The 144,179-nt window shown below is 34.2% G+C and overlaps 1 pseudogene; it reads right to left on the reverse strand.

Moving 5' to 3' along the window:
* Positions 1–66,362: 66,362 nt before the first annotated feature.
* LOC141499075 (ubiquitin carboxyl-terminal hydrolase 14-like) lies at positions 66,363–120,913 on the reverse strand (annotated as a pseudogene).
* Positions 120,914–144,179: the final 23,266 nt, after the last annotated feature.

Consider the following 144,179-nt stretch of genomic DNA (forward strand, 5'->3'; position numbering starts at 1 on the left):
AATCTAACCCGCTGGTTCCATTATATACCATTCATAACTAGTAACAGGCAGTTTTGATGACTGACACTTTAAAATAAAGTTTTACATCTGGTAGCATTAGACCACCTTCCTTTGATATATTTTTTCTCAACAAGTACCTCCTTATTCTTAACTTCATCCAGATAAAATTTATTACTCTTTTTACTAGTCCTGCAAAATATTTATTTTGATATTTTTACCAGTACGGTATAAAACAACATCTCATATCCTATACCAAGATAAGGTCAAAGTAGTTATTGAATTTATACATGAAGTGTGATGCCATTAGTCAACTGGAAGAACAAGGAATAGTTTATCTCTCAGATCTATGAAGAGTGGAAGAGTTTATGACCAAAGAAGAGCTGGTGAACATTATAAAATGTTGCATGGATGATTAGATTACAGTAAATTAAATTGATTTTGCACAAATAAATAAAAGCAATGACACTATTCTTGTTTTGTGATTTCTGTTGCTCCAAAATCCATTTAAAGGTTTGATTAACACTCTTTTCTTTGAGAAATTAAGTAGAGTTTAGGGTAGTTCCTGAATTATCTGTACTATTTTTGGTTCTACTGCTTATGTTCAAGTTTTCTAGCTTTCTCTATAATTAGATGCGTGTAGTCCCTGAGTGAATCTTGGAAGATACTCTCTCAAGTGTATTATAGATTTTTATTACTTTTCCTCTTTTATTTTGTTATTTTAGATAACATACATAGGGATATTTATTACTTATGTGGATTTTATTCACATCTTCAATCTTTATGATAGTTCTTTCAATCTTAATTGACTTTCTAAACATTGTAAACATGCAAAATAATTCTTCTATTTTCAATTTATGCTTACTTCCTCAAATTCTTTTCATTCTTATTATTAGAGTTAGCATGTCTAGCAAAATATTAAATAGTAATGGTGATGATAATGGTTATCTTTTATTTACCTTGATTTTATTGAAAGAATCTTGGAAATTTTTACCATTAGATATAAGGTCTGCTTAGGAATTTAGATATGTAATATTTAATATAATAAAAATTGTATTTTTCCATGATTTCCTGAGTTTTAGTAGAAGCTGTTATTACAATGTGTCAAATATTAATTTAATTCTTTTGAATTAATTTAAATGGAATTAATTGAAATGTTAATTGAATATTAATTAAAAAGATCACCTGAATTTTTGTATGAATTATATAATTGCAATAGTCATTCTTATCAAATTCTATCCTTTTTATTGTTGAAAAACAAAAATCTAAATCACTCAAAGCATATAATATTTCTAATATTATTTTAGACTTATTGTTAATATTTTATTTATATTTCCAATTATCATTATTAGGAATATTGTCTATAATTTTTGTTGTCTCCTCTCTTCCTCTTTTGCTATGAGGAAAATATTTATATAATTGAAAGAGATTTAAAATTTTCTTCTTTTCTTTTTATTGCATATAGTTAATACAATAGTCAAAATAATTGTTCTTTGGATATTTGATAGAATTTGCATATATTTTGTGAGTTAGTGTTGATATTACTTAATTTACATTTCAGCTGTTTCCCTTTATTAACAACACTTTCTGATCTCTTTTGGAATTTTCTTTGTAAAGAATATTGGAGTGTTTTGTCATTTTCTTCTCTCAATTATTTTACAGATAAGAAAACTGAGGTAAAGTGCCTTGCCTAGGGTCACAAAGTTAAAAACTTCTAAAGGCAAATTTAAACGCAGGAATATGAATTTCCTGGACTCCAAGCCCAGCACTCTATACACTATGCCATATGACTATCCATAGTTCTTTGATCAACATATAATTTTCTTGATTATATCTTTTTTAAAGTTTTGTTTTTAAAATTAGTCCTAGTTTATTTGAAATCAGGATTGTTACCCCTTACTTTTTGAGATTAGCTAAAATAAAATATATTTTTATCTTGACACTTATTTTATCTGTCTGTTGGTTCATGGGTTTCAAGTATATATATCTTTTAAACAACTTAATGGATTCAGTATTCTGGTGTATTTTTCTCTCCTCTTCTGCCTTTGAATGAATTTATACTATAAACATTTACAGTTATCATTTTTTCTCTTCTCTCTCTGATATAATGCTATACTTAAACAAAGCAATTTTCATGGATCTTAACTTTCTCCAAGAAAGGGCTCATGTACTCTACCTGGTAATCCATATTTGGCAGCTTACATCTATGAATATCTTTAAGTATGCATATCATCACCTCTTTAACTTATGTCCTCAGAGAATTTCTTGGGAAACTGAATGGAAGTTAATTCACCAAATTAATTATGTTGAAATATGCAAATGATGCTTGAACTTAGTTCTTTCTGATTCAAGTTCACCTTTCTTTTCACCATGACCAGCAGATTCTCAATATGTATTACATATATATATATATATATATATATATATATATATATATATATATATATATCTACATCTTCAATCCTCTTCTTTTTCTACACCTCCTTGTTAGTGGTAAACAGGTAAAACACAATAATATCTAGCATATATATGATATTTTATTCTTCTCACAGACTCCTTCTTATTTATAATTATCATTATTTAAAAAATGTAAGCAAGGCTATTATTATTATTTATTATTATTATTAAATCTTTTAAAAATATTAACATAAATGAATACCAAAGTGATTAAGAGTAATTTGTTTGAGTTTGCAAAATTACTTAGAAACAGAATCTGAGGCAAGTAGTGCTTGACTGTAGTTTTTCTGATTTTGAATTTGGTTGTTTCTTTTTTATTACATCATACTGAGTCTGGCTCTCACAGTCCCCCCCCCCCCCCACCAGGTTTAGCTTTGATTTTGTGAGAAATAATTGGAAAATATAGCACAAGTCTTAAAGATATTGAGAATCCAATTGTAAAAATAAGATTATCCCTTATGAAAAAATATTCCAAGTGTTGCTCCAATGTGGCAAATTTATTGTCTTCTGACCTGGTCTTCCCAGAGCCCTAGCAAAAGAATTGATTGGGACATAATAGGGCTTTAACAAATGGTGATCATTGATTGATCAATAATAAAAGCTGGACAAGTATCAAATGATTTGATTCATTTTAGTAGTTCTTTGGGGGGAGAAGAAAAAGGGGGGGAAATCATGAGTGGCATACAAGAATGACTCCCTTTCATAGGTACATATATATATATATATATATATATATATATATATATATATATAAATATATATGTGTGTGTATAGGTGTGTGTGTGTATATGTGTGTGTGCATACACACACACACACACACACATACTGTATCCTTCTTGAAATGAAGCCACCAGTGAATTTCACACAAATCGTTATACCTTATACCTTTGAATCCTAATGTGTTGTTGACAGAACATAACAAAAAAAAAAAAAAGCTTGGTTTAGCACTGAAAATTAAAGTGGCTAAATTGACATGATGAGACTATGAGAACAGTACAATAAAGGTACCAAAGCAGGAATCAGTATGGTGTACTGGGATCAGAAAGAAAAGTTCTTGATCAGCTTAGACCGGAAGTTAGGAAATTAGTTAATGCACAAAAGAGAGGCATCCACATGACCATTTCTTTTATATCACTCACCATCACTCCTATATCATCTATCATTTTCTGTTTTTCTCCTTATAATACCCATTAAATCTCTAGTTATAACTTGGCCTTGTTTCAACCAAATGAAATAGTAACTGGATATATCCATTGAAAATTGGGTGCCCATTGGTTTCCAGTACAAGACACTTGCAATTTAAGTCTTTGACATCAAACCATATGTTTGATGGGAATCATAGGCTTTTGGGGCACAATTTGGCCACATTTTAAAGGAGAAAGCTTGACTAATGACTTTTGAGGTTCCTGTCACCTATAAATCCATGATCTTATCATCACAGATTAGTATATATATATATATATATATATATATATATATATAGTAAAAATCCATAACTGATTCTAGAGTAATTATCACCTGTGATTTCAGAACTTCCACATAGATTTATTATATTCAACCACATTGGCTTCCGAATACTGAAAAATTGACAATCAACCTTGCACTTTTTTCCCTAGTTAAAAGGTAAATGGCCTTGGAGAAATATCATTCACATATATTTCAATGGAAACAGATGTGGAATATTTTATAGGACAAAGTTTAATAGAATACACGAGTCTTATTATTGCATACCAGTAAGATTGTGGAGTGAGGATCTAGATCTCTTTTTAATAGGTAAGGTTGGAGTAAAAAAAAAGAAATTTTTGCTGACTTAGTACTCTTTGCAGATTACTACCTTGGTTTATATAAGAAGAAAAAAGAAGAAAAAAATCAAGAGATTAGTTGGCTTTTCTCAATGCTCTGAGGGAGTTCTGTAGTATCATAGATTGTGATCTTAGATAAATCACTTAGCTTCTTGGTTTACTTGCATTTAAAATGAGAGATTTAAACTTTATGACATTTCTGTACTCTTCTAGTTCACAATGATTCCATATTCTCATAGTTTAGAGGTAAAATGTACTTCAGAAATCATCTTGTCCAACCATCACCTCTCAAAACATTTCACCAAAAGTTGAATAACTTTCCAGGAATACACAGTGAATAAGGAATAGAGGTAAAGGTAAAAATCTACATCATAACTAAAGGATTACATATTTATTGTGAGAAAGAACCTTAGGATCTTGAGTTCAAGCTCCTTATTTTACAAATGTGGAAATGGGCCTAGAATTTAAGAGAATTACCCAGCTAAGGAGTATCTGAGATGGGATTTAAAGTCAGGGAATTCCTCATTTCAAGTCAAGTGCCATATCAACTAAATCAAGGAAAGTTGTCTAAATTTTACACTGGAAAATATAGCATCCATGCAAAGTGGAGTTTTTATCCAATGAAAACTCATGCAGAAAGTGAGACTATTTAACTTCTCGTTTTAGATAACCATCTGTTCCTCCCAAGGTCTTCCTTAAACAGTAGAGAAAATGCATTTTTCAAGTTCACTTCACTCTGTTTCTGCTATTCTATTTGATTTCAACTCCACAGAATAAAATACCACTATGCCAGATATTTCTGACTCTATATTATCTCTCCTCCTCCCCTCCCCCTTTAGATTATAAGCTCCTTGGGGGCAAAGGACTGTCTTTTTTATCAGTTGGATATCCCTAGTGCTGAGCATAGTATGTGGCACATAGTAGTTCTTAAATAAGTTTATATTGAACTTTAGGTTCTCTATTAAAAAGAGATACTAAATCCTACCCCACTAACTCAATAAGGAGTGTTCACATGTTTTGATGAGAATGGATGTGGAGCATTTAAAAATTGTATAGGGATTTACCAGGCTAAGAGCAGAGCAGTACTGAATCCATTTGTCCAATAATTGACTCATATAATCCCCTCCTTTCTCTCAGTCTTGCCTCTTCATTCTCATTTGTTCCTCAACACCACTTGCCTTACACGTAATTTGAGGGCATATGGTAAGTATATTGGTGAAGTTCTATTAAGATCTCCCATCTACATGCCTACCTGCCTCGTTTTACTTTGGGCTATCAGAGCCTTACTTCCAGTGTGCCATCTAATCTTTCACTTACAGAGCCAAGCAAAGTGATGGCTATTGCTCATGATATAATCCTTATTGCCTAATTAGCAACACCAGGAAGAAGTGGGAGATGACTTCAGTTGAGTTCATTAGAAAATGATATATCAGTTCTCATTTAATTATAAGTGAATTACTGCTATATATTAGGAAGCAGAATCTCATTGCAATGATAGAGGATGGTAAAATCCAGGGTTCCCCATTAGCACAGTGGGGGAAAAAAAGGAAGGCTGGATCAACTGGTTTGGAGTGATAACTCCCACTCTGGCAAAGGGTTTTAACTAATTTTGACATGTTATCAGAAGATCAGAAAATATAACATCCTTCCCAGGAAGGTGAGTCATCATTTCCAGCTGTGGTGGGTTGCTAATGATGGAAGGAACTAATTCCTATTCCTGGGGATCAGTCAGGGTGATTGGAACGAAAAATCTCACCCATCCTCTCTGATTGCTTAATTATAGAATGTAATGTATGGTTGGGAAGGGGAGGAACAGGACAGACAAAATAAGAACTCTAATTTTATTAAGTCTCAGACAGTTGACTGCTAGACTTTATTCCCAATGTTATTTTTCTTCCTATTTTATTGAGGCAGGTTTTGTACTTCTAGAGTCAAACTAAATTGCTTAGGATAGTGCTACATTTCTTTATGGCTATATGAAATTATAACTAGAAATTTCTGTATGTAAGGCAATTATTCTCTTAAGGTAATGGACATAAGAAAAGACATAAATGTGACTTCAAGGATTCTATGAGCCTGGGCAGATAGAGAGAGACTGAAAGAAATTTGAAACACTGGAGAATCCTCTCATTCAAAATTATTTTATTTGCTAATGATACTGAATTATTTTGTATCTGATTGACAAAGAGGCGGCACAAATGTGTATCAACACTCTAAAGTAAATGTCTGGACAAAGTTCCAGTGACTCAGCCATAGTTACAGATCTAGGGTTTGATTCTGGTCACTTGGATTAAACACACAAGAGGCCAAGAACAATAGAAAGGGAGATAATGAAGGAATACTATCAGAAATGGGTATGGATTGATGGGGTCAGAGTTTTAGAATCAGCCTTAGAAATTTCACCTACTCCTGAATGAGGAAGAGGATAGCCTTTAAGTTAGACTTACAGGTGATACAGTATTTTTATACAATTGTCAGTTGTGACCTCTTATTGGGGGTTCATAGTGCAATTTGAAAAAGAATAGAGGGGCCATGACTAGGATAGACTGGGAGACTTGCAGAAGTTCAATTTTGTTTTTATAGAGTTTGTACATTTTTCCTTTGTTTTCTGTAGCTCTGGCAGCTGAACCCTTGAGAAGATAGGAGTTTTTGCATTGGATCTTTGCTACTTTAGAGAGCTTCAGTGTTTCTGTGAATGGACCTTCAACAACAATTTTGAGATGATCATGCTCAGTCTCAGATATGAGTATATTATCCTTTGTGGTTGAATGCAAACACGTTCTACTTAGAAAAGGGATCAAACCTTAGTGAACAATATAAGTAGCATCTAGAAGGAAAACTTAGTGATTTCATTTTTCCCAGAGAAAATTCCCTATTCATTAAGAAGTCAGTGGCTCAGTGAAATATTCATTCCTACCAAGATGAACTCTATTTGAAAGAGAAATACTCATAGTTGGATTGTAGCTTTAAAACTATAAGGAACCATAGATTTCATATATGCAACTTGCTAATTTTTCAAATGAGTAAACAGCTAAGGTAAGGGTAGGTATCTCTCTCAAAATACTATATGACAGAGCTGGGAATGGCACATTGGTTTTAAATTCCAAGTTCAAAATTCAAAATTCTCTCCTCTATTCTCACAGAAATTGGAGTGACTACAGAAAAGAGCAAATATATAAATATATAAAGTGTTTGAAAACCAAATAATTTAGGAACAACTAAGATAAATGGAGGTTTTTTTTAGGTTTTTGCAAGGCAATGAGGTTAAGTGGCTTGTCCAAAGTCACACAGGTAGGTAATTATTAAGTGAGGCTGAATTTGAACTCAGGTATTCCTGACTCCAGGGCCAGTGCTCTATCCACTGCACCACCTAGACACCCCTATAAATGGGGATTTTGAAAAAGAAAAAGGTTTCTAAGATGAAACTTATGTAGGATTGTTGTCTTCAAATATTTGAAGACTAAAAGGTGAAAGAAAGAATAGGTATTTATGGAACATCAGGGAGCAGAACTAGGACTAATTTGTAGTGGGGTGGGAGTATTATGGAAAAGCATTTATTATACATTTACTTTTTATTAATATATATGTAATAAATATTTTCAACTTTTTACACCAGTTGAGAAGATGAACTAGATGGTCTCAGATTAGTTGTGCTCTTCTAGGGATCTTAACAAATTCTTTGTCAGAACTATTCAGATTATTGCTCATATTTTTGTTAGAATCATTAGCAAGGCATTTTATCCAGATACATGCCTGAATTCTTCATAGCTCTCATTATCTTCTGGTAATACAACAGAGAGAAGGGAAGAACAACACTTTTCATTTTTTCTTTTAGAACATAATATTTTTCACTTTATACTCTTGTTTAATAGCTCTTCCTTCAGGATGGGGATGGACTGACATTTCCCATAATTTTCAAAGTTCTTTGGTTTTCAAGAACCAGTTATTTTTCCTTAGGGAATAAGGTTAATTCCAATATTCTGTGACTGGGATTAATAAATCTTGTCATATTTTCCTAATAACTATAGTTATATTCCATTTGAGATGAAGTCAGAAGAAATGGAGGACAAGAAATTCATGATAAAGAATCAGGAGAGGTAAATATGGATAGTTTTAATCTGTAATGTCATAGCAAAAAAAAAAAGAAAACAAGAACTTAGGGTAGAAACTGCCTATATTGGTATGTTCATATATATATATATATATATATATATATATATATATATATATATATATATATATATATATAGTATTAAAATCTCTATTCTTAGGGAACCTTAGACCAATCACTTAAGAAAATCATGAAAATTGTGCACTTGAGACTTCTGTCCATCCAAAGATTTCTGTCCACCTATCTTACACATCTAGTTCATAGACTCCTCTGTTTCTTTGAGGTCATAAATTCATAGCACTTGTGAGCTAGGAAAGTCCTTTGAGATCACATATATCTTGAAATAGTTCAGTTTCTCTACAAAGAAAATAATTTATGTTGTTGAACTTTCTGAAAACCTCAAAAAACTTTATGTCTCTTGGCTCTGGACAAAAATGGACAATCTGCATTTTTGTCTTAACACTTTGATTAGCTGTATCCCATAAATACAAAAACAGGTGCCACAATTTAGTTAAATTTAGTATTGATCCAAGATCAGCATAGGACTCTGTGTTAGATACTTATTCAGTGTCTGCTTAGTAAATGGCTACTGAAATAAACTCCATTTGTCTTTGATGTATTCCTTTTTTTTTCTTTTTGCTTTTTTCCCAAATATTATTGCATCATATCCTTACCTCCCTCTTCTTATATTCCAGACTGCACTTAAAACCAGTGCTTCTGGCACATTGAATTATCACTAGAGAATTGTCAAGGCCAATTAACTAAAACTTTCCTCAGGTACAGAAGTAGATATGAATAAGATGCACCTAGAAAACAACATACAAACAAGCTGTGCTCAATTCTCAGGATGTTTAAATCTTCTGTCAAGGAAAATATCCATTTAATGAAATCATTGTTATTGAGGTATAAGTCTTAAGTTACCTGTGTGGTAGTCTGCAGAAGGCATTTGAACTTTTAAGTTTAATAGAATACGCTTAAAACCTATACATTGCAGTTGTTAGAATTTCTAATATGAATGAAGAAGGTGCATGCATGTGTGTATAGAAATACTTATATACAAACACACATATGTGCATGTGAGTATATGTGGATGTATATATGTAAAGATACAGAAAAAAGAGAGAGAAAAATTATACTTTCAAGCATCCATCTATCATACCATGTGCGTGACTCTTTCCTCTTAAATGCAAAGTTTACCATAACAGACCTAGTACAATACATCCACATTCTCCTTCCATTTGTCCATAGTTCTCGGCTTTTTACTCTAACCAGCAACTGAAAATTTTCCAGTTCATCATTGCTTAATCCTCTTATTAAAACATTAAAACATTAAGTGAGGCATCATGTGAGGATGAGAGTTTCGTATTTAAGCCCCCACCTTTTTAAGAGGAAGCAGCAAAAATCACACATATCCACTCTCTCATAATGGACTGTTTGTGATTTCCTCCAGTCTGCCCAGGTCCTCCCCCACTTCCTTAACTTGATGTTCCTGTTTTATACTTATTAGCATTATTGAGGCAGCTGAATAATAGTCTATAATTACAATTGCAACAAGGATAGCAAATATGCATGAAATGTAATGAAGCTACAAGCAGCATTATAACAAAGTACTCCAATGGTCTGAGGAGCACTTGGGGTGGCAAAAAATCTTCCCAATTTTTATTTCCAGCAATCATTTGCTAGTAGCTTTTGCCTGATCATTTAACTTCCCAAAGTGCTTCTCTCCAAGAGGAAAATAAGGTTGGTCCTTTCTTATGAAGGTTGGAGAAGCCTTCAGCTTCAGTGATTAATTTTGGAAAAAACTGCAGAAAAGTAGGAAAAATTAATTATAAAAAATTGGGAAGAGTTCCTAATGTTGAACATAATTTGTATTGGAGTTGTCTTTTTCAATAGAAAGAATACTGTTTGACCTACAAAATGTAAAATGAAAAGTACTTTTAAAAAAAAAGGTTGTTTCCCACCATGCTGCCTTCTCAATATGTATGAAAATTCCATTATAGGAATTCAGTCACTTTACTTTCAAAGAATGACACATGGGATGATCATTCAACAAAACTAATGTTGAGGACTATATTAATACTTATATAAATATAATATTAGTCTTTAAAGTACATATTAATTCAGTGTTGTAAAGTTTGCCCTCCTTGTTTCCTCAATAACACTATGAGATTTATGATGGAAATATTATTGTTTATATTTTCCATATAAAGTAATTAAGATTCAGATAATCTAGTAGACCCTTTCAAGTTAATTGTCTAGCACGAAGTAGGAACTGACCAGATGATACCAATATGAATATGTTCTGTGAATTAGTTTATCAGATTAGCTTTGTACATAAATATAAATATATAAACATATATGTATATATGCACACATACCAAATATTTGATTCTTTTTAGATCTATTGCTTCCTGCTTAATATAGGATAGCCTTGACTTTCCTCTTCCTCTCCCTTTCAACACAGATGTGCTTTGAAAACAAAATAAGATTATATATATATATACACACATATATATATATATATATATATATATATATATATATATATATATATATGAAAGTCAACATGAAATCTCTTAAAATGCCAAAGAAATAAGAATTATCTGAAACCTGGGCCATTCCTAAGAAGTAAAGATTTTAAGCACTGTTATATATGCAAAGGTCTAAATCATATTCCATGACTGATGGGGTGAATGAAAGCATCTTTGAAACAGGATAGACTTCACACTAAACTATAATTGAAAATGTTCATCTCTTAAAAATGCGGATGCTAACATTTCCTTGATAAATTTAACCCACTCATTTTGCAAATCTTTACCTTCAACTTTAGAAGGAAGTCAGAATCTTCTAAAATAATTTTGGGCATATAGGTGAAAAATCTATATTATTTGTATCATAAATGCTTTTAAATTTACTCTAAAAGCACCTTTTTCCCTTTGCTGAGATATAAAAGTTACCCAAATCTAATCTTGTCAGCAGTTTTCCGTTGTACTTTATTATCATTGTATTTTTAATGACTGGTTTAGCTAATGAGATTTGAAAGTTTTATAATGAGTGCATTTGAAGCAGAATTCATTTAGAGAGAAAGGTTTTTCTACCATATTCATAAAATTACATCCTAATAAAATAGGAATATGATTTGAGAAGTTGCTAATACAAATTGATTTTTGCATTAATGCTTTCTGTATCCAATTGTAGGGAAAAAGGAGAAGGGGAAATAAATAGTAAGTACAAGGATTAGAAATGAGAAGAAAGCTATGTATGCCATTAATCAATCAAAAATCCATAATTATTTATGGAACATTTACATAACTCTTGCTCCATTCTAGATTCTGAAGAAAGTAAGCACCTAACAATTTGCTTTTTGCATCGTTGAGTTCTTCAAATATACATAATTTCTTTAGTGTCAATGAACCCTCTTTCTACCAAGAGGATTCAATTTCTTCAAACCTTAATAAACAGTCTTGTGAATTTTTGTAACTGAAAAAATATCACTTTACAAACAGCATTCAAATAAGAATAATCACCATACTTATCTGGATTTTAGAAAAAAGAAATGTGGGTTTTGTTATTTATCAGAACATTCCTGACTTAGTAGAGCATGCCATGGCTGGTGCACCATTGATTTAGCCTTCAAGAATGCAATGCTATCTCCATATTACCAAGATCTATCAATGTAGAACTGTAATAGAACTTACACATGCAATTTATTTCCATATGGTTTGTGGGTTTAAGGTGATTTGATATTATGTAGTCAATTGACTTCATTTCATAGAGAAGGAAACTGAAAATCTGGAGCCATTGATTTCCCCAGGTCACAGAAATAGTAAAAAATAAAAATAAGAAGTAGTTCTTGCATATAATATCTCCTAAGTATAGTCTAGTTTCCACTATTTTGGTATTTGATTGATATTTATAGATTTTAAATTTGAACATGGTTCCTTTCATAATGTTGCTTAAAATTTAACTGATATGATGAAATTTAGGTGCAAACACAAAGATAATCATAGAACTATGGTTCTAGAGTTAGAAGGGATAATTAGATGAGATGTCAGAGACTAACTAATATTGCCATATTTTACATATGGTGAAGCTATGATCTGAGAAAGTTAAAAGATTTACCCAAGGTATATGTGATGTAAACTTCAGAAATAAATTTTCAATCCAGAGTTAGTGTTCTTTCTATTTTACCAAGAGGATTAAGTAAAGACAAGGAATAAAATGTTTTTTTGAGAACTATAGGTCATTGAGTTTAACTTCTGTGCCTTCTACATCTGTGTAGTGTTCTATGAATGCAACATATTCTAATTAAATGCTTCTGGAAGTGAATTGAATTGTTTAAAAGGACCATTTTCTCTGTAATAAATCTAGTATGCTTTCATATTTGTTTCATTTATCTACTGCAGGAAAGTATAGAGTAATAGTGTAGTGGTCTAAAATTTTATTTATTTCAAAGCTGGTTCCAAATGATAGGTTTAGTGGCATCATAAACTCCATCCAGGGAATCAGGGGTTTTGGTCAAAATTCTTACTTCTCAGCTGTGAGATGATGGGAAGTCATTGAAATTGAGACAGTTTTTGTTATCTTTTAAAATTCATCAATTGGGACAAAGATTCTATCAGAAATTACTCGAATTTTAGAAATCAATGCATTTAAACATAAAGTTAAAAAAATGCACTTCTAAAAATCTCTACAACAGCTATCTCTTAAGTAAAAAGGATTACTTCAGATATCTTAGGAACACAAGATGCAAAAGCTGTGTGATAAGATACAACTAGAAGATATTACAATAATAGCAATTTATGTTCAAACTAGATACAACAAGGGTCATAGTATCCTTGATGTAAAACTGGAATTGATACCAGAAATCATTGAGTTCAATAATTTTTGGAGCCTGAAAACCAGTGACAAGTACACGGCTCATGATCTCAGAGATGGCAAATCAGAGAACATGCATTTAAATCTATGTCCTCTCATTCCAAGTCAAGTACTTTCTCAGAATCTTTGGATTAGTAAAGAAAACTGGGCTCTGGATATGGGTGAGTTGGACATATTGGGCTTCACAGAAGGAACTAAGTATTATTTAATAGGACATATGAAAAATTTAATTTTCGTCATTATTATCTCAGAGCCATTTATCATCTTAAAAATTCCTGTTGTGTGTTTGAGATCAAGGACTAAAGACCCCACCCCTAACCACTTTGGCATCAAGACTCATGGAATTATAAAGAGTAATAAGGATGAAACGTCATCCCATTCTTATGACTCTACTGCCATCTACTGTTCTCAGCATTAAAAGCTGGTGCTACTGAAAAGGGAAAGGATTAGAGCTCAGATTTGGGGAAAGTCAACTTCTTTTCAGTTAAAAATAATATATTTCTTGTTTAGCAACACAAATTTTACATTGTTACCTGCTCCTTTTTTTAACCTGTTTCTTTCTAACACCCACCACAACAACCAATTAAAATTCCCCCCTTTGAAAAAATTTTTGTTTTACACATAATGGAATATGCTACTTTCATCTTGCCACATCTAAATATTTATAGAAAAAGTAGGATGAGGGAAAACCACTGAATCTTCCCACAAAAAGAAATATTAAACTCTAAGATGTGTTTTTCTGCAACAAAAGTTGAAAATTATTGTTAAACTTAGAATTAAAAATGACCTTCCATTTCTATAATACTTAAAATTTTACAAAAAAATGAAGGTAGATAAAATTTATATTTACAGATGAGAAAATAGATACAGAGAGGGAAATCACTTGCCTAACATCACACAACTAATAAATCAAAGCCAACTTTCCCCCACAAATCTCAGTACTGCTCAATCTGTTACCTATAGAGCTCTTGGGGCAACTAGGTAGAACAGTTGAAGAGCCCAGTCAGGAGACAGTAAAACTCATCTTCCTGAATTCAAATTTGTTTTCATATACTTACTAGTGTGTGACCCTAAGCAAGCCACTTAATTCTGTTTTGTCTTGTTTCTTCATCTTTAAAATGAACTGGAGAAGGAAATGGCAAACTACCCCAGGATCATTGCCAAGAAAACCTCACATGGGGTCATGGATTGTCAGGCATGACAGAGAAGACTAAACAAGAGCACCAAAAATAACCGTGGATCTTAATATGAATAACTTGATATGAAAGGAATGGTATGTCACATTTATGCCAAATGCTTTTCTCACAATAATACTGTAAGGAAAATAGTACAAGTATTATTAGCCAGGTATAACAAAGAAAATTGGGGCACTAAACTGCTAAATGACATTCTCATTTAGATGGTAAGTAACTTAATCAGATTTTCAGTAAAGCAATTTGCTTTACTGAGCCTGTTCATACATTCTACACCACTATTCAATGATATACCCTTAGACTTTATCCTTCCAATTCAATTGCCTTCACCAGAAAGAGGGCAAGAACTCCTAGGAATAATGTACAAAATAAATATTTCCTAATTCAGGTCCAGGTAACCTTTGACCATTAAGGTAATCTTCGACACTCTTTAGAACATTTGAAAGTCACTTCCACTAGAGAACTCCCAAAACTCTGGTGTCTTGCAGTATTTTAGTAGGAATGTAATGACTTCATATCCTTTAAGTGCTATGTATCCCTGAGAGTCCATTTTTCAAAAGAATATAAAGAAAAAATACTACAGAGGACATGAAAACAGCTACCAAGGGCCCTCTAACTAAAGGGGACAATAAAGAAACTGTTGGGAGTTGGAAACAGGACCCTCACCATGTATATTTTGGGTTTTTACTGGGTCATTAGATACCTCCAACAATTGGCATTGATCAAACAGATGAAACCACTATTCTGGGGGGATAAACAGTTCACATAACCTCAGTGGTGAACTAGAAACAATAAGAGGATGAGATCTATAATTTCAATAAGCAAAAATTTTATGTAACCTAAGAACTCTTGATCTTTGTAATAGAAACTGTAAGATGAAAGAATGAAAATCAAAAGTTCAAGATTTAGGGAGCCAGATGTGATCCAGGAATTAATGCAATTAGGCTTTTATCTGGAAAAGTAGCAATCCTATAGTACTGTAGATACACCAAGAATAAAGAACAAATACAATATTACAATTTAATATATTATAATGCTTCATTGAATGAATGAGATTTGGGAGAGAATAAAACTGATAACACATGTTTAACATCGATCAAGAAATTGCAAGGTTTTTTTTGTTTATTTTTAACATCCACTAAGATAGGAAAAGCAAACAAACTTTTCTGACACTTAAAGCCCATCAGAATATGACTCAAACTGATTTTTTTCTTCCAATCATTCTGTCCTACATTTTTGGGGTTTGTGCATGTTGCTTTACTGTCACTCAAGGTGGCACCATGATCCAGCTCATTAGCAATTTAAAAAAATAACAAGAAGCTAGGTTAGTTAGTCACCTATGAATGTAAAAACGTGTGCTGGATTAGAGAATTACTCCCTAGAAATTGGTAAATTGGTACTTCCTTCTCCATGCTTGCTGAATCTACAATGTTATTGACATCTTGCCTCTTTAATGATAAAGTTTTGTACTACTGCCACTAGATTCCTAACTGCTCAGGTTTTCTGACTCCAGAAACTTCCCAATTACTAGATAGTAATGTGCAAAGATACTAAGATTATTTAAATTCATTAAATAACTTCTCCACTGTCATGTTAATGCTCTTATAATTCCACAAGGAGAGAATTCCATGATTGAATCACTGGGTCTTCAGGAAGTCCCCTTTACAATGAAAATATCACCAGAAAGAACATGTTTAAAGATAAAAGAAAAATGTTTAGGTAATGCAATACACTAGAAAAGGCATAAGGGTGAAGTACAAATGATAATGAAGATAATTATTTATTTTTCCACATCCTCACCAACATTTATCACTTTCCCTTTCTATTATTGTAGCCAATCAGGTAAATAAAAAATATATCAATATTGGTTTATTCTGTATTTTCTCTAATCAATAATGATTTAGAATGTTTCGTATGAATTTAAATTGCTTAGATTTTTTTCATTGAGTATCTGCTTGTTCATAGTCTTTGATCATTTGTCAATTGGAAAATTATATCCATCTGTACACAAAGTCAATTAGTTCTTTATCTGGATGTGAATACCATTTTCCTTCATTAGTCCTTTCTACTTACCTTCAGTTATTGTGTTGCTGAGAACTGAGTCATTCATGGTTGATCATCACACATTATGGGTAGTTATACTGTGTTCAATTTTTTCCTGGTTATATGCATTTCACTTTGCCTCAGTTTGTACTATTTCCAGATTTTCCTGAAATCTGCTTGATCATCATTTCCTATTGCAGAATTATATTTCCTTACATTTATATACCATTGCTAGTTCAACCATTTCCCAATTGATGGATATCCCTTCAATTTCCAAGGGCTGCTATGAATATTTTTGTACCTGTAGATTCTTTTTTTTTATTTTCTTTGCGATAAAGACCTAGGAATAGTATTGATGAACCAAATGATATGCACAATTTTATAACTTTGGGGGCATAGTTCCAAATTGCTCTCCTGAATAGTTGGATGAGTTCAGGCATATACCAATAGTAAATAAGTGTCTAAGTTCCCCCACATACATTCCAGAATTGATCAATTCTTTCATGTCATAATAGTCAATCTGATAGATGTGAGCTAGTATCTCAGAATTTTTTAACGTTATTTCTCTAATCAAAAGTGATTTAGAGCACGTCTTTCTTTGTCTATAGATAATATTGATTTTTTCTTCTGAAAATTGCCTGGACATGACCTTTAAACATACATTAATTGGGGAATGACATTTTATTCTTTTAAATTAAGATCTCTCTATATATTTGAGAAATAAGACCTTTATCAGAAACACTATCTGGAAAGATGGTGTCTCAGTTTATTTAAAAATCCTGTTTTCATTGGGTTTGATTGAGAAAATATTTTTAATTTTACATAATAAAATTATTTATTGTATACTTTGCTATGCTCTTTATTTGTTATTTGGTCATGAATCAATAATTCATTTGTGTTCTTTAGGAATCTAGATGCTTTATCACTTGAAGCATATATCTTTAGTAATGATATAATTTCATTGTCTTTGGTATCCTTTAACAGAATATGGTATCATACCCTAAATTTTTAATTAGGTATATTTTTGCTTTAATTTACTACAATCAACATTGCTATCTCTTCAAATCCCTTACATTTATTTTTTAAAAATTTAAAACTTTTAAAATTTATTTTCTTCCATTTGGCCATGCATATTTCCAAGTTACAAAATTTCCCTCCAACCGCCTTTCCCACTTCCCCTCCCCTTAGGGATAGTTAGGTTAGGATTTTACATACATATTTTGTTGAACATATTTACAAATGAGTAATTTTTGTATTAGGAATTAGTATTGAGGGAAAGAGATACATAAAAGATAATTTTTATAAAGTATTCATTGGATTCAGAATGGTTGCCTTTTTTTCTGTGTGCTTTGTTTTGTTTTATTTTTCTTCCTCTGGTTGGGGATAATATAGTCTATAAGAGTCAAATACAGTTGTCCTAGCTCTCTGCACTGTCCAGAGGAGTTTTTTATCATCAAGGTTGTTGATCTCATAATGTTGATGATGTGCAAATTATTCTCTTAGTTCTACTTCCTTCGCTCAGGCATCCCATTCTTCTCTAGAGACGGACCATTTATGATTTCTTATAGAAAATTAATATTTCATAGTATTCGTGTACCATAACTTGTTTAGCCATTCCCCAGTTGACAGGCATCCCCTCCATTTCCAGTTGTTTGTCACTACAAATAAGAGCTGTTATGAATATTTTGAAAGATGTAGGATTTTTCCCATATCTTAAATTTCTTCTGGATATAGACCTAGAATTGGAATTGTTGGGTCAAAGTTTTATTGCTCTTTGGATGTAGTTCCATATTGCTCTCCAGAAAGATTAGATCCATTCACCTCTCCACCAGCAATGTATCAATGTCCAAGTCCTTCCACATTGATTATCTTCCATATTCCATTGATCATCTTCCCTTTTTCTCAACTTGGTTAATCTAATGGTTGTGAGATAATCTCATTGTTATTTTAATTTGCATTTCTCTAATCAATAATGTTTGGAGCATTTTTTCATATAATTATATATAGCTTTAATTTCTTCATTTAAAAATTCTCTGTTCATATCCTTGGACCATTTATCAATTGAAAAATGACTTGTGATCTTATAACTTTGATGCAATTCTCTATACATTTTAGAAATGTGACCTTTAACAGAACCCCTGGTTGTGAAAGGTTTCTGCTTTCCTTCTAATTTTGGCAGCATTGTTTTTATTAGTGCAAAAACTCTTTAATTTAATATAGTCAAAATAATTCATTTTGCAGTTTACAATGTACTCTAATTATTTTTTGATCATAAATCTATCCCTTTTCCATAGATAAGATTATTAGAGTAATTTTGGTCTATTAATTTGTCTGTGGTACTGCTTTTTATATCTAAATCCTGTACCCATTTTGACCTTAATTTGGTATAGGGACTTACTTTACTCTGAAAATGTCTCTGCTTCAAGCTTTCTTCTTGTAAATAACATATTAGAGGATTCTGATTTTTAATACGCTTTGTTATCTGATTCCAGTTTTCTGGGAAAATTCATCTCATTCACATGCATTATTATGACTATTAATTGGATAATTCCCTCCATCCTATTTTGTCCTGTTTCTCTTCATCTCTCTTTCCCTTCTCTCCTGATCTTCCCACTTTTCTGTTAGTCCCTTACCCCTTTACTTAATCTCTTCCTTCCTACTTCCCTGTTGAGTAAGAAAGATTTCTATGTTCAACTGAGTTTGTGTATTTTTCTCTATTTAAACCAATACCAAATGAGAGTAAGATTCAAGGAATAGCAATCATTTTATATTATTCTATTTAATATTGTTTTGTATGCCTCTTCTGTGAAATTATGCAATCTTCTTTCTCATCCCTTAGTTTAATGTCATTCTCTCAAATTCACCTTATATCTGTACTTCTATGAATATTCCTTCTAATTGTACTATCAATATTAAAATTTTTAAAAATTGTGAGTATCAAAAATTTTATAAAAATATATTAAAAATAATTTAGTATCATTTTGCCATATAGGCATATAAACAATTAAACTCCACAGAATCCTTTATGTTTTCTTTTTCATTTTTATGTTTTTAGATTTCTCGAGTCTTGACAATGGAGATCAAAATTTTGCTTCAATTCTAATCTTAAAAATTCTTTTATCTCTTTCTTTTTCATTGAATGACCACGTTTTCCGTTGAAGCATTATGTTTAATTTTACTGGGTAGGTGATTCTTGGTTGTTTCGAAAGCTACTCTTTCTTCCATAATATAATGCTCCAAGAATTCTGATTCTTTAATGTTGCAGCTCTTAAATCCTAAATAATATTAATTGTGGATTCCTAATATTTGGTTTCCTTTTGGAAATTTTCAGCATTTCTTTTTCTTTGACCTGATTGTTCTGAAATTTAGCTATAATGTTCCTTTTATTTTGAGTTCCTTTCCCTTAGGTGAGAAGTAGATTTAAAGCCAGTTTTTTTTCCTATTTAACTTCAGGATATCTGAGCATTTTTCTTAGACAATTTCTTGAAAGACATTGTCTCTAGGTTGTTGTTTTTGTTGTTCTTTTAATATGGCATTCAAGTAATTCAATGATTCTGACATTGTCTCTCTGGAATTCATTTGAAAGCTAGTTGTATTCACACTGCTATTTTTTTATTTTTATTTGTTACTCTTTTGAATTAGTTTGATTGATATAATCATTAACTTTCATTTAGCCAATTCCAATTTTTAAGGTTTTATGTTGTTTTTTTTCCCATTAACTCTTGTCCCTCTTTTATCATTTGGCCGATCTTAATTTTTAAGCAATCAATCTTCTTTTTGCAAGATGTTGGATTTTTTTCATAATGCTCTTGCATCACATTTCTTTTCTAATTTTCCTTCTACCTCTACATTATGATTTTTAAGCTCTTTTTTGAGCTCATCCATGATTTCTTTCTAGCTTGAAGTTACTTCCCTTTTTTCTTTGTAGGTTTACCAATTGTTTTTAACATTGTAATCTCCTTAGTCTAAATTTTGATCTTTTCTGTCACCATAATAATTTTCTATGGTCAGATAATCTTTTGTTCTTATTTTGCTCATTTATTTGACCTTTTTGTTTTCCCTTAAATTTGAGCTCTGCTCCCAGAGTGAATGGGACAGTCTCAGGCTTTTTATGCCAGGGGCTATTGGCCCTGTTTATTTACATGGTGCTGAACTGTTGTTACCCTACCCCATGGGGTGACATTGTATCTTGTGTCATGCTGAGAGAATATGATATCAAGGGGAAGTTAATTGATATTCCTGCATGACTCTGGAATCTGGTACTGAGTTGGGATCCTAATGGTGGTTCTTGCCATGTGCTGAAGTCAGTATTTCTTCATTTCCCCAGGACTATACTGAAGTATATACACCTGTCTGATCACTAGGGATTGACTTTTTTTTATCCAGGACCTTGTTGAAGCATGTGTAGTAGTTCTTAGAGGTAGATTTTACTCACTCTCCTGGCTAATATGAGTTGCATGAGGACATATTAGAGGTCAAATTTGGGGGGTTATGATTTTGATCTTGGAATTTGACTATTAGACTACATTTGGGCGCAATCACCTCCTGGTTTACTGCGGTGGGGCATATTGCTGACATACTGGAAAATTTCTTGCCTGGAATGTGTTCGTCTTTTGACTGAGTGGGAAACTTGAGATCTTCCAAGTTTTTTGGGTTAAAAACTTCTTTCACTCCCTCTTTTTGATTCTGCTGCTATTTCAGTATTTTTTCAGGGTATTATTTCATGGTTATTTGGTGGTAAATATTGGAGGTGATTTATAGCTTTTTTCTGCCATTTTGTCTCGCACGAGTCCCTGAAATAATGACTCATATTTTAATAGATTTGACAAATTTTATTTATTCTTTGTTAATTTTTCTCCATATTGTTGTGCTCACTATTAACCTTCTCATAGCCTCTTTTTACTCTATCCCAGGTACCTTTTCTTTTTTCCTTGCAATCTTATTACTCACTTTACCCACCCCTTTCAAAAGTTCTCTCCTTTATATTCTCCCTTCCATCCTCCTAATCTTATTCCATATATCTTTTTTTTGTAAGGCAAACGGGGTTAAGTGGCTTGCCCAAGGCCACACAGCTAGGTAATTATTAAGTGTCTGAGACGGGATTTGAACCCAGGTACTCCTGACTCCAGGGCCAGTGCTTTATCCATTATGCCACCTATCCATTCTTCTTCTTAATAGTCCCAGCCTCACCTTAACCCCTAATATTCTAGGCCTATATTGAAGTTTTCAAATGTATACTTTGTTTCCTCTTCAATCCAAATGGGACTAAGTTTCCTTTATCAGTACTCCACACCCACCTGTTTACCTTATTTTAGTTCTTCCTTTCAATCTCTCTTTTTTGTGAAATAATTGCTTCTTTTTATCTTTCTCTATCCTACTTTTAAAATAACCTCATACTCAAGTCACAATTTTCGCACCACACCAACCATATGTAGAACCAATGATTACAGAAAATGGAGAATTTTTGAGAACTATGAACAAGTTCACTTACCTTGACAATGTCCTTTCCAAGGAGGTACACATTGACAATGAGGTTGACACTCGCATTTCCAAAGCTAGCTCAGTATTTGGGAGACTCCAAAAGAAAGTATGGGAGAGAAGAGATATTAGGACTGACTACCAAACTGATGGTATACGGAGTCATTGTGCTGGCTTTCCTGTGAAACCTGGACAGTCTACCAGCTCCATGACAGGAAACTGAATCACTTCCATTTAAATTGTCTTAGAAGATTCTGAAGATCAACTGGGAGGAGAAGATACCAGACACTGAGGTCCTTTCTTGACCCAAAATGCCTAACATTCCACATTAGCATAGAGAGTTCAACTAAGATGGACTGGACACATTGTTAGAATGATAGATATATGCTTATCAAAAAAACATTTTTGGAAAACTCACAAAGGAGTCAGAAGAAGCAATTCTGAGACACCCTGAAGGTCTCATTGAAGAACTTTAGAACTGAATGTGCAGCTTGGGAGACACTGGCACAGGTACACCCTGGATGGCATTCTCTCATCAGTGAGGGTACTACACTCTATGAGGAAGGCAGAATTGAAGAAACTCAAAGGAAATGTGGCATACATAAATTTGTGTCCAACTTGTGGTAAAGCTATCTGAGCTCTTATTGGTCTAATCAGCAACAGTCAGCCACATTGTAATTTGTCACAAACAGAATGATGTCATTTTGATCTTTGATAACAAAGGACTACAACAAATCAATGCTTAATAGAAATATTGGGGTTATATATGAGTTATATATAATAAGGTGATTCTAAAAAAAGCAAAATTGAGTATGAAAAGGTTTAAAGGTGAAATTATCTCTTGAAAATGGGGTGTAAAAGTAAAAATAATACAAAACCAGCAGGGCTTGCTAATGTGGAATGTTAGGCATTTTAGCTCAAGAAAGGCCCTCAGTACCTGATATCAATATGGGAACCCTCCCTCACCCAATCCCACAGATTGATGTGAATAGATAATGGAGGGATTTTTAGAGGAGTGATGAAAATGAGTAATAGAAGGGTAAGCGGGAAAGATAAAGTATCAGGAATTGGTTGAAAAGAGAGACTGAAGTCTATCAAATCTAACTTTTTCTAAAATTCTATTGTATTCCATAACTTGTTTCTTGTTTGTTTCGTAGTTAGATTTATCTAAATGTTAAAGGGAGATTAGGTCCCCTAACTGTATAGTTTTGCTCTCTATATCTTTCTATAGTTACCTACTCCATTTAGAATTTGGATTCTATGCCACCTGGTATATATTTGTTTAATATTGAAATTACTTCATTTTCTATGGTACATTTAGGAAGATATAGTTTTCTTCCTTCTCCTGTTTAATAAGATCCGTTTTTGCCTTTGCTTTGTCTGAGATATGTATTACTACCTCTAATTTTATTTTAACTTTAACTGAAGCTTAGTATGTTCTACTATAGCCTTTTACCTCCATTTTATGTGTATCTCTTTCTGCTTCAAATGTGTTTCTTGCAAACAGCATATTATAAGATTACAGTTTTTAATCCACTCTGGTATCCACTTCCATTTTATGGGAGAGTTTATATAATTCACATTCATGGTTATAATACCCTTCATCCTATTTCTCCTCCATTAGTACCTTTTCCCCTCCTTTCACCCTATCTCTCCTTACCAGTGTTTTGCTTCTTATTACCTTGTCCCTCAATATGCCATCTTCTATCAGTCCACTTCCTTTTTCTTTCCTCTCTCCCCTTCCCCCTTCTTTTTCCCCCTCCCCTCTATCAGTCTTTCCTTCACTTCTCTTCCTTTCCTCTCTGAATACCTGAAGGCAGTGGTGGGATTCAAATGGCAACCCATTCACAAAACACAACATATAACCTAACTGTTGGGAAGCAACTGAATCCCCTCACTGCCTTAAGGGTAAGATAGATTTATAAACTCAAGAGAGTATACATGTTATTCCCTGTTTTAGTCAAATCCTTTGAAAGTAATATTTAAGCTACTCTTACCCCTTTCCATCTTTCCCTCTACAGTAAAAGGTGCTTTGTCCCTCTTCTTATGATATAATTTAGCCCATTCTACATCTCCCTTTCTCCCAGCCAAGTAAAATCTATGTTTTAATGTCTTAAATATTTTTTAAATCATTCCATCAAAATCAACTTATCCCCAAACTTTCTTGAGATATAGTTCAAGAGTTATAATTATCATCCTCCCAGATAGGAATATAACCAGAATAATGGTACTGAATAAAATAATTTTTTTCTTTATACCTGTTTACCTTTTTATGTATTGCATCTCATAATTGAAGATCAATTTGTAAAGAAAGACAGACTAGCAGTACTGAATCTAAAATTATATTATAAAATAACTAATCAAAATTTGGGTCTGGCCAAGAAAAAAAGTGGTGGATTAGTCAGATAGATTAATACAAAATAAATAGCAGTAAATGACCATATTACTCTATTTTTTGATAAAACCAGACATTCCAGTTTCTGGTATAAGAAATCCACTTTTAACAAGAATTACTGGGAAAATCTGAAAATAGTATGGCATAAACATCTCACACCATATAAAATGGTAAGATTGAAAGGGGTACAAGATTTAGACAAAAAAAATGACACCCTAAGTCAGTTAGGAGAACAAAGAATAGTGGAGGAGTCTATGACCAAACAAGACATATAGAACATTATGAAGTGAAAATGAATAATTCATAATTTTTAAAAATTTTATTTTTCCAATTACATGTTACAAAAATTTTTCAACATTCATCCACTTATATCATTATATTGGACTTTTTTCTACTGCCACCACCCTCCTCTCTGATACTCTTGTAAAAGTTGTACAAAACCATTTGCATTTGAAAGTTTACATATTAGTCATTTTGCGTATGAGGGATAAGAACTAAGGGCAAAAAAAGAAAACCATGAATTAATAAAGAAGAAAATAAGATTTTTTTCAAAAGTGAGCATAATATCCATTCAGATTCGGCAATTTGTTTGTTTGTCTGTTTTTTTTTTATTTACCCTGAATAACTGTGGAATTGTGCATAACAGGTCTTCCATGGTTGTGCTAGGTATCTTAACTGCTGAGAGGAGTTGCATCGATGTTATTAATGGAAACAGTGTTCTCTTAGTTCTACTCTCTTGCTTCAGCATCAATTCATGTAAATCTTTCCATAGTTCTGTAAGTATGATCATGCATGTTTTCTCACTGAGCAATAGTACTCCATAACATCCATATAGCACAAGTTCTTCATCAATTTCCCCAATTGATGGACATCCTCTCAATTTCCAAATTTTTCTGTTACAAAACAAGCTCTTTTAAATATTTTGGGACATGTTGGAATTTTCTAATTTTTTTTTTACTTCTGTTGGACATAGTTCTAGTAAGAACACTGCTGAGTCAAAAGGTATGATCATTTTTATTGCTCTTTGAGCATACTTTCATATTGCTTTTCAGAATGATTGGATTAGTTCACAGCTTCAGTGAGTGCCATAATATCTTAATCCTCCCATAACCTCTCCAATATTTATCATTTTCCCTTTATGTCATCTTAGTCAATCTTATAAGTGTGATGTGATATCTCATAGTTATTTTAATTCTCATTTGTCTAACCAGTAATGATTTGGACCATTTTAATATAATTATATGTGCAAATATATTTTGATTTTCTTCATTTGAAAACTCTCTGTTCATATCCTGTGACAATTTAACATTGGGGGAATGACTTGCAACCTTGTAAATTTGATTCAATTCTCTCTATATATTTTAGATATCAGACCTTTATCAGAACATCTAGCTGTGAAAATTATTTTTCCAGGTTTCTCTTTTCCTCCTCAGCTTGTCAGCATTACTTATATTAAAGCAAATTTTTTAAATTTAATGTTGCCAAAATCATCAATAAAATGGAAAATTTTATTATATTAAATTATTTTTAAAAAATATAAAACCAAAACATTCAAGACCAAAAGGAATGGAGAAAATTTTAAATCCTAAGAGATAACAGTAAATGGCAAAAACCATATGTACAAAGATATTTATAGCAGCTCTTTTTGTAGTGGTTAAGAATTGGGAAGTGAAGAAATGCCCATCAATAGGGGAATGGTTGAACAAATTGTGGTACATAAATGTGATGAAGTACTATTGTTCCAAAAGAAATCCTCAAGGGCAGGATTTCTAAAAAGTCTGAAAAACTTTTTATAAAGGATGCTAAGTAAATAGCAACATTTTGTGATAATCTCCTATAATGGACTTCCTCACCTAAGCAGTGCAATAATCAAGGTTATGTAATGAAAAATACCATCAACATCCAGAGAAAGAAAATAGAATCTGAATGCAAAACAAAGCTTACTATTTTCTTTTTTAATTAATTAATTCATTCATTCATCTATTTATTTTCATCCATATGCACATGTATCTTTTTAAATTACAAAATTTCTGTCCACCCTCCCTTTCCACCCACCTCCTCTCAGCAGCAGTCAGGTTGGCATTGAACATATATATGGGTTTTTTTTAGGTTTTTTTGCAAGGCAAACCGGGTTAAGTGGCTTGCCCAAGGCCAAACAGCTAGGCAATTATTAAGTGTCTGAGACCTGATTTGAACCCAGGTACTCCTGACTCCAGGGCCAGTGCTTTATCCACTATGCCACCTAGCTGCCCCAACATATATATTTTTGATAAACGTGTTTACAAATTAGTTGCTTTCAGTAGGAGGAATTAGAATTCAGGGAAGAGATATTTAAGAGATACATTTTATTAAGTGTTCATCAGATTCTGAAGCTTTTTTTGTGGATCTGTTTTGCTTTACTTTATTTTTCTTCCTCTGGATGGGGATAATATTGTCCACTGCTGTTCTAATCCAGTTGTCCTCACTCTCTGAACTTCTGAGAGGAACTGCTTTCATCAAGATTCTTCATCTTGATTTCTCTACCTCTTTTTAACTTAATAGGGTCTTGACCTTCTCAATTGTACATGCTCAAGGAGATCTAGCTATTCTTGCTCATTAGTAATGAGCAGAGCAGAGGAAATGTATTCTTATATCTTATCTTTATAGAGAGATAGAGTAGATATGATTTCATACAAATGGATGTTTCTAGGAAGAGCCAGGATTTGAAGTGTGTAGGGTTGGGCATAGTTAGAATTCCTGGTTTTAGCAAGGACCCAGGAAGGACACTAAGAACCTTAGGCAGGGGAGTCATTAATTGCGACCCAATAAAGAGTATAATTGGAATTTAGTGAATTGTACTCACTGGAAGTTTTAGTTAGGTAACACAATTTTTTAGATCATGGATTTTTTAAATCAATTTTCTCTTTTTTATGTCAGATACCAAGATGGTCAACAAAAAAAAGGACAACTGGGTTAATGTCATGTCCTTGGAGCCAAGGAAAATAGTGGACTAAAGATGTCACAGACAGGGATGTACAACTGAAGGGGTGGCTTCTCAGGATGACCTGAGGCTGTACCCTTTTGACTTGATTTCCACAAAATGACATTTGGATAATGTCTCACTTGGAAGAATAAATCTGTCATAAGGCATTTGGCTTCACACATGACTTCTGTCTCGCCACTGACAATCAATACTTATATCTATAAAGGAATTTACCAACAATGTCCTAGATCTTTATAGTTTCTAAGCAAAACAGAAAAAGAAGTTTTAGATGATTTAGATCTAAAAGCCAGAGATAGGTTTAAGTATATGGCTCTGACAACTGTTTTCAGCTACATGTTAAGATAGGAATTAAGGTTCATGAATTTTAATTTAGAGGGGGGTATTTAGTTAAAGAGAAGAATGGGAAATTCTTAGGATGATTACAGTTTCAAGGTCTAGTTTAGGGAAAAGAATGTGAGTCAGATAATTGTATTGGGGATAATATTATCCCCATTGTTGAAAATGTTTGAGTCATTATTGCGATGATAGCAATGTTTGAGATTGTTTTATATTTAAATCATATGCTGGGTACTCTTTGCACTATGATGACTGTTGAATGTATATGTCATAAACTTAAGTCAATGTGATCATTCTCATTGGGAATTTGCTCGTGTAATAAAACACTGATGGAAGTTTATTGTGTTAAAGTGAAGCATGTGCCTCAATATGGCAATAAGGCAAAATGGAAATTGTAATAAACTCCAGAATCTCATTGTTTTCTGATAAAAACATGTGTTTTGATCTAAGTAAAATGTTAAGCTGTTTCTTTACCAGAAGAGAAGATCATAACAAGTCACCTGAGCTGGAGAGGACTTTTTGGAATAGATTCAGAAGATGCAGAAGGACTTTGGAAGTCTCCAGGGGAGAAGAAAATGGAAGACAGAAGGAGAGGCACTGGACAATTTCACCTCTACCATCTCTTGCCTATGTGTATATTGTGTAGTCAGGGGATATGTATCTTTTATTTCCCCTTTATTCTGTAAGTCTGACTCTCCTACTTATACCCCTCTCATTATGAAAAGAGGAGGAGAGGCAGGGAGAAGATATTCTCCATTGAGAAAAGAGGAGGGAGGTTATTGGCTGGCATGATTATATCCTACATTAGTATGTATATCTTATCTAGGGAGAGTCTTTTGTCTAATTTAGACAATGGTGTATTAATAATAGTGGGAGGAGAATATAGCTGACAGAAGTCAATGGTCAAAGACAAAGTATTTTGGTGTGTTTAACTGTTAGACTAGCAATAGTCCACAACAATTTAATAATTGGCCTTGGGTGCCAATTTCCCTGAGTCTGGCCTAGATTCTCAGTCCCTGGTCAGAAATGCACTGTGCCATAGAATTCTTATCCAGAGGAGAGAAACACCAGTGACATATGATTGAGTTTGTTCATTATTTACAACAGTCTGGCCAAGATATTTTCTTGGGGAGTAGCAAATGTCTGGATATGACCAGAAGCAGGGTACATATATTCTAGACTGTACAACTTAAGGAGGTAGGTGGACTGAGACTCATGTGAGATGTAATGAGGGTATCTGAATCTTTTATGAAGATTCACAATCTAGGGGAACTTATTAAGGGAATCTGTGATTATGAGTTAGTTTGGACTTGCAAAGAAAGAATGGAAATGGTTAATTGTAAGAAAAATAATTTAAGTAACATCACTCGATATATTAGCTATTCTTGGAGTTGGTGCAATGGCAAAAAATAAGGGATTTATGTTGATTAATTTTGGAGGCAGGAAGAGCTATCTAAAGACATAGGTATAAAAACTTGCCAGTGGAAGGAGGTACAGCAACTTTGGAAATTATCATGATGATTATATGGCTTATTGAAGAGGGCCCTTGAAAGTAAAGATGAACAGTATTTACTATATCCTCTATAGATAGTATATTCCTAGAAGACCAACTATATTCCTGGAAGATCAAACAGCACTAAAGGGTTATTATTGGATTTGTGGGACTACTGCCTACACCTATTTGTCCAAAGGGTGGGCCAAGGAGTTATTATCTTGACTTAAGGTCCTGGATGGGAGTTGGAGCTATGGATCCCCAATTTATATTCTGATTAGATTCTAAGTTGTAGTGGAAAATTTACCAATTAGACAGCTAGGGACTCAACTTGCAGGCTGGCTAAGCCAGGCAAAGAAATATGTTGATTGGAGAAGGAAGAGTTTGTGGTAAATTGAATCTATCAAGATAGATGTTGATAGGCAAGCAGTAAAAGACATCAGAAAGTTGACATGTACTCCCTCACAAACCTGGAAAATGTCTCTGATAATGAGGAATTCAAAATCTTGATAGAAGAAAAGTCAGTAGTTATGTGATTGTGATTCAGGCAAGAAATCACTAATAAGGTGGGGAACCCCAAATTCCTTTTATAAAAGAAAAGGGGATAATTGTGAGGAAAATGTGGGTGTTTGAGTTCCATAAGAATGTGAATGGAGGATTGTAAGTTTATTTTACAAAGACTAGTGTCTGCTTATATTGTTGCCTATGTGCAGATACTGAGTTAACATTAAAGATTTAGCCACCCTTTAATTAAAAACTGCCCCACCTGCTTAAGTGAATCCAGTCTTGACCTTCTCCTTTGGGCATGCTCAAGAATATCTGGCTATTATTGCTCATTAGCATAATGAGAAAAGTGGGAGAAATGTATAGGAACCAATGTATCAATTAGATCTGTTAGCCAAGCCTATGATTAGCATGAGGGGGCAGGAACAAACATTTCAGAGTGCATAAAAGAGCTTGTATTTTGGAATTTCCCAGCTCCTGTCTCCCACCTTGAAAGACATGTGCCACTTTTTAAATATATCTTAATAAAAACATTTTAATCACTCTGGAAAAAATTAACTTTAAAGTTATTTTCATTTATACCTTTGCCTTCCATTTCATCAGTCCCTTCTTCCATTATCTTTCCCTTTCCTAGTCTCTCCCCTTCCCTTTAGATTAGAAAAGATTTTTAAACCCCAGTGGGGATGTAGCTTCTTCCCTCTTTGGGCTAAATCTATTGATAGTATTTACTCAGCATTTACAACCTCCCTTCTTTCCTTCTAAAATTATAAATCTTTGTGCCTCTTCCCTAGGTGTTATCTAATGCTCTAATCCTATTAATCAGGTATCATCAATCACAATTGTATTATTTGATTGCTTGATAAACACATATTGCTATCAAGATATCACAGATTGCTTACTTGATTGCTTCATAAGCAGCATTGTCTCAAATCACATCAAATTATAGTTATAATCATTTTTTTTTGTTTTATGGAATCTTATAGTCTTGTAGATTCATTGATTTCTATTTCTTTAATTCTCATTGTAAGAGTTTTATTTTCTTCAATTAGCTTTTTTGTTTCATTTTCCAGTTGGTTATTTCTACTTTTAGTGGAGTTGATTTCTTTGGTTAATTTTTCAGAAATTTCCTGCATGACTCATTTCTGTTTTCCATTTTAATTCTTCCAGGGGTGGCTAGGTGGCTCAGTGGATAGAGTACCTGCCCTGGGGTCAGGAGTATTTGAGTTCAAATCCAGCCTCAGATTCTTAATAATTACCTAGCTGTGTGGCCTTGGGCAAACCACTTTACCCTATTCATTCCCTTGCAAAAAAAAAAAAAGATAATCCTTCCTCTTTTCTTTGCCTTTCAAATTCTTTTTTAAGTTATTTGATGAGCTTTTGTATTTAAATCCAATTTATAGACTATTTTGATAATTCCCCTGTGAATGTTTTATCACTGCTTTCTTCTTCAGACATTGCATTGTTATCATCTTTGTCTATAAAGTAGTTTTCTATGGTGAGTATTCTTTTTAGGGGTTTTTTTTTGCTCATCTTTGTTTTTTTAGCTCTGCTCCTGGATTATAGGAAGTTATTTATACCCCACCTAGTCCTGTCTTTTACTCCAGTGTTCTCAGTGTCCAAACTTTGTTTGAGGCTGGAATCCTCCCTGCTGGTTTGCTTTCTAGCTGCCAGGACCTCTGTTGTTGTTAATCTGCAGGGAACTGGATTGCTCTTTGGCTAAATACCTCTAATTGACTTTTCAGCTCTCCTCCTCTCTTAACTTTACTTTCCCTTTCCCTCCAAAGAGTTAGACCTTCAGTGAAGATCCTCCATGATGTCTACAGTTAAAAACTTCTTTGAATCTTCTCTTTTTCTAGTGTGGGATCTGTTGTTTGAATTCAGAGTAGAGACTTCATTTATCTGATTAGCTTCACACTGCCATCTTGGCTCCACCCCAGAAGACCCCCCCAAAAAATCGTACTATTTTAAAAATTTATTTCATGTTTTATGCTTTTTCTCCTATCATGGTTCCCTCCCCACTTTGTTACTGATTCTTCTTTCACAAGATTAATATGGAAATATGTTTATTACATGTATAACACATTTTATATTGTTTTATGTTTTGGAGTAGGGAAGAAAAGGAGGGGAAAATGTGAAGCTCAACACCCTACAAAACTATTGTAAACTATCTTTTCATGGAGATTGAAAAATCAATTAACTAATAAAAGTTAAAATATGATAGGGGCAAATTCACAAATATTGATTGTAGCTTTGAATGTGAATAAGGAAAAAAAAAACAAAATAAATTTGGAAAACCAAAAAATCAAGATTTTCAAGGAAATAATAAAAAAGTGGAAAGGAAGGATTTTAGTCATATCAGTTCATTACCTGTATTATAAAGCAGCAATTATTAAAATGATGTGGTGCTGGCTAAGAAATAGAAAGATAGAACAATGGAGTAGCAAACAAACATCATAATCTTGCATTTGACAAATGCAAAGACTTGATATTTTTTGATATAACTTCATTATTTGGAGAAAGAAATTGGAAAAAACTGGAAAGCATTATGAAAGAAAAAAGACATAGACCAATAAATTTACAGCATTTACTGAGAAAAGGCCTTATCACAGTTAAAGAATAAAGTTGTATTTGAACAGTTTTAAAGAAGGAACCTGAAAAAATTGTGATAGAATAACCTAATACATTTCCTCATTAGAAAGCTTTACCATGATAAAAGAGAACTTAATGTATTGTGAAATTAAATTAAGTTTTGACATATCGATAAATCATGGCTATAGTGACTTCCTAATAACACAAGCTCCATTCAAGAAAATTTAAAAAAGAGAAGACTGATAACAGTATTATATCACAAGTATACAGATAAGCTTTATCAGTGCCTGATAATTAGATTTTTATTATTACTTATTTTCTTCTGAATTTAGATTTATTTTTTCATTGTAGTTTTGTTATAAATACCTCAAAATCAGTTCATCAAATATCCATTTTTTTCACTTAGAATTCTACTTGTCTTTCTGGTTAAATTGTTCTTGGATAACCCTAACACCTTTGTGTTTGAAACCATAGAAGTTGAAGACTTTTAGACTCTTATTGTAAAAACTCCCATGCCTTGTGCCATCCTTATTATTTTTATGCAATATTTGTTTTTTTTATCTTGTTTCCTGTAATATTTTCTTTTTAATCTGGAAATGTAGAATCTTTGCTATGATATGCCTATAGGTTTTCTTCCTAGGAGCACGTGTAGGTAATGATCTGTGAATTCTTCCTTTTTCTACTTTAACTTCTTGTTCTAAAACTTCAGGACAATTTTCCTTGGTAATTTCTTATATTATAGCCCAATACTTTTTATAATCATAACCTTCAATTAGTATTATAATTCTTATATTATTGTTATAAAATTATTTTGTTAAATATGTACCAATTACATGTAAAATTATTTCAGTCATCATTTTTCTTAAATTTTTACTTCCGAATTCTTTCTTTCTCTCCTTCTTCTTCCTCCTCCTTGGAAAGGTAGACAATTTGATTTTGGTTATACTTGTGAAATTATGTCAAATATATCTCTCTATTAGGTATTTTGAAAAAGGAAAAAAGTGGAAAAGCAATAAAAATAAAGTTAAAAATATTCTTCAGTCTACATTCAGAGGACATTTCTCTCTAGTGCTGAATGGCATTTTCTATCATGGATTATTTGTAAGTCTCTTGAATTCTTTTGTCATTTTTATTTTACTACATACAATGTTCTACTGGTTCTGCACACTTAACTTTGCCTGAGTTCATATTAGTTTTCCCAGAATTATTCTGAAATAATTCTGTTCATCATTTCTTATAAGCACAATATTTTTCTATAATCACTGCCCAATGGATAAATATGTCCTCAATTTCAAACAAAGTGATATCATAATATTTTTAAAGATCTCTGTCATTAAATATTGTTTCTTATTTCTCTGGGACACAATTCTAGTAATGCTATTTTTAAGACAAAGTATATGCAATTTTATAGCCCTTTGGGTATTGGCTCAATATACTATCCAGAATGGTTGGATTTATTCACAAATGTTAAATAGTGTATCCTCTAGAATTTTTATTTTTATTTGTGTCATGTTAACTTATCTGATAGGTGTGAGGTGGCATCTCAGAGGTTTTATTTGCATTTCTCCCATGAGGGGTAATTTTTATTTTTAATATGAATATTGATTGCTTTTATTACTTCTTCTGAAAACTGCCTATACATATATTTGACAATTTATCAGTTGGAGGATGACTTTTTTTTTAATTCAACACAGTTCCCCTTGCAATCAAGAAATGATGCTTTTTTTCATGAAAAAATCAATTTCCCCCAAGTTTCTAATTTTTCTTCTACCTTTTTTGCTTTGTTTTTTAATTTTTTGAAATATTTTTCTTTCATGTAATCGACATTATTTGCTTTATTTCCCATAATTTCTTCTGTCTATTCACTGATCATCAACTCTTCCCTTTTTCATAGAATAGCAAAAATATTTTTTTCCATTTTCCCCATCACCTTCTATGTCTTAAGATTTTTTTCCATTTTGACCTCATCTTGATGTATTTTGTGAAATTTTGGTCTGTGTTTTTTTTCATCCAAAATGTTTCCAGGAGTGCCAGCAATTTTTATCAAAGGAGGACTTCTTTCCCCCAAACCTTGGATAATTGGGTTTATTAAATGTTAGATTATTATGCTTTACTACTTTACATTGTGCACATAATTTATTCCCCTGATTTATTACTCTATTTCCTAGCCAGTATCAGATTATTTTAATGATTACCTCTCTGTAAGATAGCTTGAAGTCTGGAATTGCTAGGCCACCTTGCTTTTTAAAATTTTTTTTTTATTTATATAAGGCATTGGAGTTGACTGACTTTTCCAAGGTCACACAACCAGGCAATTCTTAAATGTCTCGGGTCAAATTTGAACTCAGGTTCCCCTGTCTCCATGACTGGTGCTCTATCCTCTGCAACACCTAGCTGTCCCCTAGGTCACCTTCCTTAATTTTATTTTTAATCATTGATTCATTTCATATTCTTGACCTTTAGTTCTTCATAATAAATTCTATTATTATTTTCTAATGCTATAATGCAAATTTTTGGGATACTTTGAGCAATATCAAAGAATACATAGGCAGCTAGGTGGCACAGTGGATAAATAAATAAATAAAAGAATACATAAAGGTGTCAGAACTGTCATTTTCATTATATGAGAAGTTAATATTTTCCCAGTTATATAGATCTTAGGCTACTTGGGAAAATGTTTTGTAATAAGGTTCATATACCATTGAGGTTGTCTTGGCAGGTAGAATCCCAATTATTTATTTTGTCTGTGATTATTTTCAATGAAGTTTCTTTTCCTAACTTTTGCAGTTGGATTTTATTGTGAGTATATGGAAATGTTGATGGTGTGTGTGCGTGTGCGTGCGTGTGTGTGTGTGTGTGTGTGTGTGTGTAGATATACACATATATACATGTATATATATGTGTGTGTGCATTATTGTGTGTATTTCTAATCTATGTATATGTGTATATAGCTATCCAACAACTAATGAAGTTTTAGAGATTTCAACATTTTAGTTGAATTTCTAGTGTTAATTAGACATACCATTGTATCAGCTATAAAGATTGAGAATTTTGTTTCTTCAGAGCTGACAGATTCAGGAGAAATTATTTCAAGAAGTCAGAAAGAAACAAGGAGGAAATATTGCAAGCAGTCAGAAGGAAAACACAAGATTTAGCACCTTCTGTAGTGAAGTATCTTAAAGATTGTGATATGACATTACAGAAGATAAAAGAGTTCAGATTACAATCAAGAATCAATTATCCAACAAAAGTTAGCATACTCTGAGCAGCAAAGGCAGACATCCAATGAAATAGGCTAATTTAAAGATTTCCTGACAAAAAGAACAGAGTTGAACAGAAAAATTGATCTTTAAATATAAACTGAAATGAAGTATAAGAAGGTAAACAGGTAAAGTAATTAATAAGGGATTTGATATTGAACTGTTCATTTTGCTAAATGGGAAGAAGATAATAATAACTTATACAACTATATTCTTAGAGCAGTTAGAAGAAGCAGATATACCCAGGACACAGGTGAGAGTTGAATATGAAGGGATAATATATTAAAAAGATGGAGTTAAGGAAGGAGAGAGAATGTACTTGGAAAAATGGAAAGGGGGATGTAAAATGTTGTAAGTTATGTCATATAAATTAGTCAAGAAAATGCTTTGGCCATGGAATGGAATGAGGGGAATTGAAAGGCAATGAGGAGGCCTTACACTTATCAGAATTTACTCAGAATGATAAAAAACAGATATACTCAATTGGGAATAGAAATCTATATTACCATTCAAGAAACTAGGAGGGAAGGGGATAGGAGAAGGGGAGTTCAGATTGTTGGAGAGGGTAGTCAGAAGCAAATACTTTTGAGGGAGGAAAGGGTGAAAGAAGAGAGATAATAGAAAAATGGGAGCAAGAGGGGGGAATAGGATGAAGGAAAATGCAGTTAGCAATTATAATTTTGGGAAAATATTTAAATTCTTTGATAAAGGCCTTGTTTCTCAAACACAGTGAGTGAACTTATGAAAAAATAAGTTATATTTCCAAACTGATAAATGATGAAAAGATATGAATGGTTTTCTCTTAATCTTATCAATGCTATCAGTGGTCATATTTTTAATGCTCTAACTCATTATTGATAGGAAAAATTCAAATCAGAACAATTCTGTGCTATGATTTGTTAGTTATCATATTGGTTAATTGGACAGAAAGGGGGAATTGGAAGAAATGTATTAAAAAATGAGACATTGACAATTTATTTGAGGAATAGTGAAATGATTCACCTCTTCTTTAGAGCAATTTGGAACTATGCCCAAAGGATCACAAAGCGATGCAAATTGTTTGACCTAGTTATGTCACTACTAAATCTGTATTCCAAAAGAGACGAAATATAAAAAAGGGAAAGGAACTAAATGTTTAAGGATATTATAGTAGTTCTTTTCTGGTGGCAAAGAAATGTAAATTGATGAAGTGCCCATCAGTTGAGGAATAGCTGAACAAATTGAAGTACGTGATCATGATTGAATGCTATACCGCTATAAGAATTGATGAGCAAGATAATCTCTCTATAGCTTGGAAAGATATACATGAATAAATGCAGTAAGATATTTACAGAATCTAAAGCAATAACAATATTTTGAGATGATCAACTGTAAATAACTTAGCCTTTCTCAGTTATCTCATCTCATGACCCAAGACAACTATGAAGTATTTATAATAAAGAATGCCATCCATTCCCAGAGAAGAAGTTGATGATGCCTAGATATGGATTGAAGCATATTTTAACATTATTTTTTGAAGTTTCTTTTATTTTTTTGGTGAGTAATCTATGTTTTCTTCCATACCATAACTATTATGTAAATGATTTTCATGACTTCATATTTTAGTCTATATGAAATAACTTGCTTTTTTAAAGTGGGAGGGGTTACAGTGTAGCATGGGAAGAAAGGAAAAATTCAGAAGTCAAAGCTTTGAAAATGAATTTTACAACTGGTTTTTGCATGTAACCCACAGTGGAGGGAATGACCTTTATTTTGCATTGAATCAAATAATCATTTGTGTTTTGTTCTTGTTATTTTCGACTTGGCCAATTACCCTAATGATTTTCCTTATCTTGAAAACAGAACCACCGGGTCATAGTGTATGGTCTTTCAGATACATCATTTCAATTTTGTTAGTAATTTGTTTGAAAAATTTCAAGTTGGGAAGACTTCAGGTCGAGATGGGAGAAAGAAATCAGAACTTTTGAGTTTCCCTAGGAATGAACATGAATTATTTCTCTTAACAGATTTTGGAGTGGCAGATTGCACCAAGATCAGAGTGAGGATCATGTGAGGAAAGTGGGGGGGGGTGTATGTGCCTAGAGCAGAGAGCAAAGACCTAGTGAAATGGCAACAAGATGAGGTGGGAAACTAACCTGAGATTTGGCTAATGGGAGTTGAGCCTTTGGAGTTAGGATTTGGCTGCATGGTAGGGACATCTCCAGCATGCTGAGAAAACTCCAGAGCAGATGTCCAGGAACCACATTCAGCCTGAGCTGCTGTTATAAGGAAACAGATGCAAAGACCAAGACCAGCAGAGCTTTAGGGTGGAGTCAGTGACTGCAAGGGGAAGTAGAGTAAGCCAAATCTGTACAGTTGGGAATGAAGGGAGTGTGGGGTTTAGAAAAGGAAAAAAATAGCAAAGCAATCAGTTACAAAAGCAACAAGTTGCACAAAGGCTAATTTTCTTAAGACATTACAAATGATCTTATGACAGTTTTATTTGCCAAATTAAGCAGAATAATCTTAGCAGATGAATGTTTGCATTTTGCTGAATATAGAAATGAGGGGTTTCAAAGTTCCTCTTTTCCTTTTGCAATAATTTTAAACTCTTTTATACTGTCATGTGATGGAGACCTGGCCATATTTGCAATGGGGTACAAAGTCTAGTACTTCAGTTCCCACTTCTTTTCAAACTAATCAAAGTAGCAATACTCCCTAATGCGGAGAAGCTTCACAGAATTAAAGAGGCATTACACAAGGCATATCAAATGGGAGAATAGGCAGGTGGCTATGCTTAAGGGTCAGGAGTAAAAGAGAGACAGCAAGAGTGTAAACCAGGCTAGTCAAGCAGGGGGATATTCTGAAAAAGCTCTGGTACCAGTTATCAGATTTTTCCCTTTCCCTTTGCCTGTATTCTAAGTTCTGTCTGACCAAATAAAGACTTTCCTGGACTACCCTGGAGTTATTAGCACAGAAGAATCAAGTGTCTCTAAATGAGAAATGAATTGTCATTCAAAGGTTTCTTGCTCCACAGAGGTCCAGTGCAATGGACCTGAACAGAGAGGTTTGGAAATTTCCATAAAGACCAGAATTCACAATCTACAGTAGCCCACCATACCCAAGAATTCCCAAACTTCCCTTTTAGTGTCCCGGTTGGGATAGCCAAGATCACCTCAATCCGAGCAATCCATGACAGAGAGCATTTCCCTTTATCAAGAAGATACCTCAAATAAGTGATTCATGGTTGGCAAAATTGGGCTTTCCTCCCAGTGACCTGATAGCCCAGAGATTGCAAGAGAGAGAGAAGAGAATGAGTAGCCCTTAAGTGGAGGGACTAGTTGCAACAGCTAACAAGAGATCATCCACATATTGCACAAGGGAACATTCAGGGTTTGAGGATCAGAATGGTTGGAGATCTTTAAAGAGTGCTTCATCAAAGAGGGACAGGGATGTCTTAAAACCCTGGGGAGATGGGTCCAGGTTAACTGGCTGGAAAAGCCATCCTCAGGGTCAACCCATTCGAAAGTGAGCAGAGGTTGACTAGAAGACACCAGGGGAATGGAAAAGAAGACATCTTTTAAATCTAACAATGTATAGCCAGTATGGCCAGAAGGCAACAAGCTGAGTGGTGTATAAGGATTTGGGACAGTGGGATGGAAGATCTCTGCCCTCTTTGTTAACCTCACAGAGGTCCTGAACTGATCCATAGTCTAAGGTGCCAGGCTTGGGAACAGGGAAAAAAGGGGTCTTCCCAGGGGATTGGCAAGGAACTAGAATGCCAACTTGATGGAGACAGTGGATGTGTACTGCCACCCCTTTTCAGACCTTAGTGGGGATGAGATATTGACAGACTTATCAGAGGAAGCAGTAGTGAGAAGTTGGCCGACTATTTGGGGATGATGAGATACCAAACTGGGGGAGTTTGCTTCAGCCCAAACCGAGGGGAAATCAGATCCCCACTGAAGGAGATAGTAGCCTGAAACTTGAGAAGATCTCTTCCTAACAGACGGTAGTGACAGTCTGGCATAAACAAGAGGAAGGAGCCCTGCTGGACCAACGACTGCCTTTTGTGCTTCCTGGCAAATTCTGTCCTGATCCTCAGTGTGAAGAGAGTAGCGAGGAGGTGCAGGCGCCAACCCATGTTGGGAGGTGGGCATGGAAAACATTCAAGGAGGCTAAGTGCCTTAGGTTTTCCAAAACGTTTGGATTCTGGGTCTTCCAGTTATATATGTCACTGGTGGAGAATGGAACATAAACTAGGAACGGATTGGCTGATTCCTTTGGGGTCAGGCTGGAGGAGGGTTCAGGCAGAGGAGAGATCATTGACCAAGTCAAGTGACCTGCCTGATATTCCACAGCTCCCCGAGTTCGTGAAGGGGACAATGGGTAGAGGAGGACAGGAGGATGGAGGAGTCAGATGACACAGGAGGGAGGGGAAATTCTGCGTACAGATAATGTACACAGCCAGCGCTGATCCTGCAAGGTGAGCAATTATGCTCCTTAAGGGAGTTTTGAAGGACAGGGTTGTTTGTTTTTTTTTTTTTTTTCAAAGGGAAGCCTCGCGCCCCCATCTCGGATCTGCTTGGGATGCACAAAAGAGCACGAATGCATTTTTGCAGTGGGCAAGCTCTCAACAACGATGGCGGGGGTGGGGAGGGGTGGGGTGCGAGGTGTAACACTAGATTTAGCCAGATATCTATATCCACGTAAAGATATTTGTCTGAGTGTACTGAGTCGCCAGTTACTACCCTCCATATTGCATTTACAATTTTTTTTAGCAAAGGTTCCTTCACCTAATCCCAAAAGTAGGCCATTCCTTTGAACAGAAAATAATCAGTTTTGAGTTTTACACCATAATCATGACCATCTACAAAGGCTTTGGGAAAATGGAAAGTGAAGCAGTCCAGAGGAGTGGGTTTTGAGGTAGATGTCTCCATTAGAGTTTTGACAGAGACAGAAAAGAAAACTGTACTAGAATATGGACTCTGGGCAAATTCACAAAATTCTCAGAACTCCCAACAACCAGAATGATTAATTATTGACAGAACCTTTGTGAAAAGGGGTTTCCCAGGAACATTTCCAGGTCCCCAATCCCAGTTTAACAGACACAGAGAGTGCTTGCTGTTGTCCCAGGAATGCCTTGAGGAAGGACTTATTACTGGCTCCAGTAGCCTTTTCCTCCACTAAACAGCAAACAGAGACATAAACAGGGAAGCCAAAGGATTCCTTTTTTCCAGAGGCTTCAGACCTGCTCTCCACCAAAATCTGATTAGAAGTTGGTCAGGGGCCAGTCAACACTAAGACTAGATCTATCTATTCCCTGGAGCCTTGGAACTTTTCAGGGACCAGCTCCCCTAGGAGGTAGGGAGAGCCAGACATTTAAGACCACCTCTAAGGCCCCTGAGATCTCAGCATCAGCAGGGGATGCCACAATCTTTCTGGGGCCTCCAATATTTTGTACTGAAACAGATGCAAAGACCAAGACCATCAGAGTTTTAAGGTGGAGTTTTATTGCCAGCGACTGCAGGGGGAGTGGAGTAGTCCAAATCCATGAAGTCTTGAATAAAGAGAGCATGGGTTTTATAAAGGCAAAAAATAGTAAAACAATCATTTACAGAAGCAATAAGTGGCACAAAGGTTAATTTCCTTAAGATATTGCAATTGAATCTTGTGACAGTCTTATTTGCCAACTTAAGCAAGATAATCTTAGCAGATGAAAGTTTGCAATTTGCTGAATATAGAAATGAGGGGTTTCAAAGTTCCTCATTCTTCTAATTTTGCAATAATTTTAAAATCTTTTATGTTGTCATGTGACTGAGATCTGGCCACATTTGCAATGGGGTAAAAAGTTTAGAACTTCAATGCTGGTCAGGATAGACAAACCTGACATGGAGATTATGGTATTCTGAGCCAAGAGGAGGGCTTGGTGTCTTGTCATTCACAGCACAGAGAGGGTACCAAGTATTACTAAAGTTCACAAAAATCCAGGGCCACTGGAACTTCCCCAAGGCTGATAGCCTATCCAGACAGAAAACACATGGAATTCCTGTGGTAACAGCTCATACATAGCCCCAAGGTGTACATACCCCCTTCAGTGAAGAGTGAACAGCTGAATTCCCCAATGCTAAAAGAGTCTCTGGTGTTTCCAGGCTGGCATAGCCTAGCCCAGTAAGTCTCTTTGAACAATGGGAGAAAGCCCCAAGTGTTTCTGCTGTAGGGAATGGGCAATTAACATTCCCAGTAAAGATTACCTAGAGATAGAGAGCTTCAGGCACACCTTAATAGTCAATTCACTGAGGAACTACAAATGTTTCTGCCATTAAAAGCCTGTGGCACTCCACAAGTCCCTAGGGCTCTTAACACTTAAGGTTTGCGAGCAAACCCCACCCCCAACACAAGAACCTTGGAAAAGGTAACAAAACTCAAAATGAAGAAAAGGCAGAGAAAACCAGGATCCATTCAAAGTTATTATGGAGAAGGATGATCAAAACAAAAACTTAGAAAAAGAGAGAAGTGGTGCAGCCTGTGAAGGAGAATATGAATTGGTCTTCAGCCCAGAAAGACTTCTTAGAAGAGTTCAGAAAAGATATAGCACATTTTCTTCTTTACTTTTTGCAAGGTGTGGGGATTAGGTGGCCTGTCCAGGACCATAGAGCTGTGTGGTTGCTGGGTCTCTGGGGTGCGATGTGGGATTGGGGCCTCTTGGCCCCAGGGCTGGTGTTTTGTCTGCTGCACCACTTGACTGCTCCACAGTACATTTTTGAAGAGGGACAGATTGAAAGGAAAGAGTAAATATAATAGACAGGAGTGGGGAGGAATGGATGGAGGGAATTACAATCAGCAACAGCAATTGTGGAAAAATATGGAAGTAACCTCTATGTTGGACTTATGATTAAGAATGTGATCCACCTGAGTGTGAAACATGTTTTTTTCTCTTTCTTTCACTTTATTTCTCATGAGGTTTTATCTTTTTGTGGGGGAAGGGGTATTATATTTTGTCTTAACCAAGTATATTTTAGAAATGTGTATATAAAAATAAATACAAAAAAACTCCTCTCTAGAAACAGGACTTCACTGAGATACACTTACTAAGTATAGATCATGCTAATCAAGAATAGTCCCTTCAGGAGGACACCTTTGCCAATCGAACCATGGAAATGTAGAAAATTGTGACAAAAAGCATAAATAGCCCCCCTCCTATCTAACCTGACAGTTATTCCAGACAGGTATCAAGTCATATTGTGCTCTGGGTATGTATGCAGAAGTCAATGACTTACATGATCCCCTTTGCAAGTGAACTCTGTTAACGCAGGGATAATCTTACCCAACATTCACACATATCTCATACTTCTACAGTGACCTATCTTGAATAAAAGTGCCCCTGATATCCAATTAAATTATCCAGAATCTTACCTCAAAGTTTTCTTCTTTCATTATGAAGAATGAAAAATGAATTTTGTCATATGTATTTGTGAATTTGTGTATATATATATATATATACTTAGATAAATATCAATAATTGCTCATATTAATTTAAAAACTTAATGAATTTAATAAAACAAATAAAGAAAATTGAAAAAAAATTATAAAGGAAGGTGGTCTATTTCCACCATATCTAAAACTTATAGCATAAAGTAGCAGTTATCAAAACTGCCTGGTATTGGTTAAAAAATAGAGTAATGGATCAGTGAATTAGGATAGGTTCAAAAGAAACAGCAAAAAATGACAAATACAATCTACAGTTTGATGAAACCAAAGATATTACCTTCTGAGAAAAGAACTCACTATTTGGGGGCAACTAGTTTGCACAGTGTATAGAGTACTGGCCCTGGAGTCAGCAGAACCTGAGTTCAAATTTGGCATCAGACACTAAATAATTGGTTTGCTGTGACATTTGGGCAAGTCACTTAACCCCAATGTCCTCAATTTAAAAAAAAAGCAAAAAGAACTATTATTTGATAAAAATTGTTGTAAAAACAGGAAAATAGTATGGCAAAAGCTAGGCATAGACCTACATCTCACACCCTATACCAAAATAAGATCAAGATGGGTACAGGATTCAGACATAAGGGGCAAAACCATAGACAAATTAATAGACCAAGAAATGCTCTATCTATCTGATCTATGGAAATGGGAAAATTTTGTGGAAAAACAAGAAACAGAATACATTATAAAATACAAGATGAATAATTTTGACTCTGATAATTGAAAACATTTTTGCACTAATAAAATAAATACTGCCAAAAACCAGATGAAAAGCAGAAAGCTGGGAAGCAATCTTCAGATTAAGAATTCTTAAAAAGATCTTATTTCTAATACACACATATATATTTATATATAATATTTCTATAGTATATATTTTATATTATATATCATATTATATATTTCTTATACACATCAAATATTTCTAATATAAAGATAGATAGATAACTGCATCAAATTAATAGGGTTGCAAGTCATTTCCTAACTGATAAATAGTAAAAGGATAGGAATAGATAGTTTTCAAATGAAGAAATTAAAGCTATCTATAAACATGAAAAAAATGTTCCAAATTGTTACTGATTAGAGAAATGCAAATTAAAACAACTCTGAGGTATCACCTCACAACTATCAGATTGGCTAAGACAAAAAACAGGGAAAATGATAATTTTGGAGAGGTTGTGAATGGATTGGTACCTTAATGCATTGTTGGTAGAGTTGTGAACTAATCCAACCATTCTGGAGAGCATTATAAAACTATACACAATGAGCAATAAAAATGATCATACACTTTGACCCAGCAATTCTAATGCCAGGCCTATATCCAGAAGAAATCAAGAATTGGGAAAGACCTAAATGTTGCAAATTATTCCTAGCAGCTATTTTTGTAGTGGCAAAGAATTAGAAATTGACGGGATGCCTATCAATTGCGGTATGACTGAACAAGTTGTGGTATATGAATTTTATGGAATAGCATTTTTCTGTAATTTGCCAGGAATTCTCAAACTCTATAGAAGTATGGCGTAAATTACCCGAATTGATGCTGCTCTAAGGGAGCAGCTTCAAGAAAATATTGCACACATTATCAACAACATTGTAAGTTGATCAACCTTATGTATCTCCTCTCAGCAGTACAGAGAGCCACCACAAACCTAGGAGATGGGCTATGGACAATGTTATTCTCATCCAGAGGAAGAAAAATATGAAACAAAATGAAAAAATCCCAAAGAATGTGAATGAATACTTCATTCACTTATTTTTTTTCTTATGTATTTCTTTCCTATCTCATGATTTTCTGTCTTTTCCTTAATCCTGATTCCTCATACCAAAAATGATTAATCTATAAACAGGTTAAACATGCATGTTTATGTTTAATATTCACCTGACTGTTCACTGTTGAGATTAGGGGTTGGAAAAGGGAGGATTGAAGGGAATTTTGTAACTTAAAAATACACATATGCATCTGGATGAATATTGAAAAAGCTTTATAACATATAATTGGAATAATAAAATAAAATATCAATTAAAAATATAAAAATAATAAAATTGACCAATTGGAAAAATGCAAAACCTGAAGAGGTACAAAGGATGTGTTGCAATAGAAGGGAAAAGGGAGGAGGTGAGAAACATCTGAATCTTATTCTCATCAGATTTGGGTCAAAGAAGGATTTACATATACACACTCAGGTAAGTTAAGAAATTTATCATACCTTCCAAATATTAAAAGGGGGAAGGGGGGGGGAGGAAAAGAGGACCTAACAGAAGGAAGGTATAAAAGAAGGGTCAAAGTAGGTGGTATTAAGAAGTGAAACACTGGGAAATAAACATAAAGTGAAAAAAAGGGGGAAAATACAAACATAGGGAAGATAGCATGGAGGGCAATAAAGAGTTAGTAATTATAAATTTGAATGTATATGGAATGAACTCTCCCATAAAATGTATGAGAGTAACAGAGTGGATTAAAAACCAGAATCCCATAATATGCTGATTACAAGAAACTCATTTGAAGCAGAAAGATATATATAGAGTAAAGGAAAATGTTTGAGCAGAAATATTTTGCTTCAGCTGAAGTGAAAAATGCATGAGTAGCAATCCTTATCTCAGACAAACCAACTGCTAAAATAGATCTCATTAAAAGAGATAAGGAAGGAAACTATGCCCTCTTAAAAGGTGTGAGATACCAAAGCAATTTCAATAATAACCTGTATGCACCAAGTCGTATAACATCCAGATTCTTAGAGAAGAAGCTAAATGAGATATAGGAAGACATTACAGCAAAACACTATTGGTGGGAGATCTCAAACTCCCTCTCTCAGGTTTAGATTAATCTAACCATAAAATAAATTAGGAGGAAGTTAAGGAGGCACAAAGAATTTTAGAAAACCTAGACCTCATAGACTTTTGGAGAAAATTGAATGGGGATAGAAAGGAATATACTTTTTTAAACTAAAATACATATCATTTACACAAAAGTTGACAATGTACTAGGGCATAAAAACCTTAAAATCAAATGTGGAAAGGTAGAAGGTATGAATACTTCCTTCTCAGATCATAGTGCAATAAAAACCATTTACAATAATGGACCTTGGAGAGACAGACCTAAAACTAATTGGAAATTAAATACTTCATTTTAAAGAATGAGTGGATAAAGCAACAAATTATAGAGAGAATTAATAATTTCATGCTAGATAAGGACATTAATGAGATAACATGCCAAAACTTATGGGATACAACCAAGGAAGTTATTAGGGGATATATTATATCTCTAAATGCTTACATGAACAAAATAGAGAAAAAGGAAATCAATAAATTAAGAATGCAACTAAAAAAATAAAGAACAAAGCAACCTGTCCATTAAATACCAAATTAGAAAAATCTAAAAATTAAAAGACAAATTAATAAAATCAAAAGTCAGAAAATTATTGACCTAATAAATAAAACCAAGAGTTTTTTTTGAAAAAAGCCAATAAAATTAACAAACCTTTGGTTAATTTGATTAAAAAAAACCCAGATTACTAGCATCATAAATTGAAATGGTGAAATCACTACCAATGAGGAGGGAATCAAAGTAATTATTCAGAATTATTTTGCCAGCTGTATGCCAATAAATTTGACAATCTATGTGAAAGGGATGAATGTTTACAAAACTCTAAGTTGCCCAGGTTAAATGAAGAGGAAATCAAATACCAAGATAAGCCTATCTCAGAAAATGAATTTCAATAAGCTATCATTGAACTCCCTAACAAAAAATCTCCAGGACCAGATGGATTCACAAGTGAATTTTATCAAACTTTTAAGGAACAATTGGTTCCAATTCTACATAAACTCTGGAAAAATAGGTGAAGACAGAACTCTAACTCCTTCTATGACACCATTATGGTACTAGGAAGAGTCAAAACAGAGAAAGAAAATTATAGACCAATTTCCCTAATGCATATGCATGCAAAGTATTAACTAAAATTTTAGCAAAGCAATTACAGCAAGGTATCACTAGGATAGTACACTATGACTAAAAAGGATTTATCGCAAGAATGCTGGTTTGGCTTTACCAAGAAAAGATCCAAATGGATACAGGATTTTGATTTAAAAAACAATACTTTAAGAAAATTAGAAGATCAAGGACTAGTTTACCTGTCAGATCTATGGAAAGGGGAGCAGTTTATGACTAAGGAAGAGATGGAGAACATCACCAAAAATAGACTAGATGATTTCGATTACATTAAATTATAAAGCTTTTGCACAGATAAAACCACCATAATCAAGATCAAAAGAAATGTAGTAAATTGGGAAAAAATTTTTGCCAGTAATGATTCTGACAAAGGACTCATTTCTAAAAATATACAGAGATCTGAGTCATACTTTTTAAAAAAAATCCATTCCCCAATTGACAAATGGTCAAAGGATATGCACAGGCAATTTACAAATGAGGACATCAAAGCAATCCATAGCCATATGAAAAATTGCTCTAAATTAGGGAAATGCAAATTAAAGCTTCTCTGAGGTATCACCTCACAACTCTCAGAATGGCCAATATGACCAGAAAGGTTAATGATCATTTTTGGAAGGGTTGTGGGAAATCTGAGACACATACACTGTTGGTGGAGCTATGAACTCATCCAAACTTTCTGGAGAGAAATCTGAAACTACACCCAAAGGGCAACAAAAATGAGCATAATCTTTGATCCAGCAATACCACTACTGGGTCTATGCCCTGAAGAGATGATGAAAAAGGGTAAAAACATCACTTGTACAGAAATATTCATAGCAGCCCTGCTTGTGGTGGCAAAGAACTGGAAATCAAGTAAATGTCCTTCAATTAGAGAATGGCTTAGCCAACTGTGGCATATATGTGTCATGGAACACTATTGTTCTATTATAAACCAGGAGAGATGGGAATTCAGGAAAGCCTGGAAGGATTTGCATGGACTGATACTAAGTGCAATGAGCAGAATAAGAAAAACACTGTACACCCTAACAGCAACATGGGAGTAATGATCAACCTTTCATTCCACCAGTACAACAATCAGGGACAATTTTCTGCTGTCTGCAGTGGAGAATACCATCTGTATCCAGCTAAAGAGCCATGGAAGTTCAAGGGCTATTCCCTTTAATTTTGGAAAAAAACAGATATCTTATTGTGTGATCTTGTTAACTCTTGTACTTTTGTTTCTTCCTTAAGGATATGATTTTTCTCTCATAACACTCAATTTGGATGAATGTACAACATGGAAACAAAGTAAAGACTGACTGATTGCTTTCTGTGGGGGGGAGTAAGATTGGGGGAAAAATTGTAAAACTCAAATAAAATCTTTAATAAAAGAAAAAAATTAATTCCGGGTGGGTTCATTATTAGGAAAATTGCCTATTATAATAATAAACCCAACAGAAATCATATGATTATCTCAATAAATGCTGAAAGAGCCTTTGACAAAATACAGCACCCATGTCTTCTAAAAACATTAAAGAACATAGGAATAAATGGATTGTATACTGTACAATGGGAATAAACTAGAGGCATTTCCAATAAGATAAGGGGTGAAACAATGATACTTATTTTATCATGACTATTATTCAATATTGTATTAGAAATGTTAGTTTCAGCAATAAGAGAAGACAAAGAAATGGAAGGAATTACAATTGTGAAGAGAGACAAAACTCTCACTCTTTGCAAATGACATGATTCTATACATAGAGAATTCTAAAAAAGTATGACAAACTAATAGAAAAAATTAGTAAATTTAGCTAAGTGGCAAGATATAAAATAAACCACATAAATCCTCAGCATTCCTATATATATATATATATATATATATATATATATATATATATATATATATATATATATATATTACTAGGAAGATACATCAGCAAGAGCTAGAAAGATAAATTGCAGTTAAAAATATCTTCAGATAACATAAAATCCTTGTCAAGGCAGACTCAGAAACTCAATGTAAACCACTTAAAACACTTTACATATGAATAAAATCAGATTTAAATAACTGGGCAAATATCAACTACTCATGGAGAGAATGGGATTATATATTGAAAATGATAATTCCATCTAAATTAAACTACTTATTTAGTGCCTTACCAATCAAACTTACTTTATCAACTTACTGATCAAAATTACTTCAGTAAATTAGGGGAAAAATGTAACTAAATTCATATGGAAAAACAAAAAGTCAAGAATATGCAGGGATTTAATGAAACAAGTGCAAGAGCATTTGGCTTAACCTTACCAGATCTGTAATTATTTTATAAACCATTAGTTGAGATGGTTGGGTGGTGGAGTAGATAGAGCACTGGTCCTGCAGTCAGGAGGACCTGAGTTCAAATTCAACCTCAGACAATTAATAATTGCCTATTTGTTTGGCCTTAGGCAAGTCACTTAACCTCATTGCTTTAAAATAAATAAAAAATAAAGCATCAGTCATCATAACTGTCTAGTATTGGCTAAGAAACAGTGGCGAATCAGTGGAATAGATTAGTTGCTAAAAAGAAAACAAGAAACTATGAAAGTAATCTGTTGTTTAAAAAAACCCAAAGAGTTCAGCTTCTGGGTTAAGAACTCTCTCTTAGATTGCAAATTGGAAATTGGTATAGTAGAAACTTGAATTAGACAACATCTCACAACTTATGCCAAGATAAGATCAAAATAGGTACAAGCTATAACCATAAAAGACAATATTATTATAAAAATAGAAGATCATGGAATGGTTTACCTGTCAGATCACTGGGAAGGGAAGCAGTTTATGATCAAGAAAGAGATGGAACGTTATTTAAACAAATTAGATAATTTTGATTACATTAAATTAAAAGGCTTTTGCACAAATCAAACCACTGTAATCAATATCAAATGAAATGTAGTAAATTGGGATACGATGTTTACACCTAGTGGTTCTCACTCAGGACTCATGTCTAAAATATCTAGAGAACTGAGTCAAATTTATAAAAGTAAACAAGCCATTCCCCTATTGACAAATGGTCAAATGATATGCAAAGGCAATTTACAAATGAGAAAATCAAAATGATCCATAGTCATATGAAATATTGCTCTAAATCATTACTGATTAGAGAAATATAAATTAAGGCAGCTCTGAGGTACCATCACACAGCTATCATATTGGCCAGTGTGAGCAGAAAGGACACTGGACAATGTTGGAAGGGATGTGGGAAATCTGGGACACTAATACATTATTGGTGGAACTGTGAACTCATCCAACTTTTCTTGAGAACAATCTGGAATTATGCTCAAAGAGTAATAAAACTGTGCTGTGCATACCCTTTGATCCAGCAATATCACTACTTGGTCTATCCCTTGAAAAGACCATGCAAAAGGGCACAAACATCACTTGTACAAAAAATATTCATTGCAGCCCTGTTTGCTTTACCAAAGAATTGGAAATCAAGTAAATGGATGTATGTCCACCCAATGGTTAATAGCTGAAGAAATTTGGTTTATATCTGTTATGGAACACTATTGTTCTAAATAGAAAACATGAGGGATAGGATTTCAGAGAAGCCTGGAAAGCATTGTATGAACTGAATTTGGGCATGAGAAGCAGAGCCAGAAGAACTTTCTACACCCTAACAGCAACATTGGAGAGATGTTTAACCTTAATGGACTTATTCATTTAATTAGTACAATAATCAGGGATAATTTTAGAGTTCCAGTGATGGAGAATACCATCTGTATCCAGAGAAAGAATTATGGAGTTTAAACAAAGATCAACGTCTATTCTCTTCATTGTTTTTTTAAAAAGTGTCTCATATACTACATAATTTTGCTATCTCTAATATTTTATTTTCAGCTCAAGAATAATTGAGTTGTGAATCCATTTGATTCTGAAAATTGATGGGAGATAGGAAAATAAAAATTTCAATTATGATTCATAAAATTTCATTTTCTAAAATAGGACTAATCAAGTATTCTGTTCCCTCTTCTTTAAATTTGACCAATTTGCACATTTTGAAATATTCAGCAGTTTTTCTTAGATCATCAATTTTACAGGCATGTAATTTGGCACACCTTCCTATAATTTATTTAATTTCATCTCCTTTAGAGCTGTATTCATTCTTTTAATTTTGGATACTAGTAATAATTTTATTCTTTTTATGCAAATTAACTGTTGGAAACAAGATAGCAATATGAAGCTAGGAAATTCCAATAACTTTTTCTGATAAAACTGAAAATGAAGCTTCTATACATAGTCTAAAGCTACAAATCCCACCAAAAATGTGATACAAGTATTCATCTCGAAATTTCTTGGAGGAAATTCAGTAATGGATTATAGTCCAGTATATCTAGGAGAACTAGACAGACTGCAAAAAGGCTCTTAGACACTGCAAAGCTCAGGTCAAAGCTCAGCATGCCGGTGTTTCAAGAGACCAGCAAGTGAGGGGTCCAACCCCAGCTCAGAAAGCAAAGTTTGAAATTTGGGAGCATTAGTGCAAGATTTGAGACTGGTTTGAATTCATAATTCAGGGAACAAACTGTTGCATATGTAAAACCATAAGCAAACTATATACCAGGAGACAGAGCCTGGCTCCAGCACCCCTCCCCCCCCCAAAAAAAACTTGGGACTGTACTCCCTGAGCCCCAGCAGCAAAGTTCAACTATCAAAATGAGCAAAGAAAACATGGTAACCATAGAAAGCTATTATTTTGATAGGTAAAATACAAATACTACTTCAGAAGAGGAAAGCAATAACAAAATGCTTACATGTGAAAGCTCAAAGAAGTTTATGAATTAGCCTTAAACAGAAAAAAGACCTCCTGGGAGAGTTCAAAAAGGATTATAAAAACCAAAGAAGAAAAAATGGAGAAAAGAAATGCAATTCTTATCTGAGAATTTTGCAAAATTGCTGAAAAAATATAAAATGCCTATTGGAAAATGAATACAATCATCAAAAAGTAAAATAGATCAACTAGAAAATGAATGTAGTTTGATAAAAATTAAAATCAACTAACTTGAAAAGTAAATAAAAAATGCTAATCGAAGAAAATAATACCCTAAAAATTAAAAATCGACAAATGGAAGCTAATGACTTTCTAAAACACCAAAATTCTATCAAACCAAATCAAAAGGCTGAAAAAAAAACAGAAGAGAATATAAAATATACCTTAAAAATCATCCTGGAAAATAGATGTAGGGGAGATATTTGATGAATTATTGGTCTACCTGTAAGCCTTGTTTAAAAAAAATCTAAAAAATATCTTTCAGGAACTTAACATGGAAAGATGCCCTAATATCCTAGAACATCGGGCTTAGAAAGCATCTACAATACATTCTATGTAATGCCTGAGTGAACCGGCTCCAGCCTTCCAGGAGCAGATCTCTGGGTGGCTGAGGCAGTGGCAGCAGTGGTGATTTCCAAACTTCTCAGCAAAGGAATTTTCCAAGGACAATTTTGAAAGTCAACATAAAAACTCTATCACACCAGTGTGAGAGCAGTACACAGTTCAACACAGGTCTCAGCACAGACTCAACCCTAGAGCACCAGAAACAGGCTTGTAACTGCTTTCAGAGATCTCAAACTTCAGACAATTGGGGAATCAGGGGAGATTGCAAAGGTCTATCTCTTTGCTATCCCTAAGACAGGACTCTGTTGTTTTGTTCATTTTTGGATACAAGTCCCAGTCTAGGGCGCCAGTCTCAGGAAATGGAACAGAAGTGCAACAGAGTTTACAGACTGCTGTGTAGCAGAGATTCCTCCTCACAATTGTAGGGCAGAAAGGCATGCCTGTGAGCATCCACTGACCAGAACACAGGTTAAGAGAGTGGTCATGGTCTCTCATAAGACTTTGAGAACTTACAAATAGTTGCAAAACCCTCAATATTGTGGGACAATGCCTCCATTCTGGAAGCAAAGCTTCACCTTAACAAAGACTTAAAATCAATTCAGAGACTGGGTATTTGACAAAACAGCAGAAGAAAAAAATATGTCCACAGACTACTTCTTTTTCCTTCCTAATTGATTTTTTATTTTTCCAGTTATAATTTTCAAAATTCATTCACATGCATTTTCATGTTAGATAATTTCCTTCTACCCTCCCTTTCTATCCATTTGCCTTTAGTTGTAAACAGTCTAGGGAATATGGTGCAAAAAAACGTGAACATTGAATTCATTCAGATTCTGCAGTGGGTTTTTCTTTTTCTTTTTTTTTGTCTTATTTTGTGTTCTACATCTAGATGTAGATGATATTGTCCATAACAGGTCTCCTAGGGTTGTCCCAACTCTGAAATGCTGAGAGGAGCCACATCCTTCAAAGCTGATCAGCTCACAATGTTGTTGATTTTTTCAATGTGATTTCAGTTCTGCTCCCTTTTCTCAGTATCAGTTCCTCTAATTCTTTCCAAGCTTCTCTGGAGTTTGACCATTCATGGTTTCCCAAAGAACAACAGTTACTTCATATCATTCATGTAACATGTTCAACAATCCCCCAATTGAAGGACAACTCCTTAATGTCCAATTGCTTGCCACCACAAAAAAGAACTGCTGGAAATATTTTGAAACACATTTGACTTTTCCAAATTCTTAATGAATTCTTCTAGATAAATACCCAGATGGATATTACTGGGTTAAATCATATGAACAGTTTTATTGTTCTTTGGGCATAGTTCCATATTCTTCTCCAGAAGGGTTGGATTAGTTCACAACTTCACTAAAAGTGCATTAATGTCCCAATCCTCCTATAACTTCTACAACATCTTATGTTTTCCCTTTTTTGCATCTTAGTCAATCTGATAAATGTAATAGTTGTTTTAGTTTGCATTCATAGACAATCTCTTTGGTGATATGGTCATACAGAAGATAATAAAGTCAAAGCTTCTGCATGCAAAGCCTCCAATAAAATTATAAATTAGTCTCGAGCCTTGGAAGAGAACTGCAAAAAAGATTATGAAAATCAAGAGTTAGAGGAAAAGTTGGAAAGAGAAATGAGAACAATGCAGTAAAATCATAAGAAACAAGTCAGTACCCTGGTGAAGGAGATACCCTCCCTCAAAACAATAAAGAAAGAAAGAAAATAACACCTTAAAACTTAGTTTGGGGGTGGCTAGGTGGCACAGTGGGGTGGCTAGGTGGCACAGTGGATAAAGCACCAGCCCTGGAGTCAGGAGTACCTGGGTTCAAATCTGGTCTCAGACAATTAATAATTACTTAGCTGAGTGGCCTTGGGCAAGCCACTTAACCCCATTTGCCTTGCAAAAAACCTAAAAAAAATAATTTCACTTTTAGGGGCGGCTAGGTGGCATAGTGGATAAATCACTGGCCTTGAAGTCAGGAGTACCTGGGTTCAAATCCAGGCTCAGACATTTAATAATTACCTATCTGTGTGGCCTTGGGCAAGCCACTTAACCCCGTTTGCCTTGCAACTCCCCCCCCCCAAAAAAAAGAAAAGTATTTATATACTTTGGTTATGTATCAATTGGGAAATGACTTATTCGATGCGATTCTCTATATATTTTAGAAATAAGGTCCTTAACAGAAGTCTTGATTGTGAAGATTGCTTCTGAGCTTTCTGCTATCCACCTGACTTTGGCAGTATTGATTTTAATAATGTTAAAACTTTTAAATTTATTATAGTCAAATCATTCTTTTGCAGTTTATAATGTACTCTATTTCTTGTTTGTCATGAATTTGTACACTTTCCATAGATCTGATAGATAAATTCTTGATCTATTAATTTATCTTTATGTCTAAATCCTGTCCTAAATTTTACCTGATTTTGGCTTAGGGTGTGATTCTATGTGTATCTATGCCTGGTTTTTGCCATAATATTTTTCAGTTTTTCCAATAATTTTTGTCAGATAGTGAGTTCTAATCTAAGAAGCTATTATCTTTTGGTTTGTCAAGCAGTAGCTTACTGTTGTCAGTTTTTACTATTCCTTTGGAACTTATCCTAATATACTGATACATTATTCTATTCCTTAACCAATGTCAGGCAGTTTTGAATAACTCTACTCCATAGTGAAATTTTAGATCTGATAGACCTATAACACCTCCCTTTTCATTTTTTTCATCAGCTCCCTTGCTATTATTAACATTTTTTGATCCAGATGAATTTTGTTACTATTTTTTATAGTTTGATTAAACAGTTATTTGGTAGTTTGGTTGTTATAGCTTGAAAGGTATTCCTTAAAATATAGACTGGAGCTAAGGGAAGCTGATGACTTTGTGAGAAATCATGAAATAATAAAACAAAACCAAAACAATGAAAATTTCAAGAAAATGTGAAATATCTTATTGGAAAATCAACTGACTGGGAAAATAGATGCAGGGGAGATGATTTAAAAATTATTGGATTGGGGAGGCTAGGTGGTGCAGTGGATAAAGCACCGGCCTTGGAGTCAGGGGTACCTGGGTTCAAATCCAGTCTCAGACACTTAACAATTACCTAACTGTGTAGCTTTGGGCAAGCCACTTAACCCCATTTGCCTTGCAAAAACCTAAAAAAAATTATTGGATTTCTGAAAATCATAACCAACAAAAAAGAAAGTCTAGGAATAATTTTTCAAGAAATTATCCAGGAAAAATACCCTGATACCTTAGAAGCAGAGGGTAAAACATAAATTGAAAGAATCCACAAATCACCTCCTGAAAGATACCCAAAAAAGAAAACTTCCCGGAATATTAGTCAAATTTCTGAACTCCCAATCCAAGGAGAAAATACTTACAAACAGCTAGAATGAAACAATTCAAATATCATGAAGTCAAAATCAGGACAAACTTCTATAATAAGGTATCATAGGGTTTATAATATGACATTCTAGAAGACAAAAAATGTGGATTACAACTAAGAATCAACTACTGATCAAAACAGAGCACACACATTTTTAGGGGAAAAGATGAACATTCAATGAAATAGAGGAATTTTTAAATCTTCCTGCTGAAATGATTAAAGTTGAAAAGAAAATCTGATCTATAAATATATGATTCAAGTGAAGAATTGAAAAAGGTAAATAGGAAAGGCAAATCATAGGAGCTTAATAATGCTAAACTATTGAAATTCCTGCATGGGAAGATGATACTGATAATTCATAAGAATTTTCTCATTTATTAGGGCAGTTTGAAGGAACATACATAGACAAGGCACTTGTGGGAGTTGAATTTGAAGGCATAATATATTAAAAACCAGTCAACAGGTGAGAAAGGGAAAGAAGAGGTAGAATGGGTAAGTTATTTGATATAAAAGAGACAAGGAGTGGAAGAGGGATAAGGTGAAGGAGAATGAGTGAGTCCTACTCTCTTTCCAATTAACTTAGAGAGCAAATAGCATACACACTCATATGGCTTTAGAAGTCTATCTTACCTTAGAAAAACATAGGAAAGGACAGGGATGGGAGAAGGGTGATGTGATTGGGGTACAGCATGAAAGTGAAAGAAGGGAGAAAATGAGAGGGTAGTCAGATGCAAAATACTTCTGAGGAGGGGCTGGGTGAAAAGAGGGAGATAGAGAGAATAGAATAAATTATGGTGGGAGGGAATAGGATGGAGGGAAATTCAGTTAGCAATAGCAACTGGGAAAAACATTGAAACATGTTTCTCTGATAAAAATATGATTTCCCAAACATAGTAAATGGAGCCAAATTTATTTAAAAAATAACCATTTTCCAATTGGTAAATGAAAATAAATATTACCAGTTCTCAGATAAGCTTATCAGTGTAATTAACTGAAATAGCTAATAGTACAGAAGGATAAATGGACAAATGTTGAAAGGGCTATGGGGAAATTGAAACATAGATGCATTGTTTAAGGAGTTGTGAACTGATTCAATAATTATGTAGAGCAATTTTGAACTATGACCAAAGGGATATAAAACAATGCCTGCCATTTGACCTAGCAGTGCCACAGACATACATACACACACACACACACACACACACACACACACACACACACACACACACATATAGACAGACAGACAGACAGATAGATATAGATAGATAGATAGATAGATAGATAGATAGATAGATAGATAGATAGATATCTTGGGAACTTTATTTCTCTTAGTATGGTTAAAAGAAGCATTCTAAGACACGGAATATAGGTATAGATTGATCATGAAAGCGATGATACTTTAGCTGAGACTTTAATCTATGAGGGATAATTATAGTTGAAGGGAGTGTACATAGAGAGTATGCGTATATAACAATCTTGTAGTGATTTTCCTTTACATGAAAGTTTTTCTCATGAAGGTTGTATTTCTATTAGAACAATTGGACTGAATTATTTAAAGCCTGTAGGTTTAAATGGATCATGAATTGATTTTGCTTTACATGATATTTTAACTACAATAGGAGGGGTTATACTTACAGGCTGTGGTTACAATTGGATAATGAAGTGATTTTGCTTTACAAAATACTTTCACTCATGAGAATCATATTTCTATAGAGTATACTTGGGAAAAGGGTGTATTATAAATTGATTATAATTTGATGATGGTTATGACTCTTGAGAATTGCATATCTAATCAGACAAGTGAGGGGACTGTTGGTATGAAGTACCTCTGAAGTAATGTTTCATGTAAATCAATCAAGCAACCTTGAGAATTGCATTTCTATCAGTCAGATAATAGGAGTATATTAAAAAGAATTATTAAAAACCCAAGTAAAGAAGTTCAGGAACATGGCTATCACACAAGTGAAGTCATTTTTGAAGTAATTGTGTTATTCTACTAGAGTTTCATGGAGAGACTTAAACTCGATGGTCACTAGAGCCTGAGTCTTTTAGTTATAACTGACTTTCTAACCCAAAATCGCTTGAGTCGCTCTCAACACTTCCCCCTTTTCTGTTTACACAACAAACTCAGGTGCCCAACCTGATGCTCAACCTGGTTTACATGATTTTGAATTCTATTGATACCATATATAGTATCCTTAGTTGTAGAAAAAATACTTTAAAAAAACTTGGTAAACAGCAAAAAAGCAACATAAAGAAAATCAATATAAGACACAATTGTATGTATAATACTCTGCATCCAATGCCCAAAAAGGGTGGAATGTTGAAAACAATTATCTTATCAACTGTCTTTTCAAGAATCAAGTCTCACTGGGAGGCTTTTTGGATTCCTTTAGCCAATTTATTCAAATCATCAATACCAAAAAATATAGCAGAATTCCCAAACAATCCATTAAGGTGATTCCTAACCTTTTTACATTCCCATTAAGAATCATTGTACTCCAGGATAGTCACAAAACTTTTCATGTAGCCATATTCAAAACTATCTGTATAAACTCTACCATATCCAATTCATCTCGTATAGAAATTATTGTCTTCTTCAAACCCTCTAACATTTGCAAAAACTGCTTATCAATATCTGACACTTTTTGGAATCCAAAACTGACATTTTTATTAAGTTCCTCTAAATAATGTGCTTGAACTACTTCATTCTGTAAATTAGATATAGACAGGCCAAGTGATACAGATGAGGCTATAAGAGTTTCAAGTATAATTACTCCAACTACAAAACAGCTAATACATCTCTTAAACCTTCCAGATGGGAGGTTCTCCTGTCATTTAATTAATTCACCAAAAACATGATCAACACTGGATCTGTACCATCCTTTGTTTTTTAACATCTTGAATGTGAAACTGACATTTTTATTAGAGCAAAGATAGTTTTTAAAATGAGAGACAAATAACAAGTGATCAATATCATAATTACAACAAAGCAGAAAACAGATATAATACCTTCTAACCATGAATCAATTGCAGGTGGAGAAGACAACCAATCATACAATTTCTTGATCAAATCTTTATTTTCTTCCCTAAAAGAAATTGTTCATTACAGAAGTTTGTAATGCATTAATCAATTGATAAAGATTTTCATAATTTCTTTTTCTCAGTCTTTAATGCTCTAGTAACATTTTTCTGGCAATTCTTGACTATACTTTGCTTCTATCTCTTCCTTATTGATCACTTCTTTACATACACATGCTCAAATAATGCAATTTTTAACAGTTACTATTATTTCACTTCTTCTCAGCAAGGATCATAAATTCCTCTATATAGGGTGTGATACTATTAAAGCCATAAAAATTATACATAACTTCTCAGTATCTCTTCTTTGATATTTCCAATACTAACTTTGCTATATCCAAAATAATTCTCAGCTTCCTCTATGAAAACAACTTCAGTCATACTTTTCTCTCCATATTATATTTTTGAATTTAAGTTCAATATTCCATTCATTCTACATTCCTCAAATTGTTCATGATTAATATAAGCATCACAAGTTGTCCTATAAATCCATGTTTTGCATTGCCTTTTTGCATGGTCTGTCCTTCTTTCTCCTCATGCTTTTTTTTATTGATTTCTTAAGTGTAAGTTGTTCATTTTCTGTATTACTTGATCATCTGGTCTGTAGGCTTTGATATTCCTTTCTGACAAATAGACAGTTTCTCAATCTGTGGACAAAACAAAAGTGTACCCTCAACCCCAGGTTAGTAATTGATCAAGCCCTTTCCAAAGCCCAACTTTTGTATCCTTCCACATTATACTATGAGTACATTCCAGGGTATTTATTATGTTATCTATGGTAATTTTGTAACCAAAGTGTTTTTCAGTCAGAGTTTTATTCTTATTATCCAAATTCAAATAATCAATGAATACAAAGCTTTATTTAGGTGTTCCCAGTATCTGCTCCCCCCCCCACAGCCCCCCTTTTCTGCTTATGTAGGAACACGTTTAACAACCTATTCTTCCTCTCAACTATAGTGTTGAATCATGAGATTATAAGAAATGGCTGTAATATGCTTTATATTGTAATCTTGACAGAATTGTTCAAATGTCATAGAAGTGTATCCAGGGCCTTTATCTGTTTTTTATAGATTTTGATATCCCTGCAAAACAATAGAATAAATGATCAATCACACATTGAGTAGTGTCTGAAATTTGTGCTGTTGTCATTGTATATGAACTAAATGTATCTACAGTAACATGAAGGGATTTCATTTTTCCAAAAAGTGCATAATGAGTCACATCCATCTGCCATAACTTATTAGGAGTCCAGCCTCTAGAGTTCTTAAAATAATTTGGAGGGATAGATAAATATCCCTTTCTGGGCAGGATTTTACTATATTACTAGCTTGATCTCTGCTGATTTTTAATTCTTTCCTTTGAAAGAGGCATTCTGATGATTTTTTTTGTGAGACAGTTTAGTTTACTCTTCTACTAAGCTTTCATAATGATTTGAAGGGTTGATTGATCAGTCCTATGATACTTTCATACATATGTGTGTGTTTTTGTGTGTGTGTGTGTGTGTGTATATATCCAGGCAGTCCAGGGTGGAAATTTTTATGTTCAATAAAAAGGAATTATATCTTTTTTCTAATAACTTCAAGTAATTCTTTAAAGAGTTGATATAGTCTATATCAATGCTATGATTAATAAAGGCTGTCTATGCATCTGGTGACTTGAATATCATACTTATATGTAAAAATATTAAGGAGTTGTGGCCATTCTCTTACCAGTAATATAGAATATAATTTCTTTTCTATTATTGCATATATGTTTGGACTTACAGGTTTAGAATAAGGTCCATCACATTGTTTAAAAATTTCAGGGAACCGAGTGGGTCATAACTTCTGATATTTTCCCCCAATACCTGTACAAAGCAATCAATCATTAATTTCAGGCTTAGATATTATTGCAATAAAATCACTTGTACAGACAAAACAAGATCACATAACTCTTTCAATATCTTGCTCATCAGCAAGTCACCTAACTTTGGGTTGCTCAATGTTCAATTTCTCAATCATCTTTCAAAATCTCTCACATATACTCAATATTATTGGAAATATTTGCATTTAAGGTATACTTCCCAATCACTTATACATTCTTCTTCTGAGTTTACCATTTCACTTCTTTAAAATTGAGCATTTAACTCTTAACCTATGTGCAACACAAGATTTCCAGGCTGACATCTCATTCTCTTAAAGCAAAAACAATACAAGTACTCTTAAAGTTAACCTTAGACCTAAATATATTTTAAGCACAAATTTCTTTCTCATCTCTGCATTATAAGCTTATTTTCCTCTTATACCAATACACCCTATTTTCTTTTTTTTTTAGTTTTATTTTTTTGCAAGGCAATGGGGTCAAGTGCCTTGCCCAAGGCCACACAGCTAGGTAATTATTAAGTGTCTGAGACCAGATTTGAACCCAGGTACTCCTGGCTCCAGGGCTGGTGCTTTATCCACTGTACCACCTAGCCGCCCCCAATACACCCTATTTTCAAAAAAAGAAAACAAGATTCTTTATGAATTTAATTTTAAATATATTTTTGGTAATTTCAAAAAAACAATGTTAATTATTTTACAAAAGCTGGTGTTACAAGATACATATATAATTTCAAATACATATATAATGTCATAAACATGAAATGGAAAAACAAAGCTTTTCACAAACTCTCTGGAGCAAAGAAGACCTTGAGAGATATAAACTATTGGCAAAGTATTCCCTAGTTTTCTTTTAAAAATTCTTTACAAATGTGGTGGATGATACATTAATTCATTCATAATTTTGTTATTGTAACACAATTTTAAATTTTCAAAAAATATTTGAATCTATTCTTATGCAAAGTTTACTAATTATAAATAACACATTTTCAATTTAAATTCTATCCCTTTACTCCTGAAAACTTTGCAATAAAAAATTATTAAGTCCAGATGTTTCTAAACATTTTTATGATTGCAAGATTTTCTTTATAGTTCTCTTATTAATTTTGAAAATTCTCAAACTCTTATTAAAATTACCTTAAATTATTTTCCTTTTTGAAATATAAAAGTTTGTGGTCTTCTTATCTATATCAGCACTATTCTAACTTCTCTATGCTTTAACTTATAAGATCTTTCTATCCTCATTGAAAAAATGATGATCTGGGAATGGGAGGTTCCTGAGATTTTGAGGTATGAAGATAGTATGTATTAATTCTTTAACCTTACTGTTTATCATTGCTCCATCACCCCATGTTTTTTCTGGTTTTTTTTTTTAGGTTTTTGCAAGGCACTGGGTTAAGTTACTTGCCAAAGGCCACACAGCTAGGTAATTATTAAATGCCTGAGGCCAGGTCTGAACTCAGGTACTTCTGACTACAGGGTCAGTGTTTTATCCATTGTGCCACCTAGCCACCCCTACCCCAAGTTTTTCAAATACATGAACTATACCCCCTTTTTGCCAATTATAAAGTCTGATTAAGAGCAAATAATTCAGAAGTCTGTGCTAACAAAGGTTTTGGCAAAGTCCTAGCCTCTATCAAGGCCATTCTGACCCTGTCTATTTTAAGATTCCCTTTAGTTCTTTTTTGTCTTATGACTCTGGAGGAGCCAAAAATGCTATAACCAAAAAAAAATAAATATTCTTTTTTACAAAACCCTTAATTTAGTTGCATGTATTTTCAGGTAACTGTGTAGAGAAGATTAATACATATAAGAGAATTAGTCAATTTAAAGAAACAGTTAGCATTTAATTAGCTTTCATATTAATCTTTGCATTTTATGGGGTATATTACTTTTCCAATTAATTCACTGCCAGATATTGCAAAAGTTGCAGTTTAATACAATATTCAGATTATCCTAACCTCATTTAAACACATATCTCTGTATAGACTTATAACTCTCTATACTTTCTCCTCTTACTACATTGATTCGTTGATTATTTTCAAAGTTCCCAAAATTCATCTTTTATATATACAAAGTCAAACCTGTTCGTACTTACTTTCTACTGGCATAAACCCACTTCCATACTTCACAAATAGTTCTTTTCATTTTCCTTGCAACCCTATTTTCTTAATCCAAATCTTTTCCAAACCCATTACTCTTATTGAATTACTTACAAATTCCCTTCATATACTGTTCTGTCATTCTTTTCCATAAACTCTTTTATCAAGATCAGTCAAGAAAAAATAATTTTAGGGACAATTTCAATCTCTACTAGATCCCTTATAAGTATAATTTGCCAAATCTCTTAGACAATCAGAGCAGAAAACAAACAATAGAAAATGAGATAAAATAATAGAATCTGTTCTTTTTCAAAAAACAGCATGATTTTCAGGAAAATCTTCTGCGTAGCTGAAGCATGAATTTTTGGAAACAGAAAAAGAGAGAAAGGAAAGAGGATTGGCCAATCAGAACACAAAAACATGACAGCAGGCTTGACCATGCAGACACAGATTTCTCTGCATTTTAAAACAAACACATATAAAATACATAAAAAAGTATCAGAGCACTTTGAAGCAGAGAAGCCCCCAAACTCCAGGGAAAACCCCACCTTGCTGTCACATTAGAGAAAATATAGGGAACATTCCATTTATCACAATATATTTTTCCATACAAAGGTACTAACATTTGTCACTTCTAGATTTTAACTGGTGTAACTTCTGAGAAGGCAAACAGTTACTCAAAAATCCCTCAGCCTATTTGGAATATACCTGTCCCCCTTCTTCAAATAGAGTAAACTAAATAATTTCTTTTTAAGGGGACAGTCCTAAGTCTGTTCTGGGGGTGGTAGAATCACCTCTTTTAAAATCTTCTCTAGACCTATAATTTTCTGTAAAAACTAACATTATCAGAATCTATATTGCTAAACACCTGAAGTTATGATGTTATGATATCATTCTGGTAAAAGATTAACTATTTAGTGTCCCCTTATTTCATTTTTTTTATGGGATTAGTTAGTACCTAAATTATGTACTTTAGACTTAACCTAACTACCTTGTCTTTTTTTCCTATTACTTCCCCAAAACTTTCTCAAATTAAAAATGGCATTTCTTCGTATGATTTCTATAGATAATAAAAAATTGGTAATAGACAGTATTTCCTGATTCTTTTAACTCCAAATAAATTTCCTTTGAAAACTTGTTTACCCAAATCTTCATGAAGTAATTCGTTCTCTCTAGCTAGTCCTTTTTTCTAAAAATCTTCTTTCAGCTAAACTTCAGTGTTGAAAGATAAGTACAAGAATTGTAAAATGGACAAGATGTGGAGAGAGAGAAAGGGGGGGTGAACATTCTGACAGAATCACAATGAAGAAGTGGGGAAGAGGAAAAAGTCAACAACATTTTATCATTAATATTCATTTATCTCTTCACACACTGTTCTTCAATCATGTGGATTCAAAGTACCTTCTAAGCTCAATTTTCCTTTCCTTGGGACCATGGAGAACATTTATAAACAGTCTGTAGAACCTTATATATTTGTTTTATAATTTCTAAGCCCTTCTCTTTAGACAAAATATTTATATCCTGTCCTGGCTTCTTTAGTTCTATAAAAAGTTACTTCCTTATTACACCTCTTGTACCTGCTTGGAAAAAAGAAAGTAAGAAAGTCAACACTGCTTATTGACTCTCATCAAGCCTTCCCCTCCCAAACATCCCGGGAATACCATGGCCTTACCAGGGGACTTTCTTCTCTTGAAGGACTATCTCAGCCTCTGGATGGCTTCAAGTCCTAGTACCTGATCACTTGAGGGCACCAAATGTTGAGCTCCCCATCTATTAGGAGATTAATTCAGTTCAGGAGAGAAAAGAAACATATGTACACTTAGGTGACAATTTTAGTAGGACAATTAGCAGAGCTGTTTATTGATAGTATCAAACAGTTCTTTATAGCAGAAAACCATAAAATTAGCATACAGGATAAAAACAATGATGTAACTCTAACTTGGGCAGGATTTAATCTGACAGGATGCAACCCACGTCAAGAAGTTTGGGTACAGGGCTATCACACAAGTGAAGCCATGGATGACACAGTTATGTTATCACGGCAGAGTTCCATGGAGAGCCTTCAACTCAAGGGTCACCAGAGCCTGGATCTTTCAGTCACAATTGACTTTTTTATGCAAACTCACTCAAGTAACACTCAACAGTAAGTATACATTTTCAAATAATTTTAAAAATCTATCCTAAAGGGAATTAGGGTAAGGAAGGGAAAAGAAAGAAGGGTCTGTAAAAACTATGGGAAAAAATAAAAGTAATGGTCGAGTTTAAAGAAAGTAAAAGTTGAAAAGAAAAGAAAAGGGCGAAAGTGAGAAGGAAAGGGAAAATATTTGGGGGAAAGAAGGTCTGATCAAGAGGCCAAATTCAGAGGGAAAATATTGATGAGAAGAGGTAAAGGGAATGAAAAAGTAAAAGTAAAAAGTGGAGAATATAGCATGGGGGGGGGCAGTACAAATATAAATGGGATGAACTCTGCCATAAAACAGAAGTGGTTAGCACAATGATTTAAAAACAGAATCCTACAATATATTGTTTACAAAAAACTGATTTGAAGCAGAGACACACACAAAGGTTAAACTTTAAAAAGTTGAAGCAGAATGTATTATGATTCAAGTAAAGTTAAAAAATTGGAGTAATATTTCTGATCTCAGACAAAAAAAGAAAAATATCAGTCTCATTAAAAAGGATAAGGAAGGAAATATATCTTCTTAAAAGGTATCATAAACAATGAAATAATATCAATATTAAAGACAGATGCACCAAGTAGTATAACATCCAGATTCTTAGAGGAGTATCTGAGTGAGATATAGGGAGACATGCTAGGGGGGAACTCAAGCACTGTCTTTCAGAATTAGATAAATCTAATCACAAAATAAACAAGAACAAGAATGCAGTTAAGAAGGTGAATAGAATTTTAGAAAACTTAGACATCATAGACCTCTGGAGAAAACTGAATGGGGATATTAATGCAACCCACACATAAATTAACCATGCACTAGGGCATAAAAACCTTACAATGAAATGAAGAAAGACAATAACAATGATGAAACATCTCACCAAACCCTGTGGGGAAAATCCAAATCAATTACTAGGGATATTTTTAATCTCAATGCTTATATGAATAAAATATAGAATAAGATCAATGAATTCAGCCTAAAACTAAAATAGCAATAAAATTGACTTAAAATCCCCAATTAAATACTAAAATAGAAATTCTGAAAATTAAATGAGAAATTCATAAATTCAAAAAACTAACTAATATATAAAACTGTGTTGGTTTTATGAAAAGTAAACAAATAAAATAGAAAATCTTTGAGTAACATGATTTTTAAAAGATTGCAATTATGAAAAATGTAAAGGCTAAATCCATCACCAAAGTGGAGAAAATAAAATAATTTTTTCCAGTATATGAAAACACATCTGACAATATTAGTGGAATGGATAATATTTACAAAAATATAAGCTACCCAGATTAACAGAAAAGGGAATGAAATACTTAAATAACCACATCACAGAAAAAAAAGAAATTGAAGAATCCATCAATAAAGTCCCTAAGCAAAAAAATCTAGGATTGGATAGATTTACAAGAGAATTCTACCAAATATTTAAGGAAAAAATAATTCCATGTATATTAACTATTTTAAAAATAGATGAAGTCTTAATTTAAGTACTGTACAAGCATTTGACTTTTTGATTGACAAAATAGTTGAGCTGGAGCTGGTTACCCTTCTCTTTGGTGGCTTCCTTTTCTTCTGCCTCTGGACATTTCATGTTAGTTATAAAATCAACACCAAAAAATTGATCAGTTAAACTTTTCTTTTTGGAAGGTGTTTTGACTGCTGCAGCTGGTGATTCATTGTCTGTCTCTATAACAGAATCACCTTCTAAAACTTCCACTTTTTGTTGTAGCACTCGCATTATTTGTATCCAAAATTCATTAGCATCCTATTGAAGATATTGTCCTTGATCGCCCTTCTCTGCAAACTGTGGGAAGGGCATAAGCAAAAACTGCTATAAAATAATAGGTGAGATACTGGAGGAAGTTTTGTCCATGGAATGAAATGAATCTCTAAGGCCTGAAGTGATACACTGTGTTGAGGCCATTTCCCCTGAAGCTTGCAAAGGCAGCTACAATACCTTTTAAGGGCATTTTTGAGTTCTGGCATAGAGCAGATACTGTAGCATTCATGTAACAGGTGTTACTAAGATTTGTCAATGCACATGGCAATTTCACCAATAACTATTAGAACCTAAGCAGAACTTCAAAACTACCAGAAATAATTTTTCCTGAAACTCATTTTAAAAATTGTCTATCGTGATCCCAATTGATTATGAAATATGAAATGACTCACAGCCGATGCTAGCTGTTTTTCAGTCATGTCTTCTTCAAAAGCAGTTCTAGCAACAGGTTCTTTAGACAGAGCATCTGCTGATCCCATCATTAACAGTCATTCCGGTCTTTATCTTGAGGTTTCCCCAGTCAGTATCTTTCAGAGTAACTCCTTTCACTATGACTTTCTGTCTAGCTGACTGGACTTCAGTCAGTGTGAAAAGTTGAGCCTTGAAGGCCACGGGAAGTTCATCAGTATTCAGTTCCACACCATCAAATTTCTCTTTTCCCCATTTTATATTAACTGAGAAGAGTGATATGGCTGAGGGAAGTGGTGGCACAGGAAGGTCGTGACTCGGGGCTACTGAGAGGAAGAAGGAAAATGAGCAGGAGAGGCAGACGTGGCAGTTGTGATGAAGGCTCCTGTGCAACTTTTGAGTCTCATTTAAACTGGTTCCTGAAGCAGAACATGCTACTAAGCAGGCACAGGGAGACCTCAGGGGATGGGGGGGAGGGAGGGAGGGAGGGAGGGAGAGAGAGAGAGAGAGAGAGAGAGAGAGAGAGAGAGAGAGAGAGTGCAAGGAAGAGGGAGGGGAAAGAGGAGGAGACAAGGAAGTGAGAGGAGAAGGGGGAAAGAAAGGAAGGGAAAGAAGTTGGGTAGGAAGGGGGAAGGATAAGGAAGAAGTCAGGGACAGAGGAGCAATATGGGGTGGGGAGGGGAGGAGTTTAAAGAAGGGGACGGGAGAAAAGAGCAAGAAATGCTGAAGGGTTAAGAAGATGAAGGATGAAGAAGAGCTGCTTCAACTATTCTGAAGATCAGTATGGAGCTGTAGTCAATAGAAACTATGCCTAATCTTTTATCTATCAATGCAACATATAGGTCTTCATCCCAAAGAAATCATAAAACAAATGAAAAGTCCCATCTATTCAAATGTATAGCATCTCTTTTTGCAGTAGTAATGAACTGGAAACTGAAGGAATGTCCATAAGTTAGGGGATGGATGAACAAGTGGTATATGAATTTTTAAGGCACTATTGTTCTGTAAGAAATCATGAGTAGTCAGACTTTAGAAAAGCAAGGAAAGACTTGCATTAACTGATGCTGAATAAAATGACCAGAATCAGGAGAACATTGCTGATATTAACTTGTAACATTGTGAGAAGATGAACTATGATGGTTACAATTTCTCTCAGGAGTTCAGTGATTCAGATCATTCTAAGAGCCCTGTTACAGAAAATGCCCTCACAATCCAGTGGGAAAAAAAGAACCAATCTGGAGCCTGAATGCAGAATAAAGCTTAATTATGTTAAATTCTTAAAGCTTCTATTTTTTCATTCTCAAGTTTGTCTTTTATTTCTAATTCTTCTTTTACAAGAGTACCAATACAGTAATATGCAAACATGAATTTACACATGTAATTTGCCCCAAAAATTGTTTCCTGCAAAGATGAGGGAGGATGGAAGGGGAGGTGCAATGTGGAATACATTAACTTGCAAATGACTGAATATTGAATACTACTTTTGAATGTAATTAGAAAACTTTTTAAAAATAAATAACTAATAGATGTGCTAATTTATAGATGTGCTAGTTTTTCATCAGATCTTAATTTCTTCCTTTTTTCTCTTTTTCAGTTTTAGCAATTTCTATTGATTTTCAGAAATTTCATTTGGATTTTTATTTCAGGATTTTAAATTGGCTATTCTAGTATTTTTATTTGCATATTCAATTGATAGATATACTTTTTCCTCCCTTTTGTTTATATATTCATTTACAATATAAATTTTCCCCATAGTATTACTTTGGTTTTTATCACATAAATAATTAAATATTGTCTCATCCTACTCATTCTATTCAATGAAATTATTGATTGTTTCTGTGGATTGTTCTTTGTGTGATTTGTTCTCAGACACAGTTTTTAAATTTTTCCCCCCCTATTTAATTTCCAATTAGCTTTTGAATAGTGTCTCCATGTCCTTTTAGTAATATAATTTTATTTAATTAGGATCTGAAAAGAATACATTTAATATTCCTACTTTTCTGCAATTTCCTTTTTTTGTTTGTTTGTTGCAAGGCAATGAGGTGAAGTGATTTGACCAAGGTCAAACAGCTAGGTTATTAGAAATCAGGTTCTCCTGACTCTGGGGCTGGTGATCTATCTATTGTGCTACCTAGCTGACCTCTTTTTCTACAATTTCTTGCATGCCTTTTATAGCCCACACATGCACCATGTATAGTTGAGAAAAAGGTCTACTCTTTATTCCTACTCAGTTTTTTCCAGAAAAAATATATATATAAATTTTCAGAAATGACATTTGGTGCATATTTGTTTACTATAGATATTACTTCTTTGTCTCTGAATTCTTTATTTTATTTTATTTTTTGTTAATAGGATTCTTTCCACTTACACGTAAAGACAGTTTTCTTCATTCATTCTTTCCCTCCTGAATTTCTACCCTTCCCCATATTAGGAATCAAACTGATATGCCATACATGTACAGTCATGTAAAACACAATTTTATATAAATCATGTTGAAAAGAGGAGTCAGAACAAAAGGCAAAAAACCCATTAGAATCCAAAAAAATTAAAAAGGGAAACTAGTAAGGCTTTGATCTTAATTTGGGCCCCAAATCTCCTTTTCTGGATGGGGTAAGACACTTTCCAATACAAATCTTTTGAAATTGTCTTTAATCATGGTATTGTTGAGAAAATCCAAAGTTGATCAAGATGATCAGATCCCACTTCTGGCTATATCTGTGTATAATTTTCTCCTGGTTCGGCTCACTTTACTCAATGACAATTCATCTAAGTCTTTTCAAATTTTTCTGAAATTAGTTTGCTCATGAATTCTACTTTGCTTATTTTTAAAGATTTTATTTGAGTTTTGAGATTTACAATTTTTCTCAATTTTACTTCCCTCCCTGCCCCCAATGGAAAGCATTCTCTCAGTCTTTATTTTGTTTCCATGTTGTACATTGATCCAAATTGAGTGTGATGAGAGAGAAATCATATCCTTAAGGAAGAAAGAAAAAGTATGAGATAGCAAGATCAGACAAGAATATATATATATATATATATATATATATATATATATATATATATATATATATATATATATATATATATATATATCAGTTTTTTTTTCCTAAATTAAAGGAATATTCCTTGAAATTTGTTCAAACTCTGCAATTCTTTATCTGGATAGAGATGGTATTCTCCATTGCAGACAGCCCAAAATAGCCCCTGGCTGTTGCACTAATGGAATGCTGAAGTCCATCAAGGTTGAACATCACCCCCATGTTGCTGATAGGGTGTACAGTATTTTTCTGGTTCTTCTCATCTCACTCAGCATCAGTTCATGCAAATCCCTCCAGGCTTCCCTGAAATCCCATCCCTACTTGTTTCTAATAGAACAATAGTGTTCCATGTCATACATATACCACAGTTTGCTAAGCCATTCCCCAATTGAAGGATATTTACTTGATTTTCAATTCTTTGCCACTATATACAGGGCTGCTATGAATATTTTTGTGCAAGTGATGTTTTTACCCTTTCTCACCATCTCTTCAGGGTATAGACCCAGTAGTGGTATTGCTGGATCAAAGGGTATGCTCAATTTTGTTGCCCTTTGGGTGTAGTTACAAATTTCTCTCCAGAAAAGTTGTATGACTTCACAGCTCCAACAACATTGTAATAGTGTCACAGATTTCCCCACAACCCTTCCAACAATGATTGTTATCCTTTCTGGTAATACTGGCCAGTCTGAAAGTTGTGAGGTGGTACCTCAGAGAAGTTTTAATTTGCATTTGTCTAATAATTCGTGATTTAGAGTAACCTTTCATATGACTATGGATTGCTTTGATCTCCTCATCTGTAAATTGCCTTTGCATATCCTTTGACCATTTGTCAATTGGGGAATGGCTTTTTTTAAAATATGACTCAGTCATCTGTATATTTCAGAAATGAGTCCTTTGTCAGAATCATTAGTTGTAAAGATTGTTTCCAAATTTACTACATTTCTTTTGATCGTGGTTACAGTGGTTTTATCTGTGCAAAAGCTTTTTAATTTAATGTAATAGCAATCATGTAGTTTGTTTTTGGTGATGTTCTCCATCTCTTCCTTAGTCATAAACTATTCCCCTTTCCATAGTTCCATAGAGCCATAGATCATAAACTAGTCCTTGATTTTCTAATTTGTTTATAGTATTTTTTTATGTCCAAATCCTGTAACAATTTGGATCTTATCTTCGTAAAGGGTGTTAGGTGTTGGTCTAATCTAAGTTTCTTCTATACTAACTTCCAATATTCCCAGCAGTTTTTTTTTTTTTATCAAAGAGAGAGTTTTTATCCTAATAGCTAGACTCTTTGGGTTTATCAAATAAAATACTATAATCATCTCCTGCTTTTGCACCTAGTCTGTTCCACTGATTCACCACTCTATTTCTTTTTTTTCTTTTTAGGTTTTTTTTTTTTGGAAGGCAAATGGGGTTAAGTGGCTTGCCCAAGGCCACAAAGCTAGGTAATTAGTAAGTGTCTGAGATCAGATTTGAACCCAGGTACTCCTGACTCCAAGGCCGGTGCTTTATCCACTTCGCCACCTAGCCACCCCCCAACACTCTATTTCTTAGCCAATACCAAACAGTTTTGATGACTGATGCTTCATAATATAATTTTAGATCAAGTAGGGCTAAGCCCTCTTTTGTACTTTTTTCATTAAATTCCTGGAAATTCTTGGCTTTTTATTTCTCAATAGAAATATACATATAATTTTTTCTAAATCTTTAAGTAATTTTTTTTTAAATTTTGATTGGTAGAGCTCTAAACAGAAAGGTTAGTTTTGATAGAATTGTCATTTTTTATTATATGAACTCTACCTACGCACAAGCAGTTGATATTGGCCTAGTTATTTAAATCTGATTTAATTGGTGTGAGAAGTGATTTATGATTGTTTTCAAAAAGTTTCTGAGTCTGTCTTGGCAAATAGATTCCCAGGTATTTTATATTGTCTGAGGTTACTTTGAATGGGATTTCTCTTTCTAGCTCTTCCAGCTTTATCTTGCTAGACATATATAGAAATATTGAGGATTTATGCTGGTTTATTTTATAACCTTCAACACTGTGCTAAAATTGCTAATTGTTTCCAGTAGTTTTTTGGATGAATTCTTGAGATACGCTAGGTAGACCATCATGTTATCTACAAAGAGGGAGAGTTTTGTCTCTTCCTTTCCAATTCTAATTCCTTCAATTTCTTTTTCTTCCCTAATTGCTGAAGCTAACATTTCTAATACAATACTGAATATTATTGGTGGCAATTGGCATTCTGGTTTCACCTCTGATCTTATTGGGGATGCCTCTAGCCTCTCCCCATTGAATATAATGCTTGTTGATCTTTTCAGATAGATACTGCTAATTATTCTAAGGAACAGTCCATTCATTCCTACACTCTCTAGTGTTTTTACTAGGAATGGATGCTGTATTTTTTCAAAAGCTCTTTCAGCATCTATTGATATGATCATATAATTTCTAATAGGTTTTTTGTTGATATAATTAAGTATACTAACAGTTTTCCTAATATTGAAACAACCCTGCATTGCTGGGATAAATCCTACTTGGTCATAATGTATAATCCCAGTGATAACGTGTTGTATTAATTTTGCTAAGATTTTATTTAAGATTTTTGCATCTATATTAATTAGGGAGATAGGACTATAATTTTCTTTCTCTGTTTTAACTCTTCCTGGTTTAGGTATCAGCACCATATTGATTTCATAGAAAGAGGCAGAGTTCCATCTTTCCCTTATTTTTCCAAAGAGTTTATACAGAATTGGAACCAACTGTTCCTTAAATGTTTGGTAGAGTTCAATTGTGAATCCATCAGGCCCTGGAGATTTTTTTCTTAGGGAGTACAGTGATGACTTGTTGAATTTCTTTATCTGAGATAGGGTTGTTTAGGTATTTAATCTCCTCTTCATTTAACCTGGGCAACTCATATTTTTGTAAATATTCATCAATTTTACTTAGATTATCAAATTTATTGGCATAGAGTTGGGCAAAATAATTTCAAATTATTACTTTAATTTCCTCCTCATTGGTGGTGAGTTCACCTTTTTTATTTATGCTACTAGCAATTTGCTTTTCTTCTTTCTTTTCTTTTAAATCAAATTGACCAGAGGGTTATCAATTTTATGGTTTTTTTCATATTACTAAATTTTGGTTTTATTTATCAATTCAATAGTTATTTTGCTTTTGATTTTTTAAATGTCTCCTTTAATTTTTAGAATTTCTAATTTGGTATGTAATTGTGGGTTTTTAATTTGTTATTTCTCTAATTTTTTTAGTTGCATGTTTAGTTCATTGAGTTACTCTTTCTCTAATATATTCATGTAAGCATTTAAAGATATAATATATCCCCTGAGAGCCACTTTGAGTGAATCCCATAAGTTTTGGTATGTTGTTTCATTATTATCATTACCTAGGATAAAATGGTTAATTATTTGAATAATTTGTTTTTTGCTCCACTCATTCTTTAAAATGTGGTTATTCTGTTTCCAATTGGTTTGGGGTCTATATCTCCTTGGCCCAATATTGCATATGACTTTTATTGACTTGTGATCTGAGAAAGTTGTATTCTCCATTTCTGTCTTTCTGCAGTTGATCACTAGGTTTTTATGTCCTAGTATATGGTCATTTTTTGTATAAGTTCCATATACTGCAGAGAAAAAGGCATATTCCTTTCTATCCCCATTCAATTTGCTCCATAAGTCTACCATATCTAGTTTTTTTTTAACAATCTATTACCTCCTTAACTTCTTTCTTGTTTATTTTATGATTCGATTTATCTGGATCTGAGAGTCGGAGGTTGAGGTCTCCCACTAGTAGAGTTTTGTTGTCTATGTAGTAGTTCTTTCAGCTTCTCTAATAATTTGGATATTATTCCATTGGGAGATATATATATATATATATATATATATATATATATATATAGTATATATTCATATATACTATATATATATGTAAAACCATATATATTCAGTATTGAAAAAACTTTATTGTCTATGGTACATTTTAGGAGGATAAAGTTTCATTCCTTATCTCTTTTAATGCTATCTATTTTTGCAGCTGCTTTGACTGAGATAAGGATAGCTACCCCTGCTTTTTTCACTTCAGCTGAAGCAAAATATATTTTTCTCCAACCTTTTACCTTTACTCTGTATGTATCTCTCTGCTTCAAATGAGTTTCTTGTAAGCAGCATATTGTAGGATTCTGGCTTTTAATCCACTCTGCTATTTGCTTACATTTTAAGGGAGAGTTCATCCCATTTACATTCAAAGTTATGATTTCTAATTCTTTATTGTCCTCCATGCTATCTTCCCTCTGTATTTTCCCTCTTTCCAAACCTTTATCCATATTCCCCAGTATTTTGTTTCTGAATATCACCCCTTACAAAGTGTTTGCCCTCTTATATCACCCTCTCTCCTTTCTTTCTCCATTCGATCCCCTCCCTCCTCCCATCTCCTTCCTATCACCCCCCCCCTTTTAAGGAGGTAGTGTTATTTAAATCATTCTATCTGAGTCATAGAAAATTCTGCTTATCTGTCACTTCTAGCTAAGTACATTCTAAGAGTTAAAATTCTTGAGAATTATTATAATCTTTCTCCCAAGTTGGGTTAAAGCCAGTTACATCCCATTGGATAGCAATCTCATGGATAGGTCATAAATGTCCATCACTTCTGGCTAGGTATATCCTCTGTTATAGTTAAAATTCTCAAGATTTATGAATATCTTTTCCCCCCATGCTGGGATATAGCCAGTTTTAACTTATTGGATAGCAGCTTTTTTTCTTTTACCCCCACCCATTTTTTTAACCTTTTCATGTGTCTCTTGAACCTCCTGTTCAATGTCCAAATTTTCTACTTAGCTCTTCTGGTCTTTTCATCAGGAATTTTTGGAATTCATCCATTTTGTTAAATGTCCCTCTTTTTCTCTGTAAGAAAAGGTTCAGCTTTGAGGGATAGTGGATTCTTGGCTGCATTCCAAGCTTCCTTGCTCATTGAAATTTCTCCATCCAGGCCCTTCCATCCCTTAATGTTGATTCAGCCAGGTGGCTCCTTGTTATTTAAATTGTCTCTGACTGCTTGCAGGAATTTCTCTTTTATCTGATAGTCCTGTAATTTGGCCACAACATTCCTTGGTGTTTCCATTTTACAATCTCTTTCTGTAGGGGATCAATATATTCTTTCAATGACTACTTTGTCCTCTGGTTCCATGATATTAGGGCAATTTTCCATCACTAGATCCTGTAATATTAAGTCCAGGATTTTTTTTCTCTTCAATGTTTTCAGGAAGTCCAATAATTCTCAGGTTGCCCTGCCTTGACCAATTCTCGAAGTCAGTGGTTTTGCTGATGAGGTACTTTACATTTTCTTCTAATTCTTCTATTTTTTTAAATTTTGTTTAACTGGCTCTTGTTGTCTCATGAAGTCATTAGTTTTTGCAGACTCCATTCTTTTTTAGGGAGGAGTTTTATTCATTAACTTTTTTGCAACTCCTTTTCCAATTGGTCAATTCTACTTTTGAAAGAGCTTTCCATTTGACCAATTGAGGTTTTTGAGAGAATTATTTTCTTTCTGCATTTGCCCAATTGAGGATCTGAGAGAATTATTCTCATTTTGTATTTGTCCAATTTTATTTTCTAAAGATTTGTTTTCTTATTGCAAGGTATTAATTGTCTCTCCCAAATTTTCCAGTTGATTTTTAAAATCCTTTTTTATTTCATCAAGGAAGACTTTCTATGCTGAAGACCAGATCATATTCTCCTCAGAGGTTTTAGGTGTCTCTGAGTTAGAGTCTTTTCCTTCCAAGAATTTTTCTATGTATCCACCTTTTTGCTGACCCTTCTTCATTTTGCCAAGACCTTGAGTTGGGGAGGGGCTGGTTCACAGGGGCTTGGGATCGCTTAGAGGCTTTACTCGCTGAGTGCAATTTGTCTGGCTGGCCAGTAGGTGGTGGTGGTTGCTTTCTTTGGAGTGTCTGTTACCCTGATTGAGTCCTTCTCTCTTATCTTTAAGGGAGTGAATGAAGGTATTGATTCCTTTTGCCTTCAATCAATGGTGGGCTTTACCCTGGGGTGAGGTCATTCCTCTCCCTATTGTCAGCTGGGCTGCTTCTTCTGCTCACACACCTGTGCCTGAGACAGAAGTAGTCTGCTATTTTTTGTTCTGGGAAGAGGCCTCAGCTGCAATGGAGGTGTGGACTCAGAGTACCTCAGACCAGAGGAGCCCAGGGATGGTGTCTGCAGCTCTCCTGCATTGTAAATCTCCTCCCCCACCCAGCCCTGTTCACCAAGCTGCAGAGGGTCAGCAATAATAACAGTACCTCTGCTTCCTAGTTGACTCAAGACTCCATGGTCTAGCCCCACTGCTGATCATGCAGGTCCGTCTCTCAGGGCCTCAGACTCCCCAATTCCAATTCAGTCACTAATGTGGCTGACCCTGGGCCGGTCAGCCCTCTGCACCCAGAATCACCTACCCCAATTCACCCAAGGGTGCTGTGGGAGACAAATCCTGAGGTAGATGTTCTTTCTTCTGGCTTTTCTTTCTGGGTTTTGTGGGTTGAATATCTATTAAGAGTTTTGTTTCATATGACAGATGGGGAAAGATCAGGAGACTTTAGAACTGTGCCTGTCTTCTCTCTGCCATCTTGGCCAGAAGTCCTGCTCATGAATTGTTAAAGAACAATAGTTTTCCATTACATGGTATACTACAATTTATTCAACCATTGTGCAGTTAATGTATATCCACTCAATTACCGATTCTTTGCAACCACAAAAAGAGGTGGAAACATTTTTTATTCATTTATTCCCTTTTGCCATTTTGATAATCCCTTTGGGATACAAACCTAGTATAGTATTGCCAGATCAAAGGGTATAGAGAGTTGTGTAGCTCTTTGGACATATTACCAAATTGTTCTCCAGAATGAATGAATCATTTCCCAACTCCACCAAAAGTGTGATATTTTCCCTGGCTTCTCACATCCCTGCAGTCTTTTATCATTTTCCTTTTCTTTCTGAGTAGTTAATCTGAAAGATTTGAGGTGATACCTGACAGTTCTTTTAATTTGCATTTCTTTAATATGATTTAGATTTTATAAATACAGAAAAATTCCTTTGCCTCATAACTACCTGTTCACATAATTAGACAATTTATCAATTATGGAATTATTTGCATTCTTATTTATTTGAACCACTCACACATTCAAAAAGGCCATTATTGGAAACATATGTGTTAAAGTAATTTCCCAGATTTTTCATCTTGGCTGAATGGGTATGTTTTGTGTAAAAACACCTTTATTTATTCATTTGTTTTTGATTTATGGAAAGATTTTATTTATTTGGAGTTTAACAATTTTTCCGCTGATCTTGCTTCCCTCTCACCACCCCCCACAGAAGGCAGTCTGATTGACTTTACATTGTTTCCAGGATATACATTGATCTAAGTTGAATGTGATGATAGAGAAATGATATCACTAAAGGAAAATAATAAAGTATTAGAGATAGCAAAATTACATAATAAGATGATATTTAAAAAAATTTAAAGGTAATAGTGTTTAATTTTTGTTCAAAATCCATAGTTCTTTCTCTGGATACAGATGGGATTCTCCATTGCAGATATTCCCAAATTATGCATGATTGCTTCAATGATGGAATGAGCAAGTCCATTAAGGATGATTATCACCCCTATGTTGTTGTTAGGGTGTATAATGTTTTTCTGGTCCTGGTCATCTCACTCAGCATCAGTTCATGCAAGACCTTTGAGATTTCCCTGAATTTCCATCCCTCCTGGTTTCTTATAGAACACTAGTGTTCTATCACATACGCATACCACAGTTTGTTAAGCCATTCCTCAATTGAAGGATATTCACTTGATTTCCAATTCTTTGCCACAAACAGGGTTACTATGAATATTTTTATACAAGTGAGGTTTTTACCCTTTTTCATCATCTCTTTAGGGTATAGGCCCATTAAAGGTATTGCTGGATAAATGGGAATGGACATTTTTGTTGCCCTTTGAGCCTAATTCCAAATTGCTTTCCAGAAAGTTTGGATAAGTTCATAGATCCACCAAAAATGTATTACTGTCCCAGATTTCCCACATCCCATCCAACATTGATCATTGTCCTTTCTGGTCATAATGGCCAGTCTGAGAGTTGTGAGGTGGTACCTCAGAGATGTTTTAATATGCATTTCTCTAATAAGTAATGATTTAGAGAAATGTTTCATCTGACTATTGATCATTATAATTTCCACATATGTAAATTACCTTTGCATATCCTTTGATGATTTGTCAGTTGGGGAATGGCTTGGTTTTTTTTTTTTTGAAAATTTGACTCAGTTCTCTGTATATTTTAGAAATGACTCTTTTGTCAGAAATATTAGTTTTAAAATTGTTTCCCAAATTATTACATTTCTTTTGATCTTGCTTACAGTGCTTTTATCTGTGAAAAAGCTTTTTAGTTTAATGTAATCAATATTATCTATTTTTTAATGATGTCCTCCATCTCTTCCTTGGTCATAAACTGGTTCCCTTTCCATAGATCTGACAGGTAAACTACTCCTTGACCTTCTAGTTTGCTTAGAATATAATCTTTTTTTTTAATATAAAAATCTTGAATCTATTTAGATCTTATCTTGGTGTGAGGTGTTGGTCTAATACAACTTCTATACTAACTTCCAATTTTCCCAACAGTTTTTATCAGAGAGAGGTTTTATCACAATAGCTGGACTTTGGGGGTTTATTGAACAGCAGATTACTATAATCATCTGCTGCTATTGCACCTAGTCTATTCCACTGAACCACCACTCTGCTTCTTAGTCAGTTTTGATGACTGATGCTTTATAATATAATTTTAGATCTGATAAGGCTAAGCCACCTTCTTTTGCACTTTTTTTCATTATTCCATGGAAAATATTTTCTTTTTATTTCTCCATATGAATGTACTTACTATTTTTTCTAACACATTAAATTATTTTTTTTCAATTTTCAGTGGTAGGGCATTATACAAGTTGTTTAATTTTGGTAGAATTGTCATTTTTTTATAATAGCTTGGCATATGCATGAGCAGTAGGTATTTTCCCAGTTATTTAAATCTGGCTTTATTTCTGTGAGAAGTATTTTGTAATTGTTTCCAAAAATTTTTGAGTCTGTCTTGGCAGTAAACTGCCATGTATTTTATATTGTCTGAAGATACTTTAAATGGGATTTCTTCTTCTAGCTCTTGCTGCTGTATCTTGCTAGTCATATATAGAAATGTTCAGGATTTATGAGGATTTATTTATATCCTGAGACTTTACTAAAGCCTTTAATTATTTCTAGTAGTTTTTTGTATACTCTATGTAAACAATCATAGCATCTGCAAAGAGTGAGTTTTTTTCTCTTCCTTCCCAATTCTAATCTCTTCAGTTTCATTTTCTACTCTTATTGCTGAAGCAAACATTTCTAATAAAATATTGAATACTCATGATGATAATGGGCACCATTGTTTCACCCCTGATCTTATTGGGAATGCCTCTAGCCTATCCCACTGCATATGATTCTTGTTGATGTTTTCAGATAGATACTGGTTATTATTCTAAGGAACAATCAATTTATTCCTACACTCTCTAGTGTTTTTAGTAGGAATGGGAGCTGTATTTTCTCAAATGCTTTTTCAGCATCTAATGATATAATTATATGATTTCTGATAGGTTTGTTATTTATAAAATTAATTATACTCATAGTTTTCCTAATAATGAACCAATCCTGCATTCCTGGGATAAATCCAATTTGGTCATTATGGATTATCCTAGTGATAACTTGTAATCATTTTGCTAAGATTTTATTTAAGACTTTTTGCTTAGGTATTCATCAAGGAGATAGGTCTTTAAATTCCTTTTTCTGTTTTAAGTCTTCCTGGTTTAGGTATCAGCACCATATTGGTGTCATAGAAAGCTTTAGGCAGAGTTCTGTCTTCACATATTTTTCCAAAGAGTTTATATAGAATTGGAGACAGTTGTTCCTTAAATGTTTGATAGAATTTACTTCTGAAGTCATCTGGGCCTGGGAGGTTTTTTTCTTTTGGAGTTTAATACTGGCTTGTTGATTTTCATTTTCTGATATATGGTCATTTAGGTATTTAATTTCCTCTTCATTTAACCTGGATAACATATTTTTGTAAACATTCATCCATTTCACTTAGATTGTCAAATTTATTGGCATAGAACTGGGCAAAATAAATCTGAAATGTTACTTTAATTTCCTCCTCATTGGTGTTGAGTTCATCTTTTTATTTTATGATTCTAGCAATTTGGTTTTCTTCTTTCTCTTTTATAATCAAATTGACAAGAGGTTCATCAATTTTATTTGTTTTTTCATAAAACCACATCTTCCCAGTTTGTTTTTTTCTGAATTCTGCCATATTTAGTATGTTGGTGTTCCTATATCAACTCCCTTCCACTTCCCTTCCTTTTGTTTGTTTCCCCTTCCCCCCCCCATACCCCCTCTCCCCTTTTCCCATTTTCTACTTGAAAGGCAAGATAAGTTTCTTAGTTTAACTGAGTGTGTGTAAATTGACTTTAAGCCAAGTCTGATGAGAGGAAGATTCAGGTGGTTCTCACCTCCTCCCTTCTTCCCCTCTATTTCAATAGGTCTTTTATACCTCTCAATGTAATGAGATTTACCCCATATTAATCTCCTCCATCCTCCCATCTCCTTACTGTCTGCCTTTTTAAGGAGGTATTATTTTAAAATCATTCTATCTGAGTTACAGAAAAGTCATGAGTGTCCATCACTTTGGGATAAGTATGTTTTCTTTAATAGAGTTACTCTTCTCAAAAGTTATGAAAATCTTTCTCTCAGGTAGGGATAAAGCCAGTCTCATCTTATTGAACAGCAGTTTGTTTCTTTGCCCATTTTTTATGTTTTTTAACCTTTGCATGCATCTCTTGAACCTCCTGTTTATTGTCCAAATTTTCTATTTAGCTCTGGTCTTTTCATCAGTAAATGTTGGAAGTCTCCATTTCATTAAACCTCCATTTTTTCCCCCCTGGAAGAGAAGGCTCAGCTTTGCTGGATAGTCGATTCTTGGTTGTATTCCAAGTTCCCTTGCTCTTTGGAATATCCCATTTTCTGTCTCTTCAATCCCTTAATGTTGTGGCAACCAGGTCCTGCATAATCCTTACTGTGGCTCTTTTGGTATTTAAATTGTTTCTTTCTGGCTGCTTGCAGGATTTTCTCTTTTATCTGCTAGTTCTGAAATTTGATCACAACATTCCTTTGTGTTTTCATTTTAGGATCTCTTTCCAGATGGGAACAATATATTCTTTCAATAACTGATTTGCCCTCTGGTTCTCGATATCAGGGCAATTTTTCATCACTAAGTCCTGTAATATCAAATCCAAGCTTTCTTCAATATTTTCAGGGAGACCTATCTATAATTCTCAGGTTGTCCATTCTTAATCTATTCTTGAGATCCATGGTTTTGCTGAAGAAGTATTTTAACATTTTATTCTATTTTTTGTTCTTTTGGTTTTATTTAATGGAATCTTGTCTCAAGAAGTCATTAATTTGCACAGATTCCAATTTTTTAAGAGAAGAATTTTCTTAATTTTCCTTTTGCAACTCCTTTTCTAATTGGTCAATTCTATTTTTGAAGGATTTTTCCATTTTCCCAAGTGTAGTTTTGAGAGAATTATTTTCTTTTTTTGTATTTTTCCCTGTATTTTCCAAGGATTTGTTTTCTTATTGTGAGATGTTAATTTTTCTCTTGCAAAGTTTTAAAATTTTCCCTTGAGGTTCTTTTCCCATTTTTTCCAATTGGTTTTTAAACTCCTCCCTGATTTCTTTCACGAAGTTTTTCTGGACTGGAGACCAATTCATATTCTCCTCAGATGTTCTAGATCTCTCTGGACTAGAATCTGTCTCTTCTAATAATTTTCCATGGGCCTCCCCTTTCCTTGGCCTTTCTTCATTTTCCTAGAATCTTGTGTTGGGGGAGGGTCTTGCTCTCAGAGTTTTGCTTTTGAAAACTCTAGAGGTTCTGTTCACTTTTTTTAGTAATTCCAAGGGCTGGCCAGTAGGAGAAATGTTTGCTTTCTCTGGAGGGTCTGAAGCCCTCTCCCTAATCCAGGATGGAGTAAAGAGGGAGGAAGGAGGGACAACAGGGCCTGAATTTTTCTTGAACAATGTCCTGGGCCCTTGGGGAGGGAATTAAACTCCCTTTCAGCTGACTGAAGTTTGCTGCCCACATCTGAACCTGAGGAGGTGGGGATGCTGTTTGTTTTGGGAAGAGAGCTCTGCAAAAAAAAAGTATGGAACTCAACTCCTGCACTCAGCTGTTCATTTTCCAGGGGTACTCAGCCACTCTCCATGCTGGAACTTGCCCTGCTGATGACTGGGACTCACCAGAGTTCTTCCTCACTGGCCAAGGATCCCACTGCTAAAGTTGGTCCTTGGACCCACCATTCACCAAAGTCTCTGTTGTAAAGGCTGGTCCTCTGGTTTCACCCTGCTGCTACCCCTGTACTCACCCTCTTCTCTCCCTCTCAACCACTGTCTCCTGAGACAAACCTTGTTGGTAAATGTTCTTATCCTAGCTTCTTTTTCTGGGTTTTGTTGATCTAATTTCTACTGAGAGGTTTCTATCATGTTATTTTTGAGGGGAATCAAGAGTAGTTAGCACAGTGCTTGCCTTCTCTCTGTCATCTTGGTCAGAAGTAGCTTTTATTCAATGAAATCAAAATTTTTCATTTTGTGTTTTGTAATGTTATTCATCTTATGATTTTGAAATTTGGTTTTGAACATCCTCTCCATAAATCTGATGAATAAATTATTCCTTTCTTCTAATATGCTTATGGCATAAGCCTTTTTGTATAAATTTTGTTCCCAACTTGATTATTGTATTGTTGTGAGATACTGGATTTTGTCTAGTTTCTATGATATTGTTTCCCTGGCAATATTTGCAGATTAGTGAGTTTTTCTCCTAGAAGTTAGAGTTTTGAGGTTTATCAAAGATTACTATTATTATTATTTTATAATCTGTCCCTAATCCATTATAATTATTTGCCATATTAGTTTTTAGCAAGTATGAAATAGTTTTGATCATTTCCATTTTATAATAAAATTTTACATCTACTATATCAGGGGTACCCTCTTTTACATATTTTAAAATGCATTTCCTTGAAAAAAGTAATTGAAACAACTTTTGAGCATTTTTTCTTTCAGATGAACATTGCTATTACTTTTTCCAAAATACTTTTTTGTACTTTTGTTAATATACAGCTGATTATGTAGAGTAATTTAGGTAGAATTTTTTTTTTTTTTATGTTAGCTTGCCCTGAGTTGTTTCTCTTTTTTCCTGTTGCTTAAATCTGACTATACTTGTGTGAAAAGTATTTGTATTTATTATCTTATGGTTATTATGTTTGACTAGGCAGGTCGAATCCCAAATAGCATATATTGTCCACATTTATTTTATTTTATGTTATTTTATTTTATTTTATTTTATTTTTTTAGGTTTTTGCAAGGCAAACGGATTTAAGTGGCTTGCCCAAGGCCACACAGCTAGGTAATTATTAACTGTCTGAGACTGGATTTGAACCCTGGTACTCCTAACTTCAGGGCCGGTGCTATCCACTACGCCATCTAGCTGCCCCCCACATTTATTTTAAATGGAATTTTCTTTCTATTTCTTGTGGCTGGGCTTTGTTGATAATAAACAGAAATGCTAATGTTTTAAATGGATTTATTTTATATCCTGCTACTTTGCCAAAATTTTCAATTATTTCTCTTTTTTAATTATTTCTCTAGGATTGTCCAAGTATACGACATCACCTCCAATGAATGTTAGCTTTGTTCCCTCATGGCCTAATTGACTTTTTCTTTTTTTCGGTATTTCTTTTTCTTCTCTTTGTCAAAGCTAACATTTCTAGCACAAGATTGTGGTGATATAGGACCTGCATGTTTCACCCCTGAACTTACTGGGAATGCTTCTATTTTATCCTCCTTATAAATCATGCTTAAAGATAATTTTAATTAAATACAGCTTAGCATTTTGAAAGACAAACTCATTTATTCCTATTTTCTCTAATATTTTTAAAAGGAATAGATGATAAATTTTGTCAAAAACTTTTTCAGTATTTATTAAGACAAATTCTGATATGAATTCCATCTGGTCATAGTGTATTTTCCTGGTTTTAAATTGCTACAATTTTTTGCTAGCATTTATTTAAAATTTTACACCAATATTCATTAGGAGATGAGGTCTATATCTTTCTTTCTTAACTGTGGTTCCTCCTATTTTATATATCAACAACAATTTTTTGTATCTTTTAAAGAATTTGAAAGGAATCCTTTTTTTGGCATACTTTTCCAAATTAAAAGTCAAAGTTCTCTGCTACTATAGTTTTGCTGTTCTAGTGACTTAATTACCCAATCCTTTAAAAATGTTGATGCTATTCCACTTGATGCATATTGTTTAGTAATGATATTACCTCATTGTCTATGATATATTCTTTCTAAAAATGTTTTATTTCATTTTTAATTACATGTAACTTTTTTATATAATGAGGGAGAGGAAATTTCTATATGTGGATATCTCTATATAGTATTGGGATTAATTGTTCTTTAAATGTTTGATGAAATTCATTTCTAAATCCATCTGACACTGGTGTGTTTTTCTTAGGGAGTTCATTGATGTCTTCTTAAATTATTTTCTCTATAGGAGGTTATGTAAGTATTTTATTTTCTCTTCTGTTAATCTGGGATATTTGTATTTTCATAGACAGCCACCCCTTTCATTTAGATTGGCAAATTTTGGGCATATACTTAGGCAAAACTATCTCCAACATTTTGTTTTAATTTCCGCTATTGATGGTAAATACTCCCATTCCATTTTTGATAGTGGTAATTTTTCATCTTTTTTTTTACATAAAATTAAGCAAAGGTTCATGCATTTTATTGGTTTTCATATAATCACGTCTTACTATTGGTTTAAAAGCTGTTGTTTTTTACTTTCAATTCTATTAATCTCTCCATTGATTTTCAGAATTTTTTTTACTTTCAATTCATTTAATGTCTCCATTGAATTTCAGAATTTATAATTTGATATTCAATTATCAAATTTTTTATTAGTTCTTTTTGTAGATTCTTAAGTTGTGTGTGACCAATTCATTGATATGTCCATTTCCCAATTTATTCATATAATGATTTAGATAAAAAATTACCCCTGACAGACTTTGACTGCATTCCATAATTTTTTGAATGTTATTTCATTTATGTCATTTGATTCAATGAAATTACTGATTGTTTTTATGATTTACTGTTTGACTCCATGTTTAAAGTATTGTTTCCAATTGATTTTTAGTCTATTCTTCCATGACAATTTATTACACAATATTTTTATTATATGTAAAATATGCATAGGATATTTCTGCCTTTTTGCATTTGACTGTGAAGTTTTATACCATATTTTATGGTGAATCTTAATGTAAGTACCATGTACAGTCGAGAAATATGTTTATTTCTTTCAATCCCCATTCAATTTTTTCCTGATTTAAAAAAAAATTCTATTCTCCTTAACTTCCTTCTTTTTATTTTTAATTTTATTTTTTTTATTTAAGCCAATGAGGTTAAGTGACTTGCCCAAGGTTACACAGCTAAGTAATTATGAAGTGTCTGAGGTCACATTTGAACTCACATACTACTGACTCCAGGGCTGGTGCTTTATCAACTGTGCCACTGGCTGCCCCCTTATTTATTTTTTGATTGGATCTAATTCTAAAAAAGGAAGGCCAAAGTTCTCTTTTACTATAGTTTTGCTATTCCAGTGACTTAATTAACTAATCCTTTTCAAATGAGGATGCATTCCACTTGATGCATGTTTGTTTAACTGATAATACCTCATTGTCTATCATATCTTCTTTTTAAAAATGTTTTGTTTTGGGGCAGCTAGGTCCCTCAGTGGATAGAGCACCCACCCTGGAGTCAGGAGTACCTTAGTTCAAATCTGGCCTCAGACACTTAATAATTACCTAGCTGTGTGGCCTTGGACAAACCACTTAACTCCACTGCCTTGCAAAACATAAAACAAACTAAAAAAAGTTTTATTTCATTTTGAATCACATGTAATGCTTTTTTTAATTTACATAATGGGGAAATGAATATTAAGTTTCTTCCAGTTTCAATGATCTGCAACTATTCTAGTGACATTAATTAAGAAAAGTTTTATAACTGTAGATAACTGCAGTTTTTTGATACAATTTTTTGTTATGGATTCCTTTATTTTTTTAATATATTATTTTATTTCTTCCAATTACATTTCCCTCATTATATAAATGAGATAACAGAAGCTGAGAGAGATAAAATAAATTTTCTATTGATATTTAGATAATTAGAACAGCTTGGTGGTATGTTAGATAAATTACTGTGCTGGGAATCAGGAAGATTCATCTTCCAGAGTTCAAATTCAGCTTCAGACACTTATTACCTGGGTAACTCTGGGCAAGATATTTAACCATGTTCGCCTCAGTTCCTCATTTGTGAAATGGATTGGAGAAAGGAATGACAAAGCACTAAAGTTTACTTGGTCAAGAAAACTCCAAAGTGTTTGAAATGACTGAACAAAAAGCAACAACAACAACAAAAACATAGATGATAACCAGAAATGTCATAGAAAGAAACTCTGTCTTTTGATTCAAAGATTACTATTCTTTCAAAACAACTGAAGTCAAACAAAAAGAATGCTCTTTTGTGACTACCATATTAAAACTTTTACTGTTTTTAAAATAGTCACAACTTTAAATTTGGTACACTAGACATGAATACATATATTACTCATTTTAGGATAAGCTCAGCTTGACATTCTGCAATCAGGACTGTAAATAAATCTCAATAACTATGACCAGTTCAGAATCATTTCCATGATTTCTATTGTTTGTCCATTACTTTTCTTGTCTACATTAGCTTTAGGGGATGAGAATTTGACCATTATAGGTTAAACTTAAATTAAGCATTTGTGAAGTTGATAATTACTAATTCATAGATCTACAAGGGTCATTTGAAATCATTCAGTGCTTAGATAGAAAGGAGGAGCATGTCTTGGTCAATGTTAACATTATATCAATGACAGAGCTTAAATAAATTAGTGGCAGTTTTTGTACTTTAACTCCAGTGTTCCTATGACTTGTTGAATGAAACAATCATTCATCAACATCATTACCATCATCATCCCAAACACAACATTGATTAGACTTTTAACTGGCCAGAGCATTTTCATATATTGAATAATATCAGATTATATTTATGTGATTCATTGGAGTCTAAGAAACAATAAAGTAGTTAGTGCATTAATTGTTTTTCTTTTTTTAATCAGTGAGAAAATTAGATCTGATGCATTGATTCTAAAGGTATTGAGAGTCCTTGTTTGGGTGCTAGGGAAACAAATATAAAAGTTAAAATGATAGTAGGTTAGGACTAATTTTATTCCTTATCCAACCCAGCCCCATTAGGAAACAAAACTGGACTGAAAGCCAGATCTTTTTAGTTCAAATACATCTGCCTATTCATTGACCTTCCTACTATCTTAATGTGAATCAAAAACTTTATTCTGTAGTAAGAAACATGTAACTAGAGTATCTTTTCTAATGAAGAATCAAAAAGGGAGGTAATTCTTGCAGAAAATTTTCTAAATTTATTTTCTTATACAATTTTTCCTATTCAAATTTTCCTGTGATCACTTGTAGCCTTTTCCAGTTTTCTTCTAGGCCCTTTAATCAACTGAAATAGAAACATTTAGTATAAGGGCACTCAGAGTCTATTAAATATGTTGACTCAAAAAGGCCAGGAAAATCAGTGAAAACTGTAACTAAAAATCTACTGTTAGTCATGTAGATTAATATCACCCTCTTTTAAAACTAAATTCTTTGTTGTTGTTTTATAAAGCTATAAAATCTGAGGATACTCTGCTGGCATCTATAAATAAGCCAGTCAAACATCCCTGAAGAAACAAAATTTGATTGCTATGCTGAGGTGATGACAGTGAAAAATATTTTGTCAGATCATATGTCTTGATTTTTGGTTGTGAAAATACAGTAACAAACAATTATGTGCCAAATACTAAATCCTTTATTATAAGAATTTGTTTTCCATTCGCTGTAGAGAATTCTCCTCTAGATGGCAATACACACCTATGTAATATCTCTGGAACTAAATTCCTTTTGAATTCAAACTATATATCATAAATAGGACAGAGTGAACCATTGAATAAGGATAGGGAGTGTCTTCATAAAGATTACCAATGTTTCCTCCTAACTCTGAAAATTATCATATACTATGATGTATTTTTATAGGAACAGACTTGAGTTATACTTGAAGAAACCCACTGAATACCTGAAAAAGTTAAATTATTCCCACTCAGTGTTTCTTTTCTTTGAGCTAAACAAAAAATTAAAAAAAAAATAGTAACTGCTTCCTATGTGTCAGGTACTGTGCTACAATTTGTTTATATATTCACAACATTATGAAAAGGTTTTTTAATAATTTTAATTCTATGAAAATCCCAGTCACCCTTTTCTTAATAGGGTTTACTTATGTTATATTATTCATCATATTCGTCACAAAATATGATGCGTAGAATTGATCACAATGTTAAAACTGTTTCCCAACTAGGACAAATTTCAGTAGAATTATTGTCTTAATTTTGGATATATAATTCACAGTCCTCTTCTAAAATAATAGAAATATTTTACAGATCTGATATAATGCATGATTTGGGATAACAGAAATGAAGAAGAGAATCAGTATAATCAGTCAGGCTAAGTCAATGCTTCCCAGGATTATGAACTTTGATTATCTGCTTGGATTTTATATTTCAATTTTTTCTTTCATTTTCTTACTGTGTGACTTCTCATATCTGAGATGCAGTAGAAATAAATATAAAACCTTCATTTCATTTAAAGAGAACTTCTATGTAGTTTCCTTTCTTTATAAACTTTTGGCTGTAGCACTAGATTATGCCTTCTCTCAAACATGTGTTACTACCCTTCCAGAAAAGTTTATTTATCCGTCTATCTACCTTTCTATCTATCTTTCTATCTATCTATCTATCTATCTATCTATCTATCTATCTATCTGTCTGTCTGTCTGTCTGTCTGTCTGTCTGTCTGTCTGTCTATCTATCTATACATCTATCCATCTATCTATTTATCTATCTACTTACCTATCTATCTATCTATGGTAATTTGTGCATTCCTTCATTTAAAAATTATAGCTATAGTACACTCTCAATATTGTTTACTTTTGCTATTCAGTTAAAGATTGGATCAAAGGCAATAAACTTTGTTTCAAAACAAAGATATTTAATGCAATAGTATAGGAAGGAAAATATCAATAGATCTATGATTCTATAAACATGAGATATATAATGCAGTACCAAATGCTCTCCCTTGTTCCCATGCCACACCCTTCATTGAGAAAGCAAGTAATAGATTATACAAGACATGTTAACAATGTGTAGTCATGCAAATCATTTCCATAATAGTCACGTTGTGAAAGAAAATCACAGATGATTCGCCCAAAATAAAAGAAATTCAATCAAAATAAAGTAAAAAAAATGTGCTTCAATCTGCAATCAGACACCACTTACTCTGACTTTGTGGTTGGATAGCATTGTTTAACATAAATCCTTGAGAGTTGTACTGGGGCACAGTTCAGCTTGAAAAAAAAATGTAAGCTATTCAGAGCTGCTCATCCTGCAATATTGTTGCAACTCTGTATACAGTACATTTCTCATTGCATCTGGTCATATAAATCTTTCCATATTTAACTAAGAGTATCCTGATCATCATTTTTTTTTTAGTTTTTTGCAAGGCAAATGGGATTAAGTGGCTTGCCCAAGGCCCCACAGATAGGTAATTATTAAGTGTCTGAGGCCGGACTTGAACTCAAGTACTCCTAACTCCAGGGCCAGTGCTCTATCCACTGTGCCACCTAGCAGCCTCTCATCCTTTCTTATAGTAGAATAATATTCCATCACATTCAAATGCACAACTTTGTGCAGCCCTTTTCTAAATAATAGGCATCACATCAATTTCTAATTTCTTGCTACCAGAAAAGAGCTGCTAAATATCCATATAGCTATAGATAAAGCTATATAGATATAGATATAGATATAGATATAAATATAGATATAAATATAGATAGGTAGATGCATATCTATTTATAGCTATAGTTATATATAGATTTAGATATATTTAGAGATAAATATATAGATACATAGAGAAATAAAGATACACATAAGATATATATGTGTATGTGTACATATATATATATATATATATATATATATATTTAGAGAGAGAGAGAGAGAGAGAGATCCTTTCCCTTTCCATTTTCAAATAGTCTAAAGGAGGGGTATTTCTAGGTCAAAGCTAGTGCATATAGACCTTTGGGCAGAGCTTCTAATAGCTCTAGAGAATAGCTGAATCAATTTAGAATGTGTGTAATTGTGTTAATATCTCACTTTCCCTTTATTCCATCCAATATTTATCCTTTTCCCTATCTGTCTTATTAGACAATACCACAGGTAAGAGGTAGTACCTCAGAATTGTTCCAATTGGCATTTCTCATATCACTAGTGAATGGGACATTTTTTAAAGAGATAACATTGATAAACTCATCTGAAAGCTGTTCATATCTTTTGATCTTTTATAATTTGAGGAATGGATTTTATTTTCTATAATTTTGATTCACTTCTCTGCTTGAGAAATGAGACCTTTATTAGAGAAAATTGTTTCAATTTTTTCACAGAGTATAGTTAATTGTATTTCTCTCTATCCTATTTCCCCCCACCCAATTTAATGCTTTCACTCTGTCTTTTTTCAAAAGTGTTTTGCTTCTGACTACCCCATGCCTCATTCTGCCCCCCTTCTGTCATTGTTTTTCCCCTCCCCCTCCTTCTTTCCTCTAGGGTAAGATGAATTTCTTTACCCAATTGATTGTGTACATTATTTCCTCTGCATCAATTCTGATGTGAGTAAGACCCTCTCATTTCCTCTTTTCCCCCTTCTTCCACTGCACTACAAAAACTTATTTTACATGAAATAACTCACCCCATTCTATATCTATCCATTCCTCCAAGTCTGATCTTCTCTCACCCCTTGACTCTTTTTATATACTATTCCTTCATATTCATCTCCTACTTATTCCCTGTCTGTACATGCTCATTTTAACTGCCATAATAAATGGAAAGGTTCATTATCATTATCAACTTCCCATGCAGGAATATAAGCAATTAAATATAATTAATTTGCTTATGATTTACTTTTCTTATTTACCTCTTTATGTTTCACTTGAGTCTCATAAAGATCAGATTTTCTGTTCAGTTCTTGTCTTTTCATCAGGAAGTCTTTTCATCCTAAAGAACATGATTGATTTTGCTGTGTGGATAATTCTTACCTGCAATCTGGACTCTTTTGCCTTTTAGAAATCATATTTAAAGCTTTATGATTCCTTAATGTAGATACTGATAAATCTTGTATTTTTCCTCTCTGTAGCTCTAATATATTTGAATTATTTAGTTCTTGATTTTCCTTGATCTTGGAATTCTGAAAATTGGCTTTAATACCCCTGGCAGTTTTCAATTTAGAATATCTTTCAGAAGACCAGTGGATTCTGTCAATTTCCTTCTATTTTATCCTCTGCTTCTAGAATATCAAAGGCAATTTCTGCTGGCAAGTTCCTGGAAGTTGATGTGTATACTCTGTTTTTACCATGGTTTTCAAGTAGCACATTAATACCTAAATGATCTCTTCTGGATTTGTTTTCCAGGTCATTGCTTATCCAATGAGATATTTCACATTATGTTATGGTTATTCATTCTTTTGTTTTTGTTTTATTGTTTCTTGATTTCTCATGAAGACATCTGCATCACTTTGCTAAATTTGATAGATTAATGAATTATTTTCTTCAGCGAGCTTTTGTATCTCCCTTTTTTTTAATCAGTAATACATTTTAAGACATTCTTCTCCTAATTGGCTTTTTGTACCTCTTTTTTCTATTTGACCATTCTGGATTTTAAGCTGTTATTTTCTTGAGTATTTATGTGTGTTTGTGTTTGTGTGTGTGTGTGTGTGTGTGTGCCTCCTTCACAAATCTGCTGCCTCTGTTTTAAAGATTTTCCCACATCACTCTCATTTCTCCTCTCAGTTCTTCCTCTGCCTTTCTTATTTGATCTTCAAAATCCTTATTGAGCTTCTCCATGACTTGAGATATTTTTCTTGGGGGTTTTGGATATTGGAGTTTTGACTTTGCCATCTTCATCTGAGTGTATATTTTGATCTTCTTTATCACTATAATAACTTTCTATTATCAGATTGTTTTCTTCTGTTATTTGTTCATTTCCTTTGAAGTTTCTGGGATCAGAAATCTGGAAATGCCATGACTGCTGCTGGGCCAGTCACCTTGATACATGCTTCTGGATTACTGGACCAGGTCCTTGATGCAATGATGGAGCCTCACTGTGCTCCTTTCTTACCCTAATGCCACTGTTGCTTCATGACAATCTTCCCAGTTATCTTTGACTGGAAAATTGTATTTGTTTACAGTTATGATTTAAGGTATTTGGAGTGGTTTGGGGAAGAGTACAGGTGAGTTCCTGTCTTAGCTGCACCATCTTGGTTCCAGCACCCCTATGCAATCTTCTTTTATCTTACTTCCATACATTCTGTGATGCAGTGAAACCGACCTACTTATTTCCTTTATGCAAGAAATTCTATCTTCCAACTACTACAAATTTAACTGGCATTCCTCAATACTTAGAAGTCTGTTCCTTCATGTATCCCCTTTCTGGTTTCCTTGGCTTCAAATTTCAGTTAAAACCCAAGCTAAACATGAAATCTTTCCTAATTGCCCATATTGCTAAAATTTTTACTTATTTTTACCATGTTCAATTTATTTATTCATATATATATATGCATATATATATATATATATATATATATATATATATATACATATATATTAGGGTGTCTCCCTTATTAGGCTGGTAACTTGTTGAAATCAAGGATCTTTTGCTCTTCTTTGCCTCCTGACACATAGTAGGCACTCAGTAAATACTTTTTGACTAAATACAAACTCAATTCTACTTTGTTTCTTTTTTATCTTTCTAATCATTTGTTAATTTATTTTCATCCATATGCACATGCATATTTTTAAGTTACAAAATTTCCTTCTACCATAGCTTTCCACCCCCCGCCACTCAACAGGGAACAATCAGGTTAACATTATACAACCATGTTTTGATAAACATGTATACAAATTAATATTTTTGGCTGAAAAATTAGGATTACAGGAAAGAGATATTTAAGAGATGATTTTTATAAAGTGTCCATCAGATTCTGAAGGATTGTTTTTGTGTATGTGTCTGTGTGTGTGTTTTGTTTTGTTTTGTGGTTTTTTCTCTGGATGGGAATGATATAGTCCATAGCCAGTCTAATACAGTTGTTCTAGCTCTCTTGGACTGCTGAGAGGAGTTGCTTCCATCCACGTTGCTCATCTTACAATGTTGTTGCTGATGTATACATTTTTCTCTTGGTTCTATTCCCTTCACTCAGCATCAGAGCCCATAAGTCATTCCATACTTCTGTAGAGTACAACCATTTATGGTTATTTTAACGTATTTTTTATAAATCAATAGCATTCCATAGTATTCATGTATCATGATTTTCTTAGCCATTCCCCAATTTATGGACATCCACTCAATTTCCAATTATTTGCCATTACAAAAAGAGCTACCATGAATAGTTTGGAACATGAGGGAATATTCCTTTTTTACATAATTTATGTTGGTTTTAGACCTTGAATTGGACTTTCTTGGTCAAAGGATATGACCAATTTTATTGCTCTTTGGACGTAGTAGCAATATTTTGACAAAATTAATAAAAGATTATTTTTTGCAAGGTAATTGGCTTAAGTGACTTGCCCAAGATCACACAACAAGGTAATTATTAAGTATCTGAGACAGGATTTGAACTCAGGTCTTCCCAACTCGAGGGTTGGTTTTCTATTTACTGGGCCACCTACCTGCCCCAATAAAAGATTCAAGAGAAAATTTCGATGTTTAGTCTCCGATTAGTATTGTCAAAAGTCACTTCAGAGAAGTCTACTAACCAAATATTTTTGCAACAAAATGGAAAATAACCACACTAACGTCGAAGTTGATGAGAAATTCTTTGCAGAAGACACTGTGTAAATTTCAACAAGACTCGAAACATAGGAGATCTTTTTAAGCAGTCCAACTAGTTTGCCATAATAATACACAAAGGGTAATAAAAATGAGTCTCTATAAAACTGAGTCAAACATTTTCTCTATAAACATGATATGTAGAAGTAGAGAGACATCGTATAGTTAGCCCACCAATACAATATCTTGAAAATTATAGTAAAATTAGGCAAAGAATTTTCAAAGATGGAAAAATGGATGCTATATTGTATTTGAAAAAAATTTTTAAATCAATCATTTCAAGTTATTATCCATTTTTAATATCAATATTCAGTTGGATACAAAATTGACACAGTTGGCTCATCAAATTTATCAGCATTATATAGAAAATGAGAATGGTTGAAGAATAGAATTGAACTGGAGCAGATTAGGATAGATTACTTTTAATCAATTTTAAATGTTTTCTGTGCCTCCAAGAATCTCTGTGAAACAGTACTCATATTTTAAGCAATAATATTATTCCCATTATATTGCAAGACTCTAAGTTATGGAATACTGTAGCATTATTTTTGAATAATTCAAAGTGAGATAATACAAAAGGTGTTCTGTGGATGTACAGGGAGCCAAAATAGACTTGATCATATCACCAATCAAGAACCACATGAGAAAAGGGTAATAAAAAAATCTCACTAGAGAGGAGATTCAGGCATGACAAGAGACAGGGTATAGTAGAAGCTCAAAACATTCTATTAATATCCATGGAAAATATCAAATCAATACTAAAATTTCCTAGAACATTGAGTCTTTTATAAAAGAATGATTTCAAGTGATGGAGAAAGAGAAATTACAGATAGTACAAATCTGTATCCTTACAAAGAGGACTTACATTAATAAGTTTATAGATTCTTTAAAAACCTAAAATTGTGGGGTCATCTAAAATTCAGTGGAGAGAGAAATTTATGCAGGGAGTAAATAAATTATTAATTCACTACTGAAAATTTGTACATGAAATAGATTTTAAAAATTAAGAGATTTATTACCAGAAAAAAAAGTAGACCAATTGCATAGCAAAATCAAGGGATAACAAAAGAATAGCCTGGCTATGGAACTAATTCCCATTTTTATTAAAGTTGGAAAGGGAGACCACTAAAATTCAGGAAGGGGGTGGACTTTTTGATTGATTTAAGGAAAGGCGTAAACAGTATTTTAATTGAATGAGATGACATTAATAAGAACTTTTTATTAATTAGAGAAATTATGCAAATTAATGAAAACAGAACAATTGAAGCATGAATGATTAGAGATTTAAGTATTATTAAAATATTAAATAATTACTACTTACCCATTAAATGTGTTCATGGAGGAAAATAAATACTAGGAGGTAGGGATGTCTGTAATTGATAGATACATTAAAAATGGAGTATTCAGTCTGAGCACTGGATTAAAAGGGAGATAAAAAATTTAAACAATAAATGTGAGAGAGAAGAAGAGAGATAGAGACAGAGACAGACAGAGATAGAAGCAGACATAGACAGAGATAGAGATAGAGAGCAGACAGAGAGCAGAATGAGAGAGATAAAGAATGAAAGATGAAGATTCTAATTTCACAGGGACATTTTATTCAAGAATGACCAACTCATTTCCCCATTATGGATAGGAATAGAATAAATCAGGATTGTGCAACTCCTAGAACTCCCTTTTTATTGTTATATTTCAGTAAACAGGATATAGATACAGAAAAAATAGGAAAACAAACATATGAACACTTGTAAATATAGAAAGAGAAAGTTTCCTTTCTTGCATCCCAGATATATTCTGAAAAAGATGTCAGCCAAGTCATCTGAAATATTTAGAATTAAATGTGGAGGAAAAATCTCCAAATGAGTAGAAGATCTTATTCTATTAAACTTAAGAATGAAAGAAAGAGGAAAAAGTCATGCTTTTATGGGAGGAGATAAAAATGAGTTGACTAGCACAGCAGCTGTGAAAAATCAAATGTTACCTTTTTTTTTTGTATTTGAGTCTATTGTAACTTTTATGAGTGTTGATATTTTATTTGATGTAAGACTGAGAGGGAAGGGACTAATAGTGCAAAGAAAGTCTTTCCTCTCACCAGTCTTCAGTCTCTCACTAGCTTCTGAGATGTTTTGGCTTTCCACTCTTTTATGTTAAGCTATCAGTCAAATTTAACATGTTCGATGTAGGGTGCCACTCAAACTGGATTTCCAGAAATCTAACCTGCCATTCAAAATGGCTGCCTGGTAAGTTGAACTGTCAGTCAACATGAGGAGCTCAGTATGTTAAAATGTCAATAAGATTGGATATTGTCTACTCTTTACTGTCTTTTCAGATACAACAAAAGGCAGAATGATAGATGTGGATGGAGAGAGAGGCAAGAATGAGAGATAGAAGTGAAGGTTGGATAATGTGGAAAGATTGGCCACTCTCTAATTGAGGAGTTACCAAAGCATTTCCTCATGAAAAGATATTTTTGATTTCCTGAAATTCTTAAAAATTCTTGCCCTTCTAATGAAAGAAAAGAAAATAGAATGTGGAGTTGTTGAAAATGAAGACTGATGATTGGCTACAGGGAGGAGATTCTGCATAGTATTCTATTCTCAAAAATGTGAAAAGATAAGGCTACCCTCTCATTCTATTTGGAGGTAAGTGGCAAAGTTTCAAAACTGACTAACTAATTCATCTAACAAGAATGAATTATTATTTTGATAATACTGGACTATCTTTTTATTTTTTTCTATCTTAAATCATTCTTGAAAACAGATAGGGAATTGGACTATAGACATTTCTGGCATTTGAGAAACTTGTCTTTTTTTGTTTGAGGGGAAAAAAAATAACCTTTTGTATCTCAGACAAAGCTCAGTAATATGAGAGATTCCAAATTAATATTAATCCATTTTGAATACAAAAGTTTTCTCGAGATTATTGGAAACCACTATAAAGAGATTCCAACTAAGGACAAAACTATTTTTTCATAGTGGATTAGAGGTGGATTCATGTAAAGATAATTTCGTAAAATCTTATTGCATGGTGAGTAAATTTATCTGCTGAAAAATGTCTATATAGATGTCTAGTGAAAAACAATACTAGCAACTTAATGTTCCAGATGTCCTTGACTGGTTTATGCTTAATTTGTGTCAAATTGTTTTCTGGGGAGTTGTATACTCTTCTAATTTTTTCATGTATATGCAATTATTACATTTCATTTTTATACAAGGCCTTGTAAGGGAGAGCAGGGGATGTTATTTTTGTTTTACTGATCCTGAGAGAAGCCAATTGGTTTGTCTGAGTAAACAAAGCTATTGAGTGATAAAGCATAACCAAAAACTGTAAGGCATGTGGGGGTGGAGCCAAGATGGCAGAGTAAAGGCAGGGACTTGCCAGAACTGTAACCCCAAAGTACCTGAAATATCCTTAAATAATGACTCTAACCAAACTCTAGGGTGGCAGAACTGGCAAAAAACAAAAACAAAAAGAAAACAAAAATGTAAACAAACCAAAAAACCCAAACCTTTGTGAAACAATTTTCCAGCCCTAGATAAGTTGAGAAATCTGCAGGAAGAAACTATTGCATTGGGGTTAAAGGGTCCACATTTCAGCCCAGATCAAAACAGAGGAAACCAGCCCTAATCATCTAGGAAAAAACCATTGGGACCCTGGGTCACTGGGGGTGTCAGAGTTCATGGCAGCAGCAGCATTTGCCAGATCTCTCATTTCAGGGATTGCCAGGGGGATTTGGAAATCTCAGCAGGAAATGTTGGTCACACCAGAGAAAGGGGGCAGCCCAGACTAAATCACTTCTCAGTGCAGACCTGGCCCCAAGTGACCAAGACAGACCTAGAGAGCCACCCAGCTGTTGTTTCCAGAACACTTAGACTACAGATGGTAAGGACATCCAGAGACTGCTAAATTCTCTTCTATCCCTGAGGCAGAACTCTGTTAAAGGAGCAGAGGCATAATACAGCTTATTGCCTGTAGAAATACCAGGACCCTCCTCATGGTTCCAAGGCAGAAAGAAGTGCTTGTCTTTGTCCTTGGACCAGGAAAGCAATCATAGCATTTCATAAAACCTCGAAGGAATTGAGAACTTGCAAGTTGGGGTGTGGAGGGTATCCCTGCAAAAACCCTCTGCATCTTGGGACATTGCATCCTCCACCCTAGAAGCAGAGTACCACCTTAAAGAAAGTTAAAATGAGGTCATAGTTTGGGGAAATGTGAAAACTTTAGATGAAAAAAATGCAACATTGCAAATTACTTTGGCCCAATGGAAGATCAAAATAAACACTCAGAAGACAGTAAAGTCAAAACTCTTATATCTAAAGTATACAAGAAAAATATGAAATAGGTTCAGGCTATGAAAGAACTCCTAAAGATTTTGAAAATCTAGTAAGATAATCAGAGGAAAAATTGAGTAGAGACATGAGTGTGATGTGGGAAAATCATACAGCTAGATGGAGATACAAAACAAAAATCACTGAATAAAATAACATCTTTAAAACTAAGAACAATGAGTAGAAGAATGTCTTAAAGAAAGCAGAATTGTCAAAATATAAAAGGTGTTACAAAAGTTTTCTCAAGAAAACAATTCTTTAAAATGGACACTGTAGATAATTGAAGCTGATAACTTGTAAGAAATCAAGAAACAGTAAAACAAAACCAAAAGAATGAAAAACTAAAAGAAAATGTGAAATATCTTATTGGAAAAAAATGACCTGGAAACCAAAGCCAGGAGAGATAAAAAAAAGCAGCCTTGATATCATATTTCAATAAATACTCCAAGGAAAACTGTCCTGATATTCTGGAAATAGAGATTAAAATAGATTAAGTGAATCTACTAAATGCCTTCTAAAAGGGATCACAAAATGAAAATTGCCAAGAACATTATAATCAAGTTTAAGAACTCCCAAATCAAGGTGGAAATATTACAAGCAATCAATAAAAGCAATTTAAATATTGTGAAGCTAGAGTCAGGATAGAGTCAAGATTTAGCAACTTTTAAATTAAGGGCTCATAGGACTTGTAGTATGATATTCCAGAAGGTAAAAGAGCTTGGATTACAACCAAGATTCAACTACCCAGAAAACCTAAACATACCCTTTCAGGGAAAAATGGCTATTCAATGAAACAGGGGACTTGCAAATTTTCCTGATGAAATGACTAGAGCTGAATAGAAAGTTGGGTCTTTAAGTAAAGGAGTCAGGTGAGAAGGTGAATGGTAAGGATAAATCATGAGGGACTTAATGATGTTGAACTCCTTATGTTCCAGCACCAGATGATAATACTGATAACTCAAATGAACTATTGACAAGGCACAGGATGGAGCTGAATTTGAAGGTATAATGTATTTAAAAAGATGGAGGTAATGGGGGAGAATGGCATCTACTGGACAAAAGAGAAGGGAAAAACAGAATGGAATAAGGTATTTTACATAAAAGAGGTAAAAAAAATAACTTTTACAATTGGAGTGGAAAACAGGGTAGGTGAGAGGGAGAAAGTGAGCCTTACTTTCATCAGAGAGGGACATTCTCAATTGAGTTTAGAAATCTGTGTTATAGAGGAAAGCAGAAAGCTAAAGGGATGGGAGAAATGGATGACAAGGTAATAGAAGGGATGGAAAGTTGTGGGAGGAGGTAGTCAGATGCAAAACAATTTTGAGGAGGTATTAGGTGAAAGGAGAGAGAAAATCAAGTAAATGGGTGTGGGGGGAGGGGAATAGGAAAGAGGGAAATCTAGCAAACTAACAACCCTGGGGAAAAATATTGATGTAATTTCCCTAATGGGCTTATGATAATGAATTCTGTCCATGCCAAAGGCAAGAGTGATGATGTCTAAATACATAATGAAACATACTTTTTTCTTCCCCTCACCTTCTTTTTACTGGAATTTATTTTTGTGAGAGTAAGTTATATGGTAGTAATGTTTTTCATAGCTACACAAGTAGCTTGCTATATAGCTGCACAAATAGCTTGCTTTCTCAGTGTGGGGATAGGGATGACAAGAAGGGAAAGAATTTTAAACTCAAGCTTTTAGAAGTCAGTGTTGAAACTTGCTTTTGCATGTAGCTGGGGGAAAACTTTTAAATATAAAAAAAATAAATATTAAAATAAAAAAATTGTTGATAAAGCACAACAAATTAAACACAATTTTCCAGTACCTGAATATTTCAATGTCTTTGTAATTCCATTCATGTGGACAGTCTATATAGTGATTAAGATCTATGTCTATTCTATCATTCCTTTGCTATTTTTATCCATCTTCACATAAATTGACCATATGAAATATATTCAATAGATTACTAAAATCAGAATAATTCTTTATAGCTTCTACTCCCCAAGGAGCTTTGTCCTATTAATTGAAATTAGATGAAGAAGTGAAGTGAATGGATAACCCAAAAATAATACATGGATTTTTTTGCAGGGGTATTTGAATAGAGTAAGAACTCTGACATAGTAACATGTTTCATCCATCAGTGGTAAATATTGAAGAGTCAGAGACATTTTAAAGCATACCTCCAGATTTAAATAATCTTTATCTTGTTTGCACTTGGTAGTTGTTGCCTGTATAGTTTTTCTTCCAATGAGGCTAATAAACTTTATGGAAGAAGGAGTTGTGTTTTCTAATTCAATTTCTGTTTTTATTTTTTTTAATTTAAAATTTTTAAATTTAAAATATTTATTGAATAAGAGCAATGTCAGAACAGAGAAGAGAGTTGAGAAATAAGGAAAGAGGGAGAGTAGTAAAAGGAGAAGGGGGGAAGGGGGGAGAGAGAGAGAGAGAGAGAGAGAGAGAGAGAGAGAGAGAGAAGGTAAAATAATAATAAAGAAAGAAATAATGGAAAGGGAAGAGAAGAGGAAGGAGAAGATCAAAAAAGGTGATACTAGGAAAGAGATATTAGTTTGGGGAATAAATGACAGGGAAGTAATAAATTATGAGCAGAAACAAAATTCTCATCTTTGGAACATGTTCATTCTAATCACAGATGAGGGTTAGATAAGAGAACAACTAATAACATTTATTAAATACCTTCTAGCTGAAATTGCATCACTGTGACATTATATATATATATTAAAATGCAGTTAAAGTATGATATGGTTACTTTATTTTTTTAGTTGTTTATTTTTTTTGCAAGGCAATGGGTTTAAGTGGTTTTCTGAAGTCCAAACAGCTAGGAAATTATTAAGTGTCTGAGGCCGGATTTGAACTCAGGTACTCCTGACTCTAGGGCTGGTGCTTTATCCACTGCACCACCTAGCCTTCCCTTGACATGGTTACTTTAAATATTACTGTATTTGAAATGTTATTTGATAAAATTCATGATAGTTCTTACTATCGTTTCTTTTTGAGACACCAACTGGCAAATAGAATTAAAACTCTTATAACAGAAAGGAGTACCTTTCCTTAGGATCTAATCCAAAAAATAAGGAAAATGTAAACAATATCAAAGGGAGGTCCAAAGATTAAAGAAAGAATAGTCCTTGTCTCCATGAAACCTATAATGTGGTAGAAGGTATCACTAAATAAATATTTAGATGACTCTGAGATTCATGAGGATACATCTCCATCAGGGAAAATGACAATCTCTTTGTTTCTTTATATATTCTATTAATAAACAGAGCAATAATAAAATTAACAACTTATTACATATATGTGCCAAGACCTGTACTACATATTGAGGATAAAAAGATATACCTAAAATATTTTCTGATATTAAAAGATTATATTCTGAGACAGGGTGGGTTGAAAGAAAGTAATATCTATTCTTATGTATGTACAAATTACATACAACTTTGTTTGATGAAAGCACATACTTGCAGCTGATGAGATCAAGAAACACGTCAAGATAAGCTATAGTATAATATTAAAATTGAGATCTGAGAAACAAAAAGAGAGATGGGAGAGTGTTCCAAACCTGAGTGACAGTGAACAGGCATAGAAATGGAGATGTAATATCATGTGTAGAGAAAAACTGAAAGGTCATTTTTGTTGAAATTTATTGTTTTTAAATGGGATTAATTTATAGTAAAGCTAAAAATGTAGACTGGTAACATCATGATAATTCTCATCCCATATCCTTGTATAATTCTTTCACATGGGATTCATAAAGCATATTGGCACTTTTAATATCTATCATAGGACCTTTGAGACATCAAGTGACAGGTACAATCCCCTGTGTTTATTTTTTTAATTTTTTATTGATATTTTTTGAAATACATTTTATGAAATGTTTTCAACATCCATCCATAAGCCTATGTATATTTTTAAGTTATAAGCTTTCCTTCCACTATCCCTCACCACTCCCCTCCCCTCAGCAGAAAGTATTAACGTTAATATTGTATATACACATTTGTGTTAAACATTTTTACAGATTAGTCATTTTACATATGAGGAATTAGTATTAAGGGAAAGAAATACATGAGATTTTTTTTTAAGTGAATGTAATTGCTTCTCAGCCTTTTGGCCAAGATCAATTGTAAAAAAGGTGAATGTAGTGTTCATCAGATGCTGAAGATTTTTTTAATTTTGTTTTGTGTCATTTTGTTTTGTTTTTCTTCCTGTGGATGGTGATAACATTGTCCATAGCTGGTGTTGCTAATCCTAGCTCTCTGAACTGCTGAGAGAAACTGCATCCATCAGGATTTATCATCTCATAATGTTATTAATATGTACATTGTTCTCTTGGTTATGCTCCCTTCACTCACCATCAGATCCTGCAATTCTTTCCTTGCTTCTCTAGAGTCTGTCCATTTATAATTTAATATAGAACAAGACTATTCCATAATATCCATGTACCATAAATTGTGAAAACATTCCCCATTTAATGGGTATCCCTTCAATTTCTAATTCATTACCACTACAAATAGTGCTGCTATGAATATTTTGACACATGAGGGACTTTTCCATTTTTTTATGATTTCTTCTGCATATATAGAACTAGAATTGGAATAGTTGGGTCAAAGGGAATGAACATTTTTATTGCTCTTTTGTCATAGTTCCATATCATTCTCCAACATTGTTCACAACTCCACCATCAATGTCCCAATCCTCCCAGTTCGCCAACATTGATCATTTTCCCTTTTTCTCATCTTGGTCAGTCTGATAGGTATGAGGTGATACCTCATTGTTGTTTTAATTTGCTTTTCTCTAATCAGTAATGATTTGTAACTTTTTATATGATTATATTTAGTTTTTATTTAGTCATTTGAAAACTGTCATTCATATCTTTGAAGATTTATCATTTAGGGAATGACTTGTAAACATACATTTGAAGCCATTATCTATTTTAGAAATGAGACCTTTATCAGAATTTATAGTTGTGAAGATTATTTCCCTGTTTTATGCTTTCCTTTAAATTTTGGCAAAATTGATTTTGTTAGTGCAAAAACTTTTAAATTTAATATAGAAAAAATTATTCATTTTGCAGTTTTCAATGCACTCTATTTCTTATTTGGTAATGAAATTGCCTTTTTTCATAGATCATATAGAATATTTCATAATTCATTTATGATGCTGCCCTTTATGTCTTAATCCTTTACTCATTTTGACCTTATTTTGCAATAGGATGAGAGATGTGGATCTATGTCTAGTTTTTGCCATACTATTTTTCAGTTTTCCCAAGAATTTTTATCAATTAATGTATTCTTTGCCCAGAAACTAATATCTTTGGAATTTCCAAAAATTAGATTACCATAGTCATTGACTACTTTTCTTTTGAACCTATATTATTCTACTTATTCATTCCACTAATTCATTACTCTATTTCTTAATCACTACCAGACAGTTTTGATAATTGTTGCTTTATAGTATAGTTTCATATCTGGCAAAGGTAGGATACCTTTCTGTATAATTTTTCATCAATTCCCTTACTATCGTTGACATTTTGTACTTACAGATGAATTTTTTTTACTGTTTTTATAGCTCAGTAAAAATAACTATTTAGTAGTTTGATTGTTATGGAATTGTATAAGTAATGAAAGTTGGGTAAAATTGTCATTATATTATATTAGCTCAAGCTAACCATGAGCAATTGACATTTACCAATTATTTAGATCTGACTTTATTTGGGTGAAATTTGCTTCATACTTGTTTTCCTACAATTTCTGGGTGTGTCTTGGGAGAAAGATTCACAAGTATTTAAAGCTGTCCACAGTTATTTTATTCATTTTTAAAGAAATATTTTATTTATTAAGTTTTACAATTTTTACCCTAATTTTGCTTCCTTCCCCACACCCCCCACAGAAGGCAAGCTGTAAGTCTTTACATTGTTTCCATTGCCTACATTGATCTAAGTTGAATGTGATGAGAGAAATTATATCCTCTGAAAAAAACATAGTATAAGAGAGCAAAATTACATAGTAAGATAAATTTTCTTCTTTCTAAATTAAGGGTAATCAGTTTTGGTCTTTGTTCAAACTCCACAATTCTTTCTCTGGATACAGAGGGTATTTTATACATCACAGATATCCCAAAATTGTACCTGATCATTGCACTGATAGAATGAGCAAGTTCATCGAGGTTGATCATCTACCCCTTTGTTGCTCTTAGGGTGTATAATGATTTTTCTGGTCCTGCTCTTCTCACTCAGGACCAGTTCATTCAAGTCCTTTTAGACATCCCTGAATTCCCATCCTTCCTGGTTTCTAAAAGAACAATAGTGTTCCATCACATACATATACCACAGTTTGTTAAGCCATTCCCCAATTGATGGACATTCATTTGATTTCCAATTCTTTGCCACAAACAGGGTTGTGGTAAACAGGAATATTTTTGAACCGGTGATGTTTTTACCCTTTTACATAATCTTTTTAGGATATAGACCCAGTAATGGTATTGCTGGATCAAAAGGTATGCACATTCTTGTTGCCCTTTGTGCCTAATTACAAATTGCTTTCCAGAAAGGTAGGAATGATTTCACAGATGCACCAAAATATATTAGTGTCCCAGATTTCCCACATCCTGTCCAACATTTTCTTTTCTGGTCATAATAGCCGGTCTGAGAGGTGTGAAGTGGTGCCTCAGAGATGTTTTAATTTACAATTCTCTAATAAGTAATAATTTAGAGAAATCTTTCATATAACTGTGGACCACTTTGATTTCCTCATCTATAAATTACCTCTGCATATCCTTTGACCATGTTCCAATTGGGGAATGGCTTGTTTTTTGTTTTTTTTTTGAAAATTTGACTCAGTTCACAGTATATTTTGGAAATGAGCTCTTTGTCAGAAATAGTTGTAAAAAAATATTTCCCAATTTACTACAGTTCTTTTGATCTTGGTTACAGTGGTTTTGTCTGTAAAGAAGCTCTGTCTCTTCCCTGTTCATAAACTGATTCCCTTTCTATAGATTTGACAGGAAAACTACTCCTTGATCTTCTTGTTTGCTTATAGTATTTTTTGTCTAAATCCTGTATCCATTTTGATCTTATCTTGGTATAGGGTGTGTGGTGTTGATATAATCCAAGTTTCTTACATAATGACTTCTAATTTTCCCAACAATTTTTATCGAAGTGAGAGATTTTATCCCAAAAGCTGGACTATTTGGGTATATCAAAGAGCAGATTACTATGATCATCTCATGCTATTGCACCTAGTCTATTCCACTGATTAACTATTCAATTTCTTAGCCAATACCAGTTTTGATGACTGATGTTTTGTAATATAATTTTAGATCTGATAAGGCTAAACAACCTTCTTTTGCACTTTTTTTCATTGAATACCTGGAAATTCCTGACTTTATTTCTCCATATGAATTTACACATAACTTTTTGTAACTCATTAAAATAATTTTTTGGATTTTTGGGTGGTAGGGCACTAAAGAAATAGTTTAGTTCTGGTAAAATTGTCATTTGTATTATATTAGCTCAGCCTATCCATGAGCTGTGAACATCTGCCCATTTATTAAATCTGAATTTATTTGTATGATAAGTTTTTGAGTCTACCATGGCAAACAGATTCCCATGTATTTTATATTGTCTGAGGTTACTTTGAATGGGGTTTCATTCCTACCTCTTTCTGCTGTATCTTGCTAGTCATACACAGAAATTTTGAGGATTTGTGAGAGTGCATTGTGACTTTGCTAAAGTTGCTAATTGTTTCCAGAAGTTTTTTAGATGATTTTTTGGGGCGTTTCTGTTTGTATACCATCATGTCATATGCAAAAAGTGGAAGTTTTGTCTCTTCCTTCCCAGTTCTAATTCCTTCTATTTCTTTTTCTTCTCTTATTTCTGAAGCTAGCATTGCTAATAAAATATTGAATAGTAGTCTTGATGAGGGGCATCCTTTTTTCACCCTGATCTTATTTAGAATGGGTCTAGCCTATCCCTGTTGAATATAATGTTTGTTGATGGTTTCAGATAGAAATTGCTTATTATTCTAAGGAACAAACCATTTATCCCAACACTCTCTAGTGTTTTTAGTAGAAATAGGTTCTTAATTTTGTCCAAAGCTTTTTCAACATCTATTGATATAATCATATGATTTCTGAGTTTGTTATTTATAAAATTAATTATACTCACAATTTTCCTAATAATGGACCAACCCAGCATCCTGGGATAAATCCTACTTGGTCATTATGGATTATCCTAGTGATAACTTGTTGTAATTGATTTGCTAATGTTTTATTTAAGATTTTTGCATCTATATTCATCAGGGAGATTGGTCTGTGATTTTCTTTATATGTTTTAACTCTTCCTGGTTTAGGTATCAGCACCATATTGTTTTCATAGAAAGAGTTGGGCAGATTTCTTTCTTCACTCATTTTTCCAAAGAGTTTATAGAGAATTGGAATGAATTGTTCCTAAAGTATTTGATAGAATTCAATTGTGAATCCATCAGGCCCTCGTGATTTTTTGTTAATGACTTCAATCATGCCTTGGTGAATTTCTTTTTCTGACATAGGGCTGTTTAAGTATTTAATGTCCTCTGCATTTAACCTGGGCATCCTATATTTTTGCAAAAATTCATCCATTTCACTTACATTGTCAAATTTATTGCCATAGAGTTAGGCAAAGTAATTCCAAATTATTGCTTTAATTTCCTCCGCTTTGGTGGTTAGTTCACATTTTTCATTTATGATGCTAGCAATTTCGTTTTCTTCTTTCTTTCTTTTAATCAAATTAATCAGAGGTTTAAAAATTTAATTGTTTTTTTCATAACAGAAACTGTTGGTTTTATTTTTTAATTCAATAATTATTTGATTTTTTCTATAATTTCTCTTTTAATTTTTAGAATTTCTAATTTGGTATTTAAAGGTGATATTTTAATTGGTTCTTTTTCAAATGTTTTTAGTTGAATATTTAGTTCATTCATTTCCACTTTGTCTAATTTATTCATGTAAGCAATTAAATATATAATATATCCCCTGACAACCACCATGAGTGTATCCCATAGGCTTTGGAACATTGTTTCTTTATTGTCATCATCTAGGATAAAATAATTAATTTTTCCTATAATTTATTGCTTTATCCACTTATTTGTTAAAATGAGGTTATCTAGTTTCCAATTAGTTTTGGGTCTATATCTCCCAGTTCCAATATTGCATATGATTTTTATTGCATTATGATATGAGAAAGATGTATTCACTATTTCTGCCTTTCTGCAATTGGTCAATAGGGTTTAATGCTCTAGTACATGGTCAATTTTTGTGTAAGTGCAATGTACTGCAGAAAAAAAATTATATTCCTTTCTATCCCCATTCAATTTCCTTCATAAGTATATCAAATATAGGTTTTCTAACAATCTATTTACTTCCTTAACTTCTTTCTTGTTTATGTTATGATAACATTAATCTAAATCTGAGAGAGGGAGGTTGAGCTCTCCCACTAGTAGATTTTTCCTTTCTACATCTTCCTGTAGTTCTTTCAGCTTTTCCTCTGACAATTTGGATGCTATCACATTGGGTGCATACATATTCTATATTGAAATATCTTCATTGTCCATGGCAGCTTTTGGAAGGATATAGTTTCCTTCCTTATCTCTTTTAATGTTTTCTATTTTTACAGCTATTTTGTCTGAGATAATGTTTGCTACCCCTGCTTTTTTCATTTCAGCAGAAGCATAATATATTTTGCTCCAACCTTTTACCTTTACTCCATCTGTATCTCTATTTTGGAGGAGTTTCTTGTAAGCAGTATATTGTAGGATTCTGGTTTTTTAATCCACTCTGCTATTTGCTTATGTTTTAAAGGAGAGGCCATCCCATTCACATTCAAAATAATAATTAATTTATTGCCCTCCATGTTTTCTTCCCTCTGATTGTATTTTCCACCCTTTTTAAAATTATCCATTTTCCTCAGTATTTTGTTTCTGAATATAGACACCTTCAGTGTTTTTGACTCCCTATATCCACCCCCTCCCCTTTCTTTGCCCTATCCCTTTGTCCTATATTCTTTCCCTTCCTTCCTTCTGTTAGTTTCCTTTTCTTTTGCTCCCTGTCTCTGTCCCTCCCACCCCTTTTCCCCTTTTAATACTTGCAAGGTAAGATGGTTCTTAAGTTAATTCTATGTGTGTGTATATAACATAACATTAAGCCAAGTCTGATGAGATAAAGATTCAGGTGTTTCTAATCTTCTCCCTTCTTCCCCTCTATTACAATAGGTCTTTTATTCCTCTTTATGTAATGAGATTTAACCCATTCAATCCCCTCCATCCTCCTGTCTCCTTCTTGCCCCCCTTTATAAGGGGGTAGCATTTTTAAGTCATTTTCGTTGAGTCATAAAAAGTCATGACTATCCATTGCTTCTGGCTGCGTATATTTCCTCTAATAGAGCTACAATTCTAGTGAGTTATTAGAGTCTTTCTCCCAAATACAGATTTAGCCAGTTTCATCCAATTGGATAGCAGTCTCATGGATAAATCATGACCATCCATCATTTCTGGCTAAGTATATTCTCTCTGACAGAGTTACAATTCTTAAGAGTTATGAGAATCTTTTTTCCCATTCTGGGATATAGCCAGTTTCTTCTTATTTGATAGCAGGATTTTTTTCCTATTTACAGCCCCCCTTTTTTTTATCCTTTTCATGTTTTTGAACCTCATTGTTTTATGTCCACATTTTCTCTTTAACTCTGATCTTTTCATCAGGAATTGTAGGAAGTCTCCCATTTCATTAAATGACCATCTTTCCCTGGAAGAGAAGGTTCAGTTTTGAGGCATAGTGGATTCTTGGCTGCATTCTAAGTTCACTTGCTCTTCAGAATATCTCATTCCAGGCACTTTGGTCCCATAATGTTGACTCAGCTAGGTCCTGCATAATCCTTACTGTGGCTCCTTGATATTTAAACTGTTTCTTTCTGACTATTGGAAAGATTTTATCTTTTATCTGATAGTTCTGGAATTTGGACACAGCATTTCTTGATGTTTTCATTTTAGGATATCTTTCTGGAGGGGATTGGTGTATTCTTTCAATAACTATTTTTTCCTCTAGTTCCATGATATCAGGACAATTTTCCAACTCTAAATCCTGTAATATTAAGTCCAGGCCTTTTTGTTCCCTCTTCAATGTTTTCAGGAAGGCCTATAATTATCAGGTTGTCCCTCCTCAATCTATTCTTGAGGTCAGTGGTTTTGCTGATGATTAATTTCACATTTTATGCTATTTTTCTGATTTTTTGGTTTTGTTTAATAGACTCTTGCTATCTCATGAAATCATTAGTTTCCACAGATTTATTCTTTTTATTTAGAGAAGAATTTTTTCATTGACCTTTTGTAACTCATTTTCCAATTGGTCAATTCTATTTTTGTAAGAGTTTTCCATTTGACCAATTGAGGTTTTGAGGGAATTGTTTTCTTTTTGCAAGGTGTTAATTTTCCCTCTAAAATTTTCTAATTGATTTTTTAACTCCTTCCTTATTTCTTCAATGAAGTCTTTCTGTACTGGAGAGCAGGTCATATTCTCCTCGGAGGTTCTAGGTCTGAGTTAGTGTCTTTTCCTTCCAAGTATTTTTCTACGGACCCTTTTTTTTCCACTGGCTTCTTTTCATCATCCTAAAACCTTGCGTTGGGGAGGGGCTGGTTCACAGAGGTTTGTTCTTGGGATCCCTTTAGACTATACTCACTGTGTGTAGGTGGTGCTAGATATTTTGCTCACTGAGTGTAGCATCTCCACCTGGCCAGTGCTGGTTGGTTTCTCTGGAGTGTCTGTGACCATGATTGAGGCCCTCTCCCTTGAACTGGATGGAGGGATTGAAGCTACTGAATACATTTATCTTTGATCAATGGTGTACTATATCCTGGGGTGAGGTAATCACTCTCCTTATTCACAGCTGAGGTTGTTCTGCTGCTTAGCCTTAGCCTGGGGAGGAAGATAGGTTGTAATTGTGTTTGTTCTGGGAAGAGGCTTAAACTGAAATGAAGGTACTGACTCTGAGTTCCTTCCAGACAAGAGGAGTCCAGGGATCAATGTCTTCAGCTCTCTGGCAAAGGAAATCTCCCTCCAGCCCTGCCTGCAAGCTCCAGATGGTCAGCACCACAACCAATGCCTCTGCTCCCTTGATTTCCTGAGCCCCCATGGCCAACCAGGCTCTAGCCCCACACCTGATTAAGCCAGTCTGGGTCTCAGGCTCTCAGGTTCCCAGGCTAGTGTCCTGCTGCTAATCAGGCTAACCCAAGGCTAATCTAGGCTCCCAGGCTCTCACAAGGTCCCATGCTCCTGGCAGAGTCTGCCTTCTAAGCCTGGACTTACCCAGGATCATAGAAGACAAATCCTGAGGTAGATTTTCTTCTCCTGGCTTTTCTTTCTGTTTTTTTTTTAGATTGGATTTCTGTTAAGAGGTTTGTTTCATATTGTTTATGAGGGAATATCAGGAGATTTTAACACTGAGTCTGTCTTCTCTCCACCATCTTGGCTAGAAGTTAATCCTATAATTTTTAGAGATTAATTTTCCCAGGAAAGTGACTTGGAAGTCAGAGAGAACAAATCAGACTGGAGCAGTTCATTAGTCATGACATTCCTACATTCTTTCCCTGATCTGAGACTGCCTCTATTAAATGAAGTGAATGAGAACGCTTCCTAACTTGTTCTGTACCCATACAAAATATGGGTATTCATGAAAAACTCCTCAAGCCTTTTATTGTGTTGTGTATCACCTTCCTCATCCTTATTATTCATGTATATAATCTGTGCTTTCACTATAGCAATGTGCTGCTCCAATCAGGAGATATACAAATCTTTTCCTAGCAATGAAAATAATTAAGCCATCACTTGATTACTGACAGTATTTACTGTGCTCTTTCATCCAGTTAGAGTGTGACTCAGAAAAATATTATTATGTTGAGTACAAAAATTCTGATAACCACTCTTCTAAGTCTTAAATGCAATGTCCAAATTTCTGAAAAGTTGATAGCATCCTCTAGCCTAGAACAAAGTCCAACTAGGTTGATCAAAGTTACTTTCACAAGTCTTTTATTTCAAAGAGAAGAAATGGTATTTATAACATCTCACAAGGTGAAAACCCCAAGGAGAACGTATATGACAGCTTATGAACATACTATGATACTACACAATGACTTATGAACCTTTATTGGAACTATATGAAGATTAAAACAAATATTATTATGACTTCTGAAGATTGTGCTGTATGATGACACACTTAGAAGTTCTCTGTAGATGACTATGCAAATATCTTATTACCATCTTCCCCATTGTGATGTTGATTACCTCAAAGGAATAATGAAAGTTAGTTTTTCTTTAGTAATACTATCAAAACCCAAGGTCAAGTTATAAGCTTGGAAAGTCTTCTTTGGAAAGATTTTCTTAGAAAGATTAAGCATCTTTGTAGAGATGCTAGAATTAGGTACACAATTTCTGCCTCTGTGTGTGTGTGCGTGTTTGTATTTGTGCATGTCTGGTATATGTTTATGTATATTTTGTTGCTAGGAATAGTCAGAACCCTGTTTTCACCAACTCCTGAGAAGTTAAAGTTAAATTTTCTGTGTGATCATTTGCCATTCTCCAAAAATCATGGCTTAAGCTTTGTTGTTGTGTTATATTTATATCTGTTGATGGTGGTTTTTTGACTTAAGAAAATGATGATGAAATTATTGATAATATAGATTAAATGTTCATAAGTGTTGATTAAGTTTTTTTTATCAGAAAATTGATTGTTCTATATTTATGAGTGCATCACCAGTATTCTTCCCTATTAGAATATTAAGTCTTTGAGAATGGGGACATTTTTGGTATTTCTTTGTATTCCTAGATATTTCTATGTCTGTCACATAGAAAACATGTAATAATTGCTTGATAGCTGATACCTGCTTGAATGACTTGGTATTTTGTAACAATATTTGTATTATATTCATATAGAATTCAGAAAGATAGTATCCTTTAATGAAAAGAGAGATATTAAGAGAGAACAAGTAGCAATGTTTATTTAGCTATCATAAAGAAAATTTTGTATGGATCATGACACTACAACAATATAAAGAAGTGAACAATTCGTGTTCAATATGTGGGTTGACCATATGGACCAAATAAGACATCTAAAAGACAAGTAGAGGTCCTGTACATATTTGTAAATACATTGTCTTTATAAAAGAAATAAAAGTCCTATTAGATTATGTAATTGATTATAGCAAAAATGGTAAATGAAATTTATTCAATGACCAATAATTAGGGGGTAATCTCTAGAATCAGAAGAGAACCACATTCTGTTACTAGATGCTATATTTTCTTTTATCCCCTTTACTTTTATTTGCCTCCAGTGGATTAAATAATGGAATTCCCTATGCCATGAAAATATATTCTTGTGATATTGTCCAAGTTTTAGTGCTTGTATTTATCTGACTGCACAAATATGTAAAGTCAGCTTAGTACAATGTTTTGTATGAAGTTGTCTCCGTTGTGTCAGTAATTATGAACTGCACTTATGTATAGAAACTCATGCCTTCTAATTCTTGAAATATAATCATTTTATGACTGCATATATTTATACAGTAGGCATTAAATACAATCAGTCACAAGTTTTCACCTCACCAAAATAATAACTGAGAATAAAAGTCCAAAATCTAAATGATTGCCAGACAATTACAATTTGATGTAATGACTAATATAATTAAAACTAAATATTTTTAAAAATGAATACATTCTTCAAAGCAATGATATTCTTTTTTTGCAAGGCAAATGGGGTTAAGTGGCATGCCCAAGGCCACACAGCTAGGTAATTATTAAGTATCTGAGACCAGATTTGAACCCAGGTACTCCTGACTCCAGGGCCGGTGCTTTATCCACTGCACCACCTAGCCGCCCAAAGAAATTATATTCTACAAGAAAGAGAAGCATACAAAAATATAGTATAGATATTGCTTAAAACTGGGAAGATATCTAGCATGGGATTAATAAAATGAGAATGAAATATAGATACTAAAGAGGAAAATGCAGTTAGATTCAAAAGTAAAATATTTCTCACACGATGTCAGGGAAAATTCTCATTAATTTCAAAACTGGTTTAAGATTAACTCTACTTATAATTCCCCGTATAATAATAATAATCTCACCAAAAACACAGAAAATTTCTATCATATTAGCACAAAATTAATAATAACAGTAAAATGATTCAAAGGAATTGGAAATCTTGAGTTTTAAGTCTACTTATCACCATGATGAATAGACACACCTATACAAAATTTTTGCCTGGATAATGAGTATGCTAAAAATTAAGAAATGAATCATTTTTGAAGGATTCAGAGTAATGAAAAATGACTAAAAAGCTGAAAGATATAGCCAGCAAATTAATACTAGGTACTGTGATTTTTTTAGCTAGAGAAAAGAAACTTCAGGGAAAACTTTATAATATTTCAAATAAATTTTTAATGTTTCTGGGAGTCACAGAAGGGAAATTCACTTTAGAATTGTACACTATTTCCAACAAGGGAATATGAAGTTTGTGCTAGAATATATAAGATTAATATTAGTTGGAGCAGTTTAATTAAAATAAGATAGCAATAGTTCATGACAATAAATTTAAGCATAGAAATAATATTCTTTTCTCACACCAGAAAGAAATTGAATGTTAGATAGAACTCAAATGGAGAATTGAGAATTTGTTACATTTAGATAGTTAAGTCATGTTTTTGACTGCTTATTGTAGCACCCTTGCTAAAATTATTGAAAAAATTTGTTATTGTTTAAAGTTAACTTATTGACCTTTTATTCCAAGAACTTTTATATTTTCTAATTATTAAGCAAAATAATTTTGAATGCTAAATTACAACTCCAAAATGCAAGGTACTAAAATTGCAATAATAGATTTACTGGTGTACAATATGATGATGTTGAAGCCAAATTTAGAAGTTACAGATAAAATGAAATCAAGAAGATTGGTAATAAAAAGCAGAGGGTATTCATAAACAGCAAGATTTCAACCATTTAATTACCTCACTTTACTAACAAGATAAATTCACCTGGATCCCAGTTAACAGTAAATAATGAGTCATGAAAGAAATATTTCAAGTCTGTAGTATATACTCAGCAAAATATTGTTTTTGTTTCAAATATAAATGCAGAAACAAAATCAAAATTCAAATCTTATTTTCAGAGAAGGCCTGATGATGAGAATACTTTCTGAATATGAATTATGTGTTTTGATAGATGATTTTATGCTCTCTAATACTACAAAGGAGCTATTTCATGACTAAGCGAAATATTTTTTTTTTCTTATTGATTGTCCCCCATAAACTAATATGTAATGAACTATTCATTTAGGTGAAGAATCATCACAGGAAACACATATGTTCCTTTTCTCATCAACACAATTCGCTACTCGGAAATGTGTTTTTTGTTTGTGTTTGTTTATTTGTGCATTATTTGGGATTCAAAGTGCAGGATGAACTAACTCTATTGAAAATTGGCTTTATGTCCATCCTCCTCTCCATCTACACATCCAGTCATGCCTGATCTCAGAGTCCTGTTGATATTAGCTGATTAACTAGAAGTGAAAGGTGCATGAGAATATATTGAGAGTGTTTCAGTGGACTGCATAAGATCTAACAAATGGTGGAGTAGAACTCTGGTATAGATGATATCAAAGCAAATAGAAACTAAAATTCAGCATTCATTTAAAAATGGATAATTTTAATTATAATAAATTGAAAAGTTTTACACAAACCAAACCAATGCAAACAAGATTAGAAGGAAAGTAAAAAGTTGGGAAGTGAATGTTATGGTCAGTCTTTCTGATAAAATCATTATTTCTAAAATATAGAATTGAGTCATATATAAGAATAAAATTAATTCTCTAATTAATAAACATTATCAAATAATATGCAAAGGTAGTTTTCAGAGGAAGACATTAAAAGTAACTTTTGTCATATAAAATTTCTGTAAGTCACTATTGATTAAAGAAATGCAAATTAAAGCAACTCTGAGGAACCATTTTACATCTGTTAGATTGACAGAAAGGGGGAAACAACAAGTTTTGTTGGAGATATTGGAAAAGTAAGACATTAATACACTCTGGGTGGAGTTGTGAATTGACACAACCATTCTTGAGAGCAATTTGGAACTATGTCTAATGGGTATTAATTTGTGTATTCCCTTTAATCCAGTAATACTATTATTAGATCTGTATACTAAAGGGATCTTAAAAATTGATAAAGAGACTACAAGTACATAAATATTTATAGCAGCTTTTTTGTGGTGACAAAGAATTGAAAAGTGAGGTGATATGCATTAATTGGGGAATGACTGAACAATTTGTGGTATATAAATGAGATAGAACACTATTGTTATATGAGAAAACATGAACAGATAGATTTCAGAAAAACCTGGAAAGACATATCAAATGATGATAAGTGATGCTAATTCCCAGGAGAACACTTTACAAAGCAACAGCCACACAGTATGATGATCAAGTATGATAGACCTAGCTCTTTTCAACAATGCAGTGAACAAAGAGAGTTCCAAAATATATGGGATGGAAATTGCCATCCATACGTAATGAAAAAGTTATGGAATCTGAAACGTAGGCGAAAACATACAGTTTTCACTTGCAAAATTTACTTTTTTATCCATTGAAAAACAGTTCTAATTCTTCTTTCACAATATGAGTAATACGGAAATACCTTTAGCATAATTGTAGATGTATAATTTATATCACTAACTGACTTGGGAAGGGGGAGGGAAGCTAAGGACGTAAAAAATGTATACTGCAAAATGTTTCAAAAATGACTGCTTAGAATTATATTTACATGTAATTGAAAAAATAAAATTAAAGAATCAAAAACAAAAAATTCAACATTTTTTTCCCAAAGGAAATGCAAATAGATTGTAACAAATCCTTTTAAAATGGCTTGAAATGTTTCCATAACATAAAACATCACCCTTGCAATCTTCTATCTGCTATTTATTCACTTAAACCCTTCCATTAGTCAGAAAAAAATAATGATCCAAGTCTTGTTGATTGGACGAGGAATACATTCAGAATATGTTGGATGTGAATGAATGTCAGACATAGTTACACAGTAATAAAATAAAACTTAGTTACATATAACTTTGAGAAAGTTTTTTTTTCTACATTGTTAGATGGATCTGGAGGATAAAGTACATGAATTAAGGTCTTTTTCTTGAATCATAAAATTTGAGAGTGGTTCATGTGACAGGTCATATAATCTGATTCCTTTTTAGATACTAGGTTAATGAGATAGCTTGACTCAGTAGAAAGAATAATGAATTGAAAACAAATTCCAAATCTTATTTCTGTTTGCTACCCATATAGAATTGGGTAAGTTATAATTCCTCTCAGTCTCCCTTTCCTTCTTTGTCAAGCAAACAGTTTAGACTAAATTACTTCTGAGTTCCTTTTCAATCCATATCAATGTTCTTGTGATCCCAGGTCAACAGAGTTTAAGGAACTTGACTGAATGAAACAATAGGCAGTAAATAGCAGAGGTCAGATTTTAACCTAATCCTATCATTCTGAATTCTATTTTTTAATATTTATTTATTTTTGAATTTTACGATTATTCCTCTAATCTCACTTCCCTCCCCCACCCCCACAGAAGACAGTCTGTTAGACTTTACATTGTTTCCATGCTATATGTTGACAAAGCTGAATGTGTGGAGAGAGAAATAATGTCTTTTTTTAAGGTATTTTTTTTTCTGGCAAGGCAATGGGGTTAAGTGGCTTGCCCAAGGCCACACAGCTAGGTAATTATTAAGTGTCTGAGGCCAGATTTGAACTCAGGTACTCCTGACTCCAGGGTTGGTGCACTATCTACTGTGCCACCTAGCTGCCCAAGAAATCATATATTTAAGGGAAAAAATAAAATATAAGACTTGGCAAAATTACATAAGATTTTTTTTTTTATAAATTAAAGGTAATAGACTTTGGTTTTTGTTCAAACTCCACAATTCTTTCTGGGTACAGATAGTATTCACCATCACAGATACTCCAAAACTGTTTCTGATTGTTGCACTGATGGAATGAGCAATTCCATTAATGCTGATTATCACCCCAATTTTGCTATTGGGGTGTACAATGTTCTTCTGGTTCTGCTCATCTCATTAAGCAGGGGTACATGCAAATCTTTTTAGGATACTCTGAATTCCATTCCCTGCTGGTTTCTAATACAACAATACTGTACCTTATCATGCATATACCACACTTTGTTAAGCCATTCCCCAATTGAAGGACTATTCACCTAACTTCTAATTCTTTGCCACCACAAATTTGGCTGCTATGAATATTTTTTACAAGGGAAATTTTTACTCTTTTTCTTGATCTCTTCAGGGTATATACCCAGTAGTGGTATTACTGGATGAAAGGGTATGTACATTTTTTTGCCCTTTGGGCAAAATTCCAAATTGCTCTCCAGAAAGATTGGATGAGTTCACAGTTCCACCAACAATGTATTAATGTCCCAGTTTTGCCACATCCCTTCCCACACTGATCATTGCCTTTTCTGATCATATTGGCCAGTCTGAGAGGTGTGAGGTAGTACCTCAGGGTTGCTTTAATTTGCATTTCTCTAATAAGTAATGATTTAGAGCAATTTTTCACATGACTGTTGATCACTTTGATTTCATCATCTGTAAATTGCTCTTGCAAATATTTGAACATTTGTATTTGCCAATTGGGGAATGACTTGTTTTGTTTGTTTTCCTTTGTTTATAAATTTGACTCCGGTCAATATATATTTTAGAAATGAGTCTTCTGTCAGAAATACTAGTTTAAAAATTGTTCCTGGGGCAGCTAGGTGGTGCAGTGGATAGAACACTAGCCCTGGAGTCAGGAGTACCTGAGTTCAAATCTGGCCTCAGACACTTAATAATTACTAGCTGTGTGGCCTTGGGCAAGCACTTAACCCCATTGCCTTGCAAAAATGAAAAAAAAATAATTGTTTCCCACCTTACTACATTTTTTTGATATTGCTTACAGTGCTTTAGTCTGTACAAAACCTTTTTAATTTAATGTCATCAAAATTATCTAGTTTGTTTTTAATGATGTTCTTCATCTCTTCACTGATGATAAACCATTTCTCTTTCCATAGATCTGACTATAAACTCATTCTTGATATACTAGTTTGCTTATAATATTGTTTTTTATGTCTAAATCCTGTATCAATTTTGATCTTATCTTGGTATAGGGTGTGAGATGTTAGTCTTCTACAAGTTTCTGCCATACTAATTTACAAATTTTTGCATAGTTTTCAAAGAGCAGATTACTATAATAATCTCCTGCTATTGTACTGTCTATTCTCCTGATCCACCACTCTATTTCCTAGTCAATACCAGACAGTTTTCAACTGACTAATGCTTTATAATAAAATTTTAGATTTGGTAGGTCCAAGTCCAAGTCCAAAGTCCTTTGCACTTTTTTCATTAAATCCCTGGAAATTCATGACTTTTTATGTCCCATATGAATTTACTTTCAATTTTTTTCTGACTCATTAAAGTAATTTTTTTTGGAATTTTGATTGGTAGGGCACTAAATAAATTATTCAACTAGAATTGAAATTTTTATTATATTAAATTGACCTATCCATGACCAGTTGATATTTGCCCAGTTATTTAAAACTGATTTTATTTGTGTGAGATGTGTGTTATTTTATTTTTTAATTTTTTTTAGGGTTTTTCAAGGCAAACGGGGTTAAATGGCTTGCCCAAGGCCACACAGCTGGCTAATCATTAAGTGTCTGAGATTAGATTTGAACCCAGGGCCGGTGCTTTATCCACTATGACACCTAGCTGCCCAAGAAGTGTTTTATAATTGTTTTCAAAAAGTTTCTGAGTCTGCCTTGACAAAAAGACTCCCAGGTATTTTATATTTTCTGAGGTTATAATTGGCATCCTTGTTTCACTGCTGATCTTATTGGAAATGCTTCTAGGTTATTCTAATTGCATGTAATGGTTTTTGATGGTTTTTACATTTTCTATATTTTTTTATTTTTTGGTTTTGTTTAAAAGATTCTTGTTGCCTCATGAAATCATTAGTTTCCACAGACTCCTTTCTTTTCTTTTTTTAAAGATAAGAATTTTCTTCATTTACCTTTTGCAACTATTTTCCAATTTGTCAATTAAATTTTTGAAGGAGTTTTCCATTTATTCAATTGAGATTTTGAGAGAATTATTTTCTTTTTCCATTTGTCCAATTGTATTTTCCAAGGATTTGTCTTATTGCGATGTTTAATTTTCTATTGGATTTCTTTTCCCAAATTTTCCAATTAATTTTTCAACTCCTTCCTCATTTCTTCAAGGAAGTCTTTCTGGACTGGAGACCAAATCATATTCTCCTCAGAAGTTCTAGATCTCAGGGTGGCTAGTTGAAGCAGTGGATAGAGCACCGCCCTAGAGTGAGGAGTTCCTGATTTCAAATCAGGCCTCAGACACTTAATAATTACCTGTTTGTGTAGCCTTGGGCAAGCCACTTAACCCCATTTGCCTTGCAAAAACCTAAAAAAGGAAAGCTCTACATCTCTCTTAGTTAATGTCTTTGCCTCCTTGGTAGTTTTCTATGGACCCACCTTTCCATTGATCTTTCTTCATTTTCTAAAATTTTGTGTTGAGGAAGGGACAGGTTCACAGAGGTATGGTGTTAATATCCCTAGAGGCTTTGCTCACTGGTTTTAGTAACTCCAAATTGGCTGGTCCAGTAAGGGATGCCAGAGATTTTGCTCATTGGCTTTAGTAACTCCAAGAGGGCCAGCAAGTAGGGGGGTGCTAGAAGCTTTGCTCACTTGGCTTAGTAACTCCAAGTTGCCTGATGAGTAGGTGGTGTTGGTTGCTTTATCTGGAGTGTCTATAACCTTGATTTGAGGCCCTATCTCTAGGCCTGGAAAGGGTGAGTTTTCACTGTTGGATACTTTTACCTGTAAGCTATGTGGCCTGGGCCCTGGTGCCAGGTAAATAAATTCCCTATTCAGCTGAAGGTGCCCTTCTGCACCTGCCCCCCTGGGGGTGGGGGTGGGGCTGGGCTCTTATTGCATTTGTTCTGAGGACTCAGCTGAAATTAAATTATGTAGTCCATGGTCCTCCAGATACCCTGAGCCCAGCAGATAGAAGTCCAGTCACACTCTGAAACTGTTTGCATTGGAACTCGCCATCCAGCCATGCTGGATTTCCCCAGGCTAAGGCTCTGTGGCCTAGTTGGGTCTTGGGTCTCAGCTCCCACAGTCAAAGCCTCCATTACTGAATTTAGGGTAGATCGGCTCTCACACTGCTCCCCCTGGCTTTCTTCTCTCTGCTCTTGGCTCACTCACAATCCCCAAAGACAAACCTTGTTCATAGATGTTTTTCTCCTAGCTTCTTTATCTTTTTTTTTTTTATCAAATTTCTGTTAAGAGGTTTGTTTCATATTATATATGAGGAAAGACCAGTACCTGTCTTCTCTCTGATATCTTGGCTGGAAGTCTCATTCTGAATTCTTAAACCTTCTTTTAAACTATTGCCAACAATTTCAGTTTTCAGAGATGGTAATTTTCTGAAAGTTTTCATTTGGAAGCAAAAAAAAATTCTGCAAGGCAAATCAGACTTTAAGCAAACTTCTAATGAAAAGTTATTTATTTTTAAATGATTATTAATAAACCAAGGAATTAAACAAGCCAATCCATTAGTTTTCATTATCAGGTGCTGGTGCACATATGGTCCATGCAAGCAGTCTGTTTCTTGAGACATCTTCAAAAATAAAGCTTAGCAGACATGCCTAGATCCAAGTTCTGTCTTCACTTTAAGAGCCAGCTGCTTTTACTTGGAAGAAGGGGTAGAAATGGTATCTTCCATTCAAAACCTGTGATGATAAAATTTCCTGTTACTGAACATACCCCAATACTTAGTCCTCTTAAAAATAAGAAAGGAAGGGAAAAAACTGTAAATTCCTGTTAATTACCTTAAAATATATTAAAACATAAGAAACATTAGTGCTTCTCCATTTATGGGAATCTATTATGTATAAAGCTAACTAATCAATTCTTTGTGTAGGGAAGATTGAGAAGCTTTACAGAACAAAATATGATGGAAATAAGTAGAAGAATGGAATGACAAGATAAATGAAAGGGAAATTAAGGAATTATCTAAATTAAAAAGATGAAAAATAATTCTCTCAAAATCTCAATTGAATAAATGGAAAACTCCTTCAAAAATTTATATTTCAAATTAAAGATGAAATATAATATTTTGTGAACAAACCAGAAAACCTAGTGTGAAGTTCAGTTGTTAGGTCCAATATTTATCAGCTTCTCCTATCTACCATCCAAAAAGCAGTACAACTGTCTGCAGGACCTGATTGACTCCTTCCCCAATTGAAGTAGTTTTTTGATGACTTAAAGGCATATCAAAAATGACTCAAATAGATTTTAATCTCTACTGTCTTAATGAATGTCTGAATACCATGAGGTTCATTACACCCTGCCATGTTGACCACTTACATTTCAATGAGGAAACAGGGATGTGCCGGGTTTTTATTTACAACGCCGGCTTCTTTATGCTAGTCCGTCCTCTTACTCACCAGTCCAATGCATGATGAGTCTTCGGGGTACCTCCGGCCCCCACTCTTTGATGGGGGAACTTGCCGGGTTTTTATTTACAACGCCGGCTTCTTTATGCTAGTCCGCCCTCTTACTCACCAGTCCAACACGTGATGAGTCTTCGGGGTACCTCCGGCCCCCACTCTTTGATGGGGGAAGAACCAGACAGAGCGCCTGAGGTGGATAATGAGTCTTTATTCTTCTGTGATCACATTCCCGCTCCCTCCCCACCTCTCAGCAGACACTTTTATCCCTCCTGTCCTCCCTCCCATGAACTCTTAAACAATGAGGGGCCGAGTTCTGTAACATTCCTTTATAAGGGGATTATGTTTCCCCCGCTAAGCGGCCACCAAGCCTCTTCCCCCCACCCCCAACATCTCCCCCTTTCTGTTTTACAAGGTTATCACTTGGTGTGACCTTAAGCGGTGCTGAGGTTAGCCTTAAGCGGTGTCATTTCTACTGGCCTCTGATAGCCGGGGGCGAGGAACCCTGTCTTAGGTCATCTCCTTCAACCCAGGACCTTGCCCGTCCTAGGCGCCCGACACCCTCAGGGCCTGTCTTAGGTGGCTGGGTTAGGAGAGGTTGCCCGTCTTGGGGTTTACCTCGTCTTACCCCTAGGTGTCACATGTCATGCATGGCGGCTAGCCAGACTTGGGGATCCTCCCCCGTCTCCATGGCCATGAAGGCTTTCTGAGTAAGAAGCATATAGCCCCTGTGTCGCCTAGCTAGGCGGCAGAAACAGACAACAAGTAGGGTGATTCCCAGAATCAGCGTCCTTGTTCACCCTCAAGGGGGTACCCTCCCGCCATCTGGCAATCCCTCCATGGTATGGGATCCTCAATGTCTTCCCCTGTGGCCACACATGAGGGGCCCCACCGAGGAATCGTGAAGTCCTGTTGAGTTTGATTCACCAGGGGTCGCCAATCCAGAAGGCCTCGGAGCTGGGTCCCCTTTTTTGTCCCTGCTGGGCTGACAGTCGTCTGCGGGAAAAGGCCGACGCAGGGGTCAGTCGGGGCAGTGCTATAGTTAAAATCGTTCTGCCCTGTGGAGTTGAAGTTCCAGGACCGATTTTCTTCCCCGATGTCGAAACATAGGGAGTTGTTCAGGTCCCAGCAGAAGGAGTTCTGGACCGGTGCTTCAGCAGGGTCCATATATGCAGAAGGGAGCCCCATCGATGTATTGGTCACTAGCAGGCGAGGGTAGATCGGGGAGTTCCGTGCTACCGGAAGGGGAGAGGGAATAACTCGGAGTATTCCCCATGTCGGATTTCCTTCAGATGGAGCACCTCCAAGGATCCCTACGACGATCAGAAGGCCTGAAAAAGGAAGAAATTCCTCTCACCCCGTAGGGTTGGGCATTAATCAAGGTCTCTTTAACCTCGTTCACAAATGAGAGGGGTGTCTGATCTGCTCTCTGCTTCAGCCCAACCAACTTCTGTGTGGCTCTCCCCCCTTTCATGGCTCCAATCTTATCCCAAGCTGCAACATGTGTTTCTTTAACAGTCTCTAGCTCAAACTGGCCATACCGGGCCTGAACAGCAGGGTCAGTATAGGCTCCAGTTCCACACAGGAGGTCAATGGCTAAATCCAGGGGAGTATAACCTCGGGATTTTGCCAGCTTAGAGGCCTCTCTGCGGGCCTGAGCCTTAAAAGCTAAATATAAGGAGGCATCCAGGCACGCGGCTGCAATTTCGTCAAAGTCAGCAGGGGTCCAAGGGTGCGTAGCAAAGAGGTTTTGCATCAGTCTTTTTACATAAGGGGAGCTTGGGCCGTATTTAGTCACGGCCTCCTTAAGTTCCTTAAGCATCTTAAAAGGGACAGGGCGGTAGTCTCGGGCTCCGGTAAGGGGGTCCGTAAATACCGGGTAGAGGCCCCAGTCATCCCAGTCCACCTCCTCCCCTTTCTCTATTGCTATGGAGGCACTGGTGGCAAGTAGGCCAGATGGGCGGAGCCCTTGAGGGGATCTCTGAAGGGCGGACAAGGAACACGGGGGATTTTTTGCCTCTGTTTCCTGGCTGGGCCGCCAAGTCTGGGGCGCGGCAGCTGTCCAATCAGCGCGGACTTCTCCCTCCTCGTCAGCAGCCTCCCGGTCCCACCTACTCACGCTCCTCTTCCTGCCACCCCTGAGGACTGTTTGCACCCCTCCCTTCCCGCGCTCAAAAACTTCCGGCCCTGAATCTCTAAGTGTGTCACATTCATCGCCCTCCCCCTTTTCATTCTGTCTCGGTAAGGAGGGGCATGCGGCATTTTCTTCTCCCTGGGGGCCCCTTGTTCCCCCATTGTTTCTTCTAAGTTCCTCCCATGGATACAGGGGAGGGGGTGGCCTTCCCTCTTCCTCTGAGCCCTCTGAATCCGATCCCGCCAACGAGCTACCCACCTGAGTGCTAATTGGTCGTGCCAAAGTCACCTTCTGGGGATGCAGGGCTGCATCCACTATCTTATACACTGTAAAATCCTCAGGGGTCAGTTTTCCCGGGCAGGTGTCATCATAGGAGGCCATCTGCTGCCCTACCACCTTCCATTTATCTGGTTGGATCCCACTATGTTGCACCCAAGGGCAGATGTTCCAGATATTCTCAACAAAAGCACGGCACGTCTTGATAGGTAATTTACAGCCATGCTTAGTGCAGAGTTTATAAAGCTGCCCTGCAACGACCTCTTTTTCCTCCGGCTCAAAGGCGGGAATACTATTCCGGCCCCCCATGCTGTCTACTAGCCGAGGCTGCAATCCTAACAGGTGGCAGAACTGGAAAGTTCCCGTTCGGCAAAAGAGAAGGAGGCAGCAGGGCACAATCAGACAGGCCAGCACGGCAAGGAGCGTGATTAGAGTAGAAGGAGAAAGGGGGGAGAAAGGAAGCATAGTCAACACAATAGGGATATGTCCCTCAGGCAATATCTGAGAGTAAACGCCCTCTCCTTCCTCCCGGTCAGAAACGACCGAGGCTGTCTGGAGAATCCGACCAGCGGATTCAGACGTTCCCTAGCAAAATCAGGTCCCTGTTCCGGGTGCCACTTGCCGGGTTTTTATTTACAACGCCGGCTTCTTTATGCTAGTCCGTCCTCTTACTCACCAGTCCAACGCATGATGAGTCTTCGGGGTACCTCCGGCCCCCACTCTTTGATGGGGGAACTTGCCGGGTTTTTATTTACAACGCCGGCTTCTTTATGCTAGTCCGCCCTCTTACTCACCAGTCCAACACGTGATGAGTCTTCGGGGTACCTCCGGCCCCCACTCTTTGATGGGGGAAGAACCAGACAGAGCGCCTGAGGTGGATAATGAGTCTTTATTCTTCTGTGATCACATTCCCGCTCCCTCCCCACCTCTCAGCAGACACTTTTATCCCTCCTGTCCTCCCTCCCATGAACTCTTAAACAATGAGGGGCCGAGTTCTGTAACATTCCTTTATAAGGGGATTATGTTTCCCCCCGCTAAGCGACCACCAAGCCTCTTTCCCCCGCCCCCAACAGGGATGAAGGGTGACTCTAGAAGCTAATCCTTATTGAATCTTCATTGAATGTCATTGCTACATAAGCCCAAACCAATTGATTTTTATTAGTTATTCAGGGATATGTTTCAATTCATCCATAAAGTAAAAGTGAAGGAAAATATTCCCACCATCTGTCCCAATCACAATATCTCGCATAGCCAATTATTTGGATGTGATAATCTTGTGCCTCTCTGAATCATTAACTTTGGGGAAGGATCCCATGATGATGGAGGTAATCAAATGGTAAGATATTTGAAGGTGGTATAATGTGAATATTGTGCTTTTTGTTTTTTGTCCTTCATTCTTGAGGATATCCAATGATTTCAAGAAGGTGATGTCATTACTTGAAAGTGATATGAATTTAAATGAGGCCAAGGTGTACAAATTCATGAGCATGACTCCTCAAGAGTTATCAGAATCCTGTGGCAAGACATTGTTTTGTATGACTAGAAATAGTCTTGCATACAGTGCGAGACCTTGACTTTTTTGGACTCAAGTTTTTCCAGCATACTAGTTTGTCTGACAAAACATACATACACACATTAAAGGTTAGTTTACTGTTTGTTGTTGTTCACTTTTCATTCTTGAAGAAGACCAATGAAATTGGGAGAGTGATGTCATTACAAGAAATGCACTGATGAACAGGAAATAAGAAAATCGGATGAAGAAGAGATTTGACAGAGAGGAATACTAACAGAAAAACCAACTAAGTGTCAATTTCATAGTAAAGTAAGGGACATCATAGTAGTGATAACATTCAGAACTACTACACTATAAGATTTATCAAGGTTCTGATGGTTGCAAAACACAGATCCTGTGAAAACGAAGTGTTTACTTTATTTGAACTACATATTTCCATGGGATTGAAACCATGTGCATATTTTACATAATTATAATATTAAATAAGCTAACTGTGTTGCAATGTAGTTATTTATGCACATAATATAATATATAAAACAAATGAGTATTAATTATGAATTTGAATACATGGAGCTATCTTATGGGATTCATTATTGGCACTCATTGAGATATATCAGTACATATTGCATTATTTCCAACATAACTGTATCAGTATTGTCTAAGAAAGGGTAGATTTGAAATGATATGATTGTCTCATAGAGTCAGATTTGGCATTAGAATGGACCAAAACTAAACTTTTCTTTTTACGCAATAGGAAACTGAAAAGGTAGGAGAATTTAGCTAATAACAAAGGTAAATGATCTTGGAACTAGAATCAAGATTCTCTCTGCACTGCACCAAGCTCAATATGAAGAGGCCCATGACATTGAGAATCAACCAAAAGATTCATTTTTGATGAAAACAGCACAAAACTTAAAGTCAGGTTTTACAAACAATCAGTATTTGACTAGTTTGATATTTCACTATAGTAGATATTTGCCTCTTATTGGCACATCTTGTTGGCATTTTTCATCTTTTTAATTTAAAATCTTATTTTGTAGAGACATGAAAATGTAAAAACAATTTTCAGTATTCATTTTTAAAACTGACTTCCAAATTTCTCCCTTCCTTCTCACCCTATCATTGAGAAGATAGGAAACTTCATATAGACTAAACATGTATAATCATGCAGAATATATGTCCATATTATATATTTTGTAGAAGAAAACATAGACCAAAATAAAAACCCCCAACTGTAAATAAAAGCATGGTTTGAGCTGTACCCGGATTCCACAGGTTCTTTCTCATGAGCTGGATAACATTTTTCATAATAAGTTTTTCAGAGTTGTCTTGAATCATTGTATTGCTTAGTTTAATTAAGTCATAAATAAATGATCATCTCACAATATTGCTCTTATTGTGCACAATTCTTCAGAACATTGATTCTACTCCATTAACTTTGCATCCAATTATGTGTCTCTAGATTTGTCCATATCTAGTTCATCATTTCTTATATCTTAATTGTATTCCATCACAAACATATACTTCAAATTGTTTAGTTATTTGCCAATTGATGTACATACCCTCAAGTTCTAATTCTATGTCACCTGAAAGGAGAGGCTATAAATATTTGAAAATGGTTTCCAATTGCTTTTCATAATGGTTGAATCACTTCACAAATTCACAATGGTATATTAATGTCTTCTTATTGCCTAAGCAATGGTAAGCATCAAATGATATTATTTTCTTATATTTTCTCAAACATTTATCATTCTCCTTTTCTGTTCTTAATCATTCTGAAAATGACAAATACCTCATTATTGTTTTAATTTGCATTTCTCCAATCAATAATTCTTTAGGGGCAGCTAGGTGGTACAATGGATAGAGCATTGGCCCTGGAGTCAGGAGTACCTGAGTTCAAATCTGGCCTCAGGCACTTACCAATTACCTAGTTGTGTAGCCTTGGCCAAGCCACTTAACCCTATTGCCTTACAAAAACCTAAAAAAATAAAAAAGATTATATTCAAAAGATTATATTCAATAATTATTTAGAGAATTTTTATATAGCTATAGACAGTTTTGATTACTTCATCTAAAGTTGACTTCATAGGTTTGATCATTTTTCAGTTGAGGAATGGATCTTAGTTTTGTAAAACTGACAATTCTCTATATATTTGAGAAATGAAAATTATCAGAAAAACATGCTTAAAAAGTTTTTTCATTAGTGATTACTACTAACTGTAATTACCTCCATCCTATTTCTGTTTATTCTGTTGTCTCTCTCCATTTACTCTGTCCCTCCTCAACATTGTTTTGCTTATGACTATTGCCTTCCCCAATGTAGCATGCCTTCTAGGAATACTCCCTTCTCCTTATGTACTTCCCCTTTTGCTTTCTTGTATGTTAAAATATCTTTTTTTATCTGACTGGATGGGTATGTTATTCCCTTTTAATACCAATTCTAAAGAGAGTAAAGTTCAAACTCCTTCAATTTTTTCCATCAACCCTTTCACTGTAATGGCTTGTTTTTTTGCTTCCTTTATGTGAGGTAATTCATTCCATTTTACCTATCCCTTTCCCTTTCTCCTAGTGTATTTCTATAGCCCCCAGCTGTATTCTCTATTTACAATCCTTCTAATAACAATAATATTCTTATGAATTAAAAATATAATTTTCCCATATGTGAATTTAAACAGTTTTAATTTAATTTAATTTAAACTTTTTAAAGTCCCTTATGGGTGTCTTTCTTGTTTATCTTTTTTGAATTTCTCTCAGATTTTTCATTTGGAAGTCAAATTTTCTGGTCAACATCTTGCCTTTCCCTAAAGAATGTTTGAAAGTCATCTATTTCTCTCCTTGGACAGAGCCATGATGGTGGAGAGAAGCTGGGAAGTTCCCTAAGTTTACCCCCAGTTTCTGTATGAAACAACTTTGATCGGAGCCTCTAAATAGACCCTAGAGAAACAGAACCCACAAAAAGACAGAGTGAAATTTTTTTTCAGCTTAAGGTATCTTGGACAGACTTAGAAAAAGTATTTGTCACTTAGGACAAATGCGGGCACAACCCATTTGGGAAGGCAGAGTGGAGATTATAGTGTAACGTCCAGTATCAGCAGGCTGGTGGTACAGCAGGAGAGTCATGAATACCCCAGCCCCAGCATACTATGAGCCCCAGAATGCTAGTGCAAAAGTCAGGACTGGATTGGGCTAATATAATGCAGAGAGAAAGCCACCAGAGCCATGAGACTCCTGTGTATAAAGGCAGAGACCAGACACTGTTCGCCAGCACACAAAGCTTGAAAATGTGTCCCCTATGTCATCACAGCAGAATTCAACTTTCAAAATGAGCAAAAAAATTCAAGAATAAAAGCAAAAATACAATTAGCTCTAGCCATAGAAAGCTACAAGTTGATAGGGAAGATCAAAACGCAATCAAATAAAAGGAAAGAAATGACAAGATAACTACATGTGAAGCCTCAGAACACAAACATCTCACACTATATACAAAGAAAAGGTCAAAATGAGTACATAACTTAGATAAAGAGGGTGAAAGTATAAGTCAATTAGAAGATCAAGGAATCATTTGCCTTAAAGCTTTATGGAGAGGAGAATTTATGGCCAAATAAGAAATGGAGAATGATATGAAATAAAAAATGCATAACTTTCAAGAGACAGAGAGAGAGAGAAATATGCTTTTGTATGAGGAGGAAAGTTTAAAAATTTTCATAACATGCAACTGGTAAAATAAAATAAAATAGTAATTGAAAAAAGAATGTTGAAAATTTCATATGTATAAAAGTATATATATATACATATATATGGAAAATAAATTAAAAAGAAAAAAGCAAAGTTATCTATTTCACTGAATATTCATTTTTCTCTTGAAGGATTATATTCAGGTTTACAATCTAGATAATACTTGGTTGCAAGTGTAACTCCTTTCCAATGCACAATATTATATCCCAATAACTCCAGTCCCTTAATGATGAAATTACTGTATCTTGTATTTTCTTGAATTTGGCTTCATAATATTTAAATTTTTTTCTTTATGTCTGATTGCAATATGTTCTCCTTTACCTAGAATCTCAGTAAATTGCCTATAATTATCCTGGGGGGGGCTTTAATTTTAGGCTTCTCTTTCATAAGGTATTAGTGAATTCTTTCAACTTCTATTTTATCCTCTAGTTTGAGAATTTCAGGACAATTTTTTTTTAATTTATTGAAAGATGAAGTCTAGGTTCTTTTTTTTAAATTATGACTTTCAAGTAGTACAATAATTTAAAAATATTTCTCTTGCATATGTTTTCCAGTTCAGTTGCTAATAAGATATTTCACATTCCCTTCTATTTTTTCATTTGTTTGTCTTTGTTTTTCTTCTTCTTGATGTCTCAGAATCATTAAATTCCACTTGCTCAGTTCTAAATTTTAAGGAGATATTTTTTTTCAGTGAAGGCATGTACCTCCCTTTTAATTTGGACAATTCTGCTTTTTTTAAAGGAGTTTATTTCTTTAGTATGGTTTTAAATCTTTCTCTTTTGACTAGTTCTGCTTTAAATGGAGTTTATCATTTCAGTAAATTTTTGTAAATATTTTTCTATTTGGTCATTTCTGCTTTGCAAATCATTGTTTTCCTCATTGGATCTTTGTACCTCTTTAACTATATGGCCACTTCTTTTTATAGGTGTTTTTTCCATCAGTATTTTTGTGCTTTCTTAATCACACTTGTGTTGACCTTTTTCATGATTTCCTTTCATCACTCTAATTTCTCTTCCCAAGTTTTCCTCTATTTATATTACTTGATTTTTAAAATCTTTTTTTGAGTTCTATCTGAGACCATTTCATATTTTTCTTGGAGGCTTTGGATGTAGGAATTCTGACTTTGCTCTCTTCTTTCAGAATGTGTGTTTTGTCTATGGTCAGAACTTTTACTACTGTTTCCAGGTTATTTATTGACATTTATGTATTTTCTAAAGTGAAATTTTACTTCTGTGGTAGAGAGTATATGTACTGTTCCATCCTTCAAGAGTTCTATGCAATTGTTTTCAGAGATACTTCTAGGGACCTGTAAGTTTTCAGTTCTTCCAAGGAAATAGGAGTTAAGGAGGTATGTGTTTACCAGTCTCCTGTCCTGTTTGCTTTGCATTGAGTGACCACAAGAACTCTTTTCTTCTCTTGAAACTTGAGGATGGTCCTTGATTTACTATGTTGGCAAGTTCTGATGTGCTAGTACTCATTCTTTACCTGTAATTGTCATCCAGGATTGCAAACTGCATGTGAGTTTGGGCAAAATAGAGTCCTGGGCAAAACAAAATACTGTTCCTAGTACCAGCAAAGAAACCCTTGTAATCTCATTCTGAAACAGTTTTTTGAACCCTGTGATATCTGTGGGTTGAGAAATTTGTAAGCAGTTGTTGATTCATTCACTCTCAAGGCCTACTTCTGGTTTGTTTGGACATTGTCGATGCTGATAGCCATCTTATATAGAGTGCATCCACCTATAGATTTCTTGTCAAATCCTAAAGAATAAATATCATGCCTAAATTATATTTTAATTAATTAATTTATTTTCAGTGATATGCACACACACATACACACACACACACACACACACACACACACACACACACACACATATATATATATATATATATACATATATACTTAAGTTAAAAAATTTCCTTCCACCTTCTTTTCTCACCACATCCACTCAGCAGCTAACAATCAGGTTAGCATTTTGCATATATATATTTTGATATACAAATTTACAGATTAGTAATTTTTGGTATGAGGAATTAGGATTAAGGGAGAGAGATACTTAAGAGATATTTTTTTATAAAGTATTCATCAAATTCTAAAGGGTTGAGGCTTTTTTTCCTGGGGGGCATTTGTTTTATTTTATTTTTCTTCCTCTAGAAGGGGATAATATAGTCCATAGCCAGTCTAACACAGTTTTCTTAGCATTCTGGACTGGTGAGAGGAGCTGCTTCTATCAAGGTTGATCATCTCACAATGTTGTTGTTGATGTTCACATTGTTCTCTTGGCTCTACTCCATTCTCTCAGCATTAGACTCTGTAAGTCATTCCATGTTTCCCTAGAGTGTGACAATTTTGGGGTTCTTAAAAATCAAAAGGATTCTATAACATTCTTATACCATAACTTGTTAAGGCATTACGCAATTGATGGACAATCCCTCAATTTCCAAATCTTTGCCACTGCAAAGAGAGCTGCTATGAATATTTTGGAATATGTAGGAATTTTTGTACTTTTTATAATTTCTTCTGGATATAGACTCAGAATTGGAATTGCTGGGTCAAAGGGTATGAACAGTTTTATTGCTCGTTGGGCATAGTTCCATATTGTTCTCCTGAAAGGTTGGATCTGTTCACAACTCAATCAGCAATGCTTCAATGTCCCAAGCCTCCCACAACTTCTCCAGTATTGGTCATTTCACCTTTTTCTCATCTCAGCCAAGCTGATATGTGTGAGACTATACCTCATTGTTGTTTTAATTTGCAATTAATTAATTATTAATGATTTGGAGCACTTTTTATTTGGTTTTATATATATATATATATATATATATATATATATATATATATATATATCGCTTTATATCTTTGATTTCTCCAATAGGAAGCTGTTTATATCCTTTGACCATTTATGTCTAAATTATTTTCTATCATTTTATATTATTTTAAAGTTTTTAAGGTTTATAGTTTTTATGTGGTGATTTGTAGTAGACAAAAGACTTGAAAAGGGATAGATTTTCTCCCCCATGACAACACCATAGAAAGAGACCCCTAAATAAAAAGTGGGCATGGATTTTTGAGATTAGCAAATGCTGTGGTCTTGCAATGAAGTGAGTCTGTCACTTTTCAACTCAATTGCTCTATTTTTGAACTTTTGTACAGATTTAAAGTAAAAATATTCTCTGTGATTAACCATTGGATTAGTCCCATGTATACCCTATTTGTTACTGAAATTCTATGGAAAGACTTTCCTCTGATGTATGTATTTGGATACCTCTTTTGGTTTTCTGGCACCTGGCAGTGTGAGACACTTTGTTCAACTGCCCCCCCCTTCTTTTTATTTGTTGTATGTTTGTTTCTTTAAGTATTTGCCCCTGACACATGATAGCATGACAGATTTTGTTTGGGTGCTTCCTCAAATTTTGTTTTTATGGTTTATTTTGTCTAGTGTGTTTCATTAAATTGTTTGATTATTTAATAATGGAACCATCAACATTTATGATTAGAGATCCAGTAGGAGGTACAGTGGCTTTCTATATAACAAAATATTATTATTTCAATGACCACAAATTTTACCAGCATTGGTGTAAACAGATAAAGAACGATCCCAAATTATGTCTGCCTCTGTGGTGTTCTTTGGAAAAAAAAACCCTTAAATTGTTATGTCTTGAAATAAAATTCATTCTAAGTACTAATAAAATATCTAATCAGAATTGGGGATGTTTTCATCAATGGCTCAGGGACATGTTGACTCTGGCACATGGTAGCACTGATACTATAGCTGCCAAAGTTTGTCCTTCCTCAGGTATCCCTCCCTCTTCCCCTGTGGAGTCATCTGTAACTCCAAAGGTTTTCCTATCTTTATTTACTTCCTATTTGTGCTTCTCCTCCAATCTCTGTCCCTCCACCTTAGGCATTTTCCTCTTTACCCTCTCTTCTTCCTAAAACCTTTCATGCTGTTGAGTCTATCCCAATAGCAGATTTGGATTCCATCCTCAAACCTGATGTAGTCCCACAGCTTCCTGTCCACCTCTATTTAACTCTCCCTCATTCTCCAAATATCTCTGCCTCAACCTCTCCTCTCCTCTCCAGGCTGGACCTCTTCCCCAGTCACCACTAACTTCTATTTTTTTCTCAGAGTTCATAGTGAGTCAGTTGCAACTGCAGATAAGAGGCCTGAGTTCATTCTTAGTGGAATTTTAAAGTAATATACAGACAGTGCCATCAGACCATCATCCTGATTACAGATGAAGAAGGTCAAGTTATGCAGAGGTGAACTGCAAGCCTTAAAAGAGTATTTACCTGACCCTCATCAAGATACCTTAGATATTAGTAACCAATGAACAGTTTTATTGCCTAGGAAATTCATATATATGTGGATTAATTTAGTTGGAAAGGAGGAAGGTAAGAATTGGTTATGAATGCAAATTTAAAAGCTCTGAAGAATTTCAGGATACAGGTGAGAAAGTTTATGCAGATCAGCAAAGACACCATCAGGATGTAAGAGCTCTGGTGGATGCCTTAGCAGAGGATGGTTTTCCTCAACCAATGAACTTTCCAAAAATCAAAAATGCCCCTTAGAGATAGTATTAAGCAATACTTCAATTTTCAATATTCAATAGAAGCTTTTGATGCAGATTATGTCTTAGTTCAGGATCCTGAAGGAAAAGGTCAGACTCAATACCTCTCCTTATTAACAACCTACTACCTCTACTCTTGTCTTTCTCAGAATACTAAAATCATTCAGCCAGAATGGGAATCTAATCATATACATTTCATAGCTGAAATACTTGCACAGATGGCTCAGAATTTAGCAACTCAAGTGGAAGAAGACATTAGAGAAAAGAGGGAGTTGAGAACAAAGAAAGACAAAGTATACATTATGCAGTTTAAGCTCCATTTCCAGGGGAATCAAGAAAGACTTTACTGTGAGTTTGTATATGCACAAGAAACTTTATAGAGGTTTGGCAAAAATGGAGTTTCTCTCAAGGGAATTTATTACCAGCTAGAAATGAGAGAAGTGCTATACCATCCCCTTCTCTTACTACTTCCCACTCACAGTCCATCTCCCACTCATAGTCAGTTTAAACAGATTGCCAGGAATTTGTTTTTACTGCAAAAAAGCCTGGGAATTGGAAAAATAGATGGAGGAACTACCTTAGATTCAAAGAGAATTCAGAGTACACAGGAACCAAAAAATTCTTCTGAACAGCCTTATCAAGTATTTTGAGTCAGATTTAAAAGATCCAATCCCCATTTGTGCATCATTGCCCATTTCCCATCTAAGAAAGCTACCTGTTGTAATACAAGGTCATTCCATCTCTACTCTAATGGTCACTGAGGACTACTTTGTCTTCTTTGGATCAAGATTAAATCCCCTCCCCTCTTCCTTGGAGTAAAGAGAGTCTCTTGGTTATAGATTGTCCTCTCTCTATTGGCCTGGGACAGCGAATGTTTTCAGCATATTTTCCTTCTAGTTGTTATAGCTCCTTGTCATCTTCTCTGACTTGATAGTCTATCTTATCTCTCCCCTGAGGTTAGATTCACTCTCACTAGTTTTCAATTGATTCTTTGCTCCCTCTTCTTAATGTCTAATGTCTCTTTTGACTCTGGCTGAGGGTGAGGATTTTTAGGCCCCTGATAAGGTTCCACAACAGTTATAAGCCCTGGATATAGGAATCTTATACACATTGCTACTGCAATCCACCTCAAAGTCCGTATTGACCCCCTCACACCCTTTTCCATGTATTGTTCAGTACCCTCTATTTCATGCTGCTAATTGAAAGTGCTAGACCCTTAATTCAAAGTTGCATTTCAAAAGGGTTATTCATTACATATTATTAGTATATAAAAAAAGGTCTGGCAATATAAAATGGAGATTTGTACATGATTTACCTACTTTTTAATGCAGTGTTCTGTCCTTCTCATCAGTAGTACCCAATCCCAATACTCTGATCACATTTAATCCTCCTTCGTTTACCATGTTCTCTCTTTTTTTTGTCTGTGTAGTACATAACTTTTCTATCCTTGTCCATCCCTCTAGTCAATATCCTTTTCCTTTTACATGGAAGGACAACAATACTTGGACTGTTGTACCTTAAGGGTTCATTGAATCTCCTTCATATTTTTTCAACTCCTGCATGATAATCTCTCTTCTCTTGCTGTCTTTCATGGATCAATGATCCTTCAATATGTATATGATTTACTGCTCGTATTCCCTGATAAGATCTCAGGTGAAGGGGATGGTATTGTGCTTCTCTTATTTCTAGATGGTCATAAATCCTCTTGAGAAAAACCTCCATTTTTGTCACCAATTTATAAAGATTCTTGGGCATATAATATCTTATAGTAAAGTCTTGCTTGATTCCTCTGGATCCTCACAAACCATGATTTCCCCTCCCTTATTCAAAGAGATAGCTGTGAGCCTTTCCAGATATTGCTGACTTTGATAGGTCTTAGATGCCTGAGTTATCTGCCCTAGCTTATTCCCTTCACAAAATTCTGCAGTATCAACATCTTCATCCCTTTCACCTATCTGTGGAACAGTCAAGACTATAAAATCAATAAAGCTTTCCCTCTCTGAGCCTCCCACCCCTGTGATCCCTAATTACTCCTTACCTTTTATGCTTTTGTAATGGAAAAGGAAGGGGATTCAGTAGGAATTTTAGCACAGAAACATGAAGATAGGTATAGACCATTGAGATATCATTGCAAACAATCAAGTGTTATAACTACAGGACTGTGACATTTTGTAAGGAATGTTATTGCTTTAGCTGAGACATCTAAACAACTGAAAATAACATATTTATCTCCCCATTGCCTCTTCTTGTACCCTATACCATTGAGGCACTCCTCATTTCATATAACACTCAACACTTATCAAGGAGTCATCTAGCAAAACCTAAAACTCACCTGTTGCCTTGCCATCATGTCACCATGAAAAGTTTACTATACTTAACTTTGCTGAGTTTTTAAAAATAATCCTTAGCCTTGAAACAGATCAGCCTGAGTGAAGTGATCAAGATCATGATCCTGGTGACCATGACTGCATCATGACACTGGATCTCCTTCAAGGACAGACTTCAAGGAGACATCTGTCCCTAATACTGACCACACCATTTTCTTAATTTTTTTTCTTATTTAAGGCAATGGGGTTGTGTCACATAACTAGGCAATTATTAAGTGTCTGATGCCAGATACGAACTCAGGTCCTTCTTACCTCAGGACCAGTGCTGACCACACTATTTTTCACAAGCAGTTTCTAACTTGGAAACACTGAAGGTCAATTGATTTCAAGTTATGGCATTACCAACAGAGATAATGTATTCAAGTTTGATCCATTGCTCACTTTGCATAGTTAAGTGAGTTGGAAGCAATATCACATGTCTAAGAACTGGGAAAGTTAATAAAAATTAATATCTACATAGATATGCCTTTGGAGTTACAATTGACTTTGGGATGTTATGGAAGCAAAAGGGAATTTTAACCTCCACTGGGCAATCCATTAAAAATAGTAAGCAAATCACTAAATTGCCTCCCAAATAGTTGCTATTACAATTGATTGGTTATTCTCATGACATCTTCCTTGAAGCTCAAGGTAATTGACTAGCTAATCAGACTGCAAAAAAACAAAACAAAAAAACCAAAACCAAAGCAATGCTGTCATCTGAAATTCTTTTGATAATCTCCTACTGCACATCTACTGCACACCTGTCCATTGACCTGTGACTTGAACAAAGACTCAGGCCTTAAACTCTCCAGAGATTATATGTAAATGTGGTCATAAGGGTATACCCCGGACCCCTGTACAAAACTATTGAAGCTTGGCCTGTGCTTTGGCCTCCCCTACAAGCTAAACTTTTGCTCAGTAATTTATGCTATTTAAGTCATTGGATCCTGATAAAATTTATGAACCTACTTCACTAGATTGGTAGGGAATTTAAAAAAGTATATATCTGAGGAGATGCTATTCAGATGTCAGACCTGCCCCTTGTATAATACTTCCAAACCTCTCACACCTTCTCAAGGTCACCTCCCACTCCCCTCATCTCCTTTTGAGTTCTGGCATATTGAATTCATTCAGCTGCCCATGTGTCAAGGATACAATTATCCATTAGTTATTAATTGCATGCTTTCCAACTGGGAAACTGCATAATTTTCCAGTGAAGTAGCCATGACAGAAATGTTTGGAAAGAATCTCTGGGGAAAAAAATTTCTATATTGAGGAACATATCAAGTTCATAGTTATTGAGGAACTCATTTTATAGGCAAGTAACTCAAGGAAGTCTTGGAGACTTGGAGGCTACAGCAGCACCTATATTGCACTCATCATCCTAAACCATCAGGATTAGTGTATAGAACAAATGAGATGGTGAAATTGACCTCTGATTTTCAAGCATCCTGGGCTAAAGTGTCCCCTAATAGCACTCCTTTCCCTCTGATCATGATCTCTATACAAAATCAAATTTCCCCCTTATGAGCTAGTCATAGGGAGGTCAATGCCCCTCACCTCTATAGACCTTTCCCCTCTCATATGCCATTGTCTCTAGGAATACTATATCAAGTTTAGTCAAGAGCTTAATCAAATCCTGAATGTAAGGTCTGTTACATCTCTCAGTCTGGTCTCTTTGATCTGTTAGCAGAAGCTAGTCCTCTTATTTCCCATAGTAATGGGATTTTCTGGAAAGGATGTTTGGGAAAAAAAACAAAAACAAAAACAAACTGCTTGGAACCTGACTGGGAGGCACATTTTCAAGCATTGCTAATCAACTCCACTGCTGCAAAACTCCAGGAGATAGAAGTGTGGGTACATTTCTCACACTTGAAAAATGTTCCCAGTCCTGAATAGACATTAGCACCCATTGGAAACCTTGCCCAATGGCTTTGGATAAAGGACCAGAACAAAAATAAGAAGTAGATAGCTTTTCTAATATGTAAGGACCAGACTCCTGAGACACCAATTGAAAATTTCTACAATTTTATTTCTTTACATACTTACTATTTACTCACATTCTGAATAGCCATAGTCCTATTCTCTTAATTCCAATATGTTTCTTTTTCCAGTTCCCCTCCCATGCTCATCTGGGTCTTCTTATTGGATTAGAATTGCATTACTGTGGTTATTCATGAGTAAAGTTTTATCATTTGGGAAGAAAACCACCCTTTCTCACTGATAAAAAAATACCCCATATGTAAATTAAGCCAAAACCTAGCTAGGTTATTTAATCCATCTGGCTGCTGGTTTTGTGCTAACCCATTGAGTGCAAGTGTTGACTATCCCATCTCTACCACTGACTGGGAATCTGTTTAATTGATAGCATATGACCACTCAAGCAAGGGTCTAAAATTTACTAAACATGCAATTCCTTACATGAAAGTAATAGCTATTAAAATAAGTAGGATTATAAGATTTTCCTTAGTATCCATTTTTTTTCCAAAAGATTTAAGGAAAATTGCATCTCTCTGGACTTTCATTCTGGATGAAGTTTTCACTGCAGTCACTCAGGCCTCAACAGAAGCCCCACTGCTTTCTGTTACTTTGCAAATCACTCTTCTGGAATTCCTATAGGTAACTCCTTTGTAATGATACCATCTAGGTTCATCCAGGGCAAACACTTGCCACTATCAGGGGAAAAGAAAACACACTTTGTCTATATTTGGTATCCTCTTGAGTTCTAGGATCTAATAAACCCAGAGAAGTTCCTCTGCCTCCAGATACTATGAGGACCTTCATGTTGGGTTTGGTCCTACCCAAGGTAGCTGTAAAATTTTCCTTATCAGTACTACCTTTACAGCTGGAGCTTGCCCAAAACTTTGGTCTGACAAGACAAGGAATCAATTTATGTACTGGAACCACTTTCATGGATATTTTTGGGCAGAGTAATTTTATGAATCTATTTCCAATGAGAATATCCATAATTCTTGCCTAAATCCTACTATGGGAATAACTGTCTCTCAAAACTGACTTCTTTATAATGATACCTCCAGACATCCAATGAATGGTACCATTTTACCAACAGTAGAAGATACAAGAGTACAAAAAGACTCCAAATACTATTTCATTTTCCCTCATCCTATCATCATAACTAAGGAAGTTTTTTTTTTTTTTTAATGTATGGCACATTTGACTAACATACTCTCCCTCAGGATTATGTGAAATTGTATGAGAAGTACCTGAACTTCACAATATTTCTGGGGGGGTACTCTATACTTTTGTCAGTCCCAGATTTCCTAACTGTGGAGCCTTGCTCCTCAGTTGGTTAAGTATGCTACTGATGTGCATTCCCAATCCTGTCAGTCATTATAACAGGTGTTATTATGAGTGCTATAGTCTGAGAAGGTTTTTTTCACTTCACATTTGTAGGACCTTGTCCAAAGAAATGGAGAACATGAATCACAAGCTAACAGTAACAAAGAAAAATCTTACAGGTGAAGTCAATTCACTAGCTGAAGTACTTTTACAAAACAAAAAAGCATTGTATACACTCTTAGCAGCAAAAGGAGGTGTCTGCATTTTTGTGTGTTTATAAGCCTCAATATAAACAGGACAGTTTATTGACTTTCAGATTTGTGCCACTAGATTATGGGAGGAAATATTAGACCAGATGGTATGATATTTTAGTACCCTTCTTTCAGGAACAGGGTTTGAGCTTAGATATCTCTTTTATTTCATTGCTAGGATAATATCTATTATTAATTTATCTAGATCCTACTTGGAATAGAAGGTGGGACTAGTTGTTACCAAAAAGTGCTTCCCGACTCTGTCAATGGTCTTTTCTCCTCAAAGAGTAAAAGCTTATTTTTTAATATGAAACTTGATCTTATAAAAGAATTTGAAGGAACTTTTCTTCCTGTTTCTGAGTAAGAATAAGGATTGTTACATGCCTCCTCTGTTTTTATTTTTTTCTACAGGTGGTGCCATGCACACTTCTGATCCACAGGGAGGACTGATAAAATAATTTTTAACTGTTTTATTATTTTTGTTTTTTAAGCATAATCATTGTCTGCATTTTTGATGAAATTATTTCTTTTTCTTATTTCTACTGTAAGATTAACATTTGCCACACAGCAAATCCTGATCCTTTAGAATTGAATTCAGTCTTGATTATAGGAATGTGCTACTAACAGCCTCATGTGACTGAAAATTGACCTTTTATATGTGTCCAAGTCTGGGTATCAAGGAAAATTAAGTTGGACTAATGTCCTATGAAAATGGCATCCCAAGGGAGGTGAATGTATTGCAGGTGACAAACTCACTGGGAAAGACTGGGAACATTGTGTTTCAGCAAGCTCTAAGGTTGGATTTTCCTAATTTGGCTTTCCAACAATAACATTTGGAAATTTGGCAGATTTAAAATCTGGTTCAAGGCATTTAGATAGCCACATAATTTTACCTGGAAACTGCTTTCTAAATAAAAAATAAAAAGGAAATTTTCCTCTCATATTTTAGGTGTTTGTGGTAAGTCCCTTTAATCATATTAGGCAAACAATACAAAAATAATATTAATTTATTCCATTTTTACAACTATCTCATTCTAATAAGCAGTTAGGTGAGTGTATAGCTTTGATATCTCTTGTCAACTATGCATTCCTGTAAGAATTAAGGTCCTTTAATTTTTCAAAATTCTAAAGGGATATTTAAGCAAATATGGAAAAGGTTTTGTGACTTTGGGATAAGAATATCATTTTTTTTAAGTTATTTTTTAGGAAAAGGAATGTTAATTAGCTAAGTATCTAAAAGAAGAAATACATCTTTTTTTAATTTTTTATTTATGGTGACTTTTAAGAGGAAATTATTCTTTAGTCAAGATTTTTTTTATTCTTTTAAAATGCATGCCAAGGGTTAAAACTGTTTTATTTATAGATCATTTATTATATACACAGGCTTAAATGATTCTCAAAAGTGTATCTTACAAATTCAAGTTGAATAGGAAAACTTTAATAATTTAACTTTTATAATAACAATGTTTATTATTATGAAAGTTATGCCCTCCAAATTGGGGGAAAAACTGTTGTATAAAACTGATTTTTTTCTCAAATTTTCTATCAGTAGATAAATTCTCTGGCAAATTAAATTGTAATTTCCACAATATTGTGCTAAAGAATTATAAGTTTGGAACAGATAAAATTTGACATTTTTCTTTTACCATGAATTAATATAAATACAGATATTCTAATTTTTACACAGAACAGTCTAGAATTTAAAGATACAGACACATGCAGATGTCTCCAGAAGAAAACAAATTGAATTTTATATTATTGTTTCTTTCTCCCTTTTGCACTTCTTACTTGTACAAGTTGTTTAATCAAAGGATAGCTCCCCCTTTCAACCCTGTAACTTGCCCCTTTGACTCTGTAAATGCATTATGCTTGCACCTCTTCAGAGACCTTGTATTGTCTGCCCATATCCTAGAAACCTTAAGTTTCTTTTCTTTTAATTTTTTCTTTTCGTTTATTTTTTAATTCTTATTTTGTACAAATGTTTTTTTTTTTACATTAATAAAATATTCTTGTTTAAGAGTAAACAAAATAGGGGGCAGCTAGGTGGCGTAGTGGATAGAGCACTGGCCTTGGAGTCAGGAGTACCTGAGTTCAAATCCGGCCTCAGACATTTAATAATTACCTAGCTGTGTGGCCTTGGGCAAGCCACTTAACCCCATTGCCTTGCAAAAAAAAAAAAAAACTAAAAAAAAGAGTAAACAAAATACCCCTCCCCCCATGAATATAGACTTGCTTGGGCGATAAAGTAAAGGGGAGAGAAAAAAATAAAATTAAAAATAATAATAGTAATAATTGTAGGTATGGCCAGGTGGCACAATGGACAAAGCACCAGCCCTGGAGCCACGAGCACCTGAGCCCACATCCAGCCCCGTAGACACAACAATCACCCAGCAGTGTGACAAGCAAGCCACCTGCCCTGCAAAAATCAAGAAGAAGAAAAAAAAGACCCAAAATAAAATAAAATGGTAATAATAGTAAGGGTGGCTGGGTGGCAGACAGAGCATTGGCCCTTGAGCCAGGAGAACCCGGGTCCAAATCTGGCCTCAGACACACAGAGATCACCCTGCTATGTGGCCCCAGGCAGGCCACCCAGCCCCATTTGCCCTGAACCCTCCCCAAAATAATAATAATAAAAAATATGCTTCAGTCTTTGTTCCAACACCAATAACTCTGTCATGGGTAGATCGCATTCTTTATGTTAAGTCCATCGCAAAAGTTACTTCCATATTTTTCCAGCGTTGCCATTGCTGATCACATCTGCCTCCTTTCTTATTTCTCCACTACCATGTACTATATTTTCTCTCTCCTTTCACTCTGACTCTGCTGTAGGGTTGCTGCGTGGCACAGCAGACAGATCCCTGGTCCTGGGGCCAAGAAGCCCTGAGCCCCCATACCACCCCTTAGGCCCACAATCTACCTGGCCCTATGTTCCTGGACAAGCCTTCCAATCCCAGCCCCTTGTAAGAAGTAAAAAAGAAAATGTGCTATATCTGACCACTCTCCCACCATGGTCCATCCTCTCCTCCTTTATTCACATCCCCTTCCCCGCCCCCTCCCCCCTCCTTCTTACTCCAGATGCCTATACCCCATTGAGTATATATGCTGTTTCCTCTCCTAGCCACCTCTGATGAGAGCAAAGGTTCCCTCATTCCCCCTTGCCTCCCCCCTTCCATATCATTGCAATAGCTCATTGTAATTAAAAAAAAACCTTATTACATGAAATATCTTGGTCTATTCCCCCTCTCCTTTTTCTTTCTCCCATTACATTTCCCTTTTTTTCTATTGACTCCATTTTTACACCATATTTTATCTTCGAATTCAGCTTTCTCCTGTGCTTCAACTATAAAAGCTCCATCTACCTGCTGTATTAACTGAGAAGGTTCATATGAGTATTATCAGTGTCATTTTTCTATGAAGGAATACATGCAGTTCATCATCATTAAGTCCCTCATATTTTCCTCCTCTCCTCCAATCTCCATGCTTCACCTGAGTCCTGTATCTGAAGATCAAACCTTCTGTTCAGCTCTGGCCATTCCAAAAGGAACATTTGAAATTCCCCTGGTTCATTGAAAGTCCATCTTTTTCCCCGGAAGAGGACATTCAGCCTTGCTGGGTAGTTCATTCTTGGATTCATTCTAAGATCTTTTGCTGTCCAGTATATCATATTCCAAACCCTACGAGCTTCCAATGTGGTTGCTGCTAAGTCCTGTGTGATCCTGACTGCAGCTCCACGATATTTAAACTGTGTCCTTCTGGCTGCTTGTAATATTTTCTCTTTGACTTGGGAGTTCTGG

This window comes from Macrotis lagotis, chromosome X (genome assembly GCF_037893015.1).
Source record: "Macrotis lagotis isolate mMagLag1 chromosome X, bilby.v1.9.chrom.fasta, whole genome shotgun sequence".
In the NCBI taxonomy this organism is placed as follows: domain Eukaryota; kingdom Metazoa; phylum Chordata; class Mammalia; order Peramelemorphia; family Peramelidae; genus Macrotis; species Macrotis lagotis.